We start from the raw sequence: 121478 nt of genomic DNA on the forward strand, positions 1-121478 counted from the left end.
GATGACGGATGACCACTAACCTTGGCGACTTCTCTTAATTCTCTGAGGGGTCTACTGGACTGCAACCTGCTGAGAGCTCCCACCGGATTTGTAGTCGTTGAGGATAAGAATCATGTTCGTTGGTGCTCTGTTCAACTTGGGAGACCTGGTGCTTTGAAATGCTACTGGTGGTTGCTGCTCCCGACCGCAGTTGGTGCATCAATGAATCTAACTGGCAAAAACTTAGAAATAGCAACTTTTGACGGCGGCAGGAAGAATAGGGCATAGATGTTTTGTTTGAAGATATGAGGAAATAAGATCCAGTAGATCCGTGTGTTAGGGCGTAAGGAAGCATATTTTTTTGGATTGGCTTATTTTGCCATGTCACAACTTAGAAAGGACAATAACAACCATTGGATGGAGTCCCTGCGGCCCCACACCATTGCTTTTTATTAGATAGACTAGGGTATGCCCGTGCCTACGGCCCGCGAGGCGTTTACGGCGCTATCTCAACGTTCGTTGCATCTGTTCGTCTTGTTTAATTGGCATGAAGAAGTTTGACGCTTACAATCACTATTGGACATGGACACCACAAAAACACTATGTGGGAACTCCAAAAAATGTATTCCGTTGTTAAGGTGGTTAGGAAACAAAACATACTCAGAGATGTCAAACATAAATAGAAAATTTCTGGTCATGGGGATTAATCTATATAACAATACTCATATAACCAAAAATTTGTGTTTTACTATGGGTCAATAAATCTTCTCAAATCTCAAGAAGAGCTGAAATAACATGAAATGTTTGGAAAAAAAACAGTGAAGTGATTCAAACTTCTCTGCAGACCAAAGCATAGGCATTTCCAGTCTTCCTCGGAATATATATCCATGTTCAGGGTCTGGACAGAATTTCAAATCAGTTGCATCACAGGAAAAGATATCGACATTGCCACCAGTCAAAACACTTCCCACTTCCCATAAAAATTGATTCTACATCAAGTTCTTGTACTTCACATACAGCAAATGTAATCATCAATCTGCAGGCAAAACGACAGTTATAACACCAAAAAGTGGGGTTCTTCATAGAAGATTCCACAGAAGAAAGAATTGGAAGTTGCTTTGACATAAACTAAGCAGCACTTCTCAACATAAAAAAAAAAAAAAAAAAAAAAAAAAAATCATTTATTTTTGCCATCAATTGTTAAACCTTGCATGCATGACGTAAGTGTTTCCTTAAGATGGACACCGGACACGAACCATATTAAGTGTGTTCATCTGGATCGTATATATGCGGCAAACCATATTAAGTGTGTACATGGTTACAATGAAGTTTTGTCTTTTTGTAATGGTCCCGTAGCACGAGAAAGGTCCAAGACCTCATTCTCCTTACGATCAAAAATCATTCCTGCTAACATACACAACTCCTCAAAGTTTCTAGACATCCAAGTCGAAGCCAATTCACAATCGGACCTTGACCATAGCTATACGACTCAAAAGGCAGACCTATAAGAATAATACACAAAGGTCGTTTACATCACTTATCACATAAGAATAATACACTTATCACATATCGTTTACCTCCACCTCATCATCGACATATCTGGTATAGCCATGGCAGTATAGCTTTAACTTGTGTACAAGGCAGACATAACTCATCACAAATGCATGAACATGTTACGACGTTCTAGGGGAAATATTGATTGGGCGATATGGTTCAACCATAGCAGTATAGTTTTCCCTCGTGTAGAAAGCAGCATCACAAATGCATAAAAACTTTACGACATTCTGCTCAAAAATATTTGGAAAGCACAAAAATATAGTTTTGCAAAATTGTCATTAAATTGCCAATTTCCCACACAAAAAAAAAAAAGTTTTAAGAAAAGGCCTACTAATTGAGTAAATGTCAGTGATTTTAACAAGTAAGATGAAACTCGTAATTGTAATGTAGACACCCATAACACCAGTCAACTACAAAAGAAGTGAAGACAACTGACCATTAAAAACCAACTAAGCCCTCCAATACAAATCATTTAATAATAATAAACAAGATCCAAGAAACAAGGGCTAAAAATAACAAAGGAAAGTAAAATAAAAGTAGTACCTCCAATACCAAGGTTGACAGTTAAAATAAGTGGCCAGACATACTTATATCTTCTAGCAAAAGACTGATTCGCAGCAGGAACACCAGACGATGATAATGATAGTGTTGGTGGTTCCATTGGGTTTGGTGTAGTTGTTGATGCTGTTTGTTGGTATTGCTTCACTTGTGTTGTTTTATTTTTTCATCAGCCCTGCACAAAAAAAAAAATGTACATGATTAGAATATATAATATGTCACTGTCACAACAAAAGGTATTATTATAGCAAAGAATGAATATAACAATGGCGCTACCTCGACGCTCGACGCATTTGTTCGTCTTGTTTAATTGGCGTGAAGAAGTTTGACGCTTACAATCACTATTGGACATGGACACCACAAAAACACTCTGTGGGAACTCCAAAAAATTTATTCCATTGTTAAGGTGGTTAGGAAACAACATACTCAGAGGGTTCAATATAGACTTAACATTTGCACAACTAAAGTCAGAGGGTTCAATATAGACAGATGACAAAGAATGCTGATTAAAGGCATCAAAAGATACCACAAAGATACCAACAGTAGATGGTTCATGGCTACCTCTTGGACACTTCTACCTCATATCCTACTGTCCTCACATTTATTTTCATAACTCTTGGACAATTTATTTTCTTTTGTGTCTAGAGATACTTGACTACTACTCTAGAGATACTCTGACTACTACTATTTGCAACATAGGTGAATACCAAAAAAATTCAAATAATGCATATCACATTCCCTTGAATGCAATTACTAAGATTAGTGTCTGCTTGTAGGCAACAAAGGGAAAAAAATGAATATAAAATATTACCAAAGAAAATATGAAAGGGTCAACCCACACCAGCTTTTCCAAAACGGAATATCATTATTGAGAAGTTCTAGCAGGTGTTGCTTGAAGCTTTTGTCCATGTTTCAACAGTACTGAAGACATAACATCATAGAATGTATGAAAGGGTGAACCCACATCAGCTATTCCAAAATGGAAAAACATTACTGAGAAGTTCTATTAAGTTATACTTAGTTGATTTTAAAGTATTAAAATAATCCACTTATGGACCTAGCCAATTCGAATATATGAATGTTTTCAATATCCAATGATAAGGACCACGATAACAATTGGGAAAATAATTGGGGGTGCAAAAAAAAGCAAATAAAAAAGAAAGGTCTTCGTTACTCACCTGGGGTTGTGGTTGTTGTGGAAAGAAAAGCACACTGAGGCGTGGATACCTGGTTCAGTCGCGAGTTCTCGAAATTGAGGCGTATACCGCGAGTTCTCGAAACTGAGGCGTATACCGCGGGTTCTCGACAAGATGAGAAAATGGGTGGGAGTGATGGCGGCGGTTAGGGCAGATGTTGGAAGGAAATGATTATTTCTTTTTTTTACCCTAAATTAGAGAAGAAGAGATATCGTGGAACCGCTATTAGCTTAGAAATGCAGCACACCACCTAGATGAATTTGAAAGTGCCATGTCACAACTTAGAAAAGATAATGGTAACCACTGGATGGAGGCCCTGCGGGCCCCACACCATTGTGTTTTATTAGATAGATTCTCCTAATTGGCGTGTATGCCAAAAGCTCTTTAAACACCCGTTTCAACTTAGAATCTATGCCCCAGATGATGCTGAAATACAAAGTTGTTTTGGGGCACGTCAAGAAGTGGACGTTGTTCTAAGTCCACCTCAAGTCGTTCATGATGCAAGCGGAATCAGTGTGTTGACGGCTGGATTTGGTTATATATCGCATGGTGGAAGAAGTGGCAGCTTTTTACAATAAACTATACAATAATATGAGGCAACCGTCGTACATCTTTGATGCTTGGCATATGCATATTGATTGGACTACAGTGCTCTAGATATTGGTTTTACAATTCACGTGAGGGGAAGACATGCTCTTGGGGACTGGGATATCTTGGGTCATAAACATAAAATTGAATAGTTTACCTACGAAATGAACGATGAAACTCAAAACGTAAGTAAACTAAAACTAATTTATGTGCCTATATTTTATCAAAGATTCTACTCTCAATCCTATGAGATATAGTGGAGTAGAGTGATTCGTTCCACTCCTAGTCCTTCCGCATGCTGTGTTCTCTACGTATAAGTGATCTTAACTCTAAAGTCTAATGAGAGATTTACGAAGTGGCAACTTGATTACGATGCAACTACCCACAAGATGCAACTAGTCGACTATCAGAACAACTATGGGAATGCTACGTTGATTCTATGATAAGGAGTTAGAGGGGGATTGATTCCACCTTAACTCGACTTAATCCAACTAACGATGAATCGTCGTAATCCGAATTGAACTGCTTTGCAGAACAATATGGTTACTCCTAATCCCTAATTACACGTGGCATTTCTACCAATTCATAACTAGTATGTGAACGATTAAACCCATTCTCATGGTGAACTAATCGTTTCTAGAGTGGAAAGGAAATTACGACGACTTTACGATAATCGGAATCAAGCTTTCATCAAGGTTTCTCAACCCCCTCAATGGAGGTTTAGCCGAGAATCATCACGCTATCATTCCCAATGGAATTCAAACAAGACATGATATAAAGATTGAAACTTTGCTTGTTTAAACCCAATTCAAAACTACTAATACAATAATTTAGATTAAACTAATAATGACAAATAATTAAATCTACGAATTGAAATTAAACAATTAATGGAAATGAAACTAGATTATGGAGAACACTATTTTATTAATCTAATGAATAATAAAACAATTATTCAAATACTAAATTAATAATCTAACTAATCTAAGTCTAGTTATCTACGTAATAAGAGAAATTAGATCTACACAATTGTAAATAACAAGAATCGAAATTGACAAACTAGCTATTTTATTTATCTAATCAATCAAGAACAATGATTCAAAGACTTAATCTAAAACAAGAATTGAAAATAGAACTAAAACTTAATTAATCTACTGAAAACTAGATCTAGAATTCTATATATTTTTAGGTCTAACTAGCTACCATTAACTATCTACCATTAACCAAGAGTGAAGCTTTGGTTTTTATATATTCAGATCCAAAAATCGTGCATGGGCTTGGAGCCATGTTTTGGGCCAGAGAATCAGGCCCAAAACCCAATTCTTTCAGTCCAAAAAGGCCTCTTCAGTTGCAGTTGGCTTCAATAGACTTTTCGTCCACTTTTACTCCTCTGAATGGGTCAAGGCTTACACCATTAGAAACCTCTTTCCGAGCCGGTCGTTTTGACATAAGGTAGACCCAATTCCGAGGTCTGAGTCCAAAGATACGGCCTTCTAAGTTCTCACGACTTTGTGTGTTGTTTACGCCCGCCGACTTTTCAGCTTTTGGACCGGGCTTTAGAAAGGCTTTGTCTTCTTCAATCTTGGCCTTTAATTACAGAACTCCTTAGCAACCGACCTTTTGCTTTTTATCTCACTAAAGTGGCACATTTCTGCACATAATGGACTTTGAAGCCCCGAAATGCATAAAACACGTAATCGGTGTTAACTCTTAATTATTACTCACATAATTGGTCTAAAAGTATGACTGATACAGGGTTAAAACTACAGTTTTGGGCTCTTATCAGGTGACCGGAGAATGGTTCACGCTCGCAAACTTAATTTTTTGGGGAAAAAATAGTTGACTGGTATGGTCCGATGATCTAGTTTTCAACAATCATGGACCATCAATTACATAAAAACCCATCATATTTTTTCTTGATAGTTAGTAACGGTCAAATTTTGCCCAGCCTTATAGGAAAAAAAGTTATGTTTTGACATAGCTAGTGTTTGTAGCAGCTGCTACAAAGATTGAGAGAACAACATCCAAGACACATGCAAGTTTACTAGCAGCTGAGATTGCATTGAGGACAACAAAAGAAAAAAAGTGTCAATGCATCACTTTGGAGAGCAACTTAGGGGAGATTTAATTTATTTATTTATTTTTATTTTATTTTTAAGGAAAACATCTGAGGCAGTTAACTACCATCCTCTCAAACTTGCTATGTAGGTGCAACATGGTGGCCCAATATAGTTTTGTAACCTCCATGATGAAACTTTTATTGCATAAGTTTGCGAATGAATGGAACAGAAGATTAGTATTAATAAATTAATTGATTAAATTTGAATAACAAAACCAATTCTCCTTATAAACACATATTCGCAAGAACCATTTGTCATCACATTGTTGTCTAACACTTATGCACCCTCCTAAACAATTCAACCGTATGATGCGGCACTAAAAAAATCAAGTGTATCAAACGTAAACGGGACAAAACAATGTTGGTTAGTCATGTGATAAGTGCTCAAAAAATACAATTTAACCCTCGATTATGCCTCTTGTTTAGCCATCTTAGTAGACTAATAGTGTTTGTAAGTTATGTTTTATGATTCTACAGGTGAAAGAGAGAGTTTTGTGGAATATTAGAGAAAAATGGATAAAACGGAGCAATTCGGAGCATTAAGGATCACATGGGAAGCCCGTGGACAATCATGGAGAAGGCCAAGGAATTGAAGCTATTAAAGATGCGACTTGGACCTATTTTAAAGCCTATTTGGAAGCCCAAGGCCAAAAGATTCGTTGCTTGGACCAAAGCCCGCAAAAGATGATAGAAGGATAGAGCATAAGAAACAAGATAGACTTCCGCGTCTGGGACGCATGGATCGCGCGTTCAGACGTATTGCTCGCGTCTAAGACGCATGGATCGTGCGTCCAGACGAATGAAACGGTAGCCAATTCCTTCTCAGTTTTGGAGACGAAGTTGGACTCTGAAAGAAATCTATTTGTATTAGGAAACAAATGACGGTTTGGAATGCTTCTAGAACTCATTGTAACCCCTATAAATAGAGGACCTAAGTGCCTCATGTAATTTTCCAATTCACTTATATTCTTGTCTCCAGAACTTGAGGCAGAGAGAGATTAATAATAAAAGATTTTGTTTTAACTAGCTGAGTCTTAATAAATTAGTCTTTTCTAGTCTTATATTCTTCGACTCTTCTTTTTCTCGTTCTTCGTGTTCTTCCTTCTTTATGGAAGGCTAATCTTCTCCTTCAAGGGAGGAGATGAAGCCGGTGCTTAAGGTTTAACGATTCTTCTAGTTCATGGTGTTCTTCAATCAGGTTAGTTCTTTGTGTTTTTAGTTATTAGTTCCATTGCCCACACCAGGGGATGGAAGTATAGAATAGGGTTTATGTTTTGCAATATTAATATCATGCTAGTGTTCTTTACTTTTCTTATAGTAGTCTAGTTCTTTAGAGTTAGGGAAGTATTCTTTGTGTTGCCTTAGAAGGGGTAACTCAGGGAGTGGCTGCCTAGGGGAAGTATTCTTTGTATTTGCCTTAAGTGGTGATTCAATGAATGACCGCCCTATTAGGAAGTACTCCTTGATGTTACTCTCGGTAATACATTGAATGGCTGGCTGAGCTTACATAAAAGGAAATAAGATATTAACAGCATAAACATAGGAACAACCTTAAGTAGAGTTAATTGTTAACGATGTTTCGATCCAAGAGGCATCGGCACTTCCGATTCGATTTAAATTGTAGTCTACTTGTGAGAACAACCATGAAGCGTAAGGTCATAGATCAAAAGTATTGGTAGATTCTAATATCTTGAATTCCCTCTCTTATAAATTCTCAATAGTTTAGTTAATTTAGTTTAGTTTAGCATTAGAATCTAAAATCTCTACAATCATAGTTTTTAATCCCTTAAACCCCATTTCCAGTCCTGTCCTTCACATAACATACACTTAAAAGTGGAACGATACCTAACTCATCCTTTACTTATTGAGGGATAATTAGGTTTTGATACGTTTCTATTTTGTTCAACGACCATCATCCATCTACATCATCTATCTATATCATCCATATACCATCTCATCTATACACACAAAAAGAGCACGTGTCAAATGGCGCCGCTGCCGTTTTAAGTTGTTTATGTTTAACGTTTTCTTTCAAGATTAGAACTTTGGATCTTGAGGTAATTTTAGTCGCATCATACATCCTTTTAAGAAAGAAAGAAGCTTGAAGGACATCTCGAAGACAAGATCTACCATCCAGGTTAGTCGAATATTCATTCTTTTTATTTCATTTTTAGTATAGTTGCATCATAGTTTAGTTTTATTGCTTTCTTAGTATAGTTGCATTATAGTTTAGTTTTATTGCTTTCTAGTATAATTGCATTTAAGACATTTTCAACAATTGAAGTTGTAAGTCAACACAGTGAAACATCAAACTCTAGTGTTTCTTGTCTGAATCTTGACAAACGGACTATCGCCTTTTGGGTGGGTGGTACTTAAGCAATCCAAGTGATTCACCATAACCCTAGAAGAGACAGTTTTTTAGACAACGGATCGAGATACTAGCTGCAAAGCCCAACCCAATTGAAGGAAAGTAGTTTTACATTTTAGTATAATTTAGAATAGTTGCATATTATTCAAGCATTGTAGGATAGTTTTTCATCATTTTCGCATAGCATTTTCTAGTGTATGCCCCGTCGTCCATATCATTTTTATGCGGTAAGAACACAACAAATGACAAGGTTCAACAACCGACTCACAATAATACTAGACGAGATTGAAACAATGGTCGCCTACGAATGATGGAGGTGTTTTGGACACCAATAATCCTGAAGCTATCCCACCCATGCAAGCACAACAGAGGAAGAAGCTAAGTGATTTCTATTCGCCAATCATTGGAGACCCACCCAAAGAAGAGATTGTTTTTCCGTGAGACGAAGCTAACCAATTTAAACTTAGAGCATCGAAATCTATGCTTCCAAAGTTCAATAGTTCGCATAATGTTCACCTTTATGTTCACATGAACAAATTTCTATCAATCCTCGAACTTTCAAGAACTAGAATATCGGGGATGAGAGTATCAAGTTAATTCTTTTTCCACTCTCACTTTCGAAGGTAAAGCATCCGAATGGTTAACCTGCCGCACCGATCAATTCAATCAACAACCTGGGAGAAGTTGAGAACAAAGTTTATGAACAAGTTCTATCCACCCCGTAAGACAAATGCCATGCAGCAAGCCATCGCAATTTCAAAGGGAAAGTGACCAAGAATATCATTAAAGCCGGAGAAATTCAATAATCTGCTAGTCTCATGTCCACATCATGGTTATGATAAGAGCACAATCGGCTCATTTTTTTCTTTCGAGGACTTCCTACTATGAACAAGCTGGATGATACGTCCAATGCATCAAGGTAAGTTTACATTATTGGATGGAAAGGAAGCCTACAACTTTCTCGAGAATTTAGCTGAAGACACTCAACAATGGAGTACTAGCAACGAGGACGTAGCTAGAGTGGAGGGGGTGCCGAAGCAATTTGGCAACCAAATTCAAGAAGACCCAAATTAAGCAATGCTATCAATTATGGCAAGCATATCAACAGGACTTGAAACTCTAAACAAGAAGTTTGATCAACTCTCCATGAATCCTCCAAAAGTAAACAATTTCCAAGCTAAACCTCAGCCAACCAAGCCTTGTTATGCCATTTGTAAGTTATGTTCAGATGAAGGCCACACTACTGAAGAGTGTTCGTACTATCTGGATACTAATGCAGAGGCATGTAGTATCAACTCTTTAGGAAGAAATAACCAGTTCAATCAGGGACAAAATTATTGGAAGCCACAAAATACAAATCAGAGGAATTTTCCTCCAGGATTCCAAAATCAGTCAAATCAGTTCCAAAATAACCAATATCAGTTTCAAAACCGCCAGCAACCATACAAAAATTAACAGTCATACCAAAACCAGCAATACCAAGCCAACACAAACAGAGAGTTAATACCATATTTTATGAGTAGATATATTGCCCTTATGTCTCAGTCGAGCAAAGCAGTTATCCCACATCTGGAAGAAGCTATCACCACCATTGTCAATGAGCTGAAACAGACAAATAAAAAAACCCAGAAGTTGGAGAATAACTTTAGTGTCATTCAAGGTCAGATAGGGCAAATCGCTGCCGCCTTGACAGAGAGAACAAAAGGAGCATTACCAAGCCAGCCGGAGCCAAATTCGAAAGGAAGAGGTGTCTTGCAAGTGGATAGCCTGGAGATTACTCATGACCAAGTTAATTCTATCACCACTCTGAGGTCAGGCAAGAAAGTTGATAACAAGATTGTCTATGAACCAGGAAAAGATTCTTCGAAACCTGAGGTAACTTATGTTCCCACCATCCCACCCAGTTCTAACATTCCAGATATATCTAGTGTTGTACCACCTGTTGAAGTAACTGTTGAGAGAGAAGCTGAAGGAACTACTATGGAAGTAAGTAAGAAGAACCCATCACGAGTGACTCCACCTGTCACTCCACTATTTGTTTCCAAGCCAATCGAAGCTGAAAGAAGAGAATCGATATTGAAGAATCCACCAGCACCATTTCCTTCAAAACTAGTGCATACCAGAAAGGATGACCAGTACAAGGAGATTTGCGATGTATTTCAGAATTTGCATATTAATATCCCATTTCTGACCGCCATCAAGCAAGTTCCCTCTTATGCCAAATTCGTGAAAGATCTAGTAAAGAAGAAGACCAACATTCCGAAAGAAGCTTTTATCGCTCAAAGATGTTCATCGTACCTACAGAATCTAGCGGTTGTGAAACTGAAAGACCCTGGAAGTCCAACTGTTACATGCAGAATTGGTGATTCTTTGGAGGAGTAAGCTTTATTAGATTTGGGTGCTAGTGTGAATATTCTACCATATTTCGTCTACGAGAAGTTGGGCTTGAAGGATCTAAAACTGATTGATGTTACTTTACAGTTCGCAGATAGATCAGTGAAGATACCTAGAGGAATCATTGAAGACGTCATAGTCAAGATCGAAGATTTCTATTATCCGGTTAATTTCATAGTACTCGACACAGAACCTACATCTGGTAGGCAGATACCAATCATTCTAGGTAGACCATTCTTGGCAACTACAAATGCACTCATCAACTGTCAAAACGGTAATATGACGTTATCTTTTGGTAATATGAGAGTCGAGACCAATGTTTTCCATATGTTACAGCAACCACAGGAAGTGTGTACTGTGAATGAGGTATGCATGATTGAAGCATTAGCACAGGATTATCTGACTCATTCATATCCTGCTGACGAGTTGTTGAAAGCTCAGACAGACTCAGACTATGAGGAACTTAGTGTCGAGGCAATCAATGCGATTTTGGATTCATCACCTGTCATGGATGACAGCAAGTTCAAAGAAAAGTTTGAATCGCCTATGCCTGATGGACCATCTAAAGAGCTTAAGAAGGAGCTAAGCTAGAATTGAAACCTTTGCCGCCGCACACTCAAGTATGTTTTCTTGGGAGATTTAGGAACCTACCCAGTAGTCATTGCATCAGATTTGACTGAGGAGCAGGAATCCAGGTTAGTAGCACTTTTAAAGGAATACAAGTCAGTTATAGGTTGAACAATTGATGATATCAAGGGGATCAGCCCTATGATAGTTCAACATAGGATTCATTTAGAAGAGGATTCCAAGACTTCTAAGCAACCACAGAGGAGGCTTAATCCGAAGATGAAGGAAGTAGTCCGAGAAGAGGTCGTCAAACTACTTGACGCCGGTATTATCTACCCTATTTCTAATAGTCAATGGGTTAGTCCAGTTCAAGTTGTGCCGAAGAAGTCCAGAACCACAGTGATCGAGAACGAAAACAATGAGTTGATTCCAACCAGGATTCAGACTAGATGGAGAGTTTGCATCAATTACAGGAAGCTGAATAGCGTATCAAGGAAAGACCATTTTCCATTGCCATTTATCGATCAGATGTTAGAAAGATTAGCTGGACAAGCTTACTACTGCTTTCTTGATAGTTACTTAGGATATTTTCAAATCCATATTCACCCTGAGGACCAAGAGAATACCACATTCACATGTCCGTTCGGAACATTCGCCTACCGTCGTATGCCTTTTGGTTTGTGCAATGCACCGACCACTTTTCAGCGATGCATGATGAGTATTGTGACGACATGGTGGAGAAATACATGGAAGTTTTTATGGATGATTTTTCAGTTTTTGGATCATCTTTTTAGGATTGCCTACACCATCTCTCCTTAGTCCTTAAACGTTGTTGCGATACCAACTTAGTTCTGAACTGGGAAAAGTGTCATTTCATGGTAAAGGAAGGGATAGTGCTGGGTCACCAAGTTTCAAAGGAAGGAATTCTAGTAGATCGAGCGAAGATTGATAATATAAAGGATCTACCCAAACTAAGAACTGTAAAAGATATCTGTGCCTTCTTGGGTCACGTGGGATTCTACCATCGATTTATCAAGGACTTCAGCAGAATTGCAAGACCGCTGTCACATCTGTTAGGGAAAGATATTGTCTTTGATTTTGATACCTCATGTGTCGAAGCTTTTATGAAGTTAAAGGAAGCACTCACTTCAGCACCAATCATTCGTGCTCCCGACTAGAGCCAGCCATTTGAGATCATGTGTGATGCATCTGATTATGCTATAGGAGTCGTTCTAGGACAAAGAGACAAGAAAGTTCCGTACGCAATCTATTATGCTAGCAAGACTCTAAATGGAGCTCAGATTAATTATTCTACCACTGAGAAAGAACTCTTAGCCGTCGTCTATTCTCTTGACAAATTCCGACAATATCTGATAGGTTCAAAGGTGATTGTCTATATTCGACCATCTTTGCCTTCGCCATTTACTCGCTAAGTAGGATGCCAAGCCTAGGTAGATCCGATGGATACTACTTTTACAAGAATTTAATTTGGAGATACGTGATAAGAAATGAACAGAGAATGTCGTTGTTGATCACATTTCCAGATTGCTAGTGGAGAATGGAGAATCTTGGAAGACGGCTTACAAATCTGTGGAGACTTTTCCGATGAACAATTGTTCAAGATATCGGAAGTACCATGGTATGGCCACATCGCAAATTATCTTATAGTGACACAAGGTAACATCGCATTGGAGCAAGCGAAAAAAATTTTATTCTACTCAAAGGCCAGATATTATTTTTGGGATGATCCATACTTATTCAAGAAGTGTTCGGATCAGATTATTCGAAGATGCATCCCAGAATCGGAACAGGAATCCATTTTATCATTCTGTCACGATCAGTCTTGCGGAGGACACTTTGGCCCACAATGTACTGCAGACAAGGTATTACAAGCTAGATTCTATTGGCCTACTCTTTTTAAAGATGCAAATGTTTATTGCAAAGCATGTCCGAGATGCCAATTTTTGGGTAAGACCTCAAAAAGGTTCGAGTGGCCTCAACAACCGATCCTTATCTCAGAAATCTTTGATGTATGGGGTATAGATTTCATAGGACTATTTCCGCTTTCTTTTGGTTACACCTACATTCTACTGGATGTGGACTATGTTTCAAAGTGGATTGAAGCAGTTCCTACAAAAACCGCCGATCATAAAGTCGTCATGGACTTTCTGAAGAAGAACATTCTACCAAGATTTGGAACACCGAGAGTCATTATCAGTGATAACGGCTCTCACTTTTATGCTTCGCCGTATTTGGGAATCTTATGGCAAAGTATGGAGTAATTCACAAGCTAGGGTTACCATATCATTCTCAGACTAATGGTCAACCAGAAGTTTCAAATATGGAAATCAAGAGTATTCTGGAGAAGACAGTTAATCCTTCTAGGAAAGACTGGTCTCTTAGACTCCAAGATGCACTATAGGCATACATAACATCATTCAAAACACCCATAGGGATGTCGCCCTATCACTTGGTATATGGAAAGGCGTGTCATCTACCTGTTGAGTTAGAACATAAAGCCTACTAGGCAATGAAAGAGATGAATTTCAGCCTAGATCAAGTAGGAGAAAGGAGGAAGCTTTAAATCAGTGAATTAGAGGAATTGAGAAGTGATGCTTATGATAAGTCAAGGATTTAAAAGGATAAGACTAAAGTATTACATGACAGAAAAATTCTGAAAAGAGAATTTGAACCTGGACAGAAGGTTCTGGTCTACAACTCTCATCTAGAAATTTTCTCTGGAAAGTTGAGATCTAGATGGACGGGACCGTTTGTAGTAAGACATGTCACACCTTTTGGAGCTATTGAAGTAGAAGACATAAAGAGAAGGACTCGTTTCAAAGTCAACGCTCATCGACTGAAGCCTTTTCTGGAGTTACCTACTAGAGACATGGAGGCCGTTTTTCTCAAGGATTCGGTTTATCAGACCACTGTTAAAGCAGAAAATTGGGGTAAGTTCCCTACACACCTTAAAGATTACATTCTATGTCTTGCTGAACCTGTTACTCTGTCTAGTTTAAGTTTTTTGCATGAGGAAGCCAAGCGTCGTAAGCTTGACTCCTTAGGATCTCATTAATATAAGTGCCACCGATAGCTGGGCCCTCAAATTTTCATAACTTTATCCTTTACTGAGGGGGTTGCAAGCGCCGGAGTCAAAGTCTCATAACTCTAGTAGACCGAGTATAAAATGTCTACAGGGAGTAAGCATATTGTTAAGAGATCAGTTTTGAGGTGGGAATACTACTCTTAAGGATCTGACTATAAAAGACTCAAAAGTCTTGAGAATCTGACTTTAAAAGACTCACATTACGTCTTGGGGATCTGACATAAAAAGACTTTAAAAAAAAAAAATTGTTTATATGGGTTTGGGCAGAATCAGTTCACATTTCAGCCCAACTCATTCTCTTCCCCACACCACCTCAAAACCCTAAACTAGAATAGCTACCACCACCACCACCTATTGCCGGAAATCAGTTGAGGAATCATCCCCCAAGAATTCCAAACCCCACCACTCAACTGTGCATCTGGGACACATCAATTTTACCTACCCCTTGCATCCAGACGCAATCAAACCTTTTTTTTTTTTTTTTTGCATTTTGGCACCACCACTTCATCCCATTTTCATATATATCGTTCACAACCACTAGGAAGATAAGCTACCCACCATTGCCATTTTCCAAAGATACCATCAAACTTCACACCCCGCCAAAATCAAAATTTTGAACTTGACCTGTGCGTCTGGGATGCATAGGATTGCACTGCGATTTGCGTCCATACGCATCAGCTCGACCAGTGAACAGAGTAATTACAGTTTTTCCGTTTTAGTTGTCATTGTTCGTTTTCGTTTGTTTGATTATTATGGAAGCCTTAAAAGAGATACATCCGGAGTTGAATTTTGGGAATTTGTTCGAGAAAGAGGGTCTCTCGACACACTTTGGAAATGCCATCTCGACACTGAGTTGGGATGTGTTTTTGTATGATGAGAGCGACTCGTATGATGAGGATCTGGTTAGACAGTTTTTCGGTGCTATAGGCCATTTCATACCAGAGACGAGTGAGCTTGTGTTGAAATTTGAGACAGACGAGTTTAAGTTGACGAGGGAGATGCTCTAGGAGTTCACCCAGATTCCGATGTACGAGGGGGATGAGACACCTGTACTAGGAGGATTGAAGGATTACCATGGACGTCTTGGCCCACATGTAAAGGTTAATCAAGCAGGCCAGACGAAGACCGCGTCATTGCAGAAGAACCAGCAGCTAGCATACAGATGGCTTTGTCACAACGTAGTAGGCACGGTGAGTGAGAACACTTTATACCAGCCCGGTCTACACTTGTTATGGATGTTAATAACTAGGGACGTTAGAATTTGTATGTGTAGATTTATTCTTAGAAGGCTGGGGAATATGAAGACAAAGAAGGTGGAGCATTCTAAGATAGCGCTCCCGGTCATAGCCACAAAGATCATGGAAGGCTTAGGATTTAGATCAGCTGCTCGGATGAGACTCGAGAGCTATGATCCTAAGAGTATTTTGGCTACGAGGACCGCAGGAGAAATGGAGCTCGAAAGTACTTAGATGTGCGAGGGGACGGTAGCCGACGTGCCACATAGGCTGCACCACACCCCGCTGAGTATGATTTTGGAAACATAGCACCCTATCAAGCTATAGAGGATCGAGAACATGAGGGGGCTGCTATGATACATATCGCAGAGGGGGATGCAGCGTTGTTTGAACATCAAAGGACTACCGGGCAAAGACCACCCATACACTTTTGGACCGACGAGGTCGATAGATACCCACGGCTGGTAGTGTTGGCGAGATTAAAGAGCGGGTAGTCAGGCTTGAGAGTCGACCGAGAGGCAGACGAGCAGATAGAGGACGTCGTAACGTCAGAGGCCGCCACGGGTAGTTTTGAGCATTGTTTGCTCAGTTGGATTAATTACTTTAATAATCCTGTATTTGTTTTGTTTCTTGAACTAATTATATTTGATTTTCTCTATTTTGTGAGCTTAACCTTTATATGATAGAGAAAGATCAAAATATTTATATTCGACATCAATGGTAATATCCTACCTTTTTCTCATCCATTTCATTTACTTCTTTATACATTGAGGTCAATGCATGCATAAGTAAGGGGAGGGTGTACTTGAGAAATTGATAAATGAATTTTGAAAATTAGTTTTCAAAAACAAAAATATTTTTGTTTCTATATCAGTAACATGAGAAAAATGAATTTTAATGATGAGTCTGGGATATATATTTTATACTGCTTAGTGCTGAGTTTGCTAAATAGTTGATATTATTGATTTCATTACCGCTTAGACTATTTATTATGCTCGGACATAGTTCTTGTTGATAGAATTCTTTATGAAGGCACCACCATAATACTTGGTCAGTTTTGTGTACTTTTGCTAGAAGAGAGATTTAAACCCCTAGTAAACAGGAAGTATAATTTTTAGACTTAGCCCGTGAGACTTGAGCTTTATACCCATTCTTTAGAGAGTTCTTACGAAAAATCCGAGTCTTAGTGACTCAACATCTTTCAGTTTTTTATGTCGTTATAATATAGTCTCATTATTTGTTGATTTGGTTAATCATGAAGTGACATCAACTGGGGAGATAGCCATTAGGTCTTTTAGTCTATTCAAAATAGAGTATCATACTGATAAGTCAAGTAGTGAACCTATTCAGCCTTTATCCCACCTAGTAGGACCATCATGTTAAACCCTTTTGAGCCTCACAATAAACCATTTTCTTTCATAAAACCCTTTACCCAACTCTAGACAAGGAGTATAGCCAAAATCTTTTTCAGCCATACCCATATGTTTCTGAGAATACGAGGGGCACAAAGAGGAAGAAATAGCACAAAAGGAAGATTACAAGGAAATACCAGAGAGATACAATGAAGACCATCATTCTATTCTAAGTGAAAGAAGCTAGTGGAAAACAAGCATATCCAGTACTAATCAAGGATATACCACTGATTTTTTTTTTAAAAAAAATGAACAAAATAGATTGAAAAGCTAAGACAAAGGAAGAATTTTCTCTGCAATACAGAATTTGAAGAAATCTTCCAAAGAATGAAGTTAAACCCTTAGTATTTTCATAAACAACCTTAGAATCTTTTTTACCTTTCCTTCATAAACCAATACCCAAGCCAAGTTACAACCCATGATTTACCACTACAGTATGATACGAAGTCTAGAATAGGTGAGAGGATGCTAAAGTGAAGGACCCAACACTTCATATGTGATTGACATTTTTTCCATGAGACTAATTTCATCCAGAAGTCCGTTTTTCAAGGTAGTATGTGGGATGTTCGTATTTATTATTTTTTTCCCCACATACATGAGGTAAAATAGTAGACCATCTTCTGAGAGATTCTTTTCTGAGAGTATGACTGGTGAGAATTGAAAGTCGAGATTATCTACCTATGGTAAACTAGGGATTCCGTTTCTTGGATATGAGAGTATATGAGATTGACTAAGTACACACATAAGCCTTGATTGAGAATTTTGTCAATTTTTACTATCTCCCATCATAATCTATGAGTCTTTGCAGCAATGTAGTTAGCAATGGAGACCGTCTGTTGGAGTAAGCACTGAGTGGGTAAGGAATTTCTCTCTCTAAAAAATACTATCATTCTTGAACATGCTATTGATTGATTTTGTGGGTATATCACCTGAAAACCCTCACTAGACTATAACTCGTCCTTTTTGGGGAACTTAAAGGTTTAAAGCCTTGTTGCATGTGGTAAATGTAATCGCGATGCCTGTGAAAATGAGTTAGGATTTTATTTTTGTTATTAGGATGTGATTTTGATCACTTATCTATTTTTTATCTTATTTGCTAAGAGACTAGCAAAAGGCTAGTTGGGAGTTGTGATAAGTACTCAAAAAGTATAATTTAACCCTCAATCATGCCTCTTGTTTAGCCATCTTAGTGGACTAATAGTATTTGTAAGTTATGTTTTATGATTCTACAGGTAAAAGAGAGAGTTTTGTGGAATATTAGAGAAAAAGGGGTAAAACGGAGCAATTCGGAGCATTAAGGGTCACATGGGAAGCCTGTGGACAATCATGGAGAAGGCCAAGGAATTGAAGCTATTAAAGATGCGACTTGGACCTATTTTAAAGCCTATTTAGAAGCCCAAGGCCAAAGGATTCATTGCTTGAACCAAAGCCCACAAAAGAGGATAGAAGGATAGAGCAGAAGAAACAAGATAGACTTCCGCATCTGGGACGCATGGATCGTGCGTCCAGACGCATTGCTCGCATCTGAGACGCATGGATCGTGCGTCCAGATGCATTACTCGTGTCTGAGACTCATGGATCGTGCATCCAGACGTATGAAACGACACTATAGCCAATTCCTTCTCAGTTTTGGAGACGAAGTTGGACTCTGAAAGAAATCTATTTGTATTAGGAAACAAATGACGGTTTGGAATGCTTCTAGAACTCAGTGTTAATCCCTATAAATAGAGGACCTAAGTGCCTCATGTAATTTGCCAATTCACTTATATTCTTGTCTCCAGAACTTGAGGCAGAGATAGATTAATAATAAAAGATTTTGTTTTAACTAGCTGAGTCTTAATAAATTAGTCTTTTCTAGTCTTCTGTTCTTTGACTCTTCTTCTTCTCGTTCTTCATGTTCTTCCTTCTTTATGGAAGGCTAATCTTCTCCTTCAAGGGAGGAGATGAAGCCGATGCTTAAGGTTTAATGATTCTTCTGGTTCATGGTGTTCTTCAATCAGGTTAGTTCTTTATGTTTTTAGTTATTAGTTCTATTGCCCACACCAGGAGATGGAAGTATAGAATAGGGTTTATGTTTTGCAATATTAATATCATGCTAGTGTTCTTTACTTTTCTTCTAGTAGTCTAGTTTTTTAGAGTTAGGGAAGTATTCTTTGTGTTGCCTTAGAAGGGGTAGCTCAGGGAGTGGCTGCCTAGGGGAAGTATTCTTTGTGTTTGCTTTAAGTGGTGATTCATTGAATGGCCACCCTATTAGGAAGTACTCCTTGATGTTGCTCTCGGTAATACATTGAATGGCTGGCCGAGCTTACATAAAAGGAAATAAGATATTAATAGCATAAACATAGGAACAACCTTAAGTAAAGTTAATTGTTAACGATGCTTCGTCCAAGAGGGCATCGGCACTCGCTCGAATGCCTAATTGTAGTCTACTTGTGAGAACAACCATGAAGCAGAAGGTCATAGATCAAAAGTATTGGTGGATTCTAATCTCTTGAATTCCCTCTCTTATAAATTCTCAATAGTTTAGTTAATTTAGTTTAGTTTAACATTAGAATCTAAAATCTTTACAATCATAGTTTTTAATCCCTTAAACCCCCTTTCCAGTCCTGTCCTTCACATAACATACACTTAAAAGTTGAACGATACCCAACTCATCCTTTACTTATTGAGGGATAATTAGGTTTTGATACACTTTTATTTTGTTCAATGACCATCATCCATCTACATCATCTATCTATATCATCCATATACCATCTCATCTACACACACAAAAAGAGGCAAGGTCGTCATCATGCATGCTCTTTCATGTTTCTACACTTTTGCTATAAATTACACTAATAGTTGTTTGCCCTACTTCAAAAACTCCATTACTGTAAATGATGCTTTTGGTAATCCTTACAAATACAAGTTTAGTAAGGAGATTGGGATGATTAGATTGGGTTAACTGAGTTCGTATGGACGAACTGCCTACGTATTAGGTTCTCTCTACTGGGGGGGGTCAGACGTAGTTCCTCATCCTCTTTATATAGGCAAAGGGTTCACGCCTCCGGCTCTCTCGCATCCGATCAGATCCAGGTATTCAGGCCATTATGATGAGTTAAGAACATTTATGGTGAAGCATGCCTGAAGCTTCAGTCTTGATGATGGTATTTAAGACTTACATTATTGTCCGTTGGTGCGAGCGAGAATATGGGAGATCGCTGCTGGGGCGAGGTCGTTCGTGTGTAGCGAGTCACCTTGAAGCGAGCTTGAGTGACAAAGACTTTAGGTTGGTTGACTACTGATTAGTCAGATCGATTGCCATAGTTGAGTCGCTATGAAGCGAGCTGAGAGGACGAGGATCGAGGGTCGATCTCTGTTGGACACATGCTTGATATTCATTGAATGTGAATATTACTCCCTTACAATTACCAAAACCAACAAAAAGAGATACTCCTGTGACATCCACACATGCATGCTTCGATCAAACCAATTATATATCAAGATATCTGTAGGGCGAAACATCGATCTCCCTTCTCTAGGATTAGTAAGAAAATTGACAGGAGTCTCATTTTTTTCATTTGTATACTAACACGCCAGACCGCATCATACAAAATATCATGTACATGGTCACATATGTATTTAAATTTTAAACCCCGGAAAGTGTTTGTATTGTGGCTGCATGATCTCAAAATTCTTTTTTAATTTCAATTTTTTTTTATCAAAATTAATATTTTGAAACACCTCCTTCAATCCAATTTTAATTGAGAACGAATTTGTGACAAGCACATAAAATCTGTCCACAAGACAGCCACAAGCCCACAACCCTATTGGCCCAACTCAACAACGAATTTAACTCAGCCTACTCTTTCTAATAAAGAAAAACTTAATAAAAACAAATCAATTAAAAATGAGGGTTTGCTTCCATGCACAGGCATTCCAATGCATTCCAATGTGCACTAATCTCAGCCCCACATCTGATTTTTGTTGGGAAATCCATAATTCAATACAAACTTGTTAAACTGAATAAACTGGTTTGGAAAAAAAAAAAGTACATGAAATACCAAATTTACCTAAAAACTAATCCAACCTAATAACCATCGTGGAAATTGGAAAGTGAAATAAAACTTCGCTATTTACTTCGGGCTGGTGAAATTGCTTGAATTCTTTCAGGTAATTACATTTATCTTCTAGGATATATTTTCCCACCAATCGACTATATTTACTAAACGAATGTAAACTCAGAAGGCATTAACTGTGTTGTATTTGTTTTTGCAGGGTGATCAGTAGTGAGATTAGATGATGTTGGGAAGGTCTCCAGAACTGGACGAGGTTTTAGGATTGCCAGAGTATTCGGTTTCTGTTGGATAGTTTTAAGATTTTGTTCCACGAAAGAGATGTATCGATTCATTTGGAGTATAGGGAAGAAATGTGGAGAATGCTTGATAGTAGAGTAGTACCTCCAAGGATTTTCATTAAGGGGAGATATATTGGTGGTGCAGACGCTGTTGTGACATTGCATGAGCAAAGGAAGTTGTTAGAAGGATTGCCGAGGGATCAGCCCACCAGTCCGTGTGGAGGAATGTGCTTCATATTATGTTATAATTGCAATGGAAGTCGTAAAATTAGTCCAGATGGGAGTGATGATGGCTTGTCAGTTCAGTGCCCACAGTGCATGAGAATGGGTTTCTTGTATGTTGAGCGATGTCTGGAGCCTTAGCCGTTTATGGTGAGCAAATGTCGTCTTATGTACATTTAACTTTTAGTTTCGTTTATTTGCTGGAGCTGTTTGTGTGACCAAATCTTTTTTCGTTTAAAAAAATTATCCGATGAGGTGACCTACAGTATAAAGATTGAAAGGATAAAGAAAATGGCAACTGAAACAACCATTTATACGATAATATATCGATTCCATTCAGCCACCGATAATAATCTCCCATCTGAATAGGAAGTGCTTGAGTGGGATATCTCTCAACTCCTCCCCACAGCGACCAAAGTGAATGAATCCCTTCATTATTGTTATCTCCTAATTCCTTCACCCTTGATCCGTTACTGTCTTTTATTTTAAGTTCTTTGTTAACCCTTGAATGTTACAAGCCTTTTGGAGGTCTGACAATCTTGATTGTCTTACAGTTTTTAAGCTTGGCATGCATATACCCTCTCTAAGTTGTTTTCTTAATTGCAGCTTCTGTACCATTGGCATCCAAGGGACGTGAATGGAATACTATCGTCGATTCTGGTTTTTTTGTATTACTTCATAGGTACGTTGTTTTTCTCTCACGTCTTCATTTTTGTTTATATAAATGATCTAAATGTCATTGCTTGATCATAGCTATTTAACAATCTTTGACTGCTTTAACACAAGTATTCGTAATTGATGCAAAATACCTCTAGCTAAGAAGTTATATTTTTAATCACTCAACCTCCATAAGGACCCCATACCTGTCAAGGAAGAAATAGTGCATACTTTGATATTACTAGATAGACTAATAGCTGATAAGGGGCAATGGTGCGTTTCTACATCTGCCCCAAATGACTACCTTTCAAACTTATTCACTTAACAAGTCAGTTTTAGAAACATAGTTTTGGGTTTTATGGTACCTTTTATATTATCCTCTCTTTCTTTCTTTTTTCTTTTTGCTAATTAGATGTTGTGCATCTATGGGTTGGTTTGTTTTAACTCAGTTTAAATTGGAAACAACAATATCATCATCGTCTAACTGATTGTGGCTTTCAGACATCGCTCTTCTGTTTTAGTTTATATCCCCTTGAGAAACTGTGGTGGTGCTCAAGAAGGGTACAATCTCTTGGACTTCTTTGTCCTCATAATTGTAGTTAACATGTTATAATAAAGTGTACTCCATTTATTCGACATGTGGGGTATAATACGGCTTCTGATATGAAATCGCAAAAATTGGACTTCCTGATTAAAAAAATAGCAAAGACGATTTAGACTTCCTGCTCTGAGGTAGGAAAATGGTATACACATGAAGCTGCCTGACAGGACATAAAATGATTGTCAGAAAAATGAAGGTTCTTAACGGTTGTCGACCAAAGCCTTCTACTTTCCATAGAGAAATTCCTTCAGCAAAGAACGTGTACCTGATAACAAAAAACTTTTAGAAATTTCTATGAATCTAAGGTTCCATCTTTGTGATGTTCACCAGGTTCATCCGTACCCTCAGCTTATGTGTTATGGATTATGAGGGGAATTGCCTCCTGCAGTTGTAGTTGATAGTGAGAGCATAGTGACCTTCATGAGTGACACAACAGTGGCGATGCAAAATTCTCAGCGCTGGACTTCTGCGACTTCCTCCCATAATCAGGTTTTACATGTTAGCTTTAGCCCCCCCCCCCCCTCCCTCGACTTAGTTATTCTAGTTAATTAGTTATGTTTAAAGCACAAACTAACCTAACTTGACATTTTGCAGGCATCAAGAGCAAGTCCCATCTAAATGAGCATTATATACGTGATAAATTGTTTTCCCAAACTTCTTGGAGGAAACATGCCAGCTGCTTTATCAGTAAATGTTTTTGCTTACAGTGGAAATGGCGAGGTTGGAGTAGTTCAAATTCCTCCATGTCAAGCATCCAGACCACGACAGCAAGGTTTTAATCGTTGCCTTGCACCATGCTTCTTGGCATTTTGCTCGTGTAAATAGCCACAAATTTCTGGCAGTTGAAAAAAAAATACTAGAGCTGTTTTGGAGTTATCGGCTTCGCGTCATTGTAAATCATTTGTGTAAGTTTCCATCTATTGAGGAACCTTGCGTCCAAAATATGGGCTGTTTCGGAAGTGCTTGATCCTGATTATCTCGGCTAGTCAAATTGCCGGTTCTCTAGCTTAGTCACCTTGTTAAGATTGAAAATAAAAATCTCTTGCAGTAAACTGTGGTCTGGAGTAAAGAGGCCAACTTGATGTCCTCCGCTCTCGCCATCATTTTCTACAGAAAGTTGATATGACGTGCAGGGATCAGATTTTGGGCTAAAAAATTGGGAACCTTTCAGGCAGCAGGTCCATGTGGCATGAATTTTTGGTAAAAGAAACATCTTTGACATAAAGAAAAACAATGTAGGTGATATCAGTCGTCAAACTTGTATGCAGATCTTGCATGTGGTTGTACTAAATTTGTGATACATTTTGTTTTCCACTTTTCTCCATCATCAGTTACAAGATATCAGCATTACTAAAGCTGTGACAATCCCCAAAAAACCGATGTGTTTGTGCACTCTGTGTCGTTCCATGGGATCTTTATTGTTACTGAGCATATGTATATGACTTGGTCTTGTAGCTGAATCTTTTCTATTAATTTAGCCAAGTCCCGGCTGTTTACCAGGTCTTATGAGTATTCTCATAGTTCTTCCGCTACATAGAGGTATTACTTGCTTGAAAATTGGCTCTGACCCGCATACTAATTTTGTGACACCAACTCTCTTCGTTGATCGTTGAACTTTACAGGTTCGCATTCACATCAGAAGCTTAAATTTGCATTAAATAGTTTGACCAAGATTGAATCCATTGCCTGCACTCTTTCCTAACCCTTTGACCATCGGATAGACTATATAATCAGTAGTAATATTTATTTATCACACAACCACTCAAAGATGAGAAAATTTCAGTTGAAACACGAGGTTTTTCTAGCCATGTAAAAACATTCAAGTTACATTCCTCAAGGTTTACCACAAGTTTTGGCAGACATTTTTCATCTCTAACATTTCTTTCTCACAAAATAATTAAAGTTTTCATTCAAAGAAAAAAGGATTTACTGAGCACGAGCAAATATCTGAAAACAAATTCCTCATACATTAATTTCTGTTTCAACTTGTACAATGCACAAAAGAGCCGAGAAAGTCGAATGCCTCATCGTTCAACTTATCTAAAAAAAAAACAATGGTTATCAGTAGTAGTAGTACAGGTTGCACACATTGAAAATCTGCAACCAACCCTATGACTAAATTTTAGCTGGTACTATTACAAGTTGACATTTGCACTTCTTATTACTTCTTCTGCCCTCCGGACTTGAATGTCAGCCATTTAAATGAATATTCGAGCAGTTGTGCATTATGTTGCAGCAACCAATATAAGATCTATGTAACAAAAAGAAGGGAAAACAAGGAAAAAAGAGTCAGAAATTCACAAAATGATGATAATATACATATGACTTACTGAAAAAATATATATCAACAAAATTCTAGGGATAACATAAGAACATGAGCAATGTTGGTTGTTACCTGCACAGCCTGCAGGAAACAATGTCAAGTAATGGAAATCGAGTAGACTGACAAATATGCAATCAGTATACTTAGATGTGCTAAGCCTCAAGTAAGGGGGAAATAGTAGCAGAAACACTTGTTCCAATTCCTCATTCAGCCAACATAACGGTTCCATGATTTTTTCTGGTAGTGAGAGCATATATATTGACAAGGAGAATAGGGTCTGATTTATGAGAAACCAAAGTCCGACACTTCCCTAATTAAATTGCATGAGAACATTACCAATTCTAATATCAGTAGTCACATTCTAGTGACAGAGGATTTGGCTGTGCCAGTGATTTACATTCTAAGGTTCTTTTACTATGAATAGCAAACACATCACTGTAGCCAAAAGCACACAAATAGACATCACAAACGATGTCACAAATATGTAACGGCTATATTATAAACGAGAATTAAGTGCAAAAGTTCCTTCACAAAGCTTGCAGACACACACACACACATCCTCAAAGTAAGCCATGCTATCAAGCCTTAATATAAATATTGCAGTGGTATGATATATATGACTAGCAGAATACCAAGTTAGATCTACAAAGGTATCAAAATTGGGGTGTGTGTGTGTGTGTGTGTGTGTGTTGGGAGAGGGGGCCAGTGAGGGACCAACGGTAAGCGAAGATGTACCTTTTACATAATCACTCCCATACTCCTTGTCTCAAAGATCCGAAACCATGAGGAGGCCATATCTAGCAGAAGAAACATTTAAAGGGATAAGTTTTAACCTTCGAGAGTTCAATAATCCACATAATGTAATTCTTCAGCTTAATCTAATCTTTACCTGTGAAGGTTACCAATAGTGATAAAAAAAACCAAGGGGTGGCCACAATTACTCATTTATTATGTTAAATTACTTCATAAGATTGAAGATAGCTAGAAAGGTGAAACATCATTGTAAAATTATTCTAGAATTATTCCCAAGCCTAAAACTAGCTTAAGAAAATTAGCAATATCAATATTTTTTTTTTCTTTTTTCAAAGAACAAGAGAACACATATCAATGATCAATTCATTGTTTATTACCAGAATACCAGGAAAACATAAACCAACTCATACAAGAAAACACAACTGTACAGCCTCAAATTCTATTGAAATGCAGCAAAAGCAAAACAGGAACTGAAGTTTACCCTGCAAAGCACTTTACCTTACGAAAGATAACAAAACCAGAAGCCTCCACTACATGCAATGTTTGTCCACACACAGGGGGGTAACTAATATCTATTATTAACTATCAACTGAGCTAAAGGACTATGTGGTAGTTATACCCAATATGAATTAGTAGCTTATTAACTGGACTCCAAACGTCAATCACATAAATCTTTTATCTTCAAAGCTATTTGGTTAGAAGCAACAATATCATCCAAGTAATAGTAGTTATCACAATATTCACATGAGTCTAGCATACTATTTTCCTCCTTCAAGTCTCATGTTGTTCTCATTTGATTCCTACCATTTCATCGATCGCTATAAATACTTTTCATAGTATAGTTCCGTCGTATAGACTAATATTTTGTTTGGTAGTAGGTGAGATACATTGTTCTGCTATAACAAACCCACGGAAAATTAGATCTTGATAATTGGAGATGGTCAGCCCGTAAGATCAACGAAAGTAACTCTATTTTTCCTGTTAGTTATGGTCTTATGGAGGCACCCAAGTTTAGGAATATGGAACAAATAAGGGCATGAGTAGCCACTGAAAAATACTCAGCCAATCACATCAGAAACCATCTGAATTTGAATCTCGACTGAGGAGATCTCCTAGTTGAGACCACTGAAGGAAAACTTCAAAAGTTCAAAGCCTTTCTTAGGCAATAAATTTAAGGGTAAAATGAAAAGATAATAAACACTTCCTAAAGAGTTTTTAGGTATGAAATTTTAAACTTTAGTGTGCAATGCCAGGTGAATATACTCATAGTGACTACTAATCAGTTGTAAGAACAATACTTCTAGGTTTCTAAAAGATGTTTTGCAATACACAAGAAGTATGCAGTTTTGGATAATCTTCTGAAGAAGAGTTTCTAAGTTCAGAGTCAACCACCTAAACTATTGTTCTCAAATTCTAGCAATGACTATACTATTTATATATCATATGGATCAGAGACATATTGTTCCATTACCGGTAGTATGCCAGAGCCATATACTTTAGCAGAACAAACTTTCATCAGCAAAAGAACGTAAATGAGAAAAAGAAAATCCAAAAAAGGACGACAAAATGTATACATTGTGTGGCAGGCATGATAGAGTAGATACTATTACGACAGTATGCTGAACATCATTCTCCAAGACACTGTGAAGCTCTATCTCTTTCTGCAGCTGTTCTCTCAATCTTTGGACCTGTTGCGGCATGACTTACATTAGGGAATATATAGTACTACTTCACATTTCCATTTGCAATAAACATAAAATGCTAAAGATATGAGAGATGACAAAGGTAACTGATAGAAATATAGTTATGGATCGTAGTAGAGTCGATCTTCTTTTGATGTTGGGGGAGGAGGTCACTTTCAAGGAAATTCAAAATATCAATGTGAAGCCAACACTTCAAGTCTGAGTTTCATTTTTCTGTTAGGTAGCTAGTGAGTTTTTGGTCCAACGGATGAAGGTGAACATTCCTCTTACTCCTAAGCTCAGACATTTTTTTCTTTTGGTAATCTAAACTCAGAGACTTAATGCCTGTAAGTATACTACTCGCAACAATACAAAAGATAAAATGTTCCGAGAAATAAAATCTGTGAATTCTAATCCTACTGTACAAAAATACATAGCAAATGCACAGTTAAAACTAGTTGCTTTAGCTTTAGTCGTAGCATCAATTGTTTGTCCCCCCACCCCACTCCCCACAGACACACACATATACTCACAAAGGATCTTGTTAAGTCTTCCTTTCAAAAATCATATAAGGTTTAGTGGATTTCTTGAAATTTTTAATTATAAAAATTTGCATATTTAAGGAGAGTTCCCCGAACAAATTTTGACTTAGACCAAGTTAATTAGCACAGGCACGCCTTTAATTTGTCTACAAATTTGCTCTTCGCTTTTCAGTGACACCATCTTGCTGTAATGTGAGAGGGTCACTTCTTTGACAAGTTGTCCAATTCTATTCATACTGCTGGAAGGTCTGTAACTGTGTTCACCACCTCAGGTCCTCAGTAATATCACAGAACTTTGTTTACTATTGGAAGATATAATTATGCTAAAGTGTGACATGAGTTGTGTTGTATATGGGAGCTGTTGTCCATAATTTAGAATATTGTTATACTCGTGACTTCGTGATTTTCTACTCCAAACTTTAACCAAATCATATAAACCACAATAAGGGAAAATTTGGTTGAAAATCTAATTCTTGGATACCAAAAGGTAAAATAGACGCTAATTATTTCATTTTAGCTATACAAGCAGCAATCAGAGACAAATTTTTATATGCTCTCAATGGAGATCAGGAGGAAAGTAAACTTACATCTTGTTCAAGCTGGATTCTGTACGTGTATGTGCTGTTCTGTTTACTGAAAGATCTAGAAGTTCCTGCTTTTTCAGCAAAACTTGTTACCTGGAAGTCAGAATTTCTATCTCGTCAATTATAAATATTCAAAGAAACATTTGGGCTTGTCCCTTCAAGAAAAATCCTATGAGCTTTTTCTCAAACACATTCTTTAAGTGGTAATAATGGCCCAACTCAAAGGAACATAACCTTTAAACCAGTAGTAGCTGCTAATGTGTTCATATCTAGAGGGCTTGTTTATCAGAGTGACTCGTTTATCTTATGCATTCCGACCAAGATTTGTAAGTTCTTGCAGTTCACTAAAAATTCAAAAAACTGAAATCTACACCAAATCTGCAATACTCTAAAGTTTGTTTCTACTTAAAGAAAATAATGTATGTAACTGAAGCCATAAATTTAGTACCTCCACTGTGAAGGAGTTGTCACTTTGGAACTCATCCACGATACCTTACTCATGTTCTGATAGCAGGCAACAACCTATAGAAAATATAGTAACAATGAAAATAGGATTCTAATACATCAACACTAATGAAAGACTATAAACAAACAAAATAACTCAAATTCGAAAATTATAATATTGCACTTATTGACACTAATGAAATACCACAAAAGAGGACTATCTGTCCAAACACCTAGTTGAAATAAAGACAACATGAACTAGAAACTTCTCTACACAAACGAAATAAGTTTCAAGAAACCAAAAACTGCTCCTATCCAGTCCATCAAACTCCACCACTACCACGCTTTTTCCCTCGGGATTCGAAAGTACCAACAACCTTGTATGCATCAAAGCGTGATTGAAAATACGTTTCCCAATCACCGTTAAGTAGGATAATGATAGTCAAACCAAAGCTTCGCTATTTCTGGCATTGGATAGTTTGTTCTGAGCTTGAGCTTTAACATTTTGTTCTCGACAAGCCCAATACTTATAACTTTAGGGCCATTTTTAGGGATAGCTTATCTCAGTGGGAGAAAAGTGACGGACTTTGCCTCTGAGAAAAAGACAACGGCAGTATGATACTTCGAAACTGCAAGATAACCAGCTTCAGGCATCTTCATAAATTCATCCGTACCAGATTTTGAAAGGTTCTCCACACAATTTTTAAACCCATGAATACTGAACATCTTTACATACTCTTGCTTAAAGCAACTCAACTCTACCAACAGATCTACTTGTACTTTTATCCAATTCTCTTTATGATAACCCAATGCTAAAGCCAAGGCCATAAAACCACCGGTTCCATCTCCCATTGGTTCTTCAATATCCAAAGTGAATGGCCTCATAACTATTGGAACTTTATCCATATAGTGAAAGTAGCAATGAGTATAGGAAGGTATTTCAACATCCCCGAGATACTCTACCTACAAAAAATATCTCACTATTCAACAATTTTTTATTTTATTAATTCCTACTTAATCATAAAAACCTTTACACAAATTTACCTTCTCTTTTCCTTTCATTGCCTCCTTCATTAGTCCAGGAGTGACGGGTGAAGCATCGCTAGCACCTTGATCTGTAATATTTGCATCATTTGCAAATTTCTTTTTTTCTTTAATCAACTGAATTATTTTCTCAATATTGTTAATATGGGACACTATGCCAATAAAAGCCTCATCAACGTACTCTTTTATTGCATACAAATTCATTTTCAGACCAGCCACCTCCTCCTCTAGTCGATCCATTGGAACTTGGAAATCTAAGAGAAAAAATAAATAAAGAAACATTTAGACCTAGGACAACATCAGCATTGCATATACTATCTGGCGAATTTTTAGCACTGTAAAATAGTTAACTAGTTACTCTATTTTCATACCTTATTGAAATTTTCACGGGAATAGTGAGCTAAGTATAGTCTATCTTTCACTCTTAGAATAGATGGAACATACACCGCACTTAGACTTGCTTGATTTCTGGTCAGCTTTTCTAATCTCAAATCATGCTTACTGAAAACAATACCTTCCATCCAAATATAAATTCAGGACTTGTTTAAAAGTGAGACAGTATGTTAACATAAATAAAGGCCCTCTTTAAACAAATTACAAGAGTCCTACTCACATTCTCTCAAATCAAGAACTGAAAGGAACAAGATTCAGCATAGCATCATTATTGTACAGGGCAGTGAATTCCCAAGGGTTCATTGACATAAGATCAATTCCCATACTAGAGACTACAACATATAAAACTCAACTCAAAAGCATATGAACCAATTACCATGGTCAACGTCTCTTGTCAAATTGGTCACTATAACATAGACAACAAACTTAAAAAACCACTTACAAAACTAGATTACATTTTTGGGTAATATGTTATGGTCTTGCATGCATGAATATCAGAATAATTACAGAGAATAATTGATAACAGGTGTTCATTAACTAAACATGAAAAACTAAAGCATAAAACATATAGAACATAGAAAATATTACCTTTTAGTGTTGACAAGAGAGCTGAAAAAGATACAAAGCAGAGAACAACTGTTGACTATTGATGGTTGATGTCTCCAATTGGGAGGGGAGGTAATAAATGGAGCGGAAATTAAGAATGTGCAGTGGAGATCCATTCGAAGGTGGAAGGGGAACATGGTGATCGTGGGTTTCCATGTGGTGTGTGGGGATCGTGGGATACGATCTGGTGTGTGTGGGGAAGCCGGGAAGATAATTTCTTGAATTTTTTTGAAGTTTTGAAATTTTGAAAATTCCGATAAAATGAAACAAAATTGAAAATTGTACTTCATCCGAAATGTGGGTAACAGGGCAAATCCACATAACCCAATTTTTCCATATCTGCCGATATTTCCCCCACCCACACCCCAAAACCGAAATATATTAGTCTATATCGATATTTTAGAAAATCCAACTTTTTTGAAATAGTTAAAATTTCGATATATATCATTATATATATAATATATCGCTGATATATAACGACATATGTCAGAATTATCTATCAACAATCAATATAATCGGTCAAACAGTCAACAAGTCAATCGATATATATCAAATATATTGGATATATTACTAATATATATCGGTCCAAAAATAAATCAAAATGTCAAACTGAAATATCACATTATTCCATACCGTGTACCCATATTCCGATATATTGATATATCTTATGATATTTTCGGCCTTGGTTGAAGAGAAAAAGAACTAAGTTAGGAGTTCAATAACGTTTTTATTTTTCAATTTTTGGTTTAGGAGGGAAGTACAATCAGTTTATTTGTTTGCTCAATAATCCCAAATAGATATGAACAATGATTGTTCATATAAATAGTGATTACTCGTAACTCATGTTAAGGTATGAACAATCATTGTTCATACTCATGTTGAGGTATGAACACTCAATTATTCATACCTAAAATGGGTATGAACAATGAGTCATCATATAAACAATTATTGTTCATAGCTCAGGTTGAGGTATGAACCCCCCCCCCCCCCCTAAAAAAAATAGGTATTAACAATTATTATAGGTAGGAACAGTCATTGTTCATACTCATAGCTCATGTTGATGTATAGTATGAACAATGAGTGTTTATAGCTCATTTCGTCCTTAAGAGTTATTAAAATTAAAAAAATGAGTTCGTGGGCTATTTAAATGTGGAGATTGGGTTTGTGAGTGATTATAAAAAAACCCATATCCTTAAGATTAGACAATACCATAGTGGTTTCTCAAACTTGTTGATTGCATTGCTAGCTCTAGTGGAGTCAAATTCCAATTCAACCTCTTTATCACCTTCTTCAATACATCGACCTAAGTATATATACTTCAATAGCTTTTAGCTCTTGCAAGTAGTTATTTATGTCTCTTACCTTCTTATTATAGACAATTGAAGTTGGCTTAGATGTTTATTGAAATCTTCAAGCATTTTTTTCCTTCCAAATTAAATGTTGTCCACTGAAGCTCAAATAAAGACTATATATCTCTCCCCTGTAATGACAAATATTCCAGATTTGAAATAAAATTTTTTCGATTTTGTATTTTATGTTGTTTTGGTCATTGTTCATACCTTATATGATGTATGAATAGTGATTGTTCATACTAGGGGTGTCAAAATGGCCCTCAAACCCTGAGCTCGCCTGCCCTGACCCGGCCCATGGGCCGAAAAAGCCTTCAAAATGAGGCCCTCATACATTCGTGGGCTGGGCCTACCCGACCCTCAAACCTTTGAGGGGAGGGTAAGGGCCTAGACTTTGAAACTTAAGCCCTCTTTTAAGCTCGACCCTTATTAGGCCATCAACATTTATTACATATATTTTAAATATTTTGTTTACAATATATTTCATTTTAGCATTAATATGCTAAAAATACTTAAAAGAATGTTTATCTATTAAGTTTGCCAACCTTATAATTTCATTATAATATTTTATTAAATGAATTTAACTGATCTTAATTAATTAATAATTTTAACAAGTTTTTTAGTAGTTTGAAGGTTTAAATGTGAAGTGCATTCAATTTTATCATTTTTAACTAATGTTTTTAAATTTATTTTGTAAATCAAATGTATAACATAGTATCCAGCCCTCACGTTTGGCCCTCAAGCCCGGCCTTTCAAGGGTTGAGGGGCGGGTAAAGGCTTCGAGATTTAAGCATTGGCCCAACCCGACCCGGCCCTCGAGGTAAATAAGGGTAGGGCTGGCCCGGTCCTCAAAGCATGGGGCTTCTGTCACACCCCGAATTTCGACAAAATTCGGAAAAACAATATTTGTTCCCGACTCTTCGATTTTCGAGGTGTGATGCACTCTCAACTTCCAAAAACCCATAAACAGTTTAAATATGCGGATAATTAAAAACCAATAAAAATCTTAACTTAAACAAAAGTCCTCTTCATTACAAAATTCACAAATAAGATTATGTTACAAATCTCTTTTCAATAACTTTTTATTTAAAATTACAAATGAAAATACAAATAACATTGTCTCAACCGAAAATCTATATCACCTCAAAGGAAAACAAAACCTATATTGAAATGCGACGCTAATGCAAATCACAAGCAGCAATCAAACCTTCTTCAACACTAAACCTGTTAAGACTTATCAACTATGTTCATTTAATGAACACACCCGATAAGCAAACATGCAAATCGGATCAGCATTATAAAAATGCTGGTGTGAGTAGCTCTAAAATATAATATATACTTATACCTATATTTACACACTAAATAAGGCAGTTAGTTCCTCCACCGAGGCGCCTTAACATCCAACGAATAATACAACATCCTTAAGTACAATAATTAAGGCAGATAGTTTCTCCACTGAGGCACCTTAGCTTCTAATAATAAAAATAATCATATCGATTTGTACATACAACATGTAAGGCAGTTAGTTCCTCCACTGAGACACCTTAACTTCCCACTAACCACACAACAAACCATACGCATAATAAAAGGCATTTAGTTCATCCCCTGAGGTGCCTTAGGTTATAACTAAACTAATAACCAGCCAAGCATATTCTATACTTACCGTATTTCATGCTCAATTACATAGTGGGTCGTCTCTGCACAAGTAGTTAGTTTGACCCACCATTCTGCAAAACCATATACATTCATATATTTAAAGATATTTCATTAACCAACATATTACCATAATTATATTATTTAAGGCTTTCTTTGCGTGTCCCTAAAATCACGTCGTATTTATGTCTTACCTAGTTTCCCTGGCTACCACAATCGCTTCCCAACGCCGAACATGTACATCCACATGCCTCCCCTCACATAATGAACAACTCCGTGCATAACTACCTTGAGCGGGATGCCGCACACTAGGTAACCCTCACACGAAAGCTATTATGTAAGTACTACCACTATTCGACATAAAATATCGCGCGTCTCGTTCTAATTTTGCGAACGGAATAATCAAGCAACCATTCGGCTACGCCAGAAGGGCCATTCAGCTTCACTGAAACACTCGAAGGGCCAATCATCTCACATACGTTCATCACAAGGGCCAAATCACATGAGTTGTGGTAGCTAGGTTCTAGGATTTTCGTTACGTAATTTATTCAAGTGTCATACATTTATATATCAGAATAATTCTTATTCTATCTCATGCTAGTATACTTAATTGTACTGAAGCTCAACGTTTTTCGTTATAATACAATCCACATTATCACGTGCCAATACTATTCATTGCACGATATCCAAATATCTATATATCAAATCTTGAAACGTATTATTTCACGTGCCAATTATATATTGCACTACCATATGGAATATCTCAAGCCTTTATAAATACTACAATTCATTTAAGTAGCAACTCATAATAGTAATCAATCCTGTAATGTATTCGTTCAATATATTTATGTGAACTCAAGCCACCATCAAAGGCACGCATAATTATTCGAGTCCAAATCACAAGTTAGGTTAAATTGATCAACCATCAAAAAACCCAAAACTAAAGTCCATGAATCTGAGTCCATGTGTAGTTTAATTCTCATAAAAACGTATATATCTAAGTCTTATAAGAATTCCCCTCTTATTACATATCAGTATTTATATTATTTACACACTACTCACGCCAAATCTTAATTAGATAATGACAAACAAGGTTATACAAATTTCGACAATATTTTATTACTATATTTGTCCATATTCTTAAATATGTGAAAATCTATAAAAAGTCAACATTCCACAGTCAACGGTCAATGTCAAAGTCAACCTGTCATTGTCAAAGTCAAACTTTCGTTTCCATGTTCAACAGGTTCAGGGTCATAGCCATGGTTCATGGCTAAGGGCAAAAGTGCATGGCTCATGGGCTCATGACTAAGGTTATGGTTCGGACCTAACCAGCTAAGCCCATGACTCAACCAAATATTCAAATAATGTTAGCCGGATCCACATAACAATAATGACCCAGCCCACAAAATAAAAGAAAACCGGCCCATGTATACATAATTGGAACTGGCCCAAACAAAACTAATAGAACTGGCCCAAAACAAAACTAATAGAAATGAATCCGGCCCAACAACTAAAATTAGATTTCGACCCAGCAAGAAATAGAACCGGCCCAACATAAAAATAGAGTTTTGGCCCAACCAAACAAATGTTTAGGCCCAATCCCCAAGCCCAAGCCCAACCGGTCATCTTCTCCACCAACTCCACCAGCTCTACCAGCTCTCCTCCACCAGCCACCACTAACCACCCACCGACACTCCAACCTTACCGAAAAAGATTCGGTTTTGAACCCCCATAAAAACCCCATATTCCAATACCAACCAAAACCCGATTCCCCCACTCTCACTAGCGCCAGCAGCTCCAATGCCTAACTCTCACCACTCCTCTATACAACCACCACTCCAAACCCCACCGAAAATACCCTAAAACAAAACCCCTACAACTTTAGTTAACACTAAAAACTCAATTCCTAACTTCAACAATCCTTCATCAAAATGGTATCGACATCTCGTCCGCCATTAACAGTAATTCAAAGCTTTCAACAGCCCCCCCCCCCTTCCCCCCACCACCACTCTACAACACTCAATCAAACCTCCACTACCGGCCACCAAACATCATCCCACCAAAATCCAAACGAAATTCTCAACATCAAGATTTAAAATATACATTACTAATCATGGACTCGCGATCTCGCCACCATTAATAGCTGTTCAAGCTTTTTTTTTCTAAGCTTCAACAACCCCACCCAAAATCGGCATTCAAACCTCCTAATATAACCCAAATCGACAGCACCCAACCACCGATTCTAAACCCGACTTCTCATTCACCCGACAGTTCAACCACCAAATAGCACAATACCATAGTTCAAATAAAAACCACACCACCACAGTATCATAGTTCGACAGTTCCATTAAGAATTTCAACAGTTTCAATAAAAACTAAAAGATATCGACAAAAATAAATAATTATAAAAACTAGTCGGAAACATTCGACAGTAAATATTTTTATTCGTAGACGTAAAACTCTAGTTTCGATAAAAAGAAAAAAACATAACTACTCACTTAATCAAAAGCTCCACGAATCTCTCCTAGTCTGAATCGTCGCGCTCCACCCTATAACAAACGAGCCGCCTCCATTTTTATTTTATTTTTATCTCTAAAACCCTATTCTCTAGAAAAATATGAATATATACTCCGGTTTGAAACCTAAGCCCAACACATACTCGAGCCCAGAAATTAGGCCCACATATCCCAAATCCAATTCAACGAATTTTAAGTAAATAAATTAATAAATAAATAAATACGTATTTTAAATACGGGCGTTACAGCTTCATTGTTTGAGGGCCGGGCTAGCCCGACCCAACCCATTTGACACCACTAGTTCATACCCAAATAGGTTAACATACTTCATACATTATGTTGATATATGTTCACACCCCAAATATGTACGAACAATGATTGTTCATACTCCAATATGTGTTCTTATTCATTATACATTATGTTAAGGTATGAACTTATGAACAATGATTGTTCATACCCCAAATAGATATGAACAATGATATATTGTTCATATGAATAGTTATTGCTTATAACTCATGTTAATGTATGAACATTGATTGTTTACACTCATATTAAGATATGAATGAGTATGAACTATAATTGTTTATATCCCAAATAGCTATGAACAATAAGTATTCATAGCTCAGGTTGAGGTATGAACCCACCCCCCAAATAGGTATGAACAATCATTATAGGTATGAATAATCATTGTTCGTACTCATAGCTCGTATTGATGTATAACTCATTGTTCGTACTCATAGCTCATTGTATGTGAGTGATTATAAAAAAAAATCATATCCTCTAGAGTTGTTTTGAAACGAATTTGGGCCCTGGGGCTAATTTATTGTATTTAGAATATATTGGCTTGGCTTGACCTGATTTGACTAAAGTAATTTCATTGTGTAATCAAGTCAATTGCTATTTGGTAATACTCAAGATCTCAAACGGACTCTAAGAGGTAAACAAGGTAATTGATGAGGTTAAACTTGTTTAAGTGCCTATTAATCGCCGCTTAAGACCGATTTTCGAGAAAACAGTATAAAAAAAAAAACGTCGCCTTAATAGGTCTGCAGGTTTTGTTTGTTTGTTTAATATGCCTTAACAGTAATGCTACACCGACCCACTTATTTGACCTACTATTTGAACCTACTGATGTGTCAAAAGTCCTAATCATTGATTTATATAGAGATATGTGTTTGTGTGTATTGCAATGCAAACCAACGTCATACAAATAATGAATTCAATAGTAGATCTAAAAAGTAGGTCCGTGTAGCACTACTCAAATTTAAGTCCACAAAAAAGCCGAAAAGAGAAAAGCCCACGAATCCATATAGCTAAAAAGAAACTGGTGAGGTTATTTTGGAGGTATTTCGGAACTCCCAACCCCGACGTTCAAGGTTCAAACCCACCCCCACGTCTTCAACGATCATTATCCTAAGAGGTGACAATTTTGTTAGCATTGGTTCATTAAAGGATATCAGTGTGTACACGTATCCATTTCCCGTTGTTTAGAAGTTTTCTTTTTGTTCCTTTGTTTTGTTGCTTAGTTTCATTATGTCTACCAAGTAGTAATTCTTGTGTTTGCAGCTACGGTAGTCAGAGATGAGATGGGCTTAAACCTAGAAAAGGTCGGAAAGGAGGTGTTAGGCACTGCCACAAAAGTGGTAATTATCATTTTTAGATTTATTATATTTTTACTCTTCACTAACTGCAGATTAAAAGGGCTTTAACATACCCTTCAAGACTTATAGCTAAAAATGGGAGTGTTGTCATAGAGTAGGTAGCTTCCATGAGGACATGTATCTTGTAACTTTACAGTTCCGAAACTAAAAATAGTTATCCTTTTTGTCATGGTTTATTGACCATTGGAACGTCTGGTTTCCATTTTTGCAGGTTCTGTCTTGTGACGACGTGAATTATGGATATAATGCTGCAAAAGACTGTTACGAGGATTTAAATGGCTGCTGGAATAATGGATCCATTGAAGGTAACATCGTGGAATAAGTTGATGATGTATAATATTGTATATTATTGAGTTTGTCTCATTTTTAATGTGGGTGAAAACTTGTCTAGATAACAAGTTGAATGTGAGAGGTGAAGGGAATATTGAAGATGACTATAATATTGAATGTGAGAGGTGTTTGCAAGTTACCATCTTTCCGATCTTTTAAGGTATCCATACTACTACTTTCAAAGAACTTCAATTTTGTTTTTCGCTATTTTGGTTTTGTAATTCTTGAATTCATTTTCTAGGGTTTATAAATTTCTTGTTGATTTAGTTTTAAATTTTATTGTTTTTACTAGGGTTTATAAATTTCTTGTTTTGATTTAGTTTTAAAACTTTATTGTTTTTACCAACTTCATTATCAGCCATCATGGGGACTTTCAGATTACTCCTACACTTCCTGGCAAGTAAGTCTTTGATCTTAGGGCGGCGTCAACCAACTACGAGAACCATGAATTTAATTATCCGTTTATTACAATTCACCATTTGGAGTCTTTTCACTTTTGCGGGGAGAACCAACCATGTTAATCAAACCGTGGTATTAGCTAATCAATCTAATGAACCCTTTTTTTCGGTTCATCCATTCTATTCCCCATAAGGAGTTAAAATGTTGAACTGGTGATGGATAGGGGAAACTTATGGGACTTTCCAGCTCCCCGATTTACCAATTTTAATTCATAACGGGTTAAATCTGGAACTCATTTAGCGGATCGATCTTAAGAATTATATCAGGTAAGATTGGTAAAGTAAATGGAATTAGTGCCTAGCCAAAAATGGTTGAGACGAAGAAAAGACTACCCACTTGTATATTTGTTAATTAAGTTGGTCTTTGATTTTACCCATTGTTACCCGTGAAAATGTATTTTATGCTATGAATATCATAAAAAAGCTGGCAATCGGATGATGATGAATGGTTGAATGATTGTTTAATAACAGGTATTTTGATAACATTGATACTAGTTGATCTTGTAATGCTTTCAAATCTGAGGAAGAATGACAAAAAAGAAAAGCAATATGAATAAGTACTTGTTTAGATTGAATTATTTTTTATTTATTTTATTTTTTTATATTACATTTATTGCAATCATTTTATATAATTTTTTATGTTCAAATATATTTGTTTTGTGATCGATTTGAATTTTTAGTTAAAAAAAAGTGTATTTTTTTTTGTTCACCCTCACTTTTGTTTTCAATGGTACATTGAAGGTATTTCTCGTTGGCTTTGGTGATTTATTTAGTATAATTGCAAATGCAAACTCATTGGGATTTGATGCAAGTGGCCAACTTCTTTTGAGTTGAACCGGTTTTTGACCGGTGGTTACTTCGTGTGTTTGAATCCAGTATACCAGAAAACTTAGAAGATGTTGAAATCTGGACAGGTATATTACGTTACTAGTTGTCTGTTTTGATATCTGAGTCCAATAGGGGAGTGTTTGTCAATTTGTAGCACTCACTACTTATAATTGCATTTTTTGTTCCTTTTGTTTTCAATCATAGAATTTTGTGTTTAACTACTGCCAAATGCAAATGCAAAGTAAAATGAAAGCTGCTGGTGATTTCTTTTCTTCTTGAAAGTTCCTTACGTGTGTTTGAATAAGTTACGGAAAACTTAGAGACAAACCTCCAGATGGGAGAAACCAAAATGTTCTTTGTGGTGGTGTAACCGTGTAGGTACCCCTTCCTTTGAAACCCTATTGTTTTGCAATTCCAGAAACTTCTCTAGAGTGACATAGGATTTAGATACCACTCAATCAACTTAAGTTTTTGTGCAAGTTTATGTTTTTCTTAATAAAGTTTTTGTCCTTGTTTATACTGACAAGAAATGGTTTGACTTTCCAAAAGACAGCAAAATAATCACTTCGTTGGTGTCCATCAGGTTCTCCACCCTCCGCTCACGCCCCCACTGCTTGCAGTTATCTAGTTAGAAATGCAAAGGGCTTGTGTAATGCAAACTAAATTATATGACAAACAAACTAAATGCAACCATTATCGCATAAGTCAAGAGATCAAAAAGATGTTTTGAGCGTATCCTGAACTGTACAAAATGCGTCACTGCTTGCATACTTGGTTGAAGTTATGTGACTCTGTTTAAAAACGCTTGCATATTAACTGCTTGGATCTAGTTTGATTTGAAGTGAGATTGAAGGTAGAGAGAAATAGATAATAAGAAAGGGAGTTTAAAATTTGGCAGAGAGTCTTCCCTATTTGATCTGAGAGAGTATTCCCTATTTGAACTGGAGAGAGAAGGGATAGAGCATGTCCCTGCAGATTTAAGTACTTGTACAAAACAAAATGTCAATTGGGCCTATGTGTGCACTTGCCTACAGTATGGCCCATACCTGCTTCTCGACGACCTTGAGGCTTATGTCTTGTCCCACATATTGGCTAATCATGTTAGTAATGCCTTAAATTTCTTGGATTGTATGGGAGGAGTTGCACACAGCGCATATGCACGTGCAACTTCTCATATTTTGGTCGGAAAGTATTTAACAGCTTATCCCTATTTCTGGATAATATTTCTTTTACAGATAAAGATGGGGAATTTGGGGGTGGGTTTGGGGTTTTGCACTTGCACACAGCGCACAGGCACGCTAAAAAATTGCAACTGTACATATACTATGTTTTCTTCTTATTGTGTTACCCTCCCAACTATGAACTCTTTATTCAGTTTGTTAATATCTTTGATTTCTCTTTTTTGAGACACAGCCGAGAAGGATTTTTAGAAATACCTTTTCACAGCTGTCCTGTTTGTTTTCTTGCCGACTATTATCTGAAGTTCGGTTTTGATTAACGTACAGAGTTGCAATAATTATATTTATTCTAATAAGAGTGCTTTGTCGTTTTCATTCACGTAGGGCTAGGTATCATCTCATGGATGTTTCCCCTCCTTGTGATATAGCATCTGTATGTGTATATAGTGCCTCTGACTCAATCGATGGACTTGTAAATCATAAGCAACATATATGTACTAAAAACATCAGCACTGAGGTCAATGTGGTACCAGGAATCGGAAACACTTCTAGCGAGGTCCTACATGTTCAAGAAGTAGAAGAACTAATGTCAAGCTGTACTCTAGCTATTGATGAGGAGTCAAGCCACTGTCAGGAGAAAGAAGATTCATCTGATAAACTAAAGTCAAAGCAGGTTGGCTCCTCAAATGCAACAGCTGAGAAGGTCTTGGGCAAATATGCAACGTTCCCCAGCTCCAGAAAGCTTGCAGATCCCGTTTCTGCAGCTGATAATGATGATGTCCTTGACATATCTTGTGATGGTGGGCAGTGCTCTATGGCATCTGACAATCCAGCTTACGCACGCTCAATATCTTTACTTGTGAGTTTCCAATCTTTATATGACCCTGTATTTATTCTTTTTCAATTCTTCGAAGAATAAATAATTGGTATATATTTGAAAGCCCATAACACTAAAGATCTATGATCTGACATAATGTCGATACTCGTAATTTTCTGAATCTACACAATGTTGTGTTTGGCTACATTCAAAGCTGTCAGATCTTTCTTTTTCTTGGCTTTTAAATAAGTTTTATCAAGGCTTGATGCATGTTCTCTCTCGCAGGCCTATATATGGTTTAAACAGCAGCAGAAGTAGTAGTAGTGGTAGAGAATAATAATAAGAAGAAGGTTAAGGTGGCTGAACAAGATCCACCAGAAGAACAAGCTGGTCCAAGTAGACGTAAGCGTGTTAAGGCTCCTACTACTCCCGACGAATTCTTCCAAGAGAAACGTAACATGGTATAATAATTTTCTTCAATATTCAATTTTATTGACTGTAATTAGGGTTTTTAGTGTTTCTCTTGGAAATGTGAGACGTTTCAGATTCACAAATACCCACATTTTTATATTGAAATTCATCTAATCGAAGCCTCGGTTTTCATTTTGCAGGAAGATTTATGGAGAGCTGTTTTCCCCGTTGGAACTGAGGTTCGCTTTTGTTTCGTTAAATTTTTCATCTGTTTATTTATTATTACAGCGAAAAACTTGTTATTATGTAATTTTAATGCAGTGGGATCAATTTGATATGGTCTATCGGTTCAATTGGAACTTTTCAAATTTAGAAGTGAGTATGAAAATTCCTTATATATTTTTTTGTTGGATTAGTTTCTATTATTTATTTTGCCTTAATAACTTAATGCTAATAAAAACATATTTTGTTCAGGATGCCTTTGAAGAGAATGGAGTGCTTCATGGCAACAAAGTTTATCTTTTCAGTTGTACTGAGCGTAAGTTTTCATATGTCTTTTTGGATCTACTTAGGTTATGTCTCAACTTGTCTATATGCATTTTTAATATGCACATCGATATCTATCTATCGTAAATACCTTCATTATTATATCATACTAATGGTCTCCCGTTTCTGTTTTTCAGCTCAATTGGTACCTGTGAACGGTGAAAATAAAGTAATATGCATCCCTGTGGTGGTGGCAGTAAGTTCCCTTTGCAAACATTCTTTTTATGGACATCATTGAGTTATCATTGAGTTAACTCCTCGTTTTGAAACTGTGTGAATGTTTTTGTACCTCTAATTATCTTGAATGTATGGAGGCTCTTTTTATGCAAACATTCTTTTTATGGAGGCTCTTGCCTTGGATTAGATGTTTGTGGTCATCATAACAGTGTCCATGTATGTTGTCGATCAGGTAAATATGGAGTCCATCATGAGAAATCGGGAACTGACATAAACCTGGATGATGCAGGTATCTCGGTTAGCTAAATGTCTCTTGTTTGGAGTATAGCGGTTTCTTTGTATTTTTCACCTATACTGGGAAGTTCTGACCCTGGAAACACCATTCAATTGTTAGGCTCTCCGGGAAGAGCTGGGTTCTGCAGATCGTAAAGCAGAAGAAGAACGTGCAGCACACAACGCTACCAAAATGGTCAAATCTCTACCATTGTTTTCATAATTTTTCAAATATTTTCGTCTGTTATTTGCCTGATGTCTTATCCATTGAATAAGCAGGCGGCTATGGAAAGGGAGGTGAGCTTAGAACATCGAGCTGTTGAGGCATCTACAGCCCTTGCTAGGATGCAGGTATCATTGAAAGGGAAATCAAATTGAAGGAGTGTGATCAGGTCATACCACATCAGTGTAATCCTTGTAGCCAAATGCGTATGTATGGGAATTGAAAGCTGAAAAGTGGATGGCAGGCATTTTGTATTGTTGACGTGTTGCATATCACTCGCAATATTGAATCATTTTGATTTTGGTACCAGATTTTATGTTGTTAACTTGTTATATACTTGGAATAAAATCAATTCAATATGGTTGGGTTTTATACGTTGATGTGGGTCTTGTAAGTGGTCAATGTCTGATGCTTATAGATTTGGAAACACAAGTTTTCACTTTTCAGGGTGCAATTGAAAGAGCGGCAATATATTTTTTTCATTCTAGTAACTGATTTGGAACAGATGTGGAGTGTTCTGAAATTTTCATTTGGAACAGATTTAATGTGTTCCCCAATTTTTATTTGAAACTGTTGCAAAGGGTCCCAGCACAGCTTTATCACATACTGCATCCGTTCCAAATTGTAGAACAGGATTAAGCAAAAGATTTCTGGACACCACATCCCATCCCATGTAGTGCTCTGTAGTCATGTTCCATACTTCTGGGCTCAAAGGAATCCCTCTGACAAAAATAAGATGTTAGTTAGGTATTGCTCTCTGTACCAGTTAGAAGATGCATGGGTGATGTTACCCGTTTTCCCAACTAGCATTCAGCTCTAAGTAATACAAGTAATACACCCACTTCAATCTACTACACTATCCGTTTCTTTTAAAGCCTTTTCAAATGGCAACTTATTTAGAAATTTTATATAGCTCCAGTGGCAAACCAACATAAACACTCCAGACCTTCTTATAAGTAATTCAAACTACATACTAAGATACACCCAAATCAAGATGAGCACCTCGTGTTGTAGCAGACACCACAGGCCAAATGTAGCCTCACAAATCCACTGAGCAATCTGAAACTGCTATGAGAGAGGTCTGTTCTTCAATTTTCCTAATTTCCAGGTTTATCTGTTGGTGGTTGATGGTTGAGGAAGAAGAACTAACAAGCAGGTGTAACGGATATCTAGCATATGCACCACGTATGGAAGTACTCTAATCAAGGAACAAAGCACTGAGGTTGAAGTGAAGTCTAAGAAAAGCACACTACACCAGATAATAGACAAGGTCATCCAGTGGCTCGCAGTACATAATAGTATAATACACAGGGCAAGATCAAAGCTTTCGATGGACGTGATCAATAACAAAAAGTAATGAATTCACTTTGTAATAATTTCATCAAAATTATTCTCTAGTTTACAATTCTTCCTAAGAGTATATTTGGAACCAATCCTCTAATCTAACATAAACTTTTCTGATAAATAGGTGTAGTAACCTTCATTATTTCTTTTATCCGACAAAACCGATATCTTTGAACCCGAATGCTAATAAGCACAAAATCCGACATTCTATCAAAATCGAAGCATGACGACACAAAAGCTTGATGGCTAATAAGTGAATCAGGCCCTCTCTATGCTCTCTAGGTAGACCTTGACGTCAAGTTAACAAAGCTACACCAAGAACCAACAAGAACCACTCAACTCGAAAGCCCGCATAACAAAACAATGGAATTAATAGAAGAATAATATTATAGAGAAATATTTTACCAAGCTATATCGGGAAACTAAGGGGATGTATCGGAGGCTCTTTCTAATAACCCTTAGGATCACATGTAAGATCCCTCACAATTGGAGAAATGGATGAAGTGTAAAAACTTGGAGATCATTTCACGTTAAAGATTTACACACTAATGCATCATCATCATCATCACATAGGTTATAAAAGATGCATAAAAATTTTGAGTACTTGTTTTATATAAAAAGACGAACATATTACGAGTTATAGATGTTCAAGGTAGTATGTTAGCATATCGGCAATATTTAGCTACCTTTTTATATGAAAAGCGAGTATATACAAGGCAAAGTAAGTGTTAGCATATCGAGAGACAAAAGCGACATCTTTGTCGTCAACACTAAATTGAAGAGTCAATTCATCTTAATGAAAATAATATATTTACTAAAAATGCTAATAAATGCCCAAATAGCTTCTAACCTACTCTGTATATGGCAAACTATTATGTAGATTTCCATTAGTATATTGAATTGCCTCTAATTCTTCCAATAAGATCTCATCTATGCATATTGCTAAAAATTTTACTTTGCAAGAATTCCATTTTTTTTTCTAGGATGACCATTACCTCTAATACAAATAAAACCATATTTGACTAAGACTTTGTATAATCATAGAATGACATTTAGTACTAACTACTAAGAAATAAAATACATAATGAATGGCCATGAACACCATTAATCATTATACACATAACAAAGTCGAAACTCAGATTTGTAAAGTGTCCAAAATAACTTACCAATATTACCATTGAATTGAGCCAGGTCGTGATAGTTTATGGTAACTGCAGTGTGTTCATATTAGTGGGCAACGTTGAGAATGTGCATACGAGGCTATTTCACATAGTGCCTTTGGCAGCAGCTATTGCACCACGGTCTGTGGTTCCACTGTTCCATCCATCTTTTTCCAATTGTCCAGAAATGCCAGAATATGGAACTTCCCCATTTGATGAATCCAAAAGTCGTATTAAATAATAAGGATTTATTGGAAGTTAGGTTTTTAATTGAGAAGGAATGTTGGTTTTGTTATTGAAAATTTGGAAAGCTGTTTATTTGAGGAGGAGTCGAGCCGTGTATAGAGAAAAGTCAGAATACAATAAAAATATTTATGCCGGTTTTAGCCTTTACCCATTTTTTCTTCTTTCTTTCGGCAGAGCATTCAGTTGCATTTGAAACCCTGCGTGCGCATTGTAGATTTGGTAATTAAAAATTGGAAAAAAGATTTAAGAAATGTTAACGACTCCTCTTAATCTCATCTCCTCAATTACACCAAAACAAAAGAACAAAAGCAAAGAATAGGTTTGTGCCGCCTGTCTTATATCTTTCTCAGTTGTCGAAACAAACATGGCGAGTGATCAAAAGAAACGAACTTTAGAAGCATTAGAAAAAAGATTCGCACTTGCTAAAACTGAAGTCCAACAACAACAACATCAAAAGAAGAAGAAGACACATATCCAACAACCACCCCAAGAAGAAAAACAACAGGTTCATACTCATACTCCTTGTGTGGTGGATGCAGTGGCTGAAACTGGCCCTTCAAATATTTCTCCTCAAAAAGACACACCCAAAACACCATCCTTCAGTAAAGGTATGTTTTTTATATATTGAGAGTGAAATAGTGCCTTACATTGGGCTTTATTATCTTTTTTAGAGTGCAATTGGGTGGTGAAGACGACATATTTTAGGGGATATAGAGAGGCTGTATATTTGATAAGGTGGTGCTTGACTGTGGGATAGAGCCATAGAGGCATGGAGATACATAGAGAGTGTTTAATGCTTATGGAGTGTCATATTCTTTGTCAGACCTACTCAGGTCTCAAATTCCTTATGTTGATTTTGTTTGAAATTGGTCTCAAGGGGTTTATAGAGTAGTCATATCTTTGTCTATATATTTCATTCCGTAGTTAATAGAGGTTAAAATCTCTCATGCTTTTCTAGTTCGGTAGGGGCAGCAGAGTTGGATGAATATCATCTTGATTGTGGACAGGTTTTGGAAGACTTACCAAGACACAACTAATCCCTTCCAAAAACTTTTTAAACTTACAACTTTAACCAAGCACCCTTACTTGTGAGTGCCTGCAGACATGTAAATCATTGCAGAATCTTTAGACAGACACTTATGATTGGAATAGTTGTTAGGGGATTCTTCTGTATAATAGTATTTCTTCTTTATTTTGATTTTTCTTTTGTAGGTTTTTACAATAGTAAAAGAGAGACGTCAGTCAACAAAAAGTAGGATTGGAAAAGTGAAAAGGGAATGAGAAAAGTTTAGTGTAGTTAGTATTATTGGTATTAAGGAGACTTATCAAAGTAAAAAAATTGGTATGAAGCAGCTGTTCTTTTCCAGTAGATTTTATTGATACTTCTAATAGACTATTACATCTCTTAACCTTATGGAACTGCATAGATACCCTAACTTGTGTTTTTGTGTATATACATGATTACCTTAACATTCACTTAAATAAATTATATTTTATCTAGTAGAATTGACAATTCTCTTGGTACCATACTGTGAACGGCATATCAAGATTGTATGTTTGTTTAAACAAATATGATTGTTAATACAAATCTTGAAAATAAGCGTTTTCTTCACTCTACCACCCTAAATCCTAATTAGCCCTTCTGTCTTGACTGAACCTCAGGGCGTTTTGCTTTCGTTGGTTATACACCAGGGGCTGGTCTTTCTGGAAAGTCAGGTGACTGTTCCCTGAATTCAATTTTTGTTCATAAAGTTTTCCTTGACAATTACTCATCGTGTAGTAATTTATTTTAATGTAATAGTAGATTTGTGGTATTTATATTTTGACAGATCTGGAAGCAAATGATCCTACATATTATCGGATTCGCCAGTCAGTACACGAGAATTTGTTGAAAGAAGGGGTTAAGGTAAATTTTTTTTTGATCGGTTCATATGGATATATTTTTCTAGAAAAATGTAGTTACATAGAGGGTAGGATAAGGTATCCCACTATAGAAGAAATCTCCAAAGAGAGAAAGAAAAAAAAAAAATACTAATAATATTATAATAATAATTATAATAATAAGAAGAAAAAAACAAAGGTTACAAAGATTTTGATAAAAACATGTGAGACTCCCAACAGCACACAAAGTGCTCAAAGGGTATGTCCTACATCTCCTTATCAACCTTTGTCAAAAAGAAGAGTAATCCCTTAATTAACAACTCATCCATCTCCATAGTCTCTTCCACTCCTTCCAAAGCCTCCTGTTCCTTTCCAGTCAAATTCTCCAAATGTCGCGTCCCTTCTGAGAATGGACGTTTGAGAACCAAGAAGCAAGAAGCTAATAAGATCTTCACCAAACCAGGAAACCCTCAATGGAGATTTGACCAATAATTGAAGAAGTTCCACATCCGCCTAGTAAGGGACAACTGATAAGGTTATGACTTACTGATTCACCATCTGACAAACAAAGGGGACACAAATAACAAGATGTTCCTTGAAATTACCTTAAGAAACAAAGGGTGTTAAGGTAATTGTTTGCGAGGGTATGATTCACTAATTCACCATCCGACAAACAAAAGGGACAAATATAACAAGATGTTCCTTGAAATTACTTTAACAAATAAAGGGGGTTAAGGTTGATTGTTTCCTTTCTTCTTTACAACATAATGCTGACTTTGTTTGTAGGGGTGAAAGTTGAGTTGGTTTATGCTAAGATTGAGAATGACTGTTTTGTAGCTTTCAGAAAAGGTTGACAACACTCTGCACGAGCTATTCCAAAAGGGTGATGTGGCACAAAATTACATGCATGGGTCTAAAGTCATAAATATTGATAATCGGTTTCTACTTGATGGTTTTGTACAAGGACGTGGTGCATCGGTTGCACGTTTCAAGGCGAAACAGGGTCATTTAAAGCGTTGTAGAAGGCACATGTCCATGAAACAGCATAGGAAATGTGGTTCATTTGATTTTCCTCTGGAGTCACGCAAGTAAGTTTTGTAGCTCTCAAGACACTCATGTATTGCCTTATCTTGGAAGTTCAAATAGATATAAGTATGGTCTACTTGTACTTGTTGGTGTCATATGTGTTTATGAACCTCATCAGGCTTGTTCTATAGATAAAAGCGTTTGAAGTTGGGAATGTACTCAAATAGATATCATTCAGTTACTAGATTTAATAAGTGGACTGAATGACTGGTAGAACATAAAAGATACCTTTTTGCTTTAATGAGCTAGACAATAAATCCGTACATGATTTAAGGTTTTTCTACACAGCTGTGTTTAATGTGGATTGCTTAGTCAGTGGATTCAAACAGGAACCAGTAGGCTATAGCTGGAGAAGTAAAGTGATTATTCTTTGGTGCTGGATGTGTGTCATCATTAGTGTTGCTAAACATGTGCCTGCCTGTGTTAGACCTACAAACCCCTTTTATATACTGATGTGAATTAGGGTTCATAATCATCAATTAGTCTAGTTTCTTTTCAAGGTTGTTTCTAATTACGAGTTTAGGTATTGCTTTTAGCTCCCGTTTCCATTAGTTTCTAAATTGTAAGCCTTCTAAGGCTGGCCAAGTTAGTTTTTGGGATTGAATAAAAATTAGTTATAGATATATATATTACATTGTTATTGTTGTTGTTATTGTTATTGCAGTCAATTATATATCAAAGCTTAAGGGTTTAGGGTCTTCTTCGTACGAGGTTTCCTATACATAATAATGAATATTGGTGATTCTGATTGATGCCTAACACTGGTTATTTGTTGCAGGTTTGAAATATTCGAGCCAATGCATGAAATGTGGAAAGAATATGTGCTGAAACTCATAAAAAATCTAGGGTGAGATTTAGATGGAAACCAGAGATATTTGTGACAATTTCTTTCATATGTCATGTTGCTCAATGACAATTTTATGTTCTTCATGTACATTAATATTCTGTAAATGTTGCTTCCATTGTTGCAGGAACACTCAAAATATAGCTCGATGTCTTCTCCACGCTGACTTACATGGAGCTATTTTTAGAGGTTGTATGAGAAACATATCCTTTTCCCGGCCTAGTATATTATGTGGACAGGTTTTGCTTGCATAGTTTTGGTCATTGTTTTGTAGTATACACGGGTGTCTAGATGTCACCGTGATTGATGGAGGTCTCCTGATTGGTGGCCAAACTCTTGGTTTAGATTTCCCAAATCAAAGAAATGAACTCTTGGTCTAATAAGAATCATTATCCGCACCTCTATCCTTACCTTTATCCCAACTATTGGGAAACGGACTCAAAATTTGAATAAAACCAATTGAGATTTCACCTGGAACAAAGTTTCATTGCTTAGGTTGTTATTATTAAGACCCCCTCTCTTCATTATGCTTGGACCTTTAGCTGAACTCCGTTCAGTTAGCCCTCTTAGTGTCTGTTATGTTTGTCTGCATGATTACTAGAAGAATGCCCACATTTTATACCTCAATATATCCATTGTGCAAATATTGATTTGATTACTGTTTCTTGCAGTTGCCGAGTGTAAAGTAACTTCATACTTGGGAGTTAGTGGCATAATGGTTCGAGAAACAGCAGAGACTTTTGGGATAATAACATGTGATAATAAATTTCAAGGTGCTTTGCATTTCAAGTTTGTCAGAATAAACCAATGATATCCACTGCAAAAAGAAACTTGCCTTCATCTGTAGTGATTCATTTCTTGCTTCAGTTGACATGAGTTTCTTTTGCATGTATATGTATATTGCTTTACCTTCACCTTTTCAAAAACTTCCTTTCCCCCTTTGTGGTTGTTTACTTGCATGTTTTTATACTTACATGGAATTTGTGGAGAGTGGGAACTCTTGCTGACTAGCTGTTTCTGTACATCTTTTGCAGTTGTGCCCAAAAGGGGTTCTGTTTTCTTATTTCAAGCTGATTGCTGGAAGATTACATTGCATGGAGACGAACTTGTTTCCAGAAAATACGATAAATGATGTTGGTAAAGACGAACGTCTATTGTAATGGATCCAGGACATATTTCAAGCAGATATCAAAGACCGCCATGTATGATCTCAAGCTTTGCATTGTCCTTGTTCCTTTTTATTGTTGGTTACTGACTGAGGGACATATTCGTTGAAGTCCTGTCTGGGAATGCCAAGCTCCGGTGTATATTGGCGTCAAGTGGGGACTCTGACAGGAAATCTGGAAGACAAGAAATTATCAATCCCGACTCGAGGAAGTTTTTGTAGATGTGCTTTGTGGCTCATAGGACTCACATACTATTTGTGCCACCATGGAGATTTCTATTGTGCTACTTGAGTTATGAGAAAAATAAAATAAATTGAAACATTTTATTTTTTTGCCCAACTTAAATGTTTCACACAATGAATTGTCTAGGTTTAATATACTCATTAAACTTCCCTTCAACTTTATAAACACATTTGTAATTTGTCTTCTAAAATGTGGAGTCAGTGTATCTCGATTTTCTTGATATTTATGATATATTCCAATATTTTTCAGTGAAATTCTGATTTTTTGCTGGTGGAATATTCATGGGTTTGTGAAATGACTGTCTGTGGAATATTGACAGACAACAAAGTGAACAAACTATTATTCCTCTTCGTAAAGGGAAGATGAACCTTTACCAAAACAGATATGGAGAGTGACACAGAAGTGTGACAAGTAACCATCGCAGTCAACAAACAAAGACAAAAAACTAATCTCACATATGTTCTTCAAAAGTTCAAATCACGTTGTTATGTACATAAGTACATTGTTAGTTAAATATTATTCTTTATTAAGACTCCAAGAGAGATTATAGTAATCAATCTAATAAGTCCATGCACATGATCCAAAAGAAGCATGTTCTACCTTCCAATCTGATCGATATGTGTAAAATGGATGAACATCTAACAGTGTAAAATGGATGAACAAAATTCTCTCAAGGCCGGCAGCTATAGTGACACGTATCGAAATGAGGACAGAGTGACCAACTGTATAGCTCTGTGTTTAATTGACGGGTCCCCCTCACTTGTTTTTTGCTTCAGGGATTGAAGACATGATATATTGTTTATAGATAAGATAACAACATTGTCTTCAAATTTACTGTAAATTGTACAATGATAACAGCCTCTTCAAGGTATCGTGGGAATCTGAGTTATTGTTATCTGTTATTTTGTGCCTGAAAACCCAAGTATAGACCAGTTTAATGCAAACTTTTAGCTGGTCTAGTCCCATATAATTCACTTTGTAGCCGTCCTCAGTCAACTTGTATATTCCCAAAACATTCGAAACTTGTGGGTATTTTACTTTGTAGTTAAAAAGTGGTTCAATGAGATTATCATTTTTTTTTTCATTACAATAGCTCAATTTTGACTTTTGAGTAATCTTAATACTAAGAAAAACGAAAAATAGTGGGTCACAATTTTATTATCAAAAGAGAAAACGAGACTGTCACAAACTCAAAATTTACCATGATCAAATTAAAATAGGCATCCTCAAACTCATTTTCTATTGTCCAGATATTCTCACACAGACAAACAGAAAAAAATAGGGAAAAATGTCAAAACGACCAAATTCCTTTTCACCCAACACTATTTGTGAAGAGACAGATAATCAGATAGATAGCTTCGGGACCACCTGAACCCAGTCAACCCACTACTACTCTACAGTCTCCCTACTCTCTGTAGCTAAATTTCCCAACTACTCCCACTTAACCCACGTCCTCCACGTCACAATTCTCTATGACCCACTTTTCACAAAAACCCAGATTCGTCAGAAACATGCCACGTGTCTTCACAAAACCAAGTCATGGATCTACAGTAACGTTTTTTCAAGCATACAAAAAGCCAAAAACGAGCTGTCTACTCATCTCCACCTTAAGTTACAGATCCACCTTCCTCGAGATCATAAATCTCGGCTAGATTTAAAAAAAAGGGAACACTGTAAGAAAAAAGAGCAGTCGTTCCGTACTCCCTCTTTCTCCTTGACTGAAAAAAAAAAAAGCTGAGTCCTCATTTCTTTCTTACTCAAAAGATCCATTTTTTTCTTCTTCTAACAAGATTTTCAATCTCCATAAGCTCGTCATTAATTAGAGAAAATAAAACACCCCCAAGTCAATTAGTTCGGATTCAAGTAAAACCCCTCAAAAAAGTTTACATTTTTTGGTGTAAATTAAATTGTTTTAAAAAAAATGAGTGTAATTGGTAGAAAAAGAAGGTTAATTTGGTAATTAGTAAGTGTAAAAAGAATGGGGTGTATGTGTTTTAAGGCATCAGCAATAGAAGATAGTAAAGAAAGTCCAAGAGATTCAGATTTAAGAGTGAGTAGTAGTAGAGTAGCATCTTCTAGAAGAGTAGGAGGAGAAGAAGTAGTTAGAGTGAAAAAAGAGGTAAGGCCTAGTAGTAGAGATGGAGGAGGGAGAGTTATGTTGATTGATAAACAACAACAAATGAATGGGTCAAGTGAGAATTTTGAGAGGAAAAGAGATAATAGGACTGGTTATCTTGTTACTCATCATCCTGGAATTGGTGTGATTCCAAAGGCAAGTGAAGGGGAACATGTTGCTGCTGGTTGGCCTTCTTGGCTTGCTGCTGTTGCTGGTGATGCTATTAAAGGATGGGTGCCGAGACGAGCCGATTCTTTTGAGAAACTTGATAAAGTATTGCCCCTTTACTTATACTGTTAGTTTTGTAATTTTTTTTTTGGTTTAGATTAGTATTATGACATGTTTGGAATGAAATGTAGTTTATAAGCTGAATTTGTTTATATATACTTCAATGTAGGCAAGCCCCATTGTGTAGTACACTGAGAATTGTGATATTTGAGGTTCACGTAATTATATTTAATTGACGAAATCATGAACACTTGGATGTGCAAATATTCATTGATTTTGATCTAAGAGTGGACACGGCCTAGAATTTTGGAAAAGTACTAGTTCAGTAGCTGTGCTCAGTCAACTTACTTATCAATCAGCTTTTTCTAGAGACTACCGAGTGTTGAGGTTGAATTGGTAGTTACGAGCAGTGAAGTCATTGTGCTGTTGCTTTGTCATTCATTTCATTGTCGTTGTCGTAGGCATACCACACTGCCAACTCCTGAGACATTTATTAGGGAGAATGAATAATTTCACTTGCTATGTCCTGATATTTGCAATGATGACGATGTCCATTGGATGGTTCTTGTTATTGTGCCGTTTGTGTTAATCGGGTTAACATTTGTTAGGTTTTTGATATTGTATGCGTTGTAGAATTGTAGTAGTGTAGTGATGTTTAACTTTTTGCAGATTGGTCAAGGAACATACAGTAATGTATACAGGGCTCGTGATCTTGATCAAGGGAAAATCGTGGCTTTGAAAAAAGTACGCTTTGATAACCTGGAGCCAGAAAGTGTTCGCTTTATGGCAAGAGAAATCAACATTCTGCGTAGGCTTGATCATCCAAATATAATAAAACTGGAAGGATTGGTAACATCACGAATGTCTTGCAGCTTGTACCTCGTTTTTGAGTATATGGAGCATGATCTTGCTGGTCTTGCTTCTTTCCCTGGACTCAAGTTCACAGAACCACAGGTATTATCTTCTAAAAGAGTTTATGATGGTTGGTTTTCCTGGCTAAAATTTTTTTGTCTTGCCTTTTGGAGCACTGATTCCTTTTTGTTTTTTCCTTTGTTAGGTTAAATGTTACATGCAACAGTTGTTAAGCGGTCTTGATCATTGTCATAGTCGAGGCGTGCTACACCGCGACATAAAGGGTTCTAATCTTTTAATTGACAATAGTGGCAACTTGAAGATTGCAGACTTTGGGTTGGCAAGTTTTTTTGATCCTCGTCAAAATCAACCATTGACAAGCCGTGTTGTGACCCTTTGGTATCGACCACCCGAGCTTTTACTTGGAGCCACTCATTATGGAATTTCAGTGGATTTATGGAGCACTGGTTGCATACTTGCGGAACTGTATGCAGGGAAACCTATTATGCCTGGAAGAACGGAGGTAGGGTTCTGTCCTTTTTGAAGCTGCTCACTTTGAAATTCTACTTTTCCATCTATCTGCATACTTGAATGATGCTTATCATCTGCTAAAGTCTTTTCTACTAAAATCTTTTCTATTGCAGTAGCTGTTAATTGTTAAATCTTATGGAGAGATTGGTCAGGACGTGAATGACAAAAAAATTGTCTGGTAAAAAACTAGGATGGGATCCATTTCTAAAGTATCATGGGTTTCTATTATTATTATCGGTTTGACTATAGCAATCAAACTAGACGAGAGATTTTGCTATACAGCATGAATTCAGACTATGTTTTCGTAGTTAAATATTGGGTAGTCAAACCATTTTATGTTAATGAGGATGGTATTGTGTATGGATAAGCAGGGACGGACCCAGGAGGGTCTTAGGATATTCAGTTGAATACCTTCAATTTTCAGATAATGTCAAGTATATAGTGTACGGTATCCAATACTATAGAACAATATATAAAGGGTATATAGATGCTAGAAGCCTGTATTCATTTGTTTCTTAAAAAAACGTGTTAATACTTCTAAACTAGAAATTTTTGTATCTTCTAATTTAGTTTTTCATGTTTTTTAACAATAAATATTTTAATATTCATGAAAATTTCTAACTAATCGAGCTTTTGAAAAAACACTAATGGGAAAATTTCCCAATTCAAGTCCGTTTTCAGAGATGTGAATACCCTCGACGAAACTTCTGGACCCACACTGTGGATAAGTGACAGGAAGTTGATAGGAACAACCCAAGTAGTATCTGATGTAAAAGTTACTTGGTACTATTGACACCAAATGTTTGCATGAATGTGGATGCTCTTAAAGATGCGAAAGAAATTTTGATATGACATTCATTTACGTTGTTCTCCTTTTAATTTTTACATGATAAGACAGTGTTTCAGGCTAGACACAAATGATACAACCAAAATGCCGTTTACCTAGGAGTTTAAAGGGCCAGATACAAAGAGTAGATAATATTAGATTATCTTACATGTGAGTCTAGTTCAAGTAGATTGAGTGCAAGGTATGTGTTAACACGATATCACCAAAACCCACCTGTTGAAAGTTTTTGCAGCTATTCTTTGAATAATTGTTTCGACCTCAATGTGTTTTGCTTTGATCTTTTAGTACGATGTAAACTTAATAACATTTGATTTACAACATTTCTTTCTGGTGCTGATTGGAAAAACAAAATGTTTGGCAGCTGTTCTTTGAAAAAGCTGTTTTGATTTTGAATTATTGTGCGTTGATCTTTAATACGACATAGATTTCACAACTTCAGTTTATAAATTCTTTCTTGTACTGATTCGAGAAAGAAGAAAAAAAAAATCTTTTTCACTGTACAGAATATTGTCTACATATTTTTTTGTGCTCTTCCTTCTGAAAAAGCGTACGTTTCCGGGATCCTTTACTGTTCATTAGTTTCAGCTGTTTTCCACAGTACCAGGTTTGAATTTTTCTTTCTTATAGGTGGAGCAGTTGCATAAGATTTTTAAGCTTTGTGGTTCACCGTCTGAGGACTATTGGAGAAAATCAAAATTGCCACATGCAACCATTTTCAAACCCCAACAACCTTATAGACGATGTGTTGCTGATACATTTAAAGAATTCCCTGCTGCTGCTTTGGGGCTCATGGAGATGCTGCTTTCTATTGATCCTGCAGATCGTGGAACTGCAGATTCTGCTCTGAAGAGTGAGGTGTGTAGACTTCTTGGCCCCTTATTTTTATCAGTATGGCAGTCATCCTTAGTGAATGCTGATATCATTTGTTATTTATCTCTTGTTCAGTTGTTCTGTACATCATAGTCACACTCAAGTTTTGTGATCTTATTAAAACTGGTTTATGTGTTGCAATTTTAAGTGTGAACTCTTGATGTGCACATGATACAAACTAATGTGAGATATGTAACCTGTCACCCATTCAAAACAAGAAAGGCAAAGAACAAAACACTAAAACCGTCTTGTGGGTATATCTGATTGCACAAGGACATTATCCTGTGGTAAACCCTACTAGTGGAGAATCTTCATGATGTGAAAGTTATGTAGGTACACTCCATATTTATAAAAGAAACTGTATAACCCCCGTATCCGTGTTGGATACGGCGCGTGTACGCATTGAAGGTTATGTACCTCAATTTGTGATAGTTGCTGTGTCGGATACTTCGTACCGTATCAGATACTGATACAGGTGCCCATGTCAATGTAACTTGATATAAAAGCAAACAAGGGAATTTCTCATCACCTTCAAGAGCTGATAAAATAGTTCTGCGATAAGCAATTATATTTGCTCACCATATGCCATTGCCCATCCTATTTTTCTTTAGCCGAGGGGAAATATTCCTTAGCACAAAATGAGTTTGCAGGTAAAAAAAAGATTCCCTTCTTCAATAAAACACAAACTTTGTTGTTTGTTTCTCTCTCATGTCGAGTGTTGACCTGTACTTGAGTTATAAAACAGGATCCAGGATTCTTCTGACAATGTCTTATACCTTGTCGAAGTTTGATGGATTAAGTTGGTTCAAATAATTGGGTTTCAGCTACATATCTCAGGACGGATGGTCGATAGATAGATATCATTCTCGTGTTAGGCCTACAATGTGAGGTATATTAGTGTATAAGAACAAAGAGAAGTTTTATGAGAATGGTAGGTCAATGACTTCACAAGTCAGGTTGCCTGAGTTGATATGAAAGTGACTCTTGGTTAGTTAATAACATTGTCGCTCTGGAGTCAGGATTAGAGTGGCTCTGGCTAGACGTTTTTAAGTTGATTACATGGCATGGATCGGCTTGTAAGTCATACATGTTACCTAAGCTACTTCTCACTCGATCACACTCAACTAAGTTGGGACTTGGTGTGTTTAAGGTAGCTGAGTACTATAGACAAGATGGTTTGGTTTTACACTTGGTCCGGAAACCTTTCTATTAGTTGGACAAAAATCAAGTGATGTATAGAACTTAGTCTTTACATAACAAGATTCAGTTAAGGTACGAGTAGACTACCTTTAATGTCTGTCTCCTTGTAAATAGAGAATTGCAGATATTGGTCTAGTCTTCAGCAATGTATCTAAAAAAATGATGAAGTAACAGTGGATATCTTAGTTAGAAATTGTGTGGGAGGGCTTTGAGTTTGGTCATAGACCTGGTCAGAATCCCACAAGCAATTTAATTCATCACCCTCTTATATTAGATAAGCTGATTGGTTAATAGGTGTCGATGAAGATCTTTTGACTGGGAAAAGATGGTTGGTTTTGAAGTGTTATGTGCTCACTTCTTTCTACCATCTTTAAGGTTATGAATCTTTGAAAACCTTGACGCTGGAACTGCACTCTCAAATCCTTTGAGGACTACTTTTGTCCGAGTCACATATCCAGTAAGGCAGCAATCAATATGTTTGTAAGGAAAAAGGAGATTTGAGTTAGTTGGTGGAGTTATTGCCTTGTACTAGTTACTGCATATCTGTTATTGATCTGTGCAGTTGAGTGGTCAGAGTTCTATATGATTTTCTCTAAACATTATTAACTTTTTTGCGTATCAGATTACTTGTGTGTTAAAGAAATATTTACTCTTTCGTTAATAATATTATCACCTTTGGGTTCAAGGAGATGTTTTACTTTGTTGTTTTGATTATTTTTCTCCCTTGATTTTCATGCTTCCAGTTCTTTAGGACAAAACCACTTGCATGTGATCCTTCAAGCCTTCCAAGATATCCTCCAAGCAAGGAATTTGACGCTAAAGTAAGAGATGAAGAAGCTAGAAGGTATACCTAATTTTCCGTTATGAATTTATTTTATTTTTGAAACTGTATTGATTAACATGTTATATACCCTAAACTGTAATAAAATTAAAGTAGGCTTACCTGCTTTTGTTTTTCTCTAATATATTAGGTACCTTTATTTATCATATATGTATGTATTGTTTAAATCTATGCTCTCGTGTAGAATGCTCATAGTTGTGTTTAAAGCTTGAGTCTCAGATGCCTTCTTAGAACTGCAATTGTTAGTGATTTTTATTTATTTTTGGTCGTCCGTTTGCATTACATCTTCAGTTTTGAAGAGTATTTTATCTGTATATAACTCGGCAATTTGCAATACTTACGCAGAAATGCACTGTTAGGGTATGCTTGCGCAGTTATATGATATATGAATTCAATGCATCTGTATGATTTTATCTTCTTTTTGAGAATTTGGTGTTAAAGGTTTGTGCATTCCTTTTTCTGTTGTCTTTAGTGAAATTGTATCTATGTTAATGGAGAAGAAGTTTGGAGAGAAAGAGGATACGGCCTTATTTTTATGCTTTGGGAACTGTCACTTAGTTTGTATCTGTGCTTCGCTTTTATACAGCTTAATGTTTAGTCTTTGCATTATTCTTTTGTGGAGGACTGGAGGAGTATTTACGCTTGGGGATTAATGGACAGTGGATTTTGGTGATTATAAAGTATATTTGTTTGTTTTTGGAGATTAATTAGTACTTTACATTGAATTTAATACCTGAGCCTTGATAGACTAAAAAACTGGATTGGGACTTGGACATTCATGTGAACTCACAACTATTTACTTGTGAGGTATATCATACCTGACAATGTTGAATATTGACTATCAATATGGATAGCCATAGCTTGTCTGTGATATGGGTATTGTAGAGGTTCAGTTGTTGGTTGTTATACTTGTCAAAGTATCTATTATTGGCTCAGGACTTTATTCTGATTTCGTCACTGTCTTTTGTTCCTGTGAAGTTTTACTTTTAGAAAAATGATATTGATGCTTATGATTTAGTTATTAATTATGATTATATTTCTTCTAAGAGTCACAATTATCGATTAAGATCTCTGCTCAACAATTGTCTTTCATTGACTTCTAGGCAAAAGGCAGCAGGAGGCAGAGGGCAAAGGTTTGATTCAGAAAGGAAAGGACCTAGAGAATCTAGGGCGATTCCAGCACCTGATGCCAATGCAGAGTTAGCCATTTCAATGCAGGTAAGTTTAAGTCTCTATTTGTTTTATGAGGGATAATTCTTATATTCGGTTTTACATTTATGTGACGACATTTTCAGTACTTAATTAGTGAATTTAACAACTATTTTAGTCAATAGTCATAAGCTTTAGCTTCATGGGTATTACACTTCATCTTTTGTACTTTCTTATTGCTTGAGCTATTATTTGATGGATGTAAGAGTCTTGATTTCCCACATTGAGTGGTTAATGTCCTTTAGATTGAATATAAATATCTCAATTGTCATATTGCATCTGCGTGTGCATAAAAGGATGCATGTAGTATGTTTGCAAAAGTATGCTGTCCGACGTTTGTTATCTGTCAGTATATCTTAGCAGTCATAGATGCATAAACAAGTATGTGAAATCGATTCGAAATGCATGTCAAAACATTTAAGGGTATTTTGGATATCTATTTTAAATTCACAAAATTCAGTTTCTGGAAGGGTGTCCCCTTCCTTTCTTAGTTTGCAAGGATTAATTTCTATAAACAAAGGTTGCAGCATAGGCATTGTTGCGTAAGCCAACAATGAGTTCGTGAAAAGTTTATTTCTTGATTTTATTGTTAGTTTGCCTCTATCTTCACTTTCTATTTTTCCAACAGTTTAAATCTCTCCAATGTCACGGTTTTATTTTGTGGCTTCCTCTTCGGCAAAAGGATATTTGAATTAGCATCTATGATTTTTCATTAATCATATTGTTTTCCGGGCATCCCTCACATTCCTTTCAAGTCTCCTTCCTGTTTTTGGTACCATTTTGTATTGCTATTGTATTCTAATGTTCAGTTCTCTTAGCTTTTCCCTAAATATTTTTGGCAACTACATTTGGACAATTTCCAATATAATGAGGAAATTGAGGACGAGAGTACGAGAAGGAAAAAAAATTCTTATATCCAAGATCTGTATATTTGATGGAGAGGTAAGTATGTTTGTGGGAATAGTAGTTGTGTGAAGTGCACATCGGCTGGGATAATAGTAGTAATGAAACAATGAAGTACAATTTCATTCTAACATGTTTTATCTGAATGTGCATGTTGTTCTTTTTCGTCCACAATTTCAGCCTTTCTCATATCTGTAAGACGTATTGTGTATCCGTCATAAATGTTTCATCCCTTTTATTAGATCATTTGTAGTATGTCATAGATTCCTTACTCTTTATCATATACGGTTTCTGGTTTTCTTTTTGATTACAGAAGAGGCAAAGTCAATCCAATTCTAAGAGCCGAAGTGAGTTGTTCAACCCTCATCAGGAAGAAGTTGCTTCTGGCTTTCCAATTGATCCACCCAGACAGTCAACAGTACTGGAAGAAACAAACAGAGATCCACAGGGCCAATACATTAAGAGGGCTTCACATTCAGGACCTTTGGTACATCGGGCAGCATGGGCAAAGGCTGGGAAAAATCATGATGATCCTCCTAAGGTTTCAACAGGGGCAGATCTATCAACGTTGTCAAGTCTAGTTGCAGCAAGGAGTCTATTATCTGATGGCCGCAGAGAAAAGTGTGGTCCTTCACAACCAGAAGCAAACTTAAGTAGCAAGTTTCCTGGATCCTTCAGCGAAGCTTCAGATTCCACTAGAAAGCAGGACCGCAGACATCAAGCGCAGGGTCTTTCCAGTTCCCATCAAAAGGAAGATGGAAGGACCGGTAGCAAGGACCGAGTTGTGGTGAGTACTAAATACTAGAAATTATGTAGAGCCTTCATCTCTTTACTTATTTTCTTTATTTTTCCGATAAAAACAGAAATCTCTTTACTAGTTTCCTATATTTTCTTCTTCCTTTTTTTGTTCTGCTTTTAGTATTATTGAAAATTTATCCTGAAATATCAGCGTGTCTGTGAATCAAACATATGTGGCACATATTAATTATTTTATGTGTTTGTTTTCGGCAGGGGTATGGCTCTAAAGGCAACAAGATCCACTACTCTGGGCCACTGCTGGCCCCTTCAGGGAATGTGGATCAGATGCTGAAGGACCACGACCGCCAAATTCAAGAAGTTGTTCGGCGAGCACGAATTGATAAGGCCAAAATTAGAAGAATTCAAGCTGATGGGAACCAATTTCCAGACTATTCAATTTTTTCTTCGGGTCGAGGAGCTCTGTAACGCCTAAATATATTTGGCAGGAGGGGGAGATTTCTTTTTTTGGGCGTGGGGTGTTGTGGTTCCACGGGAAAAACGAAGTGTACAAGGGTGAGATTTGCTCACTTGTGAAATAGAAATGGGTTAATATGTATATGGGGTGTGGGTGGGTGTTGTATGGTTTCGTGAGGGGATGAAAGATGTATAATTATTGATGGCAGGAGGCCATTTAAGTTTCTGAGATTAATTATTCTGCAATTTCAGCAGATTGTAGCACATGCACCTCATGTCTTATTCAATAGAGACCATCATCTAATATGCCAGATGATCAATGAAATTATCCCTCAAGGTGTACATTTGATATGAGAAATTTGGTGAATTGGTAGCAGAATGTCTTTAGGTTTTTAACATTTTGGGTGTTGTATCTTATCTTACCCAATTTTTTTTTTACGTGTTCTATACTTGTATGTGTTATTTAAATTTCTGATATCTGCTACTAAGTACAAACGGAGTGTTGAGGAAAACCTTTTTTTATTTCGGTAAAAGTGCTTGGGGGAAAAATCCTCTCCTACCAAGGCATTTGTCATAATGTGCTACGATGTATAAGACAATCAATGTCACGCTGGTATATGGAGCTAAATTTGTAGTTGACAATTTTTTTTTCTTCGCTAATCAGTTGACTCTGTATGATACTATGATCGCGTACACTTGCCGACAGTATGCTAGAAAGGCAGGCTAACTACGTAAGGGAAGGGAAGCAAGCAAAAGGCACACTTAAAGCTTCTTCTCTAGGAATGAACATCAAGACATTAACGGATTTGTTTCCTAATGTTCTTATCTTCTTGTTAGTGACAAACTTACCCTGCGAAGAAGTTTTTCTTTTGTTATCCGTAGGTTACCCTGTAAGTCTGTAGCCACTACCACAACATCTTGTAATTGGATTTTGAAATTTCTTTGGCTGGACTGTCATTGTCTTTATACTTCTACAGGTTGAAACTTCGAATGAACGATTCTACGTACATCTGACATATACAAATGATAAGCGAGAAATAAAATGAAGTCCACTCTATTTTTTAAATCCATGGCTGAATCGTACAACACCAATTCAAGCTCATTAATGTAAACGACTTGTTAAGATTCTCCTTTTTTCTTCTAATTTTTGGCTTCTTGTATGGCCGATACCTACTGTTACAAATTTTGGACAGGGGTATGGGAAGTGACGCCGTATGCGGCTACTTGGTGTAAAGATTATAACAGCTATAAAGGCGTCCATATGGTTTTGGGTTTCTAACACTCGAGTTAAGGCCTGGGCTACTGTTATCCAGAGAAACACAATGTTTACATTTATTAGCTGCTCCTGGTGGAGGAGAGGACCTCCCACTTTTGTTTAGCAGCAACAAATGTAACCATCCATATTGATTTTAATAAAATTCTTTATCAATAAAAAAAAATTATTATTACGGTGTTCAACACAATATCTAACATTTCCTGCTGTCGACATTGGAGTATTGGATATTTTGGGCGAACATATATTAGGCGATTTTTAGATTGAACCTACTTCTCAATTTAGACTGGAGACAATCAGACAAGTGAGAATTAAACTGAATTCCACCCCATTTAAGTCCATGACTACGCATGACATTGACAATAAAACCAATGCAAAGCTGATTAGTAGTGCTCAGTTGCTCACATGTTATTTGGAGTTTTTACGTTTCCTCAACTTTCCTTCACCATGTTAGTGTCCATAACAATTTGACACAAAAGTTATTCAACAGTAGCTTTTGTCAGATTAACCTTCCACAACCTTCTCAACAACAAGGCTTAAGATTTTCTGAAACATATTTTGGATAGATTTAACTTTTGAATATGATGATCAAGATGATGTTGAACTCATTTTCAACAAAATCTACACCTCTTATATCAAAATCATACTTGGTAAATAAGACATTAGCCGTTGTTGGACAGTCTCATTTTTTGACCCTCTACCTCTAAGTCAATGAAATTGAGTGGTGCCATTACGACAAATCCAAAGGAATTAATTGTACGATTTCCAACAGATAGCCTTTATTGGATACTTGTACTCTCCGTCAACTATTGATTGCAGCTTTCTGAATCTTGAATGTGTCATGACCATTGTCACCAAGTTCGAAAACGCGTTTAAAACCCGAGATATTGGCAAGGCGTTTGGTTCCAGTTTAAAATCCGGGTTTTTCAAAAAAACTCGTTTTAAACTTAAAAAATGTTTAAAATCTGAGATTTTGAAAATCTCCAGTTTAAAACTTTTTTTTTTTTTTTTAAAAAAAAAACACGGAAAAAAAAAGGGGTTTAGAGTTTACCTTTTTAAAGAGTGGAAGCGTTAGATTGACTTATTGAGACAGTTTTATTTTGTTTTGAACTATTAATAATTAATTATAAATTTTAAAGTTATTAACTTATTTGTAGAACTTGATTATGCCATTATAGTTGGTAATTAATAGTATCTTATTTAGAGTCGTGTTTTTTGTACTGAATCTAAAACTTATAGTATTTGGATGAGTAATGATAATTTGATACTTTCATGTATTTGAATTTTCTTTCATTTGTATTATTTTTATTTTTATTTTATGTGTTAATTCTTTTTTCCACTCTTTTAAAAAAATCAAATTCTTTATCTATTATATTCTTTATCATCGGTTTTTACCGTTTCTTTTACGTATTGTACGTTTTATACGTTTTAAACCCGTTTTTTATGCCCCACGTTTTTTTCCGTTTTTTTTTGAGACGTTCCGTTTAAAACACAAACTAAGTTTTTTTCAAATACATCGTTTTAAACCCGTACCGTACTTGGTGACAATGGTTATGACTCATGGTGACCTCTGATATACCATCACCATGTGGAATGCCATGACCAATTATTGGAACCAATTTAGAAACAAGCTTTCACATGTAAGTTCCCTAAAATTGTTTATCAAGACTCAAGAGTTGTTATTCAAAGATGGAGACGTGCCTCAGGTCTCTGTATCCACCCTTGAATTAGTACGTGCAATATTTCTTCACCAGAAAATTGGGTATAGGTACACATACGCAAATTTCTTAAGTTTAGAGGAAATATCAAACTTTTTTTTTGTTTTTCCTCCATAAAAATTGAAATTTGACATCTGTCTCAAATTTTAGACTAACTTTTACAATTTTGACCTCTTTTATTAGTCCCAACTAAAGAAACCAACTAACAAAAAAAAAACTACGAACTAAATCAGTTACCAAAAGAGTAGTGGGTTAATCAAAATAACTAAAATTCATTCGAAATCTACAAAATTCCAATTAAAAGTGAGATGAATTTCTGGAGAGACCAAAACAATGTGGAAAACATCAACTTCAAAAATGGAAAAAATGTATGTTGATTACAACTAATTTCAATACATCTTTAACAATTTAAAATGCATTTCTGATAATTTTGAATAACATGTTTAAGCTTTGTTTGATGTAATTCAAATTGTGAAATTGTGAAAGAACAAATGGTTTTTTTTTTATAAGACAATTGTATTATTTGATTGCAGTACATCTTGGAGCAATATATACGCACCCTTACCTGATGAGTGGTCTCAATTGACACACACACCTACAGCCTGGGCACATTAGATTTTAGTATTATTTATTTGTGGAAGAAATTGGCAGTTACAAATGAAAGGGTAAAAAGGAGAAATAAGAAATTTTAAAAACAGTTAATACACCCAAAAAATGACGTGTTGCTAAAATTGGAGTAGAATCAAAAGATAATATTGATCTTTCTCTAGACAAAAAACACACTAAACAAAGTGTCTAAAGCCCAATTTCTAGATTTCTTCACAGTATCCTTTTAAAGTTCATATAGTGCTTGTGATCGTGTGGAAGCACTCGTTTTAAAGTTGCATAACTCCATATAAAACGGCGCTAAATTGTCCATACACCGTAGCCGCCAAATTTTCGATAAAATTTAGATCCCCTATACAATGAATTAGATTAATGGGCAGGTCGTTAAAGTAAGGTCGCTTGGGCCTTTTGATTCGCAGATATACGCCTTCAAATACACACGCATTTTAGATCCCCCTATACAATGAATTAGATTAATACAATTCTATACCCAATTTCTTATTTCCTTCCTATATGTCTATAAAACAGTAACAGTCTCATACTTAATATTTTTTTAATTAAGCACTAATCATATAGCAAGCAATTACCAAATTCTCTACTTAACTAAAACATGATTATTATTATTATTATATATTAAAACAAATAATCCTCCTATCTGACACTTGACAAGAAAAAAAGAGTAGGAGGTTCTGCTTATTTTCTCTAATGGGAAAAAAACAGCTTCTTCTTCTTCTTCACTTCGTATTTTTCATCAAACTCATTTCTCTTCAACCAATCTCAACAACTGAATTCATCTTCAACACATTCAACTCCTCAAATCTCACACTTCATGGAGACACAACACTTGATGAAGAACACAACATTTTAACACTCACAAACAATTCTGCCTTCACCATGGGGCGTGCTTTCTACACTTCAAAAGTCCCAACAAGAACACCAAACACGTCAAAGATTATTTCTTTCTATACCTCCTTTATATTCTCTATGACCCCTGTAAAGGGTTCTTTACCTGGTCATGGTTTAGTATTCCTTTTTTCACCATTTGCAACTATAGAAGGTGGTAGTTCAGCTCAAAATCTTGGTCTTTTTAATATAACAAATGATCGAAATAAGGATAACCATGTGTTGGGAGTTGAGTTTGATGTTTTTGAGAACCAAGAGTTTAGTGATATTGATAAAAATCATGTAGGGGTTGATGTGAATTCACTTACTTCTGTTGTTGCACATTCTGCTGGTTATTGGGATGATGTTAAAGTGGATAAGTTTAAGAGTTTGAAGCTTAATAATGGTGTTAATTATCAAGTTTGGATTGATTATCAGGATTCTTTACTTAATGTTACTATGGCTGTTGCAGGTATGACAAGGCCTAAAAAGCCATTAATTAGTAATTCTTTGAATCTTTCTGCTGTTTTTTTAGATGAAATGTATGTTGGTTTTAGTGCTGCAACTGGACGGTTAGTTGAAACACATAGGATTCTAGCTTGGTGTTTTAGTAATACAGATTTTTTGATTGGTGATAGATTGGTTACTTCAAATTTACCATCATTTCTTCCTCCTGGTACTTCTGTTTTTGCAACAAAACGGTTTATTATTGGTATGTCGGTTGCAATTGTGTTGTTTATATGTTGTGCTTTATTGATGTGTGTGTTGTTGATTAAGAGGAGGAGAAAGATGAAAAGGGATCTAGAGGCAATGGAAGAATGGGAATTAGAGTATTGGCCACATAGAATTAGTTATCAGGAAGTTTACACGGCGACAAAGGGGTTTTCAGATGAAAATGTTATTGGAGTAGGAGGGAATGGGAAGGTTTATAAAGGGGTTTTAGTTGGTGGAGTTGAGGTTGCGGTGAAACGCATTTCACATGAAACTGAAGAGGGGATGAGAGAATTTTTGGCTGAGGTTTCAAGCCTTGGTAGGTTAAAGCATAGAAACTTGGTGGGATTTAGAGGCTGGTGTAAAAGAGAGAGAGGGGGCTTAATTTTGATTTATGATTATATGGAGAATGGAAGTTTGGATAAATGGGTTTTTGAATGTGATGAGAGTGTGATGTTGGGCTGGAAAGATAGGGTTAGAGTGTTGAAAACTGTAGCTGAAGGGGTGCTCTACTTGCATGAGGGATGGGAATCCAGAGTTTTGCATAGAGACATTAAAGCTAGTAATGTGTTGCTCGATAGAGATATGCATGGGAGGTTAGGTGATTTCGGTTTGGCTCGAATGCATGGTCATGGGCTAGCAGCAGGCACTACTCGTGTGGTGGGAACAGCTGGGTATATAGCGCCTGAAGTAGTCCGAAGTGGGCGTGCATCAGCTCTAACAGATGTGTTTGGTTTTGGGGTGTTGATTCTCGAAGTTGTATGTGGGAGGAGACCTATAGAGGACGGAAAGCCACCGTTGGTTGATTGGATATGGGGACTGATGGAGAAGGGTAAATTGTTAAACGCTCTAGATGAGAATTTAAAAGCCAAAGGAGGATTCGACAGTGATGAGGTAGAATGGGTGCTTCATTTGGGTCTTTTGTGTGCTTACCCGGATCCACGCACCAGACCTACGATGAGGCAGGTGTTGCAGGTTTTGGATGGAACGCCTAATACCGATGAGTCAGAAGGAGAAGGAATGGAAGTTGGTTTGCTTGAGAAAATGAAGTCGTCAACAATGTGGTCCAAGTATCGTCGAGGCTCGCATCAAGGAGCACATCCCACATTTGAGCAGATTCGACACTCAATCTCATCTTCCATATCTCTTTCTGGATCAGACATCATTATGGAAGGCCGATGACAAAGTATGTTGCAACTGCAAATCGTTTGTGAACTCTACAAAGCTACGGTCCAACCAGCAACGCAGCGTGATTCTCACAAGTCATTCCCAATGCTTTGCTTGTGTTGGCTGGTCGGGGCAGCGTATTAAACACTAAGATGATGTCCTGAGGTGAATGAAAATCCCCACTCGGTAGTCAAAGATTTTGATCTCCGTATGCATTCGTGTTTTATATCATTTACAGGGGATACAGATTAATCGTGTTCTTGTACATACACACAAAACCAACATACTATAAGTCCGAGTTTTGTTATACATGCAAACTTCTCTTGCTTGTAAGTTCTGAATTGTGTTTCCATCTTTTGGAATTAATATAATATTGATTTGCTCCATTTAGGAGATGAAGCAATACTCTTTAGGAACATAAAGTGACCATACGTGTGTAATAAACTACAGAATGTTTTATAGTTTGAATTTGGTATAGTTGCTTGTCTGTTATATGCATTGACGTCTTGTCGTTCTTATTCTATGGATGTTTCCAAATGTTGTTTGGCCTGTACATACGGTCCCCGTTTGGTAGTACAGATAGGAGAGTTGTTTTCTTCCTGGTCCTGTTTCACACATACCCGTTTGGTAGTACAGATAGGAGAGTTGGTTTCTTCCTGGTCCTGTTTCACACATATTCTTCGCGTCTGGTGTTCGGTCTTTTATTGTCCTTGCTTTTGGTTTCATATCGTAGTCCTTGCCTTCCCTGGCCTATAGATTATGATTTGGATTTGCGTGTATTATATGTTGGTCCTTGGTGGTCGCTGCCCACCAAGTATGAATTCTTCATTGCTAATCAATTTAATAATTGTAAAAAAGATTCATTCTAATTATTTGTTCCAGACAGGTGGGTGCCGATATAGTTTCCTAGTTCTATTAGTCTCCATCACTGGGATTGAGAATTCTATAGTAAGTGAAAAAGACAAATGACTACTTTGTTCTTACTCTATACAACTTTCGCATCTATTCTACCTTACCAGAAGTGCAAGCTAGTGATGGGCTCGTTCCTGTGTTGTTTACATCGATTATCGAAATAGCATTTTAGGTATGTTATTCCTTGATCTATGTTTAGTTGTTGCAATATAGAGTATTAGCACACAGTTAGTTTGAATATATTTAGCTACTTGTCTGTTTATAACCAATATGTTCAAATAGTGTACTGCTAAGAAGCCCAGATACTGTACTGCTACTAAGCTCAGATACAGTACTGCTACTCTTTCTTAAATTTGTAAATTGTGTCACTCAAATACTCCATGTGAACTCCTCTAGTCCTCTTGGTATTAATTTCGATTGTTTACAACTGTATAGTCGTAGTAAGTTACTTAAAGAAACTAGGTTTTAATGCTTTATTTTATGGGGGTGTAATACTAGGATTTCCCTCCCACTAGATGGGAAATTAGGGTTTCCCCCCAAATACACACAAAGGGGGGTTAGGGTAGTACTGGTTAATAACCCTTATTTGCTTCTAATTCCTGGAAAATTACACGTTCATGTTGGATTTTTAGGTTTTGGTCCACGTTAATAACGACAAGTAGGCCTTGAGAGTAAAAGATGTTTATTAGGTTTCAGCCCTTCTAAGCATAGCTTTGATGTGTTTAGATGAGCCAACAACTAGTAAACGATATCTTTTTTCCCCAAGTGCCTAGTACAACATTATTTGGAAGGACCATAACCTAAAAAGCCCTGAATTTTACCATGGAGATTGCATATTGTATGATTTTATTGTATGATTTGTATCATAGACTCATAGTATTATACCTCTTTTAAGAAAAGTACTTAATATATAGTTTAAAACAACGTCAGAGACAGGCACAGAGCTTAGTTCCTTCACAGCTTACACTAGAAGTACGAGCAATAGTTAGTCCTGGTTCCTGAAACTAGAACAACAGTACTTTTGCAGACAAAAATGCCCTTAACTTTGCTATATTTGTTTTGGGTACAAAGAAATGTAAACTCAGTGTGACATGAACCGTGAACTATCTATCTCTTCAAATTCTGGAATTTCTTACTGTAGCCTGTAGTTTCCCTCAATATTTATTTGTCCTTTGTTTATGTATCAAGGTCTTAAGAATTAGACCCTAATGACAAGATCCGGCATTATTCCATTTGACCTGTGTCTCAAACTCTCAATATACAGTCTGGCTGTCTGGATAATAAGCTCATAGGCCAAGGTTTACGATAGCATTAAGGATCTCTTACCTTTAAATAATGGATCTTAACAGCTCAACCTTTTTTAAAAAAAAATACATCATATCATATCATATAATTAACTTGTTAGGAAATCTGCAGACACCCTCACGCGCTTATTCTCTTTTATGTACAATGAGTAATTGATCCCCCCAAAAGAGGGTAGCTCGCTAGCATTTCTCTTTATTTATATTTCCTATCTCTGCTACTAAGTACCCATGAGCAGATTTGTGACTTAATGTTCTTCTTTTGTAAGTGGCAAGCTTACCCTGTGACGAAGTTTTTCTTTTGTTCTGCCTAGGTTGCCCTGTAAGTATGTAACCACTACCACAGCATCTTTGTACACTTCTTGTAATAGATTTTGAAATTTCTTTGGATGGACTGTCATTGTCTTTATTCCATGTACTGGAACTTTAAATGAAGATCATTCTACATCTGACTTTTCATTTGAGACAACTGAGAATGAAAATGAAGTTTAGTTCATTTTCTAACTCCATGACTGAATTGTACACCACTAATTCAAGCTAATTAATGCTTACGACTTGTTCACAGGGTTCAAATGATTTGGTTTCAGCTTCTTTTCTTTGTCTTTCTATATGATTGATATGGTGTACCGTGTACATTCAACACAATATGACATAAAATATCCAGTTGTTCACACTCCGATGGCAAAATAACAACTTCTTCTTCTCTTCATCTTTTTCATCAAACTCATTTCTCTTCAACCAATATTAACTACTGAATTCATCTTCCACACATTCAACTCCTCAAATCTCATACTTTATGGAAGCGTAACACTTGAAGAATCTAACATTTTAACACTCACTACAAGTTCTTTTTCGGACATGGGTCGTGCTTTCTACTCTTCAAAGATACCAACGAGAACACCAAACTCTACAAAGATTATTCCTTTCTACACCTCCTTTATATTCTCTATGGTAATTTTGAAGGGTTCTTTGCCTGGTGATGGTTTAGTCTTCCTTTTTTCACCAAGTGCAACTATATATATACAAGGTGGTGATAGAACAAATGATGATGGAAATGAGGATAACCATGTGTTGGGAATTCAGTTTGCTGATTCTGTTGAACATTCGGATGATGTTAAAGTGGATAAGTTTGGTGTTAATTATCAAGTTTGGATTGATTATCAGGATTCTTTACTTAATGTTACTATGGCTGTTGCAGGTATGGCAAGGCCTAAAAAGCCATTAATTAGTAATTCTTTGAATCTTTCTGATGTTTTTTTAGATGAAATGTATGTTGGTTTTAGTGCTGCAACTGGAAGGTTAGTTCAAACACATAGGATTCTAGCTTGGGGATTTAGTAATACAGATTTTTTGGTCGGTGATAGAGTTGTTACTTCAAATTTACCATCATTTCTTCCTCCTGGTACTTCTGTTTTTGCAACAAAAGGGTTTATTATTGGTATGTCGGTTGCGATTGTGTTGTTTATATGTTGTGCTTTATTGATTTGTGTGTTGTTGATTAAGAGGAGGAGAAAGATGAAGAGGGATCTAGAGGCAATGGAAGAATGGGAATTAGAGTATTGGCCACATAGAATTAGTTATCAGGAAGTTTACACGGCGACCAAGGGGTTTTTCAGATGAAAATGTTATTGGAGTAGGAGGGAATGGGAAGGTTTATAAAGGGGTTTTAGTTGGTGGAGTTGAGGTTGCGGTGAAACGCATTTCACATGAAACTGAAGAGGGGATGAGATAATTTTTGGCTGAGGTTTCAAGCCAAGCATAGAAACTTGGTGGGATTTAGAGGCTGGTGTAAAAGAGAGAGAGGGAGCTTAATTTTGATTTATGATTATATGGAGAATGGAAGTTTGGATAAATGGGTTTTTGAATGTGATGAGAGTGTGATGTTGGGCTGGGAAGATAGGGTTAGAGTGTTGAAAAATGTGGCTGAAGGGGTGCTATACTTACATGAGGGATGGGAATCCAGAGTTTTGCATAGAGACATTAAAGCTAGTAATGTCTTGCTTGATAGAGATATGCGTGGGAGGTTAGGCGATTTCGGTTTGGCTCGAATGCATGGTCATGGGCTAGCAGCAGGCACTTCTCGTGTGGTGGGAACAGCTGGGTATATGGCGCCTGAAGTAGTCCGAAGTGGGCGTGCATCAGCTCTAACAGATGTGTTTGGTTTTGGGGTGTTGATTCTCGAAGTTGTATGTGGGAGGAGACCTATAGAGGATGGAAAGCCACCCTTGGTTGATTGGATATGGGGACTGATGGAGAATGGTGAATTGGTAAACGCTCTAGATGAGAATTTAAAAGCCAAAGGAGGATTTGACAGTGATGAGGTAGAATGGGTGCTTCGTTTGGGTCTTTTGTGTGCTTACCCGGATCCACGCACCAGACCTACGATGAGGCAGGTGTTGAAGGTTTTGGACGGAACGCCCAGCACCAATGAGTCAGAAGGAGAAGGAATGGAAGTTGGTTTGCTTGAGAAAATGTAGTTGTCAACAATGTGGTCCACGTATCGTCGAGGCTCGCATCAAGGAGCACATCCCACATTTGAGCAGATTTGACACTTAATCTCATCTTCCATGTCTCTTTCTGGATCAGACATCATTATGGAAGGTCGATGACAAAGAATGTTGCAATTGCAGATCGTTTGTGAACTCTACAAAGCTATGGTCCAACCAGCAACGCAGGATGATTCTCACAAGTCATTCCCAATGCTTTGCGTGTGTTGGCTGGTGGGGCCAGCATGATGTCTTGAGGTGAATGAAAATCCCCACTCGGTAGTCAAAGATTTTGATCCTCGTATGCATTCATATTTTTATTCGTGTTTTATATCATTTACAGGGGATACAGATTAAACGTGTTCTTGTACATACACACAGAACCAACATACTATAAGTCCGAGTTTTGTTATACATGTAAACTTCTTTTGCTTGTAAGTTCTGAATTGTGTTTCCATTTTTTCGGAATAAAAATAATATTGATTTGCTCCATTTAGGAGATGAAACAATACTCTTTAGGAACATAAGAGCATCTTTAGGAGTAACTAGATTTTGGACTCGGACATACGTCCGGGATCTATTAAATATTTTGTGTGCTGAAAATACTTTACAAAATGTTTGGTTTTTTTAATCGAAATATTTTTTATTGAAAATAAATCGTTTAATAACCAACGATTATGGTACATAATTACTTGGAAACTAATTAAGGAATCAAATTGAGATAGCCTCTTCACTTTGTGGTTTAGGATATTAATCCGTAATTTTCAAATAGAATTATCTTAAACTCGATCTAGTTTATATAATAGTTTTATTATATTTATGGTGATTTAGCGGCAAATTTTCGAATCGTATATTTTTATTAAAATAAACCGAAATACGTTAATGAGCAAATGATTATGGTGCAAAAGTACTTAGAAACTAATTGATCAAATTGAGATAGCCCATTTACTTTGTGGTTTAGGATATTAATCCATAATTTTCAAATAGAATTATATTAAACTCGATCTAGCTTGTATAATAATTTTCTTAGATTTATGGTGATTTAGCGGCAAATTTTTGAATCATAATATATTTTTATTGAAAATAAACTGAAATACATTAATGAGCAGCGATTATGGTGCATAAGTATTTGAAAACTAAGGGATCAAATTGAGATAGCCTATTCACTTTGTGGTTTAGAATATTAATCTGTAATTTTCAAATGGAATTATTTTAAACTCGATCTAGCTTGTATAATAGTTTTATTAGATTTATGGTGATTTAGCAGTAAATCATCACCGTTCGGCTTACGTACTAATGTGTACAAATCACTAAAACAGATGGATTGTTTCCATATCCTCAAAGAATACACTACTCCCACTTGAAAAGATTTATCATATGCAAGTTCCTAAACGGGTGTCGAGCATATTAAGAACTATGCATAGTTATGAGATATGAAAATTATATTAATTACTCATTTAAATTTCTTGCACCACTCTCTCTAAAAAGGAAGCACCAAACCTTGATAAAACTAATCAACTTTTTTATTGTTAGGTTTAATAATAGAAGTTTGATTGAAATTTTGTGAGAATGCCCAATGTGGCAATAATATTGAAAGCTACTTGAATAGCAAGGTATTCCCAATCACAATAAAAGAATTATAATAAACACTACTTAAAATGCAAAACTATATTTGTCGAGACATTTATTCTCCATACATAAAATACAAATATGTTTTCGAAGTTATTAGTTCAATGCATTTGCATCAAGTTTCTTTTCCATTAATTATTCTTTGAGGTTAGTTTAATGTAGACGTTGCATCCCGCTTCCAATTGCTCATTAATTATTCTTTGAGGTTAGTACAATGCAGTTTCATCAAGTTTCGATTTCGTTAATTATTATTTGAGGTTAGTTTAGTGCAATTACATCCACTTTATGATTTCCCATTAGTTATTCATTAAGGTTAATTGAAGACGCATTGCATTCAGTTTTAGATGTTTAGATTAATTAGTCTTTGATATTAGTTCATTGCATTTGCATCCGTGTTCCAATCAGTTAATTATTTATTTTTTGAGGTTAGTTCAATATATTTGCATCCAGTTTTTGATTTTCCGTTAATTATTTTTCTAGGTTAGTTCGATAGTTTACCATTTCTATACACTTTGCATACATGTAAGAGTCTGTTTGTATAAACTTACTTTCGTTTTGGGTTCCTAATTACTTGCAATTACTCATATGAGAAGGCTAAAAAAGTGGATATTTATGCTTTGAGGTCAGTGCGATGCAGTTACATCCGACTTCCGATTTCTAGTTAACCATTTTTTTATGTTATTTCAATGCATTTGCATCCAATTTCTGATTTCCCATTAGTTAATCTCTGATTTTAGTTTAATGCAATTGCATCCAGTTTTTGGTTTTCCGTTAATTATTCTTTGAGGTTAGTTCAATGCAAGTTGCATATAATTTTCGATTTTATGTTGATTGTTCTTTGAGGTTAGTTCAATGCATTTGCATCAAGTTTCTGATTTCCCGTTAATTATTTTTTAAGGTTAGTTCAATGCAGTTACATCAAATTTCTGATTTCCCGTTAATTATTCATTTAGGTTAGTTCAGTGTAGTTTCATCCATTTTTTAATGTTTCATTAATTAGTCTTTGAGATTAGTTCATTGCATTTGGATCCAGTTTCCGATTTTCCGTTAATAACTCTTTAAGGTTAGTTTAATACATCTGCATCTAGTTTCTGATTATTTATGCTTTGAGGTTAGTTCGATATAATTATATCTGGTTTCTGATTTCCCGTTAACTTTTCTTTGAGGTTATTTCAATGCATTCGCAATTAGTTTTCGATTTCCCACCAATTATTTTATGAGGTTAGTTCAATGCATCCAGTTTTCCGTTCCCCATTAATTGTTTTTTGTCGTTAGTCTCATTCAGTATTATATATATTTTAAAATATTTGTCATTATTGCTTTGCTGTTATTTTTTTTTTTATTTTCTATTATATATTTTGTATAATTGTTTTTAACTATGTTTTAAGGTCATGTTAAGGATATATTCGAAATAAGTCAGTGTTTTATCATAGATACTAAAATTGTATGATTTGTAATAAAAAATTAGTTTATACAAATCACCTATATTTTAGCATTTTTTTTTATTTGATCAAATATAAATTAGTTTATACAAATCACTTATTTTTTAGCAATTTTTTTTATTTGATCAAATATATAAGAATTGGAACACTAAAAGTGTTTGATTCGTAGTAATAGAAAATTACCTTCTACAAATCACCTATTTTTTTAGTAATTTTTTTTTATTTGATCAAATATATAAGAATTGGAAATACACTCAAACTCTCCAAAGAGATTCAATATACGTGGGACTGTAGGCTATTAAAAAATATTATCTTTCATATTAGAGTGTCACATATGATAGAAAAAAGGCTAACTCTCATATTAGAGTGCCACATAGGAGAGAGAAAATCCTCCTTTAAAGGTCTCTGCTTTAGTATATAGATAGTAGATACCAACCTAACATCAAACACCAAATTTCCAACAATTTGGTATTTTTTCGTTTGAAATTGGGAGTTCATCATCTGTTTTGATATTGGAGAGATGAAATTCTTTTTGTTTGAGAATGGTAGTTTCTTGTTTGTTTTTAGTTAGAGAATTGAAAGAGTGCAGTGTATTACTTTGGTATTTTTCGGTGTTTGTCATTGATTTACAATGTAATGAAAAGGGTGGGAAGAAAAGATATAACTTAAAATGGGTTTGTTTAATCTATTGGACTTTAAAATGGACATGGCTAAAGCCTATGATAGGGCTGAGTGGTCTCTTATTGATAATATTTTTGAGAGGCTGGGGTTTAATGTTAAATGGAGAAGCATGATTCAGTAATGCCTGTCTACTGTGACTTTTCAAGTTCTTCTTAATGGTAGCCCTCTCAATAAGATAAGTCCTGCAAGAGGCCTCAGACAAAGGGATCCCCTGTCCCCTTACCTTTTTATTATCATGTCTGAGGCCTTGTCTAGGATGATTGCCAAGACTGAGATGGAAGAGAAGATACATGGGATCAAGATTAGGAGATCCTCTCCTTCTATTACTCATCTGCTATATGCAGATGATTTGATTTTATTTACTAAAGGCAACCTTGAGGATGGAGGCTACCTCAAGAATATCCTCAAAGAGTACTGTGATGCCTCTGGACAGAGTATCAATTTAGACAAGTCTAGCATGTTCTTTAGTAGAAATATCAATTTTAGAAATAAGATTAAACTGAAGAGATTCTAGAAGATGAGGGCTTTTGACCCAAAAGATAAGTACCTGGGGATTCCTATCATGCTTTCACAGAAAAAGGCAGAGGACTTTGATTACCTTGTGGACAAAATACACAGTAAGATCAAAGGGTGGAAGGCTAAGGTTCTTTCACAAGCTGGTAGAGCTACCCTGATCCAATCTGTGGTACAAGCCACCCCCTTGTATGCTATGGCCACCTATATGCTCCCTGTGTCTACTTGTCATAAAATAGACAAATCATGTAGGGATTTTTTCTGGCATGGTACTGAGGAATCAAAAAGTGTCCATACCATTGGGTGTGACAACTTATGTAAACCCAAGTCTCAAGGAGGCTTAGGGGTTAGGAAAATGAGAGATATGAATCTAGCTATGCTAGCCAAGCTTCCTTGGAAAGCAGCTACAGACATAAACTCTATTTGGACTAGAACTCTAGCAAGCATATATGGGAAAAACTAGATTGGGGACATATGAAAACCTCTTGGACATGCCTCCTACTTCTGGAAAGGCATACATAGAACTTTTAATATGATAAGTGGGGGATTGATTTGGGGGATACATAGTGGAACCTCCACCTCTATCATGGATGATCCTTGGGTTTGTCTGAATGGCAAACCTAGGACTCTAAGGGAGTTAGGAGTGGAAAATTCCAACCTAAATGATCTCCATGTGGTGACCTTTTTAAGGGTGGATGAGACTGGATGGGATGAGGCTAAGCTCACATGCCATATTCCCACCCCATCCGGTTCTCGAGAATTAAAGAAGTTATTGTGAGACCTTTGGGTCTTGGCAAGGATAGGATGGTGTGAAGTGAGGACAAAGGCTGGGAAGTTTATCGTGAAGTCTCCGCCTACAAATTTATTACAAAGGATAAAGAGGTAGGGCAGTTCTAGTTTCAATTCCGGACCTCTAAGCTCCTCCGGAAAACCAAACTACCAGCAAATGTTCAATTGTTCCTTTGGAAGGTCTACATGTATGCCTTACCTATGGGGGATAGGCTGGAAATGAGGAATATGGTGGGGGATTTTTCTTGCCCCTTGTGTCTTAAGACTATAGAGAATGATATCCACTTGTTTTTTGAATGTGAATGGACTAAGGCCATGTGGTTCACCTTAGCTTTAGGGCTGAGAGTGGAGAACCAAGGCAGCAATAACAACAAAGCATGGGTCACTAAATTCATCAGTTGGTGCCATAGCAAGGACCAAGTGGAAGTGCAGGCTGGCATTAAAGCTTGTTATCTTTTGTACAACATATGGATAACAAGGAATGAAGCTAAGTTTGAGCATAGGAGGCCTAACAGAGAAAGAACTATAAGAAGGAGTGTAGTGGCGGCAGACAAGTGATATGCAGGATTGGTTGCAGAAAATCTTGAGACTAATATCCCAAGTCTCCTTAGTACTTATTTAGGGCAAGATAAGATACTTTCTTTAGATTCTTTATTTCCTATTATCCCTAACGACTGCATTATCATCAAGTTTGATGCCTCCTACAAAACCACAACTGGATGGGCTGCAGCTGGCACCATTGCATGGGATAATGAAGGCAAGATAGTAGGCGCAGCAGTAAGAAGATACAAAGCTAGGTCAGCAGAAGAAGTTGAAATGGCGGCAGCTGAGGTGGCTATTTTGCTAGCAAAAGCCAAAGGGTGGAAGGCAGTGCTGATAGAAGGAGACTGTGGTGAGGTCCTCAAAGCTCTGAACAGTCCAACATGCTCTTGGGCTTATGCATGTTTAAGGGATTATGTGCTAAAATTAAGTTCCTCCTTTTTGTTCTGTAATTTTAATTGGATCAGTAGGTTGGTAAATAGAGAGGCACATGAGCTTGCAAAATGGATCTACCATCAGCAGCTTGTGAGTCAGCTACCAAACTGCCTACTGACAAACAATGATGTGCCGGTTATGCTCTAGGATTCTATGATATATATATAAGGTATTATCGAAAAAAAAAAAAAAAAAAAATCTATTGGACTTTATATGTTATTGGGCCAAAGTTGAGATGTTGTTAGAAGTTAGAACAGAGTGATCTAATCACGGACCAACACGTGGCAAATCAACATTTCACGTGGATATACATGGCGAACCAAACATAAATGAGTTTTCCTTTCTTACTACTCTCTCGAGATTCTAATTGCTAAAGATTAACGAATAGAACTTGTTTAGGGTATTTTGGCCATTTACAAAAAGCAAACAGTTTAACCATAATCAACTTAGTTGAGTGATGGTCAAGTAGCTGAAATAAAACCAAATTCTAATTACCATAGTAATAGTAAGGCAATGTCTTTTTATTTAATATTTATTGGTTTGTAGTCAGGTCCACCATGGTTTCACTATAGGAATCAATATTCTCTATATTATGTTGTAACCATGGTTTCACTATAGGAATCAACATTCTCTAAATTATGTTGTACTAGGGTATGCTTATGCACTACCTTGACGCGCCACGCGTGCCTTATTGGTCGGCGTCTTCTACGGTCTCTATATGGGTTCTTTCGTGGCATGCTCTTGATCATACGTTTCCCGCAAAGCGAACGCGATTCCATCTTAACTGTAATTTTTCTAAAAAGTACATTTAAGATACAAAGTCTGAAAACATGTTTCTGACAGCGACAATCAAGTATTTATCGATTGTAAGCTTGAAACGAGGCATTCTCCAAAATAACAATGAACTTCCCATTTCATATTTTTCCTCTTTCAATCACAGACAAAACAAAAAGCATAATATCAAGCAAGTTAGAGATTTTAACAGATGGAGCGATCACAACTCATCATAATGTCTAAACTAGCTTAAAAAGAAATTTCCCAACCAGCTCCCTCCAGTTTGTGCTTTCTTTCCCCTGCTTTCCTCTTTCCCCTCACTTCTACTATGAATCCACCAGAGTAGATTAGAAAGCGAATTCCCATCATCATGCTCTTTCAATTTTTTATATCTTCTTCAAAGCCCTTTTTTTGTCGTAAACACCTTCCAATGCATAAACAAAGCCCTTCCATCCTTCTCCAACACTTTCTCTCCCCAATGCTGGCATTGTCCATTCTACCAGTTCTCTTGCAAAGTCACGATCAGAAAACACAACCTCAGAGATTGGCACTATTGGTAGTAGTTGTATCCCGAGCCTACATTCCTTCCATTCAGGTGGAGCAAACCAAAGTTCACTATCTCTTTTGTTAGCCCATACCATGCCGACAACTTTATTCGCCTTAGCAAACTCATCTTCATACATTCCCTCCCCTTCCCTCACATGCCACCATGTTCGTATTGCTTCAATCTCGAACGCTGCGAGTGTTGATCCAATATCAGTAACACGAGCATCACCATAACTAAATCCAAACAGGGTAGTAGCATAATATCCATTCACTGCCTCGCTAGTACTTTCTTGATTCCACCCACCTTTATCTGCTTATGCTTCAGCAATCTAAGCCTCTGCAAAGTAGGTAGTGTAAGATTGAGTACTGCTGCTGCCTTTGAACTGCTTTCCAGTTGCTGGATCAAACTTGGCTACACCTGCAAATGAAAAACCAATGGGTTGGTTTAAAAAATTTACTCTCTAGATGAAAGCTTACTAATCTCAGCTATAAATAGTTTACCATGGTACTTGTCTACAGCTCTTTCTGCATATGGGTATCCTCGGCCTTTATTAGTGACGACGTGAATGAATACAGGGCCTGTTGTATGAATACTCTTCACCTCTTTCAGTATAGTCACAAGATCATCTATGTTGTGACCGTCCACCAGGCCAATATAATACAGACCAAGTTCTTCAAACAGTGATGAGCCTGAACCACTGATCATCCCACACGTATATTCATCCACTTTTGCTGCTATTTCATCCCCAACAATAAGGAAACCCTACTGTCATCCACAAACAACCATATGTGTATTCATTGATTTGCTTAGATAGGTTTTATGTGGAAATTAAAATACGACAAAGATAGAAACTATGAAAACACAAATTTACTGAGACAAACACTTCAAAAAATATTCAAGGATCTAGTACTGAAGAAGGAATATTTCGGTAAAATGTTCAAAGTTAGCAAGGAAAATGGTATCAGCAGACATCAAACAATACTAACAGAGAAATCAGGTTTCTTCAACTACCACATAGCTTTAAAGACTATGCTATTCAAAGCAGCATATAACACATGTTAATAATCTGTCAGTTCCATAAAAAAAAACAGTGCAATCAGCCAATTAGGTCTAAAAGCTAAAAGCCACAAATACATAGTGTTTCAATATGTATGATATTTATGCTCAAAATTTTACTTTCTAAGATAAAGTATGAATGAACATGCTTTCCATCGCTAAATGTCTTTGTTTGTATCATACCCTAGCAAAGAAGCAGAGTCTTGGATCACATGAAGAGGAACACTTCCACCAATCATTAACCTTCTGAATGGAGCTACAACTCCAACAATAAACCCAACAATCTATACAAGAAGATAGCAGTTTAGTCAAGATATCACTCAAGGAATTCTCACATAAGATCAGGATAACTCCACTTCAGATGTCTAACTTCAATTATCTAAAAACTTGTGATTTTGATCTGAAAATGATACGCTATGTGGAACTAATAAAAAAAATCGCTCTCTTCAATTTCCCAGTGGGCTTAAACTTAGGCCAAAATATGATCTAGTGATTTACTAAAATTCAGAAATTGCCAATATATGTTTGCATTTTGTGGGCCAGGTGAATAGGTGCACCCAGTGAGGTGTGACCGCTAAGCTTCATATACATGGAATCATGTGTGTACAGAAAGGGCATCAGAAACTTTGCACATGAAATAAAGGATTTAAATTGAAGGTGCAAGCAGTCTTTTACTCTTTTCAAGTTGATCTTCCCCGCAAGCATCTTCAGTGGTTGATTAAACTTAACTGAAAGTGGACCCTTGCCTGTCATACAATCAGAAAATTTATAGTTAGATATACTTATTATCTCCCTCAATCAATAAAAAACAAAAGTGCATGTGATGTCAAGTTTAAATCCATTCACAAAATAACTATCAACATCCCTGGAATCTTTAAACTCTAACTCATCACATGACCAAGCTACACACACCAAAGACACAGTAACAAAGACTAAGATATACCGAAAATATAAGGATGTTAACTTTTAGGATCAGCGGTGTAAAACAGTTCACGAGAAGAAGAAACATTGGACAAGTTTCTATGCATGTGCGGTTGTGCCCTAGAGTGGACTAAGGAACTAACGAAGCCATTAATAAGTTGTGTACACAAGTACATGACAAATAGGATTCGGTTGACCCAATCAATTGTGAAAAAAAGAAAATCTTAGAAGTACCTTTTCATGGTCCATGTTTCAAATACTTTCCATCTACTGAAAAGCAAAAGAGTGCAACAGTTGGGATTATAATTTCATTGGAGGGGTAGCTTCTATGTCAGCCAGAATCCAAATTCTTAGGTTGCAAAGTACATCTATAGGGCAGGAAGGGCGTATAATGTTTTCTTCAAAGGAACAATAACCCACTAACACATATACAGTTATACGTCAATGCAATTATCTAATTTTATCAGCAAGTACAAAAGTAACCACAATCAAATACAGAACTTCTGTCAATGAAAAGAAGAAAATTACCACAACATTTTCGTCATCTAGACTATAAGGCAATGCAAATCGACCAACTTCATCCCCAGACATCAAACGATCATTGGATGGAATTGGCGCATCACTGCAGCTGTTCCTTGATATGTTTAAGGGTTCCTCAGGGACGCCATTTATAGAACCATTTAATTCAACTTCCAGCATTTTCTTAGTTGAAGATATACGTACAATCTTGTAGATACAAGACCACAGATAAATGGCTCCAATCTGAAAACATATGTACAACTCATAAATGGAATCACATCAAATATATATTTTTTTAAAAATCAAATCCAATCAAGTTCCTGTCTAGCATAAGTACAACTCATGGGTAAGATAAACACAAGTCTGCTAATAAATGGAATCATTATAAAAATATGATACCAGTAAATAATTAATCCTCAAGTTAACAATATGATGTTATTTGCAACTAAAGTTTTGAGTTTATATTGCTACGTCCTAGCATACATCACATGTTATTTAACAAACTTCTTGTACTTAATTAAATGCAGCAATAATATAAAAAGTTTAAAAACCACAATCAATCATGACGGTATATCTATTTATTTATAGGTATTGAAGAGGGGATTCCATCTAAGATTGTGTTACCACCTCAGGTGTGGAATATTTCTGACGGAGGAAAAAAAAGATTGTAAACTTTAAAACCAGAGGCATTGGTATGAAAAAGATGATTACGGCCATAGAGAGTGAAGCATAAGCCATTCCAGATGGATCTCCAAATGGGCTCCCTTTCTGTGTGCAAACAGTTGGGACAATAATGAGAAGGATATTACCCAAATTTCCTGTTGAAATGAAAGCACCATAATTACTAATGTTATCAAATAATAATGTTGGGATGACGAAAAGGAAGTGAGTGTGGTGAGATGGATAACCAAGCATCCCAGTATGGATCCAATGAAAAATGTAATCAATATGTTCAATGACACACGATCTACCGATACAATAACAGTTCAAACCCATAACTTAAAGTGTGTTCATACACACATTACTAACGGAATCACTCAAGTGACCAAACTGACAAACGAAATGATAAATCAAAATCCAGTGAAAGTTCAGTTCAACATACGTCTTACATAGATCCATCAAATTTACAAACACCGTCTTTTTGGTGCCTTGGGGAGGCCTCATCACCGTTTGTCAGTTTGGGGATAATTTAGCAAACACATGTACAAAACATTTTGGGGATAGAAAGACTGACGAAATGATTCTTTCTTTTTTTAACCCTAAAGTAGAGAAGAATAGATATTGTGGAAGCGCTATTAACTTAGAAATGCAGCACACTACCTAGATGAATAACACATCTTAACTATAGTGAAGAGAATATCAAAATCTTGATCTATTATACTTAAGGATTGTGTATTTGTGTTGTGAACTTGTGATACGTAAAGAAACGGGTCAGCCTTTTGGGAATTTTTAAAGCTGCTTCCTACTTCCTAGACACCTCAAACTTTTGGTGTCAAATAACTTAAATAAAAAGATGTAATTTGTCTTTTGCCCCGTTTAGGATAACTTCATGTTTTCTCGGATGTGACCCTCATGTTTTCCCTCGTGATGAAAGTGACCAGTATTCCCATATGCTAAATGGTCGACACATTCTCCCCCAGTGTTGCTTTTCACCACGCGATTAGGCGGAAGGGTTTGAAATCAAAGAATTCGACCATATCCGGGTTTTTCGGGTTCGGTCCTGTCGGTTCGGGGTTAAACCCATATTTTGAATTTTAGTGTTATCCGTCGGGAATCGGATATAATCAGGTTCGGGTCGGTTCGGATATTAAATTCTCTCCTAATCGGGTTCGATTGGATTCGATATTATGAACTTATTCTTCACCACGATATGTATATCCGACCGAACCCCCCGTACACGCGATTTTCCCAGTAGCGATTTTACGGACCAAAAGGCAAGTGAAATATGCTGACATTGTCACAAAATTTACCAAAACCACCGTAGATGCGTGTATCTAAACAAGTTTGTCCAAGGCTTCTTTTGGGACATGAACTGCAAATCAACTTATTCCAAATTTGATCGTATAAGAAAAGGATCCATCATAACCAAGAGCCAAACAAACATCCGGCAAACTGTAGTCTCTGAAACATTGAAGCAATATGGAACTGATGAAAGTTACATCGCCAAGGAACGCAAAGGAGACCGCAATAGGCCTTACGTGAGGAATATCAGTGTTCCAGCCCCCACAAATGTGGCCCAATAAAAGCCCAATTCAATACAAGTCCATGTTTAGAGCCCATCTATAAAAAACTTATCTACAAAAGTCCATGCTCGAGCCCATACTCGTTTATCTACAAAAGTCCACGCCAGAGCCCATGCTCGAGCTTATCTATAAAAAGCCCACGCTAAAAGCCTACATCCCACCAGCACGGTTCTCCCATGAAGTTCTCCAACTTCATCCCACGAAATGACGGATGTCCCGCCGGTTCTCTCAACTTCATCCCACGAAATGACGGATTCTCCGCCCAGATTTTCCAACTTCATCCCACGAAATGACAGTTCTCCCCCGATTTTCCAACTTCATCCCACGAGCTGACAGATGTCCCGCCAGTTCTCCAACTTCATCCCACGAGCTGACAGATGTCCCGCCAGTTCTCCAACTTCATCCCACGATCTCCCGCCATTCTCCTTCATCCCACGAGCCGAGTGAGCGGATCTCCCGAACTCATCCCACGACTTCTCCAACCCCACGAGCCGGACAGTTGTCCCGCCCATTCTCAACTTCATCCCACGAAATGACGGTTGTCCCGCCAGTTCTCTAACTTCATCCCACGGTTGACAGTTCTCCCACCCAGCCTCTCCAACTTCATCCCATGATTGGGCCGGTTCTCCCACCGGTTCTCCAACTTCATTCCACGATTGGAATATTGGAGAACGAGGAAAATAACTATCACCAATCCTACCTATAAAATTCAACCTTCGTCATTTTTCCAGAACTACGCAATCGAGACTTGATCCCAAAGCAATATCTTTGGGTACGTAGACAACTTCAAAACCAAAGTCCAGTCTCATCTTTCCCCAATCACCATCTCCTTCACCATCTCCAAAAAAAACATTACTCACAACCCTCAACTGGTGTGTTTTGGCAAATCTTGCTGAAACATATTTGGCGCCGTCTGTGGGGATACCCTCAACCACAAAAAAATTGCGTCAATAGCTTCACAAAGAACAAACAACGGTGAAGGCTCTCCTCTTGCCACTCAAGTTCAACACTTAACTTCTGCCGAATGAGAATTCCCTTTCCAAGTCTGATAGTTCTCAGCCATCTGCGACTGGGAGAGTGAGTATTCATATTGCAGATCCAACAACTCAAGTCGACCGTCGTCTCTGAAAATTGAAGAAATAGATACATGTATAGTTGTCAGGAGAAGTAAATACATAATCAAAGCACTTCCTCACGCACCAAAAAGAATCGTGCGATTAAAGGAAGCAAACAAAACTATAATATGAAGACGGATAGTTTCAAGTGTGATCGTGAGTGAGTTCAAAAGCTCTTTTGCTAACTTTAATGTCGACCACTCATGGAGGGGTAGACAACTCATCGAAGATATGAAGAAAAACAATGTTGGTATAGCCAATCCTAACCAAAATGCTATAAGAGATCGACTCTCTCCTAGAAGAAATTATCTGTATGTATTACTTACCATGCTTTAGTAGTCCAACCTCTTTGAAAGGTCCCTCTACAAGTCGTGGTCCCAATCCTCGAGCTCATTGGCGACCAATGCATGTTTCACATTACATGGTCAGTTGACAATAATAGTTATGTAGATGGTGACTCAGTTACAGAGGACCACGAAAAGAGTGATTGGATCCCAACTTTTCATCCATATACTCCAAATATTCACCCTAGGCGAAGAAAGAACCAATCTTCATAATTGGCTCGGTCTTTTTCATTGCCAATTTGCAATATCTAATTTTACCTACCTTAAAAAAAAAAACTTACCAACCAAATGTTTCAGAGAATATTTTGCTCAAATGATCGATTCAAATATATATATAAAAAAAAATATATATATATATATATATAAAATATATATATTTATATATATATATATATATTTTGCCAACCAATTTTGGCGCTCCACAAATTTTATTTCGAAAAGCTCTTTCAATTTGGTCATCAAGCAAAAAGACTCAATTTGATGACTAGTACACTAGTTCAACAATTCCGATCTATTTGCCATCAATTCATATTGACTAGCTCGATCATCAAGATATAACTACAAGAAATTAGCATACAACAAGGACAGTAGTTGATCTCGTCATGGAACTCGCACAGTTGATAGTAGCCCAAACCTTAGGGCTCATCGACGTGGCTGATCTGTTCCATATGATGATGTCGATGGCGTTCTAATTGTAGCCTCACTGAAGAATGGATCGGCATATAATAAGGAGTGGTTGACTTGTCATGGAACTCACACAGTTGATAGTAACCCAAACCTTAGGGCTCATCAACATGCTGATCTGTCTATATGATGGTCGATAACCCTTCTATTTGTTGCCTTACTAAAGAATGAATCGGCATATAACAAGAAGTGGTTGACTTATCATGGGACTCGCACAGTTGATAGTAGCTCAAATCTTATGACTCATCAACATGTTGATCTGTCCATATGATGGTCGATATCCCTTATATTTGTTGCCTCACTGAAGAATGGATCGGCATATAACAAGGAGTGGTTGACTTGTCATGGAACTCGCACAGTCGATAGTAGCCCAAACCTTAGGGCTCATCGACATGTTGATCCGTCCATATATATGATGATATCGATATTCTTCTGTTTATAGCCTAAATAAAGAATGGATCAGCCATACAACAAAAAGTGTTTTACCACTGCTCAAAAATGATGATACTTAACATTCTTCTGCCTCAAAGTTATATTGATTCACTGCAAAAAATATTGCAATTTATAAGAAATGATGACATTCAAAAGTGGGACAGAGTCTCACATAGTCAAAATGAAAGACCATATATATATAGGGGCATCTTAAATATCATTTTACATTTATAATTTATCTATTATTCATACATGCATACATTTAAATTAGCATTCATATATAGCATTTCATTTAAAGTATTTTAATCATTGTACTATAGGGGCGGCGACACCCCAAAATTTTATTACGTTATCGTTACACTATGAGGGCGGCGACACCTCAAATTTCTTACGTTATCAGTACACTGTAGGGACAACGTCACCCCAACTTTCAATATATAATCGTTACAATCTGGGGGCGTCACTTCAAATTTCATTATCATTACAATATGGGGGCGGCAACACCCCAAATTTCAATACATTATTATGGGGCGGCAACACCCCAAATTCCATAACGTTATCATTACACTATGGGGGCAGCGTCATCTCAACTTTCAATATATAATCGTTACAATCTGGGGGCGTCACTACAACTTTCATTATCATTACACTATAGGGGTGCGACACTCCAAATTTCATTACGTTATTATTACACTTTGGGGCGGCGACACCCCAAATTTCATTACGTTATTACTACACTTTGGGGGCGGCGACACCCCAAATTTTATTACATTATCATTACACTTTGGGGGCGGCGACACCCCAAATTTCAATACATTATTATGGGGGCTGCAACACCCCAAATTCCATAACGTTATCATTACACTTTGGGGGCGGCGACACCCCAAATTTCATTATGAGAATCTATTTTGTTCATGTTTCAGTAAACCAACAATCAAAAATCCAATTCCCTCAACTTGCTGATAAACCCAAGCTGCCGGTCAAATTCAGATCCATATTATCAGTTCAATTGCCAATCAATCACTACCATTTAATCAATTCAAAATAAAATAAAACTCTATTTCGAAACCGATCATTGGTATCTTGCCAATCCAATGCAATTATATGCCGTTCAGTATTGTCAATACGATCTAAACTCGATCAATTTATCAACAATTCGCCTCTCAACCCGATCCCGATTAAAAAAAAAAAAAAAAAAACATACACACACACAGCCACGTCACGTCATCACTATTTCAATCAATCTGTTCAAATTGAATTTGAATTCCAATTCTTTGTTTTCTACCCGATCACCTTTGGTTGGTTGCCTCTATATCTCTCGACCAAAGCGACAGAGTTATAGAGAACTGAACTTTTCTTTTTGAGCCTTGCAATTTGTATAACTCATTTTTGCCAATCAATTAATTTTATGCCGATCCTTATGCCAATCAAACCTGAAATTCTTGCTCTCGATGGTTATTCCTTTTCCATTTTAACTTCAGTTACCTGCATAAAGTATTATTAAACTTTATATACAAATCAGCTTGAAACTTGGCTTTAATACAAGCTAGATTCCAAAGGTTTGAACTGCCGATCCCTTTGAACTGTTGTGCATTTAATTGCCACTGAATGAGTGCCGATCCTTTGAGATTGCCGCTCGAGTTGCCGATATTTTGAATTGCCGCTCTAGTTGCCGCTCGAGATCCCATAAATGCCACATTGCCAATCCAATTTGGCAGATCATTCTCTATCGAAATAAACCAAATTCAAAATTTCCCGATCAATATCCCACCCAATTTGAGTAACACCTACCTAAAAACCTTTGCCGCTGGTGATAACTTCTTCTCATTTTTCCAACTTTCGAATTAGACCGATCCTACAAGCTATTTTAGCCACTTGCTCCTCCTATTTCTTTAAATATTGTAGAGCCCATTATGAAAGCCCAATTCCAATTCCTCCCATATTTACCAAAATACCATATTTTATCCAACAAATTTGATTTTTTATACCGATTTCATGTCAAACTCTTCAAAAAAATTTCCGACCACTTTTATTTTTCCCACGAATACAATCATTATTACTTCTTTGCCACACGGGCCTTGCCCATGTAACAAAGAGAGGGCGATGTTCCAGCCCCCACAAATGTGGCCCAATAAAAGCCCAATTCAATACAAGTCCATGCTTAGAGCCCATCTATAAAAAAGCCCACGCTCAGAGCCCATGCTCAAAACTTATCTACAAAAAAGTCCATGCTCAGAGCCCATGCTCGAAGCTTATCTACAAAAAAGTCCACGCTCAGAGCCCATGCTCAGAGCTTATCTATGAAAAAGCCCACGCTAAAAGCCTACATCCCACGACAGTTCTCCCGCCAGTTCTCCAACTTCATCCCACGAGCTGACAGATGTCCTGCCTGTCTCCAACTTCATTCCACGAGCTGATAGATGTCCCGTCAGTTCTCCAACTTCATCCCACGAATTGACAGTTCTCCCGCCAGTTCTCCCTTCATCCCAACTTCATCCCACGAGCCGACAGTTCTCCCGCCAGTTCTCCCACCTTAATCCCACGAGCTAACAGATGTCCCCGCCAGTTCTCCAACTTCATCCCACGAGTGACAGATGTCCCGCCAGTTCTCAACTTCATCCCACGAGCTGACAGATCTCCCCAGCCCGGTCCCACGAAATCTCCCGCCAAACTTCATCCCACGAGCTGACAGTTGTCCCGCCAGTTCTCCAACTTCATCCCACGAGCTGACAGTTGTCCCGCCAGTTCTCTAACTTCATCCCATTGAAGCCCCGACAGTTCTCCAACTTCATCCCACCACCTCTCCAACTTCATCCCATGATTAGACAGTTCTCCCGCCAGTTCTCCAACTTCATCCCACGATTGGAATATTGGAGAACGAGGAAATAACTATCACCAATCCTACCTATAAAATTCAACCTTCGTCATTTTTCTAGAACTACGCAATCGAGACTTGATCCCAAGCAATATCTTTGGGTACGTAGGCAACTTCAAAACCGAAGTCCAGTCTCATCTTTCCCCAATCACCATCTCCTTCACCATCTCCAAAAAAAACATTACTCACAACCCTCAACTGGTGTGTTTTGGCAAATCTTGCTGAAACAATCAGCATGGAAGTAATCATTATATATAGCCCTAAAATTTTGACACCAGTCTCCATTGGTCTATCGTACAAATGTACAATTAACTTGTGTACTAAGGAAGATATCCTTGCACTTAGATATGTTGAGGATACTGTTGGATGCAAACAAAGAATATAGTAAAGTGTCGAGAACAGTAAAAACTATAAACAACCAAGGCGTGTATGACAGTGTCCTTAAGGAAAGATTTCTGCACTATTAGAAGGGGAGACATTGTTGGATGCAAACAAAGAATACAGTAAAGTGTCGAGGACAGTAGGAACAATAAACAACTAAGGTGTGTATGACACTGTCCTTAAGAAAATATTTTGCCCTTTCCAATGGTGCAGAAAGACAGCAGTGGCGTCTTCTGCTCATAGGATACTACAATGGTTACAGTAGTCTAACTTGCACTATAACAAACTTATAACACCCTGTTTTTTTTCTATTTTCCTAGTACAATAAATAATAATAATAATAATAATAATAATAATAAATAAATAAATAAATAAATAAATAAAAAAAGATAAAGATTTGTTGAGATAGGAAAAGTAAAGAGATAAACCTTCATTCTTGTTTTCGGGGGTTTTGGAAAAAAAAAAGTTTACACAGGAGTTTACACGGAAATTTTTAATAGAGAGAAAAAGAATTAAGATTATGGGGATTGCTTTCTGACGATTGTTACGGGGCGTTATTCGTTATCAAGTTTTTATTCCTTCACGCCGCTCGTAAACATAACAGAGGTGAGTATATATTTTTATATACGGATTGAAACGGATTTAAACTGTGTGAAGCTTTGAGATTTTTGGTTAATATATGTACTGTCAATAATTTATCTTTAATTTTTACAGTTTAAATAAAGAAGAAAAAAAAAATTATCATCTATACAAATAATAGTTTATTTCGCATCTAAGGAATCGAATGAACTCATTGGGATTTCAAAATATATATTGATGAGATCAATAGATTTGTGCTTCCTTCGTCTATATGTTGTTGATTCCTGTTTAACTTTGATTGGGTTTTAGTTGTATAAACTGTCATTAATTGATTCGTGATTTCAGTATTGTTTTGTGTATTGATTGAACTGTTGGTAGGTTGGTCTACATTGATATTGTTTGGATTGATTAATTTATTGTCGATGGTCATGGAGTTGATAAAAAAATGTCGTTATGTTTGTTAATGGTGGTTGTGGTAGTTGATTGGTTGAATTCGATCGGTGGTGGTGTATTGTGTTGTTGGGTATGTAAACTGTGGTTGTTGAAGGTTATTTGTTTGTTTGATGATTTGGGATGGTGTGGAGCTTTGAAAACTCATTAATAGCGTATAGATCTAGATCTAGTTTGGAAGAGATACTTGGGTTTGTTGGTTTGGGGTTTTTCTTAGTATTAAAGTTATTGGGTTTTGCATGAGGGTTAAAACCGAACGGTTTGGAGTGGTGGCGAGTGAAAGTTTGTGGTGGCTAGAAACTGAGCTGTTGGTGTTGGTGGGGAAGATGACCGAGAGCACGATCCGGTGCTCCCGATCTTGTTTTGGTAACCTAAGATCTATTTAGTTAGTTGGGCTTGGGCCGATTTCTTTTATTTTGTGGGCTTGGTCTTTTTATTTTATGTGGATCGGAAATGTAGTTGTTAGTGTTGGGCCAGTTTTTGTTTTAGATCTTGGGCTAAAGTTTAGTTTGAGGTTTTGGACCTTGAGTTGTTGGGCTGGGTTTTAAGTATTTTGAGTGGCCTTGTTGAGTTTTGATATGGGCGGTTTCTAGTTTGGGCTTTGATGTTTAGTTTAGGTGGATCCGGTTTTATTAAATGATCTGTTGGTTAAATCATGGGTTGGTTAGTTGGGCCTAGTCCATGAACCATGACCTTAACCATGAACCATGGCTATGATCATGAGCCATGAACTATGAGTCTGTTGACTATGAAAATGATCTGTTGACCACGACTAGGATTGTTGACCGTCGACTTTGACTGGTGACTGGGACTGTTGACTTTTGACTGTTGATTTTTTGAATGTTGACTTTTTGGATTTTTGACATATTGAACTTTGTGGACAAATCCAATAATAAGATATTGTCGAAACTTGTATAAACATGTTTGTAATTATCTAATAAAGATTTAACATAGTTTTATGCAATTATATATATTGGTATTACTGTACTTTGATTTTGACTATGTGGCTGATAAGAACTACGAAGACTTGATTCCAATCTTGAAAGATTTGGATACGTAGGCTAGTTTTGAGCAAAAGTGCAGCCACTACACTATACTATATTATATATTATATAGTAGTTATTGTGATGATTATATATGTACAATGTTAATACTTAATTGTGTTCGTGCTTGTGGTGGTTTAAAAGGTATTCACGAGGCATTTAATTAAGGTGTTAATCATAATTAAGAATCGGGATATCTATGATTTATATAATGGATAATGAGGTGAGTTGATTGATTATTCTGTTTAGAATCTTTATTAATGATTCTATTGCTTGAGACGATGTTTATTTTATAATGAAAATATTATAATAAATGATAACTCTTGAGTGTTAAAAATCGGGTGTAAAAGTGTCCGGTGAAAATTTAATGTGTCGCCTACATCTTTAGATCTCTCCACGCCTCTTTGATGAAAAGAAATGTTTATGACTAATGATGTCATGTGAAAATCCGCCTTAGAGAGGAACTAAGGCATTCGCCTTGCGGGTGGGCTGTATTCCTTGAGTGTACAAGAATGTATGTCTGAATTCCTTGAATGTGGCATGAATGACCCAAGGTATTCATTGAATGTGCCATGAATGACCTGTTAGCATTATGATGGGTATTCCTTGAATGTGGCGGGAATGACCCAAGGTATTCATTGAATGTGCCATGAATGACCTGTTAGTATTATGATGGGTATTCCTTGGATGTGGTGGGAATGACCCAAGGTATTCATTGAATGTGCCATGAATGACCTGATATTTTGTTATGCCCAAAAAGGCTTTGTGTGTGTGTATGGAAAGCCCAGAGATGGCTGTGACTCACAAGTTACAAGTTTACAAGATGAAAATATGTTTCCTGGAGGCGATATCCCTGCTTGGGACATATGTCTTGTAGTGGTACTCGGTGTGAGTGAGACACACGAATATGTGTGATTTGGCAAATGTGTGTAGTACAAATCGTGGAGTAGGAACTAAAGGTTGGGTTGTGTCTTTTAATAAATGAGTTAGCGAGATAATTAATAAGCAAAGTAAAATATTGATTTTACGTGTGATGGAGTTATTACATAAGAATATTTTATATATTATGATGTATGTGATTTCTTATGAAAAATATTTATGTGGTTTGTGTGAGTTGATACTCACGAGGGATGAATGTACTCCCTAGTTGTGATTATTCTCATTTTCATAATGTGCTCCTTGGTTTTAAAGAAAAATATTGGCTTTATGTATGAGCGAGTTATTAGATATGTGTATTATGATCAGTGTTCGTGATTCCGAACGAAACTTCGGAATTCCGCCCAATATTTCGGTTTTTCAAAAATTCAGAATTCCGAATATAGAGTCGAAATATCCGAAATTCTGAAATCATTTGAAATTCCGAATGTGATAGGGGTCGAAATTTAATGAATTTCGGTTTTTGGATTTGTCGGAATTTCGAGAATTCCAAAATCCCGAACTATGATTATGATATGATACATATGATTTCTTACGAAGGAATGTAAATGTTGTTAACGTGATATAATTGATACGGTGGGGTGACATGAATGTTAATATTGATGATATATTATGTCAGATTGTATATTCTCATGGTTATTGTGAGAGAAGTAGATGTATGAATTAAATGTTTAGGTTTGGGAAACCTAACTTTGTTTTGCAGGAGGGTAGGACTTAATGATATTTTGTGCAGGGACGCTGTCCTACCTTTATACAGAAGTGGATATCGGTATGATTTAATTCAATTACTAAGTTATTAAAATGAGTTAATAGAATGGATGTCTTGCTTGGGAAGAAACTATGCCGGTTGAAATGACGGAACTACCTGTCTTCCAAGCTGAAAATGGTTAAGTTATGGGTACATATAAAGTGTTTGTTTGGATAATTAAAATATGGAATTGTTTTTATGTTGTTGGTCTACTCATACCAGCAAATTCAATTTGCTGACCCAGGTTTGCTTTCTTTTGTAACGTGGGTGTGTTCTTGGAAACATAAATGGTAGAATGCAGTGGATGAAGACGCTTGATTTGGATTCGCTCTTGGAGTCTTACTGGTATAAGTTTTATGAAGTATAAAGTCTTGATTTGAAACAAATGTAATAGAATTGTTTAGTAATTATTGAATTCATACATTAAGAGTTGTTCTTTTGGTTTTAATTTGATCTCATTTTTCTATATCGTGTTTAGTAATAGGCTATTAGGGTTTCGTTTCATCCTGGGTTTTCAGAAGATGGAATAGGGTGACGATTGAGATAATTATATCTTGGAAAATTCCCTATTTTTATTTTTTTGGAAATTTGGGGTGTGACAAAACTACTCTCTAGAACAGCATATAACTCTCTCTGGCAGCTAACAGTAAAAAGAAAAGAAGAAGAAGCACATTGGCTAGGTTTAGAAGTGTGCGAGATATGTTTCTTTGGTGAGTATTGGTATCTCTATGTGGACGCACAATCATGTTTTTATAGAGGTAAGGTCGGTTTCCCAAAACAAAAAAGGAATCCTACTTGGAATGGGAATAGTAACTTGAAATACCAATCAAGAGATTCCAACAATTCCCCACTATTTCAAAATACTTATAGTCCCCCACTATTTTGGAATAGAATATTACAAAAGAAAAGGGTTTACGAAATGCTAGAGAGAAACGAAAACGCAATGCTTAAGATATTAGTGTCTTACGGGCTTAAACCAGTCATAGGGTAACATGTCTTATCTCATGTGCACTGCACCATAACAACATTTTTGTGACGCTAATTTGGCATCACTATTTTTGTGATGCCATTTTGGCGTCACAAATTTGTGACGGTTTTTTGGCGTAACAAATCTTTGTGACCACATTTTAGAGTCACTAAATATCATTTATTTTTTTAAAAATAATAATAATTATTTCCCATATGAACTAGCCAAGATACAACTCTTTTAAAAAATAGTCCATTCCATAAAATACACAAGCACACCATCAATCCCATTCAAGAATAAAACATTCATTCCATCACTCAAAATTATCAAGTCACTTGTGAACACCATGTACTTCCATTTTCCAAACGAAAAGTACAATACAAAAAATATATTACATTATGCTTACAACTAGCTAGAAATAAAGTCTTCTTATTAGAAAGTGTCCAAGTGGCAATATCGACCACCTCCATCCTTCAAGGTCGGCAACAAACAAATGCCACATGCATTATTACCTGTTTCATTTAACAAAAGAGTTTAAATAGATTTCTACCTTAAAATGTGACGAGAGATATATACAACAATAGGTTCACTTATACTAATTAAAACTCAGTAGCATAGTCTCTAGTCTACCAAATTAGTAACATAACAAGAAGGTAACCATGCTATTAGGATATCAAAGAAGCTATAGGCCATTACTATTTGACAGCACAACACTAATACACAGTAAAGCACCTATGGGAGCCTCTTTAACCCTAGAAGCTATATGAACAACAACAAAGTGGCATATATACAACTAAACGGGTACTGCCTCTACCTTATAGTATATAGCCTGGTGTCCTATGACATGGCAACTGGCTTACATTATAACATATTAAAGTGGCATAAGTTAAAGTATTAGATTAGACATGGCAACTAGTTAAAGTATAGAAAATGAAACTAAGGAATAAAGCAAAACCTTGAGGTTCAACTCAATAAAAGAATGCACTAACAAACCATCGGCACTACTAACAGTAAAACAATCCTAAACCACTTTTTTTTTTACCTTATTCTTCTATTATCCAAAATATAGAGTTACACAGTTAACCACCACATCAGTTTTCCTCTATCAAATCCAAAGACAACAAAGATTAAATAATGTTGACTTGTAAAGTGTATTCTACCGGGAAATTGGTTGTGGTAGTGGGACCCAAGTACTTCAAAGTAGCTAGATCATAAGCCCTTGTTGCTTTATCTTCTTTGTCATATCCACCTGAAATATACAACAAAAATAAGTACAACTATATTCAATTTCCATAATATCAAGTACCTAACAATTGAACAAAGAATAGAATAAACCACTTAGCCAAATACATTGCAGAGCAAAAGTAAAGATCCCACCATTATCCAACATGTTCAAGCAAAATAAGAGAAGGAGAGAAGTAGCTAGTTAAAAGCATGTCTCCAATTCAAGCCAAAACAATAGTCAAAGAAGCAAAACCAATAATTTAAATTCACTTTAATTTTTAATTTCACATTCTAATTGTATCAAATTCTCTGACTTCATTTCACATAGCAACTTCTCAAGTTTCTATTTAGAAATCAGGTTACACACACATGATGATGAGCATATGAATTTTCAGATGAATAATGCAGGTCTGAGGATATAGCTTTGGACTCGGGCAGATTTGGAGAGTTGAACACCTTGCAGACTCATATTGTTCACCCTTGCCCTTTCTAAACATTATTTGTGGCAACTAAATTTTGGCATGCACCACTAGACTACATTATTATATGCTATTTCATTATAGATGACATACACCCACACTACAATTTCATTATATGCCAGTTCTACGGTGTTGAATTTTTTGGCCTTGCGCTACCTATGTTTCATGAATGCTCTAGGATACATGCCTAAATATCCATAAGAACTGACCTAGTTCTACATTCATATAGGTGGATTTCCATCAAGTGTACATTGCAGTTAAAATACACTATCTCATAATAAAATGGACTATGGATTCAAACAAGAGAAAAATAACTCATCCTTACTCATTGCAATTCAAGTTATACAAAATATACAAAATTACTATCTCGTCGTAGGGTGGGACATCTCAAATGAAAAGTTGATAGTATATCAGAGCTACTAGGTGACTTGTTTTTCCTTTTGAACCTACTTCATGGGATCTCCAATCACATAGGTAGGGTTGCCGTCAGTATCGCCTTATATCTTAGGAAAAAGTCCCATCCTCCTCGATGCTTCAACCACTTGCCTCCTGCTAAGCGGTTTTGTCAAATGATCAACCAAATTTAACTCTGACCTCACATAATCTATAGCCACAACTCCAGATTCCATCAACTCCTTGTGTCTCATATGTATATGTCTGCTTTTCCCATTGTATAGTTTGCTCTTTGCCTTTGCTATTGCGGCATGACACTCACAATGCATAGGTACAACTGGAAGCGGTTTTGTACTAATATGAAGATCTACCAAGAGGTTTCGAAGCCACTCAGCCTCAGCACTTGCTTTATCTAAAGCAATAAGCTTGGACTCCATGGTTGAGCGAGCTATCAAGGTTTTCTTAGAAGATTTCCAAGCGACTACACCTCCACCTCCACCAAGGGTGAAAATATAACTACTAGTGGACTTGATATCATGAGAATCAGATATCCAGTTTGCATCACAATAACCCTCTATCACAGGTGGAGTTTGTCTAAAACGTATGCCGTAATCCATTGTTCCTCTCAAGTACTTGGCTAGTCTCTCTAAATCACTATAATGTTCCTTACTAGGACAATGAGTATATCTGCTTAATCTGATAAATGCATATGCAATGTCAAGTCTAGTGCAATTCATTAAGTACATGAGACTACCAATAATTTGGGCATATTTAGATTGCGAGACACTATATTGATTTTTTTTCTTAAGTTCATTATTTGCCTCATAAGGTGTCGACACATCCTTACTATCATAATAGTCAGAAAAATTCAAAAACTTCTCAATATAATGCTTTTGTGAAAACGTATAGCCATCACTATTTCTGATAATTTTGATTCCAAGAATCATATATCTTCTCCCAAATCCTGCATTTCAAATTGGGAGGGTAAGAACATCTTGGTGTTTCTCACAACATCAAGGCTAGGACTCATGATTAACATGTCATCCACATATAGACAAATAATCACATATGTATTCACATCAAAAGATTTAAAGTAAATACATTTATCAGCATTATTAATTTGAGGGTCTTTTTATAGTACGCCACACTATATTAGTGCGCTTTTGAGTTTAGTCACATGAAGTTTAAAATTTTGATTTTAGTCACACTTCGTTAACAAGTCTGTCTCAAGCCGTTAGTCAACGTATTTGACTAGGTTTGACTGTACGTTGACCGTATATATATATATATATATATATTTTTAATTTTTTTTAGAAATGATTGTATTTGGTTCATTAATTTTTTTTAAAAATTAATATATATACACACACGATCAACGTACGGTCAAACCTAGTCAAATACGTTGACTAACGGCTTGAGACATACTTGTTAACGGAGTGTGACTAAAATCAAAATTTTGAACTTCGTGTGACTAAACTCAAAAACGCACTAATATAGTGTGACGTAGTACAAAAAGACCCTTAATTTGATATCCATTGGATGTCATTACACTGTCAAATTTTTCATGCCATTATTTTGGCACTTGTTTCAACCCATATAAAGACTTAACCAATTTGCATACCTTATGCTCATTCCCTAGTACTATAGTACCCTCAGGCTGCACCATATATATTTCTTCATCAAGATCACCATTCAAAAATGCAGTTTTTACATCCATTTGATGAATAAATAAATTATGAATAGTAGCTAGAGCCATTAGAACTCTTATAGAAGAAATTCTAGTTAAAGGAGCATAAACATCAAAATAGTCAATGCCTTTTTTATGGGAGAATCCCTTGACTACTAGTCTAGCCTTGTATTTATCAATGGAACCATCAATTTTCAGTTTTCTTTTGAAGATCCACTTGTAATGTATAGGTTTCGCACCAGGTGGTAGATCAACTATCTCCCATGTATGATTAGATATAATCGAATCTAGTTATGAGTTTATAGCATCTTTCCAGAAAGGTGCATCTCTAGAATTGATTGCCTCATTATACGTTATAGGATCATTATCAATGAGAAACATGTAAAAGTCATCAACAAAATTGGTGGATTTTCTATCTCTTTTACTCTTTCGAATTTCTTGTTCAGAAATTTTAGGATTTGATTGTTGTTCACTAGGAGCAACCAACCTCTCAATGCTAATTTTCAAAGGAAACATATTCTCAAAGAAATCTATATTTTTACTCTCTATAATAGTGTTAGCATCGACAAGGTTATTATCAGATTTTACTACTAAAAATCTATATGCAGCACTATTATGAGCATAACCAATGAACATACAATCAACAGTTCTAGGTCCCAATTTTCTCTTTTTAGGTTAGTTCACTAGACACCCCACCACATTTTGAAGTATTTCAGGTTAGGTACATGACTCGTCCACAATTCATATGGTGTCTTATTCCCTGTTTTCTTGTTGGGTATCCTATTCTGTATATGGCAAGTAGATAGGATTGTTTCCCCCGCAAGTTCAAGGAGGCTCCAGAACTTACAAGCATAGTATTCATCATCTCTTTTAGTGTTCTATTTTTCCGTTCTGCTACTCCATTAGACTTAGGAGAGTATGGTGGAGTAGTCTTATGAATAATGCCATTCTTGTCACAAAAGTCTTGGAAGGGGTTAGACTCATATTCTCCACCCCTGTCAGACCGAAGTCTTTTAATCTTACAGTTAAATTGGTTTTCAACTTCAGCTTTGTACTTGAGAAACATCTCACCTGCCTCATGCTTGTTTCTAAGTAAATATACCATGGTGTACCTAGAGAAGTCATCTATGAATGTAATATAATAAAACTTCCCTCCTTTAGACATGACACTTCTAAATTCACCCAAATCTGTATGAAGAAGGGTTAGTAATTTAGTTTTATCTCTAGAAATAGTTATGCAAGGTTTCTTTGTGGCTTTAGTCTCAGCATATATTTTATATTTATCATTAGAAAAATCAGAAATATCAGACAATAAACCACATGCTTTCATCATTTTCATATACTGAACATTCACATGTCCTAATCTACCATGTCATATATTAAAAGAGTCAAGCAACTAAGCAGAGGCATATTTATTCTCATTCATAATAATGTTATCAAGTATATTATATTTAACATGAAAAGACCAATGTTATTACAATAACCTTTCCCAACAAAACTCTCATTCTTACTCAGAATGAACTTGTCACTTTCAAAAGTCACCTTGACACCAGCTTTTCCCAGTAATGACACAGAAATCAGATTCTGACGAATCTCAGGAACATAGAGAATATTACTAAGTAAAAGGGTTTCCCCTGAAGTTCGTTAACTTTAGAAGAATCTTGCTTATTCTCTCAATAGGAACAGACTTTGAGTCACCCATATAGACCTTTTCATCTTTCACTAGTATGTAATCTGAGAAGGTTTCAACATCACCACAGACGTGGCGTGTGGCACTAGAATCTAGTACCCAATTCTTTTTCCTAGTGGCCATGAACACTTGGGACACTACAACAACAATTATATCATCTCCCTCAACTAAATTAGCATTGGGAGGATCATCTATGTCCTTCTTGTGCCTACACTGAAAAGCTATATGTCCCGATTTACCACTGACATAATAATTTCCATTGCCAGTACCACTCCTTTTAAAAGAAGTGCCTTTGACTTGGAAATTCTTATTCTTGTTGTACTTTTGCTTTTTAGAGTTTTTGTTGTACTTGCTGGGATTACCTTCAACTATATTGGCTTTGGAATTGAATTCCCTAGACAATACATCATCCCGAGTCTTGTTCTTTTCCTCTATATGAGTGTGAATGATCACATCCTCAAGAGTCATCTGTTTGCGTTTATGTTTCATACTATTCTTATAGTGCTTCCAAGACCCGGGGAGTTTTTTAATTAAACATCCAACAATAAAGGTCTCGGGTAAATCAATACCCTCAGTTTTCAAATCATTAACTACCACATGAAAATCATGGATTTGAGACATTACATCTCTATTCTCTCTCATCTGGAACTTTAGAAAATTCCCTCACAACATATTTTTTAGTACCAACATCTTCAATTATGTGTTTTTTTGTTCAAACTATCCCATATATCATGTGTATTCTTATTTGAACAATAAATATAAAAAATCTCATTAGACAAGGTACTCAAAATTGCATGACGACATACCTTATTCATATTGAGCCAAGCAGCTTGATTTCTTTTGAAATCAATAGAAACCTCCATGGGTGTTGTATCAGTGAGATACTTCGCATAGTTGAGTTCATCTAGGGCTGAGAACACCATTTCTTTCCATCGCTTGAAGTGATAACCACTGAAGGATTCTATCTTTGACACATTGGGCATGTTGCGAGAAGACAATACAGGTGCAACATCCCTCATATTAGAAGTAACCTCCATAACTTCATAATTGCTTTCTTAATTTGTTTGGCATGTCTGGTGGTGTAAACATATTGTGTTTCTTTCCTTAAGATTGTTGGATGCGAACAAAGAATACAGTAAAGTGTCGAGGATAGTAAGAACAATAAACAACCAAGGTGTGTATGACACTGTCCTTAAGGAAAGATTTCGCCCCTTCCAATGGTGTAGAAAGGCAGCAGTAGCATCTTCTCCTCACAGGATACAATAGTTACAGCAATCTGACTTGCACTAAAATAAACTACTCTCTAGAACGGCATATAACTCTCTATGGTGGCTAACAGTAAGAAGAGGAGAAGAAGAAGAAGCAACATTGGCTAGGTTTAGAAGTGTGCGAGATCTGTTTCTCTGGTGAGTATTGGTATCTCTATATGGACGCACAATCTTGTTTTTATAGAGGTAAGGTTGGTTTCCCAAAACAAAGAAGGAATCTTGCAAGGAATAGAAGTCCGAAACTTGATTTCAGAATAGAAGTCCGAAACTTGGTTTCCAAACCAGAGAAGGAAGCCTACTGGGAATAGTAATTTGAAATACCAATCAAGAGATTCCAACAGATACCACAAGGAACATAGTGCTTAATGGGGAATATGATGGACGGGGAGAAGAAGGAACACTCCCCCTAAAAAAGTTGCTTGCTAGTTAAGTAAACTCTTAAAACTAGGTGAAAACATAGGAGAAGCAAATAGCTAAATATAAATAAAAAATAAAAAAAATTGTGCAATTTGACCATGACTCTTTTAGGATGCCATCATGTATTCATGTTTCCTGGTAATGAGTTCACCATACTGATCCTTGTCATTGTTGCTTATATCCTTCTAAATGAACTTTGTACTGAACAACAACCTTATTCTCTAGGAAGTCTAAAGTTCATTTTAAAGGTAAATATTTCAGCTTTGTATAATTGTTACATAGGCTGCAGATTAGCAGTTAATGTGCACCAATTGTTATGCTACTAACTTGGGATTTGTCCTTGGAAATTAAAGATTTCTTGATAAGTTATATCTTTCTAATAGGTTGAAGATGATCTGAAACAAGGGGTAGTTGGCGCCAAATCAATTCCCCCTGATGTTGCTGGAAAAGAAGAGGTGATTTCCTCAGATGTAGCAAATGTGGAAGCAATGATTTTGGCAGATAGAAAGATTACTGACTTAAAGCAATTACAGGTGAGCAAATGAAGCAATTACAGGCAAACAAATAGTCCTCAGAGAAAACGTCTTGCAAGGGCTTTTCTTAGGAGTTTTTACCCCTTCAATTTTTTATGTAGGGTCATATATGGCGCACTGGGTTTCAAGGTAACGAATTAAAAAAAGTAGTTTTTGAGGATGTACCAGAAGCTCTTAAGAAGTGGCATGCTTCAGGAATAAAGGTTCCATTGTACTTCAATTTTGTTATATAAATTTTAAATATTGGTAAAAGGGATTTGGAGGTAGAGGTGTAGGTACTCAAATTGTTTTAGTATAGGATTATTTGCTTCATGATATCACTTTTATTTTACAAGAAAATAGTCTAGAGGACCAATTTTAGGCCAAAGCAACTCTGGAGGATGACACTATTTTTTTTTAGTAACTCACAAGGACAAATTCCAACATTGAGTAACCCATGAACCCACTATTTCAATTTTAGTAGCCCTCAAGAAAAAATTAAGTTGGGTCGGCTTTTTTACTTTTTTTTAAATACATATTTTTTTTAGAAATTTTTACTTTTTTTCTAAATACTAATTTTACCCCTCTGTGTTATATTTATAAAACAGAGAAATTTGGTGATTGTTCATACCCAAATAGGTGAATATACCTCATACACTATATTGCTGTATGTATGAAAAATTATTGTTTATACTCCAGTATGTGTTCTTCCTAATCATACATTATGTTGAGGTATGAACAGTGATTGTTCATACAAACAATGATTGTTCATAGTTCATGTTGAGGTATGAATAATGATTCTTCACACGAACAATGATTGTTCATAGTTCATGTTGAGGTATGAACAATGATTGTTCATACCTCATATTGAAGTATGAACAATGCTGATATATGAACAGTGATTGTTTATACCCAAATAGGTATGATCATTGTTCATACTCCAATAGGTGCTTACTGATCATACATTATGTTGAGATATGAACAATGATTGTTCATACTCAAATAGGTGCTTACTGATCATACCTCATGTTGAGGTATGAACAGTGATTTTTCATACTCCAATAAGTATGAACAATGATTGTTCATACTTTATACACTAGGTCGTTTCAGTTAGGCCATGTCGTTTATTATTTTGCATCAGGGGTATACTTAACCTTTCATCTACCCAAACAATTTTTTATTTCGCGTCAAGGGTATACTTAACCTTTCATCGACCCGATCCTTGTGAGTGATTAAAAAAAAAGGTGGTGTTGAGAGTTACTTTTTCGGCCGATTTGTCCTTGAGTGTCACTCCCTGTTTATTTTGTATCTTAATATGGGTATCCAGATAGGCTTATGTAGTTCTCTGGATAGGGCCATTGGCACTCTTCTATACTATTAGCATAGTAAACTTCTATAGGCAGTCTTTGCGTCTCAAATGAGACAACAAAGGTTGAGGTCTATGCACGTCATGTGTGATTTACTTATTATCTCAAAATGAGTATGGTTTGCCCAAAATATATTCCCAATCGTATGTCCACCAATAGACTCAAAAACCTTTTTCATGAATCGTTTTTGCTCTAAAATTTGAGACTCATTTTGAGTTATAGTCTTTTTTGAGTGCCCTGGGGCTAGTGGTTAGTTGATAGCCAATGTTTACTACTCTTGAAGAACCAACTCACAAGTCTCACATAAGAGAAACAAACACAAGTTCCACATGCAAGTTAAGAAACCTAGGCTAACAATCATTTTTAATACCTTCTCTTGTAGTTATAGTATTTTTTTTATTATTGGCAGGCATGTTTTAAATGAGATCAGTAACACTTTGATATGATGATGGAAGGGTTCGAGCACCAGACCTTTGGTATCATCGCCCAAAGGTTTTACCGACTTTGCTAGTCGGCACCTGTTAGTTGTAGTAAAGAGTAAGGGTCTACCACTAGTTAAGTTAAATCATTTGAGAAGAGAACCAAAAGATGAGATGAAAGGGTGAGAGAAGGTTGTGTTTGACTTTTGGAGCTTTTGTTCTTAAACTACTAAAACAATAATAAAGAAGGGATGAGAGTGATCCACCAAGTAGAAGGGAAAAGATTTGTGAATGAAGATGACTCAAGTTACTAACCATCCCATGGTTGTTTTTATCCCTAGATCTTCCACCTCTTGTAGTTAAAGTAGGCAAACCTAGTGTGTGAAGAGAACTAACCCTATCTCTAGACCTTCTAGCTCTCCTCTCCTATTATCTAGTTAGCTCTATCTATCTCTAGCCATTCCAACAAGAGAATAAGATTAAACACAATAGTAACCACAAGTCACCTTTACTCAATCCTTTTTCACTTCCACTTGATTTCATATCTCATCCTCATAGAGGAGAGACTACTCAAGCTTCATTAGTCAAGATTGAATGAAGAAACTTGTGTAAAACAACAACAAGGAAAAGAAATAAGAACAAGAACTTTTATTATAGAAAAACAAAGCTTGAAAGAAAATAACAATAATGGTGGAAAAACAAAGGAAAACAAAACTTTTACTCTAACCTAACCCAAAATCTACTCATACTCTTAGTTATTGAATGAAAGAGAGAGAATAAATCTCTACACTTATATATGTGTAGTGATTTTACAAGGTTGCCCTCATTCTTTTGCTTAATAATCTAGAAAACATATTATAGAGAATTCTCTACTCTTCTTTTGTCTTCTTTAGATAAGGCTGAGTCCAATGCTTGCCAACTCCCTATCCATATTCCTTCAAAAAATAGTGTTATAAGGATAGAGAGTAAGATTTGTTCATCCAATGGTTTGAAACCTTTCAAATATAATTTGTTATTTTGGTTGGGACACAAACAATTGTACTCCATTTCAAATGGCACAAAATGACATGATATTTTACATTTTGCGCCACTCAAGTGGCGCCATTTGGGTTTTTCCATTTCACACCACTTCGACCAGTGCCAAATTATTTGGTTAATTACTTTGGTGGGGACACAAACAATTGTACTCTACTTCAAACGGCGCCAAATGACATGTTATTGTTCATTATGCGCCACTTCAAGTGGTTGAAATGGCGCCATTTGATCAGTTTTTCCATTTCACACCATTTCAACACGCGTAGAATTTACTCAACATTCCTAAAAAATACTCTCTATATACGGAGAGTAAAATGTGGATGAAGAGTAGAAACTGCCGCAAATCACACCACTTTTGTGAGGATGTAGAGCCATTGGACTCAGCCTAAGTGGATAAGACCAATGAGTTGTGGATAAGATCAATGAGTTGTAGATAAGATCTTGGGCCTTGTCTAGTCAAGCCCATGTCTTTGAATAGATTGAGTTTTTTCACTTTGAGTCTTTAAGTGTTGCTTAAGTCTTTGAGATGACTTTGACCATTGACTTTGACTTTGATTGTTGACGTTGATTTTGACTTTGACCATTGACCTTTTGGCACTTTCTCCAATAAGCTTTAGTCTTCATAAGATGTGCTAATTGAGCTCCTTTTAGCGCTAAAATACATTTATTGAGATATTTCGTCCAAAATAGGCTTGTATCCTGAAAAAACAATAACAACATGAGTTTTCTACATTATTGATCATATAATTTGACTAAATTGAAGTATTATAAGGGGATAAAAACACATATTTGAGTGCTTATCTGTCACACCCTGAATTTCGACAGAATTCGGAAAAACATTATTTGTCTCCGACTCTTCGATCTCCGAAGTGTGACGCACTCTCAACTTCCAAAAACCCATAAACAGTTTTAAATATGCGGATAATTAAAACCAATAAATTTTTTTTAACTTAAATAACAGTCATCTTCATTACAAAAATTTACAAATAAGATTAGGTTACAAATCTCTTTTCAATAACTCTTTAATTAAAATTACAAATGAAAATACGTAAAACATCGTCAAGACTGAAAATCTATATCACCTCAAGGGAAAACAAAACACAACCTGAGATGCAATGCTAACGCAAACCACAAGTAGCAGCCAACCTTCTTCAACACTAAACCTGTCAAAACTTATCAACTATGTTCATTGAATGAACACACCCGATAAGTAAACATGCAAATCGGGTCAGCATTATAAACAATGCTGGTGTGAGTAGTCCTAAAATACAACATATAATATACATATATATACACAATCCATACGGCAGTTAGTTCCTCCACCGAGGCTCCTTAACTTTCAACGACTAATACAACATCCTTAAGTGAGTCGATGCTTTAACTTCCCACTAACCATACAACAAACTATACGCATCATAAATAAGGCATGTAGTTCCTCCATCGAGACGCCTTAGGTTCTAACTAAACAAATAACCAACCAAACATATTACCATAATTAGATTATTTCAGGCTTTCTTTGCGTGTCCCTAAAATCACGTCCTATGTCTTACCTAGTTTCCTGGCTACCACAATCACAACCCAACGCCCGAACATGTACATCCACATGCCTCCCTTTACATAATGAGCCACTCCGTGCGTAACTACCCGAAAATTGCCGCGACACCGTAAATCCTCATATCACGGAAGCCAAATCTATGTAAGCAATGCCACTATTCGGCATAAAAATATTGCGCATCATCGTTCTATTTTGCTTAACGGAATAATCAAGCCACTATTCGACTACGCCAGGGGGGGCCATTCAGCTTTTACCGAACGCCCGGAAGGGCAGAAGGCCATTCGGATTAATCAAACGCGCCGGAAGGGCCAATCACATGAGTTGTGGTAGTCGTTTTAGGATTTTCGTTCGTAATTTATTCAGTGTCATATATTAATGACTCATAATAAATTCCACTATATCACGTGCAGGTCAATTACCTTATTGCACTAAGCCATAATATATAGAAATATCTCAGTTATTTCCCATAACCACTTTCCGACTTTCACGTGCCAATATATTATTGCACTACACCACACTCCCGTGGGCAAATATTCATCAATACTATGCTACCTCATAGTAGCATCTCCCATATAAAATAATGGAGCGTTTATACATCTCTCAAAGATATTGCATTCAATATATATATCCCAACATGTTATATAATATCACAATTACTTCAACGTATCACATACATTTTTATTATAACATCTCAATATCGCATCGCGTGTCAAAATACACAACATCATCATGTCAAATCTTTCTTAGATAATGACCACCAAATTATACAAGCTTCCACAAGCATTTTATTACTATATGTGTCCATATAATATACACATAAAAGCGTAGCACAAATAAACAAATCCACGATCCACAATCAAATCCCAATATATATATACTTTTTACACACTACTCACGTCAAATCTAAATTAGATAATGACCAACCAAGTTATACAATCTCAACAATATTTTATTACTATATTTATCCATATAATCAAATCGTGAAAAATCCTGGAAAAAGTCAACATTCCCCAAAGTCAACTATCAACCAAAAAGTCAACGGTCAAAGGTCAAAGGTCAACCCATCATGGTCACAGTCAAACTCAACATGTCATTGTCAAAGTCAAAGTCAACATGCCATGGTCAAAAGTCAAAGTCAACCGTCAAAGTCAAACTATCGTTTCCATATTCGACAGGTTCATGGTCATAGCCATGGTTCATGGCTAAGGGCAAAGGTGCATGGTTCATGGCTCATGGCTAAGGTCATGGTTCGGACCCAACTGGCCAAAACCAAACCTTAAAACCCGAAAGTCTAAACATTGAAGGACCCATTTAGATCTATTTTACGTCCTATGGACTGGCCCCAAGCAATATTATAAATTGGCCCAAAACAGTTAAGTGATCGGGCCCAAAGGAAACTAATTAAACTGGTCCAACACACAAATGGTTCGGCCCATCAATTTAACTGAACTGGTTTATCAAATTAAAACAAAACCGGGCCTAAATAGCTAATAGAATTTTGGCCCATACAACTAAAACAAACCGGGCCCAAAACTTAAACATTTCGCCCAAACAACAAATGAAATTAGACCGGCCCAAAACCGAAAACCGACCCAGTCTTCTTCCTCACCCATTCTCTCCCACCACCACCACCAAAATCCGCCACCACAAACCTCCACACAACCCCCATTTCAACCAATGGGTTTTGATCCTCTTAGAAACCCATACCACTTTAATGAAAACGAAAACCCCCATGTTAGTAAAACCAAACCTCACCAAACTAGATCGACCTTTCTTGTCGCCATTAATGGTCGGCCTCAAGCTTCCAAACAGCTGCCCCTCACTCTACTACACTACCTCACTTACAATCAACAAAACCAATCAACCAAACTACAAACAAAAAACAGCCCAACACCGGGCGCCATCGCTAATTTCAAATAAATAAATCACAGCCATTAACATTAACTTCTACCACTTCCGACAAGGCACACCCCACACTACCCCCCGCAAAACACCAACCCACAATACCACAAACACAGTTCAAACACGAAAATCACAATCAAAACCAAATTCTCAAGATCCCAAAAATGGCGGTAATGCCATTGGCGCCTATCCCTCGAGGCTTCAATCGCCCCTACTCGACCTTCCTCGGTCCAACACTCCACCACAACCTAACCCCATTCAATCAACCAATCCACAACAAGCCTCAACAGCGGTTTAATACAATCGACACCAAGTGTATAACCGAAAATAAATAAAATACAAAAGCGGTTACAAAGCAGTAAACCATCGTTTATATACATGACCATTGTTTTTTGTGGTATCAATTCAACCTTCGACCTCAAATATTCGAGTTCAACAGATTTTAAACAGTTTTAATAACCATAGTTTTACTCTTGGCCAGGATCGAATATTAATACCAGAATACTTAACATATCTCGTGAGATAGAAACTAATCTACTCACCTGTATGAACAACTCCCTACGAATTTCTCCGAGTCCGAGCCGTCAAAACTCCACCCTCCGAGAAATCCAAATTTTCATCTCTGCCTCCATTTTCATTATTTTATTTTTCTCTTAACCCTATTTTCTAGAAAAATGTGTTTATATACTTGGGTCCGAAACCCAAGCCCAACACGGACTTGGCCCAAAACCGGGCCACGTATTCGAGTCCAAACCCGGCGAATTTTGAAAATAGATAATTAAATTAATAAATAAATAAATAGAAAAATACGTATTTAAAAATACAGGCGTTACATTATCAACTACCCCCAAACAACATTTTGCATGTCCTCAAACAAATATGATAAATTAAAACATAAGAAGTCGAATATGTAATTATTATACTAATCTCGTATAGCGGAATATAGTGTGCAACAAGGCCTTAAACCACTAGAAATTTCTTAGTGGACGAGCTTAAGCCTTGTGAGAGTTTTCCAGAGCTTAAGCCGATTTGCCCTTGAGAGTCACTCCTTGTTTATTTTGTATCTTACTATGGGTATCCAGATAGGCTTCCGTAGTTCTCTAGATAAAACCATTAGCACTATTCTATTCTATTAGCATAATAAACTTCTATAGGCAGTCTTTGTGTCTCAAAGGTGACAACAAAGGTTGAGGTCTATGTGCGTCCTGTGTGATTCACCTATTATCTCAAAATGAGTATAGTTTGCCCAAAACATACTCCCAATTGTCCACCTATAACCTCAAAGACCTTTTTCAGGAATCATTTTCACTCTCAAATTTGAGACTCATTTTGAGTTATAGTCTTTTTTAAGTGCCTGGGTGCTAGTGGTTAGTCCCGAAAATGTTCTTTAAATAAGTAGGACCCATAAGATCTAAAAAGATTTGGCAGAACACTATCAAATGACATCCGGAGCACTAACAAAAATAAATCAAGCACGACTTTTAAGCTTGGAAGTATAGTTTTCCTTTGCCATACTCGATCATAACGACTCCCATAATGGAAATTTGCAATTTGGCACTCTTAAGGGCATCACCAATGCTGGCCCTCAAAATAGAGGGCAACATCATTCTTTTAGAGATCTGGTTAAAGGAGAAAAGAAAAATGAAAGATCTTCAATTCTTGTTAAATATTTCTTGCGAAAGCAGCAGGTATGCTATATGACACACACACACACACACTATTAAATAAGTTGCCCAATGTTGGTTGTAAAATTTGGTGGAGTATTGTTCTCCACTCATCATGCCATAGTTTAGTAAAGAGCCTTCCTACTAACATTTAATCGGCTCCCAACATTGTTAAAAAAATAGTTGACCTATATTTTGCTTTGCAATATTTTACATCATATCAAGTAGAGCCACAACTTCAAGCTAAAATTTAGACTTGTGCTATCTTACATGTTATCCAGGCCATGAGTTTTCCCTGTGGAAGCCTTAGGATTGTAAGGAGAAAAAAACATTAAAAATTGGTTATTGATTTAGTTGTTACTAGATTCTAGTCTAGGGGTTGATCAGACCCCAAATGTGCATTTTATTACCTTTACAATGCTTTAAATATGTCATTCTTATGCTTAATAAACAGACAACTCATAGCTTTTGATATCCGACCTTTGCAGGTTACATTCCTTTTCAGACTACTTATTGTAAAAGATGCACTTTAGCGCCAAAAGAAGCTCTATTAACGTTGCTTAGGAAGACTCGAGCTTATATGAGGAAGTGCGGAAAAGTCAAAGTCAACGGTCAGCGGTCAAATACCCAAACCCAAAAGACTAAAGTTTATGGCCTTGTCTCAAAAGTAGCCTTGCTTAAAACTTGCTCAAGCAGAAACCAAAAGCAAAAGCAAAAAGTATAAATAATAAAGGAAAAACAAACCCAGGAGGTGTCTTACTTCTAAGAAAAAACATAAAGCAAACTCATGAGATGACTTGAATCCAAGGGAGGAGAGCAAATCTATAACTTGGAAAAGGTATAGTATGTAAACCAAAAAGTGAAAAGAGAGAGAGCACCTAGAATTAATCTATGGTCATGCAAGAGTAGTGTAGAATCTCAATTTAAGTCCTTTATTTTTCCAAGTCTTTTATTTGTTTTATTTCCTTTTTGTTATTTATCAAGTTTTTCAATCCAAGTTGTTTATCAAGTTATTCAATCCAAGTTTTCATCCAAGTTCTCTATGTTCTGCAAGCTTTAATTAATCAATGTTTTCATTCAACTCAAATTTTATTTCATTGTTTTCAATTCATTCAAGTCTCCATTTTAATATAAGTTATTTTCATTTTGCAAAACCAATCAAAGTAGGAACTTTAAAGGATCAACCCATTGAAACTACCTTTCCCCCTTTATCAAACTCCCATTCATTCTTCTTGAACATTCCATTGTGAACCTCAAATACACCCTAATACTCAAAGATAAGGGGTCTCAGCTCCTAATTCCCATTTATGCTTTTAGGGGACTCTTCCTCTTTTTCTTTTTCTATTTTTTTTTTGATTAAAGTAAAAAGATTTCTGCTCAAGATCACACATATACATAGTACCTTAAAGATGGACTACAAGTGAATAGACTAACCCCTCCCCTGGGCCATGCACTCCCCCATCATCTTATTATCGATTGGGTTAATCATCATGTGGGCAGACTAGGGCTATAATAGTATAATCTGAGTTAGCACAACCTTTAATTTTTATGGCTTGGGTGGAAGTCTATGCATGATGAGGGAGGTCCTCAACTAGTGCCAACATCTATGATACAATGAAACTGAAACCAAATTGGGCGATGATCGAGTAAAGACTATTTAATGGACTGTTCTACTCATGGTTTTTAGAACTGGTATTTTTAACCTAATAGGGTCAAACCGGTCTCGATTCAAACCACTGGTTCTAATGAAACCCGGCCGGTTCTTTGTTAAGTAAATTATTAAATAACATTATATATCTAAGTTAATCAATGAATGTATTTTAAGGCATGGTTTTTAGAAACCGGTTTTTTGAACCGAATGACCGGTCCTGCCTGTTCAAATGAAACCCGACCGGGTTGAGTAAATAATATATATATGTACGGTTAATAAAGTAAAGTTATTAATGTTTTGGTTAAGTCAACTCGGCGGGTTGAGTCAAAACCACCTAGTTGAACCAAATTTTAAACCGAGTTATGTTTGGACCACTGAGTTTATCGGTTTTTAATGTGAACCGGGAGGTTCAAACTGGTGATGAAACCGGTTTGATGTTGAACCAATTCAACATAAAAAAATTGACCCGGGAAGCTCTGACTCTAGGTCAAACTGGTCGGTTCAGGCGGTACAAACTTAAACTAGCCGAGTCGTAAAACCATGATTTAAGGTTTAGGGTGAGTCAACTCGACTGGGTTGAGCAAAACCACCGAGTTGAACCAATTTTTCAACCGAGTTATACTTGATCTGCGGAGTTTACCGGTTTTTAACTTGGATTGGGTGGTTTAAACCAGTGTTAAAACTAGCTGGTTATATGTTGAAACATAAAAAACTCGACCCGAGGAACTCCAACTCCTATTCAAACCGACCAGTTCAAATGTGAACCGGATGAGTAATAAAACCATGGTTCTACTAGATCCACTTCATCGCCAGTAACCCAAGGTATGTTGTGACAATCGTAGAAATAACCCCCATACTTCATAAACGATCTACCATGTCTATACTCAACCCTAATTACAATGCCATTCCACTACAATTCACTGAGATTTAAGCAACTCGTGGCACCACCTGCAAATTAATTAGGTCTTGAAGTTGTACTCTTTTCCAGATTAGTAACTTGTCGCCTTCAAACATAACCAATCCAAAATTGTTCCTTTTATTCGAGCAACCACTTGATTGACCATTAGTTTCTTATCCTTATATATGATTTCATTTCTTATAATCGAAGTGGGAAAGATATGTCATATGCTTTCTCCTAAACCGGGCGCACTCACATTTATTTTCGGCCTGACCAATTCATTATCAAACCTTTAGCACTAGGGATGTAAGTACCAAGTCTACCGTTTCCATATAGTCTCCCAAAAGAGACTCCCAAATCATGATAGATTGGGCTGGAGAAGGATAAGAAAAGATGAGGAAGAGATTCGTCCATGACATTACATAAAACACAAAAACTACTGAGAGGGTCCGTATCTTGGATTTTGAGCGTCACACCTCTTTTAATGAGCTTTTCGTTTATGAGTATTCTATCTCAAAGGAAGCTCCATACAATAAATTTTATAGTCATAGGAACGTCGGCTTCCCACGTTATCTTGCAAGGAAGCACCATGTTGTTGCTCTGGTCGTTTCTCGTGTCATGTAGTTTTGAGTAGAATGACTACTTAACCGAAAAATGTTTGTTTGTTGTGGCAATCCATTCCCCAACTATTATCACAATCTTCAAGTGTTATATTAGAAAGTAAATGGTTAAGGCAGTTCAACTTTTGAGCTTCACTCTCTTTATATAATAGAAATTTTAGGTTCCACAAGCTATCCATGTCTAGATGTTCATTTATTGTTCCCCCTTTCAACGAAACATATTTGTAGAGTCTTTTAAATCTTTTAACAAATGGTATGTCACCACACCATACATCATGCCAAAAATGAGTATTCGTTCTTTTTCCAATTTTTTGTATTGTCTTTTCAATTTGTCTTGAGAAGTTAGGATGTCTCTCTAAAGACTACACCCCATAAGGTTAATTAACTTTCTTCGGTTTTCCACTATTATGACGACAACCTCCATACTTTGCATCTACTACTTTTCTCCACAATGTGTCTTGCTCGAATCCATATCTCTAAATCCATCTTCCAAGGAGTGCTTGGTTCATTATACTTTTACTCGGTGAATTGAATACCAATCCCCCTTGGTCTTGTGGAGTGCACACCTTATCCCACGCAGTAAGATGCATCTTTTTCTTACCTTCGTGAGAGCCCCAAATGAAGTCATGAGTCACTTACTCAATTTTCTTAGCTACATTTAAACTACTTAAAACACTTCAAATATCAATTTGGAAACATCCAAAAACACCCTAAAACCCTAATAAAAAATGAAAGTATATAAAATAAATAATTTCTATGATCACACATGGATTGAAACTTTGGAATTCCACCAATCCCATTAATTTGACTTGCATTGTTAAATCCTTGATGTAGGATTATATATCTGAATGCGCCTCACAGGTGGCATACCTTGAGTCGAACGTGTGGATTAGTTACATGGACACGACATATTTTGAAAATAATCTGTGTCGGATATGCATCCACGTGTCCGTGTCGGACACATATTGCTGTGTGTGATAAACCTTAATTTTTGAAAATTCGCTGTGTCCAACTCTTCATATCCATGTCAGATACAGACACACCTATCTGTGTCAATATAACTTAGGTTTTTCTGAGTGTCATGGACTACATGAGTCATTTGCCTAGAAACAATAACATGCTCTGATACTTTATTATGTCATAGAGCATCCAACTCAAGTTATTGGCAATGAGCTGCCCTGGAACTTAAATATCGTTATGCAAGGTTGTAAATCAATGTATGCTTATATCTCAACAGAAACAATTTAGTTCCTCACTTACGGATCATTCCATATTTCAGGTTTGGAAGTAATTATATCCATTCGGCCGAGAATGGACCTCTTCTTGAGAACCACAGGTTTAGAACAATTGAAACCTTTGTTAGGAACCACAACCCAGATATACTTACTCTTTACCAATTATCTACAACAGTTCAAACCTTTCTCTCAAATGTATAGTACAAAATACAAAAATGTCAATCCAAGCCTAGTGAAGATTCACTATGTCCTTAAGACAAATTTTCTCCCTTACGATGCTCCAAAGTTAGATCGGAAACTGTCTCCCAAAATAGATCGGATTTTTCCTTCTATGGAAAGCATCACTTTAACTCCACAGAATAAGCAAACTCAACATTGTGTTTTGACTAAGAACATAAAGGAGGAGATGTTGGAAAGGATGCTTCTTTATGCAAAAATGTCCAATATTTATAGGAGAGTGGTGCGCATATATTTTCGAGACAACAAAATAATTGTTCAAACAATCACATTTTTCGAAAGAATGCACCTTTTTGGCATAATGCAATATTTCGAACCGTTGCACCATTTCGAAAAGATTTTTTTTCTCTTTACTATTTCAAGTGAAACTGTTAAGTCTTATGGGCCCAAACGGACTAGCCTTGTTAAGAAATTGGTTGTCCAAAAACAATATACACTACACACCACCTAGCCATGCCAAGCCTAGCCCATTCGACCGGTCGGCGTGCCGCACGCGTGTTTCTTGTTGAGTTTGACTGCGTTTAGTCTCCATGGAAAATTAGTGGTACCCCTAGGGGGCCCAACCCAAGTAGCCACAATTAGGCTTTATAAACTCAACAACTCTTTGGTGTTCTTCCCACGTGAGACTAAGTGTTTTTCTCACTCATTTCTCAACCATTTCATCTCAAGTGGCGTAACTTGGGAAACAAATTATCCATTCATTTCTCAATGGATTTGTGCAAATCCAAGTTCCATAGGTTCATACAATACTTTGAACTTTCAATTGCACACCTATTTTTCGAACATCCTTCATAGAAATTTGAAAAATTAGATGTGACATTCTGTAATTGTTTTGAGTTGTTACGAAATCAATGTCCATTAATATATAGAGAGAACTAATTTGTGGACATGCCTGGAAATTTTGTCCATGGGACAACATCACCTAATTGGATCACGTCTCAAATTTGACCAATAGGACTGAAAAAAATGACACGCCAGTTTTCTTTTATCTTTTTCATTTCTCTTAAAAATAAATAAATTATGACAGCAGGTTCTAACGAGTTTGTTTTTAGACGAATATGATTTGTTATTCAGAAAGGACTTGCGGCGCAGCTTGTTGCACGCTTGTCCTAATTATTTGTAAAATTCCTTATTAGTTTCAATAAAATTTCTACTTAAAAAAAAAAAAAAAAAAAGTTAAGGAACCAAAAAGTCTTCGTCTTCTTCTCTCATCTTAGCCTTCTCTATAGCTGTTCCACCAAAACACGAGCAGACGAAGAACATAATTACAAGTTGTGGACCACCTCTCTATTCAGTAACAAGATTTTTTTTCAGCAAATGCTCGTTTGCATCTTATTCTCTGGTGTTTCATCACTAATTTTCAATTTGCTTTGAAAACTTTAATTTCCAAAATTGAATGCCCAAATCCCTTATTTTTGCATTATTTCTCCTAAATAACAGTTTCATTTGAAGTTGTTTTGGCTTGTTTTTTAGGAGAAAATGAAAAATAAAAAAAAGGAAAGTGACGTGTTATTTTTTTCACTCCAGTTGGTCAAATTTGAGACGTGGTCCAATTAGGTGATGTTGTCCCGTGGACATAATTTCTAGGCATGTTACAAATTCGTTCTCTATCTCTACTATTTATAAAGGGCATGGGTGAGTTAGCCGATTGAGCTGTCTCTCGGTTATGCGGTTATGTCAGTTTTGTTTATTTAACACGTGTTTATTTGAGTCAGTTTTGTTTTGTGTTTGTTTGTTTGTTTGTTTGTTTTTTGTCTTCTATTCTATTGACCCACGAAAAAAAAAAAAAAAAAAAAAAAAAAAAAGGAGAGAGATAGGCAACGTGGAATCCAAAAAAAAAAAAAAATTGTATGAGAGAGAGAGAGAGGCAATAATGAAAGGCTACTTTGAGTAATAGTGAAACGCAATAAATAGTTCGGTTGTTTCTATTGCTGTATTGCAAATAAGCACATTATGTTGGTGCAACGTTGTCAAGCCGACTAAGATGGCAAAATAGTATATATAAATGTACAGAGAATTGCTGCACCATATAGTGTACATAGTTTTACTTTTACTCTGACTAATCGAAATGTACGAATAGATAGGCTTGTTCTTTACGTTATCGAATATGTCATTGCAAATTCTTCTCTATTGGACTGATCTCTAGGAAGATTTTTCTTCATATCTAGAATGCGACTGAAAGGTTTATCATTGCTACATTGTTACGTTGGGTTGAATTAATAATGCATATGTTGTGACTTTCTGGGAGATGCTAGTCCGGTTACTCCGGTATGACTAGTAACTAGTTTAGCAGTTAAACTCATTTTGATTCTTTCTTCTTTCATTCAATCAACACGTCACACCGACATCTTTATTTTCTCATGTTCCCATTTTTCAGACTAATTATTCGAGATTGAATAAGACTTATTTTGACTCAAAGGAAAATGCACTTTTGTTGGTCTCACTTCTTGGCTTCTGGCATCAATATTTCTTGAATGCAGTCAATACACTGCATCTTTCTTCAGGACTTTTGAAGTTTTGGGGTAATGATTATCGAAAAAAAAAGAGTAGAGATGGGGTAATTAATGTTGAATCTCGTACATCTTGAGACAGAGACCATGCATTTATATGATATGATATGGTCTTCAACCAAATATGACATAACATATAAAGTGTGTACACAGTCCAATGGCAAAAAAACAACTTCTTCTTCTCCTCATCTTTTTCATCAAACTCATTTCTATTCAACCAAACTTAACTACTGAATTCATCTTCAACAAATTCAACTCCTCAAATCTCACACTTCATGGAGACACAACACTTGATGAAGAACACAACATTTTAACACTCACAAACAATTCTGAGTACACTATGGGTCGTGCTTTCTACTCTTCAAAAATCCCAACAAGAACACCAAACACATCAAAGATTATTCCTTTCTACACCTCCTTTATATTCTCTATGACCCCTTTAAATGCTTCTGTACCTGGTCATGGTTTAGTCTTCCTTTTTTCACCATTTGCTACTATAATAGGTGGTAGTTCAGTTCAATATCTTGGTCTTTTTAATAGAACTAATAATGGTGTTCCTGAAAACCATGTGTTGGGAGTTGAGTTTGATGTTTTTGAGAATCAAGAGTTTAGTGATATTGATAAAAATCATGTAGGGGTTGATGTGAATTCACTTACTTCTGTTGTTGCACATTCTGGTGGTTATTGGGATGATGTTAAAGTGGATAAGTTTAAGAGTTTGAAGCTTAATAATGGTGTTAATTATCAAGTTTGGATTCATTATCAGGATTCTTTACTTAATGTTACTATGGCTGTTGCAGGTATGACAAGGCCGAAAAGGCCATTAATTAGTATTTCTTTGAATCTTTCTGATGTTTTTTTAGATGAAATGTATGTTGGTTTTAGTGCTGCAACTGGAAGGTTAGTTCAAACACATAGGATTCTAGCGTGGGGATTTAGTAATACAGATTTTTTGGTCGGTGATAGATTGGTTACTTCAAATTTACCATCATTTCTTCCTCCTGGTGCTTCTGTGTTTGTAACAAAAGGGTTTATTATTGGTATGTCGATTGGGATTGTGTTGTTTATATGTTGTGCTTTATTAATTTGTGTGTTGTTGATTAAGAGGAGGAGAAAGATGAAGAGGGATCTAGAACCAATGGAAGAATGGGAATTAGAGTATTGGCCACATAGAATTACTTATCAGGAAGTTTACAAGGCGACAAAGGGGTTTTCGGATGAAAATGTTATTGCAGTAGGAGGGAATGGGAAGGTTTATAAAGGGGTTTTAGTTGGTGGAGTTGAGGTTGCGGTGAAATGTATTTCACATGAAACTGAACAGGGGATGAGAGAATTTTTGGCTGAGGTTTCAAGCCTTGGTAGGTTAAAGCATAGAAACTTGGTGGGATTTAGAGGCTGGTGTAAAAGAGAGAGAGGGAGCTTAATTTTGATTTACGATTATATGGAGAATGGAAGTTTGGATAAAAGGGTTTTTGAATGTGATGAGAGTGTGATGTTGAGCTGGAAAGATAGGGTTAGAGTGTTGAAAAATGTGGCGGAAGGGGTGCTATACTTACATGAGGGATGGGAATCCAGAGTTTTGCATAGAGACATTAAGGCTAGTAATGTCTTGCTCGATAGAGATATGAGTGGGAGGTTAGGCGATTTCGGTTTGGCTCGAATGCATGGTCATGGGCTAGCAGCAGCCACTACTCGTGTGGTGGGAACGGCTGGGTATATTGCGCCTGAAGTAGTCCGTAGTGGGCGTGCATCAGCTCTAACAGATGTCTTTGGTTTTGGGGTGTTGATTCTCGAAGTTGTATGTGGGAGGAGACCTATAGAGGATGGAAAGCCACCTTTGGTTGATTGGATATGGGGACTGATGGAGAAGGGTGAATTGGTAAACGCTCTAGATGAGAATTTAAAACCCAAAGGAGGATTCAACAGTGACGAGGTAGAAAGGGTGCTTCGGTTGGGTCTTTTGTGTGCTTACCCGGATCCACGCACCAGACCTATGATGAGGCAGGTGTTGAAGGTTTTGGATGGAACGCCCAGTACCGATGAGTCAGAAGGAGAAGGAATGGAAGTTGGTTTGCTTGAGAAAATGAAGTCGTCAACAATGTGGTCCACGTATCGTCGAGGCTCGCATCAAAGAGCACATCCCACGTTTGAGCAGATTGGACAGTCAATCTCATCTTCCATCAGTTCCATGTCTCTTTCTGAACCAGACATTATTATGGAAAGCCGATGACAAAGTATGTTGCAACTGCAAATCGTTTGTGAACTCTACAAACCCACAGTCCAACTAGCAACACAGCGTGATTCTCACAAGTCATTCTCAATGCTTTTCTTGTGTTTGCTGGTCGGGGCAGCATGTTAAGCACTAGGATGATGTCTTGAGGTGAATGAAAATCCCCACTTGGTAGTCAAAGATTTTGATCCCCGTATGCATTCATATTTTTATTCGTGTTTTATATCATTTACAGGGGATACAGTTTAAACGTGTTCTTGTACATACACACAGAACCAACATACTATAAGTCCGAGTTTTGTTATACATGTAAACTTCTCT

At 36.5% G+C, this 121478-nt stretch overlaps 5 protein-coding genes, 2 long non-coding RNA genes and 4 pseudogenes across 19 annotated transcripts in view; 8 read left to right on the top strand and 3 right to left on the bottom strand.

The window, feature by feature from the left end:
* Window positions 1-20936: 20936 nt before the first annotated feature.
* LOC147476371 (uncharacterized) lies at window positions 20937-23851 on the top strand. The gene is made up of 5 exons (XR_015207881.1): window positions 20937-21228; window positions 21334-21784; window positions 22241-22316; window positions 23223-23381; window positions 23487-23851. It is a non-coding gene; the product is annotated as an uncharacterized LOC147476371 (long non-coding RNA).
* Window positions 23852-24836: 985 nt separating this feature from the next.
* LOC147476372 (uncharacterized) lies at window positions 24837-31638 on the bottom strand. Of its 7 annotated transcripts, none has more exons than XR_015207878.1 (9): window positions 31246-31613; window positions 30636-30778; window positions 30446-30518; window positions 30265-30335; window positions 29225-30183; window positions 28780-28869; window positions 27543-27656; window positions 25951-26012; window positions 24837-25143 (listed from the first exon to the last, which is right to left on the bottom strand). XR_015207878.1 is itself a non-coding variant. In XM_086582949.1 (8 exons), exons 3-4 carry the CDS (start codon window positions 30502-30504, stop codon window positions 29779-29781), a joined length of 645 nt encoding a protein of 214 aa, XP_086439075.1. In that variant the 5' UTR covers window positions 30505-30518; window positions 30636-30778; window positions 31246-31638; the 3' UTR covers window positions 24837-25143; window positions 25951-26012; window positions 27543-27656; window positions 28780-28869; window positions 29225-29778. The 7 variants fall into 7 exon arrangements, 3 of the variants coding, with proteins under 3 accessions (XP_086439075.1, XP_086439076.1, XP_086439074.1); XR_015207880.1 differs by having other exon boundaries at window positions 29225-29298; window positions 31246-31596; XR_015207877.1 differs by lacking the exon at window positions 30636-30778 and having other exon boundaries at window positions 31246-31600.
* Window positions 31639-38086: 6448 nt separating this feature from the next.
* LOC147476373 (uncharacterized) lies at window positions 38087-38934 on the top strand. The gene is made up of 4 exons (XR_015207408.1): window positions 38087-38204; window positions 38351-38427; window positions 38657-38750; window positions 38837-38934. It is a non-coding gene; the product is annotated as an uncharacterized LOC147476373 (long non-coding RNA).
* Window positions 38935-40124: 1190 nt separating this feature from the next.
* On the top strand, window positions 40125-44060 carry LOC147476374 (uncharacterized). 3 transcript variants are annotated; one of them, XM_086582030.1, is made up of 9 exons: window positions 40125-40147; window positions 41624-42098; window positions 42668-42706; window positions 42789-42842; window positions 42942-43005; window positions 43151-43209; window positions 43423-43479; window positions 43585-43659; window positions 43743-44060. In XM_086582030.1, the coding sequence occupies exons 2-7, from the start codon at window positions 41640-41642 to the stop codon at window positions 43462-43464; spliced, it is 717 nt and encodes a 238-aa protein (XP_086438156.1). In that variant the 5' UTR covers window positions 40125-40147; window positions 41624-41639; the 3' UTR covers window positions 43465-43479; window positions 43585-43659; window positions 43743-44060. The 3 variants fall into 3 exon arrangements, with proteins under 3 accessions (XP_086438156.1, XP_086438157.1, XP_086438155.1); XM_086582029.1 differs by lacking the exon at window positions 40125-40147 and having other exon boundaries at window positions 41550-42098; XM_086582031.1 differs by lacking the exons at window positions 40125-40147; window positions 43423-43479 and having other exon boundaries at window positions 41548-42098; window positions 43480-43659.
* A 2037-nt stretch (window positions 44061-46097) lies between these two features.
* LOC147476375 (ribonuclease MRP protein subunit POP4-like) lies at window positions 46098-51846 on the top strand. 2 transcript variants are annotated; one of them, XR_015207410.1, is made up of 9 exons: window positions 46244-47044; window positions 48099-48152; window positions 48266-48342; window positions 49155-49405; window positions 50182-50250; window positions 50375-50436; window positions 50919-51020; window positions 51282-51449; window positions 51525-51846. XR_015207410.1 is itself a non-coding variant. In XM_086582028.1 (8 exons), exons 1-8 carry the CDS (start codon window positions 46801-46803, stop codon window positions 51377-51379), a joined length of 957 nt encoding a protein of 318 aa, XP_086438154.1. In that variant the 5' UTR covers window positions 46098-46800; the 3' UTR covers window positions 51380-51846. The 2 variants fall into 2 exon arrangements, 1 of the variants encoding a protein (XP_086438154.1); XM_086582028.1 differs by having other exon boundaries at window positions 46098-47044; window positions 51282-51846.
* Window positions 51847-53309: 1463 nt separating this feature from the next.
* Window positions 53310-62863, top strand: LOC147476376 (Protein kinase superfamily protein). Its single transcript, XM_086584243.1, has 8 exons — window positions 53310-54045; window positions 54670-54954; window positions 55058-55375; window positions 56858-57085; window positions 59044-59144; window positions 60245-60359; window positions 61567-62040; window positions 62265-62863. The coding sequence occupies exons 1-8, from the start codon at window positions 53635-53637 to the stop codon at window positions 62475-62477; spliced, it is 2145 nt and encodes a 714-aa protein (XP_086440369.1). The 5' UTR covers window positions 53310-53634; the 3' UTR covers window positions 62478-62863.
* A 3853-nt stretch (window positions 62864-66716) lies between these two features.
* Window positions 66717-69299, top strand: LOC147476377 (L-type lectin-domain containing receptor kinase VII.1 pseudogene; annotated as a pseudogene). Its single transcript, XR_015208888.1, has one exon. The product of XR_015208888.1 is annotated as an L-type lectin-domain containing receptor kinase VII.1 pseudogene (transcript).
* LOC147476378 (L-type lectin-domain containing receptor kinase VII.1 pseudogene) lies at window positions 67278-74027 on the top strand (annotated as a pseudogene). Its single transcript, XR_015208890.1, has 2 exons — window positions 67278-67416; window positions 69705-74027. The product of XR_015208890.1 is annotated as an L-type lectin-domain containing receptor kinase VII.1 pseudogene (transcript).
* A 6541-nt stretch (window positions 74028-80568) lies between these two features.
* Window positions 80569-81576, bottom strand: LOC147476379 (glucan endo-1,3-beta-D-glucosidase-like; annotated as a pseudogene).
* On the bottom strand, window positions 81165-84282 carry LOC147476380 (protein PIN-LIKES 3-like). Its single transcript, XM_086585711.1, has 5 exons — window positions 84079-84282; window positions 83323-83610; window positions 82814-82829; window positions 82603-82673; window positions 81165-82211 (listed from the first exon to the last, which is right to left on the bottom strand). The coding sequence occupies exons 1-5, from the start codon at window positions 84280-84282 to the stop codon at window positions 82086-82088; spliced, it is 705 nt and encodes a 234-aa protein (XP_086441837.1). The 3' UTR covers window positions 81165-82085.
* A 34549-nt stretch (window positions 84283-118831) lies between these two features.
* The window catches only part of LOC147476381 (L-type lectin-domain containing receptor kinase VII.1 pseudogene), a 2726-nt pseudogene continuing 79 nt past the window's right edge, over window positions 118832-121478 (top strand). The window contains exon 1 of the transcript XR_015208472.1: window positions 118832-121478. This exon is cut by the window's right edge and continues 79 nt beyond it. The product of XR_015208472.1 is annotated as an L-type lectin-domain containing receptor kinase VII.1 pseudogene (transcript).

This window comes from Coptis chinensis, chromosome 9, assembly GCF_015680905.1.
Source record: "Coptis chinensis isolate HL-2020 chromosome 9, ASM1568090v1, whole genome shotgun sequence".
Taxonomy (NCBI): domain Eukaryota; kingdom Viridiplantae; phylum Streptophyta; class Magnoliopsida; order Ranunculales; family Ranunculaceae; genus Coptis; species Coptis chinensis.

Bases quoted from the DNA above. Each gene is read 5' to 3' on its own strand.
- LOC147476372 (XM_086582949.1), bottom strand. From the start codon at position 30,504: ATGGATCGACTAGAGGAGGAGGTGGCTGGTCTGAAAATGAATTTGTAT. The intron at 30,184-30,264 runs GTAAATTTGTGT...TATTTTTTGTAG, and splicing joins CAATGAAAGGAAAAGAGAAG to GTAGAGTATCTCGGGGATGT.
- LOC147476374 (XM_086582030.1), top strand. From the start codon at position 41,640: ATGGATGTTTCCCCTCCTTGTGATATAGCATCTGTATGTGTATATAGT. The intron at 42,843-42,941 runs GTGAGTATGAAA...TATTTTGTTCAG, and splicing joins GGAACTTTTCAAATTTAGAA to GATGCCTTTGAAGAGAATGG. The intron at 43,006-43,150 runs GTAAGTTTTCAT...TCTGTTTTTCAG, and splicing joins TCTTTTCAGTTGTACTGAGC to CTCAATTGGTACCTGTGAAC.
- LOC147476375 (XM_086582028.1), top strand. From the start codon at position 46,801: ATGGCGAGTGATCAAAAGAAACGAACTTTAGAAGCATTAGAAAAAAGA. The intron at 48,153-48,265 runs GTGACTGTTCCC...ATATTTTGACAG, and splicing joins TGGTCTTTCTGGAAAGTCAG to ATCTGGAAGCAAATGATCCT. The intron at 49,406-50,181 runs GTAAGTTTTGTA...TATTTGTTGCAG, and splicing joins TTTCCTCTGGAGTCACGCAA to GTTTGAAATATTCGAGCCAA.
- LOC147476376 (XM_086584243.1), top strand. From the start codon at position 53,635: ATGGGGTGTATGTGTTTTAAGGCATCAGCAATAGAAGATAGTAAAGAA. The intron at 54,046-54,669 runs GTATTGCCCCTT...AACTTTTTGCAG, and splicing joins CTTTTGAGAAACTTGATAAA to ATTGGTCAAGGAACATACAG. The intron at 54,955-55,057 runs GTATTATCTTCT...TTCCTTTGTTAG, and splicing joins TCAAGTTCACAGAACCACAG to GTTAAATGTTACATGCAACA.
- LOC147476380 (XM_086585711.1), bottom strand. From the start codon at position 84,282: ATGCTTGGTTATCCATCTCACCACACTCACTTCCTTTTCGTCATCCCA. The intron at 83,611-84,078 runs GTAATCATCTTT...ATATGTTTTCAG, and splicing joins ATGCTTCACTCTCTATGGCC to ATTGGAGCCATTTATCTGTG. The intron at 82,212-82,602 runs GTAAAAGACTGC...CTTCTTGTATAG, and splicing joins GGAAGATCAACTTGAAAAGA to ATTGTTGGGTTTATTGTTGG.